This window comes from Mixophyes fleayi, chromosome 4 (genome assembly GCF_038048845.1).
Source record: "Mixophyes fleayi isolate aMixFle1 chromosome 4, aMixFle1.hap1, whole genome shotgun sequence".
In the NCBI taxonomy this organism is placed as follows: domain Eukaryota; kingdom Metazoa; phylum Chordata; class Amphibia; order Anura; family Limnodynastidae; genus Mixophyes; species Mixophyes fleayi.
This window is the reverse complement of record NC_134405.1, coordinates 96,833,668-96,977,846: the sequence shown is the minus strand read 5'-3', so window position 1 is coordinate 96,977,846 and position 144,179 is coordinate 96,833,668. Positions and strand designations below refer to the sequence as shown.

General features: G+C 40.1%; 1 protein-coding gene and 1 long non-coding RNA gene across 3 annotated transcripts; one reads left to right on the top strand and one right to left on the bottom strand.

The window, feature by feature from the left end:
• Positions 1–62,474: 62,474 nt before the first annotated feature.
• On the bottom strand, positions 62,475–78,237 carry LOC142151791 (uncharacterized). Its single transcript, XR_012691248.1, has 3 exons — positions 78,106–78,237; positions 64,081–64,278; positions 62,475–63,076 (listed from the first exon to the last, which is right to left on the bottom strand). It is a non-coding gene; the product is annotated as an uncharacterized LOC142151791 (long non-coding RNA).
• Positions 73,455–143,013, top strand: ANPEP (alanyl aminopeptidase, membrane). Of its 2 annotated transcripts, none has more exons than XM_075207799.1 (21): positions 73,455–73,787; positions 117,326–118,191; positions 118,473–118,615; positions 119,107–119,231; positions 119,563–119,689; positions 120,030–120,184; positions 121,829–121,942; positions 123,415–123,558; positions 124,712–124,777; positions 125,891–125,956; positions 128,581–128,738; positions 130,319–130,395; positions 131,685–131,818; positions 134,769–134,824; positions 136,202–136,349; positions 137,691–137,782; positions 138,510–138,617; positions 139,589–139,756; positions 141,149–141,289; positions 141,506–141,587; positions 141,956–143,013. In XM_075207799.1, exons 2-21 carry the CDS (start codon positions 117,560–117,562, stop codon positions 142,103–142,105), a joined length of 2,886 nt encoding a protein of 961 aa, XP_075063900.1. In that variant the 5' UTR covers positions 73,455–73,787; positions 117,326–117,559; the 3' UTR covers positions 142,106–143,013. The 2 variants fall into 2 exon arrangements, with proteins under 2 accessions (XP_075063900.1, XP_075063901.1); XM_075207800.1 differs by lacking the exon at positions 73,455–73,787 and adding an exon at positions 86,434–86,510.
• The last annotated feature ends 1,166 nt before the right edge of the window (positions 143,014–144,179 follow it).

The following is a 144,179-nucleotide window of genomic DNA, read 5'->3' as shown; positions in this document are numbered from 1 at the left end:
TGTGATTTTGGATTCTATCTGTTGTTATATTTTATTTATTTTCATTATGTATTGTATTCATCTATTGCCGGAGTAAACACATATATATATATATATATATATATATATATATATATATATATATATATATATATATATATATATATATATATATGTGTATTTACCCATTGAGCTATTTGCTTGCTTATTTCCACATACAATTATTTTCAATAGAACATCTCATGCGCAATCTGCTTTTTGGTCAAGACATAAATCATGGCAAAAAAAAATACAGGTCATTGAAAACGCACTTGATGAGACATGGAGATTAATCGACTGAATATTTTGTTTCCTCTGTGCATCACAGCATGTTACATGGTAGCAATTCCAAATCTTACTTTTTTAACTGTCTGAAACAAAGGTCTATCAGCTGCACATGTTTTCCTGCAATCTTTGATCTCTTGTTCTCTTCCAGAAACAAGCAGATATTGCTGAAATATATTGGCCAAAGTATGGAACAGAAAGCTAACTAAGGCCTGATATTGGGAAACACTGATCTAGATCTAGAGCTAAGAATAGGACACGCATTGTAACAAATCCACTCACTACATCTGTGACTAGGATGTTATTGCAAGCAGTTAAAGAGGATTTTATCACTCAAAATTGTACTCACCTATAAAACAGGTTACAGATCTAGCCGAATCACACCCAAAGCACTTCTTTCAGATCCATACACAACTTAATCGCTCCCAACGCCTATTGATTTGGAGCAACAGGACCCTATAACTCTGTTGCACAAATGTATATGCTGACACACACTATGGCTGCTCTCTGTTAGCCAAAGGGTTGACACTTCATACTCTAGCACTTAAATGGGTAACACACCAACCAATTGAAGAATTAATACAACCAATCAATATTTCTCTTCTTAAAACACTTATGGATTTGTTAACATAACAAGGGCAAACATATTACATTTTAGAGTCAATATAAAAAGGTTCGGTTCTTTGAATATAAGAAAAATATACAATAAATGACATACGAAATAAGTGCAATAACAGAAAGTAAAAGGGATAAAAATTACAGAATGTAGAACACTTACGTTGTATAACCTGTATGCTAGGGGAATGGTAGCAATGGACAGCTTCTCAATTTGACTGATTCACCTGACAACTTCTCCCATCCTGACATGTCTTTATAAGCACTCATGTTGCCAACAGTACCCCTCAAATTCTCTGTGAATGCTAAAGAGTGTTTACAACTCTGATATTGTAAAGCACTTTTTCTTCAGCATTTCTTAGAAACACAATGGGCCTGATTCATTAATTAGCATAACTGGTGATACATTGGGTATAATGCGCACATTACTCTGCGCTTGCCCAGAATCTGGCTATACGCCAAAGAACGCAGGAATGTTCAACTCATGCTCGAGCGCAAAAGACCCTTACTACAGAATGAGGAGTGTAATAGGTATATGCATTTAGTCAAGGTACAGTAAGAGCGTGACAAGCTCAAGCGCATACAGCAGCATTTATTTCAAGCTTTGGGCATCTCTAAGGTATGCGATTTTCAGTAATTTCACTTGCACCAGCTACAGTTCTAGTTAAGTGCTGATTACTATTGATGGTGGCTGAGTATGCATGCGAGAAAATGTGTTTGCATTTAGGAGCAACTGTAAACATGTATTTTATGTACAATAAACATGAATTACATCCTAATAAATGTATTTCATAGAAAAAAATATATATTTTAATGTTTTGACATTAGTAACTCTATTATTAACAGGTGACATTGAACAGTTTTTCTTTTGTGACTTAATATTGCACATATGTATTGAACGTATCTTGCAGTGCTCTGCTGGGCAGTACTTTGACCCGGAGAGCCTATTCTGAGCCTTCCACTGGATGGAATTGGATGAAATCTTCACAGACTGGTAACAGTTGGTCCAAGAAGACATACTAGGGGATTGTGGTCCTGGTCAGACGTCACATTAGTGTACGCTGGACAGAACTTTGATCTGGTTAGCCTGTTTTTGGCCTTCCTCTAGATGGATTTAGTTTGCCTGCCCAGTTATGCATTCGGACACCCCTGCACTGATTGGGATGAAAACTACGCAAGCTGGTAAAGTTGGATTCTATCCAGTTTGTAGGGGGGGTTAGAGTCCTGGTTGGACCTCCTGTTGATGGGCAGAACTTTGACCTGGGGAGCCTCTTCTGAGCCGTCCACTTTATGAATTTGGATGAAACTTCCCAGACTGGTAACATTGTATCCCAGAAGGCATACTAGGGGGCTAGGGGGTTGATGTCCTAGTCGGACCTCCTGTTGGTGTACTGTGACCAGATCTTTGACCTGGGGAGCCTTTTCTTGGCCCTCCACTGGATGGATTTGGATGACATTTAATATAATAACAAACAACACTGTGCAGCCACCTCATGGGTGTGTTGGAAGAGCCACTAAGCTGCTAATTATTTTTAAAATGTTGACAGTTACACACAACTCATTGATAGCTTAATAACTTTAAGATTTAAACCTGAGCAATGCCGGGTAATTAAGGTAGAAAATATATAGGCCTTGTGTGAAGGAGACTTACAGCCTGTGTTCTTTGAAACCCCTGCTAATTGACAAGACTAACACCTTTCAATACCAATAGCTTGTGTCCTTACAAAAAAAACATTAGTTATCGTAGATTGATGGCAGGAGGGAAATTGTGCTATCAGATGGAAGTCCACTGATATGGTGATTGAGGTTTGGGACATGCATATGCTAATCTGGCTTCCTGACAGTTGTGCCCTTTGATGTACTTACCCTAGTTAACCCCCCTACCCCCACCCCCATAATATGGGCTTCCAGCCACCTTTCTAAAGCAATTTAACAGAGGAGAAATCAGTCATATATTTTTTATTTATTTTTATTTGGGCTCCTGCTTGACACATGATTTATTCACTCCAGTTTTCTGTGCCATTTTGCCATCTAATAAAAACACATCTGTTGTAGCAATGGAGGGCCACCAAAATATTAGCCCTCATCTTTTAAAGTGGTCATGTCATGTTTACAAAACAATACCCTTTTGTTACTACCAAGAAACTCTGCTTTACTTCATATGGATAATGATGCTCAAAAAAGTTGGAGCATAATTACTAATATGTGAAGCAATTTTCATGTATACTCTGTTATTGGTATTGGACATCTAAACAGTCAATGCCCTGCATACGGTAAGCAGATATATGACTTAGATTTACAAAATCATTACACCATGATCTTATGACTGTTTTAACAATTGGCACAAAAGCAAATATGAGGCTTTCTGATTTTAAATTATGCCACCCTCAAACACACGACTGTAAATAAATATGTTATATAATGGAGTAATTTAAGTTTATATTAACAATATAAAGAGAAATAACCTTACATTTCCATTGTCTGTTTTGGTAATCCATATTTATTATACTATTATATAAACCTACAAAGATTATACACAATGTAATGTACAAGTCTTAATACTCTTTGTTTAAAGCCATGGTCAAATCTATTTATTGATGTAGGGATTTTGGAGGCGTGCTTTCTCGCAGAAGAAGCACTCAAGGCTACATAATGTCTTTAGAGACACTTAGGCCAGGGCCATCTTAACAACATTATGGGCCCCCGGGCAAAGCAGTGTACCGAGGCCCCTACATATATAGATATATATATATATATATATATATAGATATAGATGTTTAGAGATACAGATATAGATATAGATAGATAGATGTACTTGCCCAGTGACCCTTGAAGGTTTTTTTTGCATGTTTTTTATTTTGCAGGATTATTTATTCTAATTAAGAGCCCTGCCTATGGGGCCCCCTTGCCCGTGGGGCCCCCGGGCACCTGCCCATTGTGCCCAATGGAAAAGATGGCCCTGACTTAGGCAATCAATCTATGTGAAACATTTTCATTTTTCTTCCTTTTTTGTAACACCTTTGTTATGTATTATAACCATTATTAGTTACATGTTATTTTATAAAGGCATTTGGAGAGCTAAGGTTGCTTCTTAAGTAATATTTAACAACATTTACTTATTACAGTCTGTATTACAGGCTCTTGCTGGCTTGCAATTAATATGACGCAATTGCTGCAATCTAGATGATAGAAAATTTTATTATCTCAGTTAATATTTTCTTTTGAGATTAATTTCACTGATCAACAGTGATTGGAGTTTGTATTAGTAAGTAAAGCAGGATTATGACTCAGTTTTCCAATATATCTAGATATATAGAAAAAGCATATATAATATTTAATCAAAACATTTTTAGATCTACAAAGAGATTATCAACGAATATCAAACATGCTGTATAACAAAAGATTCAGTTTCCAGACCACAACATTTGCTGGGCAAATATGCTGATTTAACTGCTAATTGCAAAACCTTGAGTATGCCCATTTTCGGCTTTGGGAAGGGGACCGGTGGCTATTTGCAGGATTGCAGGCCGAGATGGTAACGCAGATGGTGTCCAAAGACATATCAATGAAATTCTGCCTTCTATCGCTTCAGACTCATTCTCTTAATTAATTACAGCTTTACAATTTTACTTTTTGAGCCTCATCTATGTTGTCAATAAATCATTAAAGTGAGGGGTCTTTGGCATTGCTTTTCATTCATGTCTACATTTTAATGTTTTTATTGGATTGGTATTTATGCGAATAAATGTGTTTTTTTCCGTATAAAGGTCACCTGGTCACAGAACACCATTTTGCTCTGCATGACTCCAGTTTTGCAGCTTTGTAAATAAGCATGTATAACTTTTTATTGCCAATATTAAACAGGTTGTCAGGTCATAAACAAAAGGAGCACAAACAGATACTCCAATTTTCCCAGTCCAATTAAGTTATTTATCGCACATGGAACTTTGTACATTGGAATATTTTACACAGCTTTCTCTGTTTTTTACTTTATCTCTGTTTATTATGCTTATCATGTGCTGCTCTCCTATTTGTCCTTCTGCCCTTTGTCTTTTGTTCCATATCTAATGTTATCTTCCAGTATATGAGAAACGAAAATCAGGAGTTGTCACACTTCATCAGTCTATAAAACTCAGATGCTTCCTAATTTTAATTATACAACTCAATTTCCTATACTGCATTAAAGAAGATCATGAAAATATTCACATTTACCTTCAGTCTTATCTAAGCTATAACTTATATGTTAAAAAAAACTTTAATAAAGTCCAAATGTATAAATAACATAACAGCACAGGTTAAACTTAAAGGGGATTCTACAATTTAAATGCATCCATCCTTAGCTCATCCTACCACCACTGCACTGGGTGTGGCCACTATGGAACCTGGAGAGAAGTACAGAACGTCGGCTTCCTCTGAACAAGCTCACGTCTGGCTATGGGCATGAAGCCCCAGCCAGTGCCCACCACAGTTTTAGGGGTATATTTACTAAATTGCAGGTTTGTAAATGTGTAGATGTTGCCTATAGCAACCAATCAGATTCTAGCTGTCATTTTGTAGAATGCACTAAATAAATGATAACTACAATCTGATTGGTTGCTATAGGCAACATCTCCACTTCTTCAAACCCGCAGTTTAGCAAATATACCCCTTAGACTCCCAATATCTTGCAGTCCAGATGTGGCAATGTCAGGACAATTTGGTTAAAGGCTACTAATTTGTCCAACAAAGTTGAAATGTGGATTTGAACAGTCTTTCATTCCTCAGTTGTAACTGACCTCGGGTGATTTACATGACAAGTCCCATGTTGCCTCACTTGTACACTGTTATTATTATTATTATTACCATTTATTTATATAGCACCACTAATTCCGCAGCGCTGTACAGAGAACTCATTCACATCAGTCCCTGCCCCATTGGGACTTACAGTCTAAATTCCCTAACATACACACACAAACACAAAGACTAACAGACAGACAGAGACACACAGACAGGCAGAGACAGACTGATATTTATTAGTAAATAATCAGTCCATTATGGTTCTTGTTTCTTATTTGGACCTCTAAATAGGCAGTTCCTGAATAAACCCTTGATTGAGTTATTTTGTTTGCTCTCCTTCTGTTATCTGAACTGATTTGTATTTAAATTATTTTGAGTTGCTTTCAGTACTGAATCTAAAGTCCATTGGACTTTAGCTAAACATATCAGTATTGGGATAACTCTGTTCAAGATACTACAATCCCAGCGGATGCCATCATTGGGTATTTATTTTTCAGCCTTCGTAAACCTCAGATTGAGTGGGAAATATTCACAGCACAGACAGAACAGAAAGTATGGAATGCCACATGAATCAAGGATGTATATTTGAAGAAAGGTAAATAAAACACACACAGAGTAGAGAGCTAATAGTGTAGTAGTTTAAATGACCAGACTTTAGGGTAGAAGAAAAAAACTGCATACTTAAATATATTAATTTATAACATTACCTGAATAATAATCCTTAAGAGGAATTTCTTTTCCAGCAAGCACTCGTCCCAATTCCTATGAATGAACAACACTCAAATGCCCAAAAGGCCATTCATGTGTAGTAAAGTCTATGACGTTTTATTTTTAAAAGCTAAAAACTTTTTCAGAATGAACCATTGTATCTGATATAATTAGCGTGGTGGCCATGCATAAATTATTTGATTAATATTGATCTGAGTGAGCAGATAAAGTGAAAACATCATGTAGGAGGGAACAGAGATGGGGCGGGATTTTGACTCAGTCCCTTTGACCTAATTGGACTATTCCCCTTGGTAAAGGTAATAGTTGACCATCCCTATCTCTAACAATCTATGCAATATATTAGAAATTTGCAAAATAATCGTACATACAATGAAGCGCTCTCCTAGTTGCACTATACTCCACGTCAATCTTATGAATTAGCGTCTGAAGTAAAAACTAAAAAGAAAAAGAACTTATCATAGCGCAATACAGTTCGGTATATAAAGAAATGATGTATGATATGGGGAAATCTGTGTCTTGATTTGTGGGTCACCACCAATCACCCGTGCTCCCCCTTCCGCTTCACACCCCAATGGGTATATGCTTACAGAATGCAGACAGGTAAGACGTCCCAAAAATTATTTGGAATTCTTCCTTCTGAACTTCAATAGAGGTCTGGACTCTCGGCGGAAAGATGTTACACTCCCAGCAATACAACATGGACATAATGAAACTTACTAACAATTAATCAAATCTAAAATACTAATTATGATACAAATAGAGACATCATATGTTTTGTGTTTATCAAAGTCTTCTCCATTTCTTTAGAATCTCTCTCTGGTAGGCAGACAGTCAGTGTACTCTAGCCTCCTTAATGTAAAGATTGTCTTGGAAGTCACGTGTGATTCAACCTTTGGTAGCAAAATTGGAATACCCCACAATGATCCAAACATTAAGCTGGTGACAGGGGACAAATGAAGTACCAACAACCACACTACCTCTATGGGGGGCCGGGGGCCACATCCTATATATTGCATAGGACCCCACATTTGCAAAGTCCAACTCTGGTTTTTGGATATTGCTATCATTATTGCAGTTTTAAAGTGACTCTTTAACTGTGTTGTGTGAAAATAACATTAATAATATAATATGTGGTTGTGGTACACAGTTATTTTTCTTGAAAATGTATGTCTATGGCTATAGAGGAAATGTTATTAATAGTGTTTGTAGTGGCAATGTCTACAAATTTTGTCTCTCTCTTGGTATCAATATATAGTTTATAAGAAATTGGACAAGTGTGTGAATTTTTTGCAATATTTTCCAGTACAACCATCTCGTCCAGGAAACTAAACTTTAATTTCAAGTCCAACTTCAGTTGTAAAGTCAGCTTATGCACTGTTAAATTTAGTCTGTCATGGAACAAAAAAATGTTATCAAACTTTGTGAAAGTCATGAACATTCTTATAGTTCCACCGAGCAGTTGTTGTTGATCTCCACTGTCAGCTCCAGGAGGCCTGCAAGAACATTGTAGTGGGGTGCAGGAATGCACTCCAGTAACAGGTAATCTCATGAAGTCCAGGTCTCAATGTCAGCAGATTCAGGGGTGTAATGGTAGGGGTTGAGGATCCTCCATACCATCAAATGATTACTAGTGCCACATTATGATGATGATTTCCATTCAGGGTCTCTAACTTTTGGCATGTTGCTGAATCAGGAAGTCTGAAGAAGGTCATGCTTCAAGGAGCTGCATTATGAATTTGCTTTACATAGGGATGCCAGGACGCCAGTTGGATTAGATGTAAATAGTTTAACTACACCTAGTGCTCATAAGAAGGCTTCAGAATCTGACAGGTTAGGGTGAATTTATGGATGTCATTGCAGGAAGCAAATAGGCAGAAAGGAAATCCCCATGGATAAGATATGTCTTCCCTGCAATGTTTTAGTGATCAGTTATAGGAGAGCCCACTTAACAAGCTTGGTTGAACCGCTGCCTTGATATATTTTTAAGGAAATTGGGATGTAAATATTTTGAAGATTAAGCAGATTTTTGCCTGCTTCGCCTTGAAACAGTGTAGACCAACTATACATCCCTGGCTTCTCCCTGGACTACTCATCAGCTGAAAAAACCCCATTCCACTGCAGCAGACATTCTAATACCAAAGTTACAGAGACTACTGTTTATACCATATGAGACTGTCCATATATTTCTGTCAGCTACTGGAGATCACCAGTTTAATATCTTCGTACCAAAGGTCTTAAAGCTAGTTTTTCCTATCTGAGATGGCCAATAAATGAAACTTCTGCCACTGTAATTCACCAATTATTTATTTGGGGCCTTACAAGCTGGATGTGACAAGCCATTAGGGTAGAGTTTGAAGAATCGGATATATGTTAGGAGGCTTTCATTGGCAATGGCAATGGATTGAGGAATGTTCTTCATGCAAGGTATTACGTCGAATCATGTTGTGTCATCTTGGCAATAGTTTAACTCTGCTATCTCCTTTTCCAGAACAATCAGATTGACGTATGTCCTGAATTCTGTCTTGAAATTCCTACGGAATGATCTAATCTCCTTGATAATAGATTGCTTGAGGTCTTGAAGGATATCTTTCAGCTTGTATTTCAATACCCGCATAGATGAATCCTCAGCCTGTCCTAAGTACAAGCATTTCATTTACAACGTCCATCTACAGTGATGTCACCACTTCCTCCTTTTCATGTTTTTTTTTTTCAATTATATGCTCCTTGAGGAGTTTTACATTTTCCTGAAACTTACTACACTGTTCAGTCCCCTATAAATTGTAAATTGAGTGCGTTTTTGTATTTTGATTATGAATATTTTTATTGTTGCTGTCAGTGATATACAGCACAGTACTTCAAATGTTGAGGAACATAATGTCAGTATTAAATAAGATTTCTGTTGTGTCTTTACATGAACAGACAGAGTTGTATCCTTCTGTTGCCGTGGGATATTCCACATCTCTGCTGTGCCCTCTGCATTGTAAGCAGTTGTTACAGACAGCAGCTTAATGTCCTATCCCACAACAAGGAAAATAAACAACTCTGACTGATGATATAAATGCATAGCTAAAAAACACAGGAGGAAACTTGAAAGTGAATGTTGTATTTTTAGTACACTGCAGGAGGGCACATACAAATTATTTGTGGATGGAAAACCCCTTCAGCACTGAGTTTTCATTATACATATTGCCATCCTTATGTGAAAAGCACGATAAAGTGACCAATCTGGCAACAGAGTAGTTTGAAGAGCCAAATACTTGCAGCAAAGAAGAGGAAGGGTCTGGGGTCCAATATACAGCTCTTGTGCAGGCACCGATCCCATTCATTTTAAAACCTTCAGGAAGGATGTTTTAAACTAACATTCCAAAATCTGTGGCTCATTTAGTTTTGTGTAGAAAACAGCATTTTTGACACACAATTATCAATGATATTAGTAAATATTTAAATAAGCTGAGCTTAACTGCAATGTAAAATCCACAATATTGGAGTCAATGAAGTTATGTGTCTAAAGGCAAGTGCAAATGATTATTATGACTATTTATGTATTTAACACCAGTGTAAAACAGTGATTTGTATAACCTACTTGTAGTAGAGAGAGAGAAGGCCCTGTACCAAGAAATATCAGTTGCTGCATGTCCAATTCTGAATTTAAAGGTGCTTTTTTTTATATTATCAATGTTAGTCATAGTTTTAGGTGCTTTTTGCCAAACACGTAAACCACTATGTAATTTCCTCTTATTAACTGGTGGTATGTACAGATAAACATGTGTCCCAGTTTTCTCAGGACAGTCTGTGTTTGCCATTGGAAGGCTCCAGCTTGGAATGCTGATCTCTCAGTGTCTTGGCACCCAAAAGAAAGCAGGAGTTGGTATGAAGAGACTGAGAACACTTCATGTCATAAGAGTCTCCCAGTTTTCTGCCTAAGGCGCTAGTCACATGATCTTAAAGTAAGCACAGCTGCATGTGAAGATTACCTCATACAAGTCTCTAGTCTTATAGTACATGCATTTGGAGTTTCCCATGTAAGCATTTCCTAGTTTGCTTTTTCATTTGTAACCTTGGCTGTTATCAACATTTTCTACTATTCCTTCTAAGAAGTCATCTTATCTCCAAAAGTGTTATTATGTTTAATAAATTGCTGAGAAACTGAAGTCTTGTGACATACTTTAGTACATCAAGGATTGAACATCTCACACATCACAAACCAGCTCTACAGTAATCCCCAAGAGCGGATATACTCTACAACAGAAATGAGAGCTAGAGGATGCCAGTGTCAAGAGCGCAGAACATGATCCCAATAAAATATAAATTCTTTTAAGATAAGTTTACATGTAATCCCAGTAAATAGAGCAATAATTCTTCTATTTGCTGACTGAGTTCTTTAGTAAGAGTTCTTATTGATAATGACATTCTGAATTCTTCGTAATACAGGGGTTAATCCTTTAACTGCCAATCATAACAAGAGGTCAGGATCTCAGACATACCCTCCTTGTACTGCTTCTTTAAAACCCATAAGCTCATCCTTGTATTTTTCAGTTCTCATTAAATTAACCTTATACCACAGACAGGGCCGGTGCTAGGGTCCTTGGCGCCCTAGGCACATTTTCAAAATTGGCGCCCGCCGCCCCGCGCCCCCTGCTCCATTTTCAAAATCGGCGCCCCCCCCCCTCTTTTCTTAGCTTAACTTGCCTCCTCTCTGCTCCGTCTGCTCCCCTCCACTCACTGACACTGTCGGGCCGTGATGATGATGTCACGGCCCGACAGTCAGTGAGTGGAGGGGAGCAGATGGAGCAGAGAGGCGGCGGTGGTGATGATCAATAGTCCCTCCCCCCCTCCCTCTGAATGTATCTGAAGCTGTGCGGTGGCCGTGAAAGGTATGGTCAGCGGTCGCCGCACAGTTTTAAAGAAATTTTTAATCTGTGGCGCCCTCCAGGCACCCTCCAGAGCCCGGCGCCCTAGGCGAGTGCCTAACCTTGCCTAATGGGAGCACCGGGCCTGACTACAGAAGCTGATAAATGTATAGTAAGATGTATAGTAATGTATAGTGTCAGGAACTTCGCTCCCAGTGTCTGTGACTCTGGGTGTTTACTGTGTGGGGTTACACACTATTCCAGCACTCAATCTTTCACTCACTCACCTATCACACAGGTTACGGATTTGCTGAATTGCTCCCAAACAGCGATCTGACACCCATATACACCTGTGATCTGCCATCATCTATTGAATAAGGGCAATAGTACCCCAATATACTGTCCCACAATAGTACACAATGCTCCTTGTTACACACAGGTTAGCAATGCACCTACCAGCAATCAAAGGGTTAGTATTGAAAATGTAAGCTATTAGACCACAAAGTGACAACAGGACAAAGTGACAGCGCGACAAATATTGAAAACATCATTTTTTTGGTTGAAAACAATTGTTTGACTGCTGGAAAGAAATCTCGTCACAACACGATATAATGACAATATGACAAAGCAACAAATCTTATTTTCTAGATTGCATTTTTGGTCTATTTACCAAATAATTTGCTAATATATAAAGACTGTTGAACATTATAAATCAGATCCGATCAATGCTGGGTGACCCTTCTTGTTCTTCATAAAAGGCAAAAGGATTTGTTAGAGTATCAAGGACAAAGTTTATTACATTTTAGATTTAATATACAAAGGTACAGGGCAGTTGGATATAAACAAAAAAAGAACATATAATGACTGATATACGAAAATAAATGCAATACAGTTGTAAAAACAAATGGGATGAAATTACAGAGAAAAAAACGTATGTATCATAGTCTGTATGCCTGGGACAAGGCAGAATCAAATGGACAGTCCTCCTTCAATTAGATTGAGCCCCCAGAGATGACAATCACTCTATGTGCGTGATCTGCATATATAAGTGAGTTTCCTAGAAAGAATGTCTGAGCTTAACGTATCACCTCCACATGGGCTGACTGACCAAATGTTTTTAATTTTTTTTGTCTGAGGTGAAGTCATGTACATTTTATTAGGGCCCTCACCCTGACATATAGTAAGAAAACGGCAAATGTATATTTTATTACATCATTTTTTTTTTAAGAACCTGAAAAACAACAGTTAAAGTACATAAAAATAAAAGACTAGTACAAAATAATGAGCTATACAGACTATATAAAACAGTCTTTAAGATAAAGAATAGAACTGGAAGATTATTAGGACAGAAACATTTATTGCAGCTAAGGTTTATCAACTACAATATTAATTATATAGAGTACCATTAAATCAATATATATTTCACAAGATTCTCAATTTAACACAAACAGGAAATACTGGAATTAAGCCTTCTTGGGTAAACTGTGTCCTAGGTGTTAATCCAGCATGATTTATGGCTTAATAACTGTCAATGTCTTTCAATCTATTACTCAATTGATTTACTTGTGCAACAGGTCGATTGACATTGAGAGGTTTAACTCACACTGTTCTATGGCAGGTCAATAGTGCTTATGAATTATACTTTTAAAAGAACTTAGCCTGCTATGTGGGCAGGTTGAACTGGAGGATCTCTGGATGAACAGCTATCATAGCCAGTCGTCAGAGCAAACTTTAGTCATACATATCTTTTCATGGAATATGCTGTTTCCTTGCCATACATGACAGGGACACAAGGCTGTGAGAACTTCTAAGCACAGCACTTTCTGAATGACATACCACTAGTGAGACACCTAACAGTCTAGGCAGAGGCATCTATGTTGCAGGTTATAGGAGTTTACACTGGAACTCTACCAAAACCGATCTCCTTCAAGCTACTTATACTTCTATCTCTTCTCTTTCTTGAGATCTTCTCAGAGCCTGAATGTGTGGTTTCATCTTAGTTTTTATATTCCTCTAGATGCCTCTCAATACCATTAGTTTTTCATCTCCTGTGTCTATTATCTGATGCACACAATCTCCAGTTCTCCTCTCTCTCTATCTCCCCTCTTACACTGGTTTTATCCCCTAGCAGAATCTCATTTGTTTTTAACTGTTCTCCCCATTCACCAGGACTCAGGGGCTGACAAACATATGTGCACTATAAGGTCACATCAGAATGCATTCATTATAAAATAACAATGAACAATTCTAAACAGTATAATCATTGATAAAAGAAAATATGGTTGGAAAAAAATTTGTATACATATTTTTTTACATTAAATACATACAAGATGTTCTTAATGCATACTGTAAATACAATGCTTTGTATGGTCTCCCTTAGTTGCATACACCTGTTCTCTGCTAGCTAGTGGCACACATACGTATACTTCACTATCAGTTGGCACTTACACTGTTCTCCAAAAAAATGTCCCTATTAGCTACAGTCATCATTAAAGCAAACATATAAAACACTTGTAAAAATAAGTATTTATCGATTGACTGTATTTTTTTTTTATTTTTTTTAAATAAAGCCAGCCTATGCGTAACACATGGTTACCCTATTTTAGCAATAAGCCTCTGTGCAGGCAGGGCCGGATTAAGGGAATGGAGGCCCCTGGGCTAAGGGGGCCTCCATTCCCCCGTGAGGGCTCCCCCCCCCCCGTGATCCGATCCGCCCCTCCCCCCCCCGGTGATCCGAGCCGCCCCTTCCCCCCCCCCCCCCCGCACTTACCTCCTTCTCCTCCTTCTCCGGCGCGCTGTACACTCTTTACTGAGGAGATCTCGTGAGAGTTAGACTCACGAGATCTCCTCAGTAAGGAGAATACAGCGCGCCAGGGAAGTACTGCAGGGAAAGTGCTCAGCAGCACTGATCGGGCTGGGGGCGCCCCCACCCCCGACCGATCAATACTGCTGCTGAGCACTTTCAAGGGCCCCCTGGATGTCATAGGCCCCTGGGCTGTAGCCCAGTTAGCCCTATGGTTAATCCGGCCCTCTGTGCAGGTAAAGCTCCGGTAAGATATGTGTGACATATATGCATAGACACACCACTATAAATAAATATATGGCTGCCTTACCGGACAGAAAGCAGTCTGATGGCCTGTGTCCCACAGCTCAACCTGAGTCGGAGGGCAGAGGATGTTATCAGTAGCAGAAAATCAGGCCTGGTCCCAGTTTGCTGTGATCTCCTCCAGCAGTAGTCACCTGCACACTCAGCCATATAGGTAACATCCATCCTATGAGCACAGGGATGATCCACTGCCACGAGGCTATTTCACAGCGTTAATTTATAACCCCTAGATCAATTCAATCCACCGACCCCAAAAGATCAATTCACCCCCCCACCCCATCAAGATCAATCTGTTGCCATTGTTTGCCCTGATGATTTTATGCTCTCCAGTCTATTTGTGCCACCAGATCAAGGCCCCTAAGGTCTATTCATGATTGTTCCAAATAATAGTGACAGCAGGTCAATACATGCCTCCATCCTATCGATTTTATTTATTTATTTATTTTCAAATACTATTTATTAACAAAATCATGGTCAAATGAACAGAGAAATTCAACAGGAGTCCAACAACAATATTATATAGATAGGTATGAGACAGATCATTTCGAAATGCGACACATAAAGTCATCTATGACCATGTCCCAAGGAAGTTTTCTGTGTGCTGGAAATAAACCGCAATAATGTTCTGTGATTACACTTCAAACAATAAGGGGAGGGGGTTGTAGGTGAAGAGAGAAAAAGAGTGGGGAGGGGGATAGTGGGGGAATAAGAAAGAAGTAAAAGGAAAGTTTCAGTGGTAGTCTAGGCTGAGAGGTCAGTTACAAGTAGAGATGCTCAGGCTCGGTCCTCTGAGAACCAAGCCCACCAGAACTTCACCGATCCGAGTACCGAGCCGAGGCAGCTCGATACTTTCGTGCGCCCTCGGAAGTGAAAGCAAGGCAAAATGTCAACGGATGTCACAAATTTGGTATTCTAAAAGTACCGCCCTCCACGGTGATCCAGCGCCATTTCACAGAGAGACACACAAAGGGTAGCAGGGTTGTTGGCAGTCTCCAGTGCAGTTGGGCAGAGTCATTAATGAACAAGGAGAAAGAGGAGGGATGGCAGTGCTCTTGGCAGTCTCCAGTGACATTCTACTGTGCCATAGCTCACCCAGAAACAGGAGAGGTTTGCAGTTCAGTTCTGAAACAGAAATTGTAATAATAGGGCTGACAGTTTTTTGAAAAGTCTCCAGTGACATTTTACTGTGCCATAGCTCATACAGAAACAGGATGGGTGGCAGCTTCTTTGTCACTGTCCAGTTTTCAGTCACATTGTTCTTGTCACTCTCCAGTCTTCAGTCACATTATTCTTGTCACTCTCCAGTCTCAGTCATGATGATACTAATCCCTTTACATCATGTGCTAAAGCTTATGTTCAAGTACACATTGGTTTTAAGTCAGGGAAACAAAAATGTAAAAAAAAAAGCTTTTACCTCTTTAAAGAAATAAACATCTCTCTAATAAAGGTGAAAGTTTACTGTAGAAAAACATAAAATTGCCAACATGCCATTCTACCCAAAATATTAACAAGCATATCAGCATCAGCTAGCTCTCTTCTCTCAGCTAGATCCCAGCACCTGCAATCTACATTGTCATCATCCTCACCCTCATCAGTGTGTACATCATCCTCACATAGTACTAATTCATCCTCGCTGGAATCCACTATTACAGAAGTCTCTGTACTTTGATATAATTGCCGATAATGGCCTTCCTCATGGAATTTGTAGTTCATTCTACGACAGAGCTGTCATGATTTTTGGGCATTTCTTTTACACCAGACCAAATGTCAAAATGTTATGCTGACTCATCTTCATCACCACTGAGTGTCTTGGGAAAGCTAAGTTTTTTCCTAGCAGCTGTTGTCAAAAAAACTGAGGGAGGATGAGTTGTCGTGTCATGTACCACTTGAGCTGTCAGCTTGCTGACCAGGAGCTCATTGTATCTCTTGAGATCTGGGTCAGTTGGAAAGGAAGAGAAGACATAGCTCTTAACCTAGGACCATGCACAGTTGCCAAAATGTAGTGATCTGCTTTCAAGATGTTGATAACTCTCGGATCCTGGCAAAGCGAATAAAGTACTTGATCTATAAGTCCTACATAGTCAACGGAATTGCTTAGTTTCATGTCCTCCTTCAATTACTCTAGCTGCTTTTCCAAAAGTCTAATTAGGGGAGTCACTTGACTCAAGCTAACAGTGTCTGCATTCTCTTCACAGGTGACTAAAGTACATTCCCCCTCAAAATTGTATTCTTCTTGCAGCTGCTGCATTCTCCTACATGCTGTTGCAGAATGCCAAAAATGAACCGAAACATTTCAGTACACAGACAGCATCTCCTGCATGTCACTGTCAAAGCTCTGTACCACCAATTTGATTGTGTGAGCAAAACAGGGAATGTGATGGAATTCCCCCTGCTCTAATGCTCTAACATTATTGGTGGCGTTATCAGAAATCACATATCCTCAGGAGAGTCCAAGCAGGATTATCCATGTTCCGCAGCGCTGTACAGAGAACTCATTCACATCAGTCCCTGCCCCATTTAAGCTTACAATGTAAATCCTCTAACACACACACACACACGCACACGCACACACACACACAAACACAGTGTGTGTATGTTAGGGGAATGCAAGGAATATGTAAGGAAAATGTGTAATTAGGGGAATCACTTGACTCAAGCTAACAGTGTCTGAACTGACTTCACAGGTGACTATTTCGAGTGGTTTCAGCACCTTACACAACATGGATAGTATTCTCCACTGTGCTGGACTAAAGTACTTTCCCCCTTCAAATTCGATTCTTCTTGCAGCAGCTGCAAATTCCTACATGCTGTTGCAGAATGCCGAAAGTGACCCAAATTATTTTAGGGCACAGACAGCATCTCCTGCGGGTGGGAGGGCCCAATGACAATTCCATCTTGCACCACATTTCTTGCCTGCCACTGCTGTGTGAGAATGTTTCCTAGATGTGCTGTGAACTGCCGTATGTTTGTGCTCGCTGCAGTCTTTGCCCGAAAGTGTATGAAAATAATATTGTGACCTGTCGGGTTGTCAAAATTGATTGGAAATGACTGGAAATTAGTGTTTTTGAAGTTACTAATAATGTACGATCAAAATAAGAGCAAAATTATGTGATTTTAGCATATTTTAGCAATTTTTCAAAAAAATACAGATCCAAAACCATAACCAAAACACGAAGTTAAACCAGATCCAAAACCAAAACCAAAGCACGGGGGTCAGTGAGCATCTCTAGTTACAAGTACTTCATCAGTTTAGAATTGAGTAGAGTAGAAGTTGATTATGGTATGAGACCCATGGGGACCAGATTTTGTACAAGGTTACTGAGGAGACCTTCAGGATGCTGGTGATTTGCTCCATCTGGTATGTGTGCCATACCCCGCTGCCGATTTTATTTTTCCTACAGCACCATACCACTCAGTTCATTTTCAAACCCTCCTTCTTCTCCACAATTTCTCCACCACTACCTTCTCCTCAATTAATTTATCCCCAGTACCTTCAAACTATTTCTTCCCCAAAAGCTTCCCCGCAGTTCATTTCTCTCCAGAACCTCAATTAATTCCTTCCCCAGCACCCTTGCCAGCATACATACATAGGGGCTCATTGAGAGCTGGAGGTACATCAATTTTGTTTGCATAAAATACGCACTTCCCTGCTGCGCATGTGCACCAATATTGCATACGCATATGTCAGTATATACATTTTTGCTTATCATTGACTACTGTTTCCTTACACCAAGAGAGGCATTTTCAAGTAATTGTGACCCAGTTAGATGTCTATGTATCCCCATATTTGCCTATTAGGAGGCTTATCACTTGCGAGTACTGGAGGGCTAGTGCAATGATACGCAATGATGGTGATAGCTGCAGCACACATCTTTCTGCTAGGTCACATTATGTCCGTCATCTCTTCTTTTGACATATGATTATCACTTTTCCCTTGTCACATATGCACCCCACTCTGCCTCCCACTGTCACATATCATAAAAATGTCACATAGTATGCTCCCCACCATTCCTCCCTTGTCATTTGTCCCAGATGCTTCTCCATGAGGATAGGAAATCTGTGCAGAGTGACTGTGACTCTCACTGATGATGACACCAGACTGGCCACATAATGGTGCAGCAGAGGAGCTTGAAGTGGGACATAACTCACGACTGTCATCTCAAAATCGGGACTATCCCACCACAATCAGGACAGTTGGCAGGCTGTGCTAATCGGGGCTGGTTACCACTTAATTTTTATTTATTTTTTTCATAAAAAATGCCTTATAGGCAAGTGGGGCCTGGATTCTGAAGGTGGGGGGTTGAATGACTGCCCATAGTACTGTAGGACTGACACATATATATACGGTTAATGAGGACGGAAGCCCAGCGGATACACTGACAGTGCTGCGCTGTCTAAAGTGATATCTAAAGTGATATCTTGCCTGTCTCCTCTATCTCTATAGCTCCAACCCTTTTCTCCCCTATTTACACACTTCAGGTTTTTTTTTTCCACCATCTCTACACAGGCCTTGTGTGTCTCTCTTCCCTTTCTCTGTCTAACTCTTGCCTATCTCTCACCATTGTACACATACCCTGACTGTCTCTCACACCTTTCTGAACAGTTTATTTTCTTCATAATTCCCATCTCTTTTCCTGCACAGTTCCTACCTATCCCCTCCCCTTCCTCAGTGCATCTCTTGCATGTCTCTTTTCCTGCACAGTTCCTACCTATCCCCTCCCCTTCCTCAGTGCATCTCTTGCATGTCTCTTTTCCTGCACAGTTCCTACCTATCCCCTCCCCTTCCTCAGTGCATCTCTTGCATGTCTCTTTTCCTCTCTGCATAGCTCTTGTCTGTATCTCCCACTCTCTTTGCACAGCTTCTCTGTCTATTCCCTTTTCCCACATTTCTGTCTTCCTCTTCTACATGCATGCCTCAGTCTTTCTCCTCTATGCATAACTTCTACCTATCTCTCTCCTCTCTCTGCATAGCTACTACCTATCTCTCTCCTCTCTCTGCATAACTTCTACCTATCGCTCTCCTCTCTCTGCATAGCTACTACCTATCTCTCTCCTCTCTCTGCATAGCTACTACCTATCTCTCTCCTCTCTCTGCATAACTACTACCTATCTCTCTCCTCTCTCTGCATAACTACTACCTATCTCTCTCCTCTCTCTGCATAACTACTACCTATCTCTCTCCTCTCTCTGCATAACTACTACCTATCTCTCTCCTCTCTCTGCATAACTACTACCTATCTCTCTCCTCTCTCTGCATAACTACTATCTATCTCTCTCCTCTCTCTGCATAACTACTACCTATCTCTCTCATCTTTCTGCATAACTACTACCTATCTCTCTCCTCTCTCTGCATAGCTACTACCTATCTCTCTCCTCTCTCTGCATAACTACTACCTATCTCTCTCCTCTCTCTGCATAGCTACTACCTATCTCTCTCCTCTCTCTGCATAACTACTACCTATCTCTCTCCTCTCTTTGCATAACTACTACCTATCTCTCTCCTCTCTCTGCATAGCTACTACCTATCTCTCTCTGCATAACTTCTACCTATCTCTCTCCTCTCTCTTCATAGCTACTACCTATCTCTCTCCTCTCTCTGCATAGCTACTACCTATCTCTCTCCTCTCTCTGCATAGCTACTACCTATCTCTCTCCTCTCTCTGCATAGCTACTACCTATCTCTCGCCTCTCTCTGCATAACTACTACCTATCTCTCTCCTCTCTCTGCATAACTACTACCTATCTCTCTCCTCTCTCTGCATAACTACTACCTATCTCTCTCCTCTCTCTGCATAACTACTACCTATCTCTCTCCTCTCTCTGCATAACTACTACCTATCTCTCTCCTCTCTCTGCATAACTACTACCTATCTCTCTCCTCTCTCTGCATAGCTACTACCTATCTCTCTCCTCTCTCTGCATAACTACTACCTATCTCTCTCCTCTCTCTGCATAGCTACTACCTATCTCTCTCCTCTCTCTGCATAGCTACTACCTATCTCTCTCCTCTCTCTGCATAACTACTACCTATCTCTCTCCTCTCTCTGCATAGCTACTACCTATCTCTCTCCTCTCTCTGCATAACTACTACCTATCTCTCTCCTCTCTCTGCATAGCTACTACCTATCTCTCTCCTCTCTCTGCATAACTACTACCTATCTCTCTCCTCTCTCTGCATAACTACTACCTATCTCTCTCCTCTCTCTGCATAACTACTACCTATCTCTCTCCTCTCTCTGCATAGCTACTACCTATCTCTCTCCTCTCTCTGCATAGCTACTACCTATCTCTCTCCTCTCTCTGCATAACTACTACCTATCTCTCTCCTCTCTCTGCATAGCTACTACCTATCTCTCTCCTCTCTCTGCATAGCTACTACCTATCTCTCTCCTCTCTCTGCATAACTACTACCTATCTCTCCTCTCTCTGCATAGCTACTACCTATCTCTCTCCTCTCTCTCCATAACTACTACCTATCTCTCTCCTCTCTCTGCATAACTACTACCTATCTCTCTCCTCTCTCTGCATAGCTACTACCTATCTCTCTCCTCTCTCTGCCCAACTTCTGACAATCTCTCTTCTCTCTCAGTCCAGCATTGCCTGTCTCTCTCCCCTCTCTGCATAGCTTCTGACTATCTCTCTCCACTCTCCGCCTAACATCTTTCAGTCTCTTCTCTCTCTCTCTTGCTCTCTCTGCTCAGCTTCAGCCTGTCTCTCTCTGCCCAAATTCTGCCAGTCTCTCTCAGCTCTCTGCCAAGATTTTGCCTGTCTTTCTCCCTCTCTCTGCCCAGCTTCTGTCTGTCTCTTTCCTCTCTCTGACCAGCTTCTTTCCCACTCTCTCTGCCAAGCACCTGTTAGTGTCTCTTCTCTCTCTGTACAGATCTTGCCAGTCTCTCTCACCTCTCTGCCCAGATTCTGGCATTTTCTCTTCTCTCTGCCCAGCTTCTGCCATTTTCTCTCCTCACTCTGCATAGTTTCTGCCAGTTTCTCCCCTCTCTCTGGCTAACTTATGCCAGTCTTTCTCCCTCTCTCTGCCCAGCATCTGTTAGTGTCTCTCCTCTCTCTGTACAGATCTTGCCAGTCTCACTCACCTCTCTGCCTAGATTCTGACATTTTCTCCTCTCTCTGCCCAGTTTCTACCAGTTTCTGTCAGTCTCTCCCCTTTCTCTGGCCAACTTCTGCCCGTCTCTCTCCTCTCTCTGCATAGCTACTACCGGTGCGACTAAACTCACACCTGTACACAATTGGTTATAGTACATTAATAGCCCCCCACCAGCCCCCAAATTACTTTTACAGATCCCATATTACATTGATATCCCACCACCACCACCACCACACACTTCCTCTGTATCCCGCATGGTCACATGTGCTGTAGCATGGAGGGGGATACTGGAGGGCAGGGTTGAGGAAGAGCAGGTCAGAGGGTAGAGGATAATTCAGTAGAGAAGGAAATAGGATGCATAGAAAGTCAAGGAACTGAGGGAAAAGGGAATGGTAGGAGAGTAACAGGAGGGTGAGACATCTGAATATCATTAAGGAGGAATAGAGCAGCCTCCTGCCCTATATGGCTTTGCACCCTGTCTGTCCACCTAGACATCCTGCTCTAGGCTGACAGACAGGGAGCTGTGCCAATCACGACAGGTGGCTAATTCTCTCAGTCAGCAGGAGGATAACTAATAGGGGGTTGATTCCTGGCAAGGGGCCAGCCACCAGAAAGGACCACAGTGCCTGGCTGGCCAAGATAAGCCTAGCCCAGTCTATGTAAGTCAATTATCATTATTGTTATTATCGTAGATTTTTAGAGAACATCTAAAGATTTTGAAGACAGTGGGAAAGCCTGATACGACATGAAAAGCAATTCCATAAGTGGGGAGCAGCACAGGAGAAGTCTTGTAGGCACGAGTGAGAGGTGGTTATCAGAGAAAAGACAAGGTACAGGTCAGGAGTAGATCTAAGAGTGCTGGAGGGAGAGTATTTTGATATGAGATTTGATATGTATAAAGGGGTGGTGTTGTTGAAGGCTTTGAGGTAAGGGTGAGTAATTTGAATTGGATTCTGAAAGACACAGGGAGTCAGTGTAGGGATTTGCAAATTGGTGTAGCAGATGTGGAGCGGTAGGAGAGGAAGATCAATCTTGCAGCAGCATTTAGGATGGATTGAAGTTTGGATATATGGGTGTCGGGAATGCCAAATAGCAGGAGGTTGAAGTAGTCAAGACGGGAGATGATGAGAGAATGGATAAGAGTTTTCGTAGCATGTTGAGTAAGAAAATGGCGTATTCTGGCAATGTTTTTAAGGTGGAATCGACAGGACTGGGAGAGAGTCTGGATGTGAGGAATAAAGCAGAGGGCGGAGTCAAGTCTGATACCAAGTGTTATGTGCGTATTGTCGCTAACCAATAACGATTGTCGAACCTTGATTTGTGTTTCCAAAGCACAAAGATTTATTCGCAATAAGTAGAATAATATGCTTAAGCGAAGTAATAGTAAATACAGCCGTTACTTATCGCAGGCACTCTGGATCCAGTGCAGTCATTCAATCCTGAAGTCTGGGGACAAGATGTCTGCACTCTGGATCACAAGCTGCTGCTTATATACACAATCAAATACAGTAATACAATGAAGATGGTATAGCTTGCATCTATTGGTCCGGGTCTCAGGAATGTCCAAGGGGTCGTCAATCATTGGCTGGTTCATCCTAAGCAATACAAAGGAGGGGGTCATCTCTGCAGGGGGTATGCTCTGCTCTTCCCGCCAGGATTCCTTAGTCTTAAGTAGTTCATAATTCCCTATCATTCATAACTTGCGTATGCACTCTGCGATTCCCTCGCAGAATGAACCAAACAGTAGGATATGTAACAAGGTTCATTATGATACCACTCATGATGTTATTCCTTCAACCCGTTCAGTGTATTTCACTAATGTGCATGTAACTCTGATATAACATATAAATACTACTATATTTCGACATAACTGACTATGTGTTGCAACTACCATTAATGTGTACTATTTTATAAGTATGCGTGTTTGTGCGAATGTATGGTAAAAGACCAATTACTGTTGCTGCCACGTGTAGTGGATGCGTACGCCCTTTCACGCCGTAGCGTACCGTACGCATCTTTTCAGACAAAGACAACCAAGTTTGCTAGACTTTAATTGAAATGACTTTATCCAATTTGCTGACTTCGACAGCTCCACCCTTTGATAGTGTAATAAACTATCACCCAATCACCGTTTCAAGTTCAGGGTTATACAATACTTCTTCACAGAACATGATCTCGGTATCTGGTACCACCCTTTCAGTCTCTTTCTCAGTGTTACTCCTATGAGACAGTTTCCCACACTTCAACACAGTAGGAACACATTTGACAACTAAACCAATTGCTAAGATGACACCCAGTATAAGGAGAAGGAGCTTACCTACACTAGCAACCATTTCCTGTACCCACTCCCCCAGACCAGAAAACCATTTCACAGGGTTCAACCACGAGAACCAACCCGCCACCTTTTCCCCGACCTCATATAACGAAGAATTGTGACTCTTTCGAAATTCCCATTTCAGCTGCAGAATTTCATCCATCTTCCGGTCTATAACCTCTTTAGGGTCATCAGTATTATTAGTAATGTACGTGCAACATTTGACACCGAACTGGGTGGCCAGTGTCACACAGTACCCACCAGTAATAGAGGTGAGATAATTTAGTACCAGTCTATGTTGCACCAACTCCTTCTTGTACGCTTGTAGCTCCCTTCCAGTATACCTGAAAGTGTCATCATACATCTCGGTGATATTATCTATTAATTTAGCTAGGTCTTGGATATATTTAAAGTTTAACGTTCCCCGAGCGGTCCTGGTGAGATCTAGAGCAACCATAACTTGGAAACCAGCAGTTTCACTAATCAATTTTGTAGCTATGGGTTCCTCACCAGGAATCATATTTCTCTTGCCACGGTGTTCATACTGTGTGTGTATGTATGGTGGTGATGTAGTCTTGTGAATATCAACCATTTCTTCATGAGTAATAGTCATGATTTCAGGAACCAGTTTAGATAAGAAACACAAGCCCTTGGAACTCGGAGTCACCCAGGAATAAGCTTTCCTCCCACAAACAAAATACACATCATCAGGGAGAACATAAGGAGCAGTATGCCCATGAATTATATCACACAGAGTTTTGATAAAACTACCCATGCCCAGTGTCTCCATTTGTTCTAGACACGTGTCGGCATTAATGACATTTTTACATTTATCTGTAGAGACTTTTCCAATGGATACCTTCTTATGTTTGGTTATACGCCCTAATCTGTGACTTCCATCAACATTCCTGCCTAGTAGTGACCTTGTTAGTCTCCCTCTAAAATGAGTGTGGCGAGCCATTGTCTGATCTGATAGGTCAGCCTCCCAATTCTCCAGGCGCTTTGCATGAGATATGTTTAGGCACAGCAAAGATCTGCCTATGGAGTATTGTCGAAGCGTCAGACTAGGGGACCTAGTATTATTGTACCTCCCTTCTATGGGCCTCCCACCCCTCAATTCGAGTACTTCAGATATGTTTAGAGGGAATGGCACTAGTCCTATATTATGCTGCCCTTGAGGCACGTGAGAGCACACCCAACACTCGGTTTGGTTTAGCACCTTACCCACCAGGGAGTGATAATCCTCCAAAGGATGCCCGCCTATATTCAGAGTACTGGGGGACTGGCATCGTTGGACGCATCTCTCTTCAACTAGGGAGTCGCAGAACTTGCAGATACAATACTCATCAGACAATAGCCCCTCACACTGCCTCCGAGTTCCTGAGCTAGCAGACCTTTTCATAACCCCTGGACCAAGTTTGATAATGGGCTGCTCTGAGTATCCTATTAACTTTTCTTCGGCCTCCATTTCATCCGTATCACTCCCAGAACTCTCCTCCGTCCTCCATCCTCCTTCACAAAAATAGAATGTCCTAGAAAGAGTAAAAACAAGGAAAATTCTGGAACAAAAGGAAAACAAAAACCGCCACTCCATCGCTGGAAAGATAGTTCTGAGGCAACGTCTCTGGTTCAGGTGTCTCGACTGCAGGCTTTAGGTCTCCCGGAACAGGCTCACAAGTGACAGATCTATGTCGTCGGTCTCAGTTTTATCTTGCACTTTCTCCGGATTATGGACTCTCCTGCAGTGGGTGGAATGGACCCAAGTGTCTCTCTCTGCAACCTTCAGTGATGTAGTACTGGTCAGCAGCACTTGGTACGGGCCTTCCCAACGGTCTGTTAAACAACCTGAACGTAAGAAATTGCGGATCATAACATAGTCTCCAGGTTCAACATCATGACAGTTCGTCTCTGGCATACCAGGTGACAGCATTTTTAGTTTTTGTTGTTGTTGTTTTAGCTGTCTACTCATTCTTATAAGATATTGTACAGTCACTTCATTATTACACTTCAAGTCGTCTTGTGGACTCACGATCAAATGAGGTTGTCGTCCGAACAGTATCTCAAAGGGGGACAGATTAAGAGGAGGTCTAGGAGTGGTTCGAATGCTATGGAGGACCAACGGCAAAGCCTCAGGGCATGCCAACCCAGTTTCAGCCATTATCTTACTCAGCTTGTTCTTTATAGTACCGTTTACTCTCTCCACCTTACCACCGGCTTGTGGTCGGTAAGGGGTGTGAAGTCTGCTACTGATTCCCATGAGTTTACACATATTTTGGAAGATATCACCAGTAAAATGGGTACCCCTATCACTTTCAATGATTCTAGGGATACCGAACCTACACACAAAGTCTTGTACAATTTTCTTTGCAGTGAACACAGCAGTATTAGTGGCTGCCGGATATGCTTCTACCCAACCGGAAAACACATCAATACACACTAACACATACTTTAGATTCCTGCACGGTGGTAATTGGATATAGTCAATTTGTATTACCTGGAAAGGTCCGTCTGTAGGAGGAATGAGGAATGGCTCAGTTGGAATAGTTTTCCCAACATTTTTCCTGAAACAAGTAAGACATGACATTGCTTTCTTACCAGCCTGAGAGGAAAATCCGGGAGTACACCAGTATGCTCTCACCAGTTTGCACATACCTTCTTTACCCAGGTGAGTCAGGCCGTGTGCTGCTTCAGCCAGGCTTGGATAGTATGTTCGGGAAGCTACAGGCTTACCTTGTCCATCCCTCCAGAGTCCTGAGGACTCTTGACCACATCCCTTCGCCTTCCAGACCGCCTTTTCCTGCAGGGAACACAAATCTTGCATTTCAATTAATTTCTGCATGTCTAATGTCTGAAAAACCATCATAGTCTCGGTCGATACAGTCATAGGTTGCCCTGCTGCCCATTTAGCAGCTTCGTCTGCCCTGTTGTTGCCCAATGACACTGGGTCTTCTTCAAAGGTATGGGCTTTGCACTTTATGACGGCTACTGGTCTGGGTAACTGTATCGCTGTCAGAAGTCCTTTTATGTGTTGTGAGTGTGCCACTGGTGTACCTGCTGCTGTCGTAAAGTTTCTAAGACGCCAAAGGGCCCCAAAATCGTGCACTACCCCGAAGGCGTACCTAGAGTCAGTATATATATTGGCTGATTTACCCTCTGCCAATTCACACGCTCTCCTTAGTGCTACTAGTTCCGCCACCTGGGCTGAGTGAGGTGGGCCAAGGGGTTCAGCTTCTACCACATCCTGATCGTCTACAACAGCGTAACCAGTACATAGCTCTCCTGTCTCTGTCTGTCTATGGCAACTTCCGTCTGTATAAAACGTAAAATCTAGATTTTCTAAGGGGGTGTCACGTATGTCGGGCCTTGCAGTAAAGGTCTGATTCAGGTGTTCCATACAGTCATGCGTGTCAGTATTCTTGCCTAACTCATCATCAACCAGGGTCTCCTCACCTCCCACCCTTTGTGTCTCTAGAGACACATACGGAAGGTATGTAGCTGGATTTAAGGTGCTACATCGTTTGATGGTGATGTTTGAGGGTGCCATCAAGGCTAGTTCCCACTTTGTGAATCTAGCTGAAGAAACATGTCTGGTTTGGGCTGAATTTAACAGAGCTGATACAGCATGGGGTGTATAGATAGTTGAATTGTGTCCTAATACTACGTCCTCGCTCTTACTCACCAGAAGAGCCGTTGCTGCTACACTTCTGAGACATGTTGGGAGTGATCTTGCCACATTGTCTAATTGTGCACTGTAGTATGCTACCGGTCTGCTAGCGTCACCATGTTTCTGTGCGAGGACACCTGCTGCACAGCCATCAGCTTCTGTACAAAATAGCTCAAAAGGCTTTTCATAATCAGGTATTCCCAATGCAGGTGCTCTAGTCAGACTATCTTTAAGATTAAAGAACGCTTGCTCTGACTCTTCTGTGTGTACAACACGTTCTTGTTTCGAGGAAGAGACTAGCTCCTGCAATGGTAATGCCAGAATAGAAAAACCTGGGATCCAGGATCTGCAGTATCCACACATCCCCAAGAAAGTACGAATCTGCTTCTGGCTCTGCGGCAGAGTCATGTGTTGTATGGCCTCAATTCTGTCGGTTGTCAGGTGTCTTAGCCCCTTAGTGAGGCAGTGTCCTAAGTATTTGACCTTAGTCTGACATGGCTGTAATTTATCCTTTGCCACCTTGTGCCCTGTTTGTGAAAGATGAAGCGACAACAATTTAGTATCATGTAAACATGACATAAAAGAATCAGAGCACAACAACAAATTGTCCACATATTGAATTAGAACAGACCCATTGTGGGGTTGAAAGGATTGCAAACAGTCATGTAAGGCTTGGGAGAAAATAATGGGGCTGTCAATGAACCCCTGGGGTAGTCTGGTCCATGTGTATTGCACTCCCCTGTAGGAGAATGCAAAAAGGTATTGGCAGTCAGGGTGAAGAGGGACTGAGAAGAAAGCAGAACATAGATCAATGACAGTAAAATGACTGGCAGACGGTGGAATCTGCATAGGGATGACAGCTGGATTTGGCACTACGGGGAATTGGCTCTCAACAACTTTATTAATTCCCCTTAAGTCCTGGACTAATCTATAGCCCCTCCCCCCATTCTTCTTCACAGGGAAAATGGGACTATTTGCTGTACTGGCTGTATGAATTAAAATCCCTTGTTGTAACAACCTCTCAATAACAGGATATACCCCTAGTTCCACCTCCGGTTTTAATGGATACTGTTGGATTTTTGGAGCTATCCTACCACTTTTTAGATTGACCATGACAGGGGCTACGTTTGCCATCAGTCCAGTGTCCTGTCCATCTCTGGTCCATAGGGAACCTGGTATTTCCAGCAACATCCCCTTTACTTGAGATGGAGTTTGTTCTATAACAGGAGAGTGTAACATTAACCTTTGAGGGGTGTCCAATATATCCTGCACCTCATGTGCGACCTTCTCCGGTATATCTAAGAACACACCATCAGAAGTGCAGTATATGACACATCCCATTTTACATAACAAGTCTCTCCCTAGCAAGTTAGTAGGAGCCGCTGCAGCCAAGAGAAACGAATGCTTAGTATGCAGAGGCCCGATAGTAACTTCAGCGGGTTTAGTTTGAGGATAATGTAACACTTTTCCCGTCACCCCCATAGCTGGAATGGTTTTACTGGTCACCTGTAGATTGAAAGGAGAGGTTATCACAGATCGGGCCGCCCCTGTATCTACAAGAAAAGTTTGTTTCCTACCAGCTATGTCAACTATCATTTTTGGTTCTTCACTCTGACTCTCAGTTAACCTCACTGGCTGTAGACTACAGGTATGACCTGACCCCTAGTGCTGACTATTGATTTCCCGCGCAGCATTTGCTGCCGTAATATGCGCGGGTAGTTGTGAGTCTTCCAGTCTATGTGAATCCATCCTTGGAGGATATCTATGTGACCCACCCCTCTGTGTATTGAGTCTTTCCTTTTTACAATCTCTCATGTAATGTCCTTCCTCGTTACAGTTGAAACACCTGATCACTTTAGGTTTCTTGTTATATGGGTTGTATGCTGGTGGTCGTGTATGCACCCTTTATAGAGCCTGTATACTTACCATCATTAACCTATCACTTTTCTCCTCCCTTTTTCTAAAAAGGTTTTTGTCATGCTCCACAGCAGACTCCCTAAGAGAGTCTACCGTGACGCCTCTCCAATTAGGTAATGTGGTTTGTACTCTCGTCTTTATATTTTCTCTAAGGCCATCCATCAGTACCCCTACAGCTATCTCTCTGTGATGTGGGTCCTCACTTATGTTGGATATCCCAGTAAACCGTGTTATCGCTGCTATAGCTCTAGTGAAGTAATCTGCTGCTGTTTCACTATCCTTTTGTTTAATGGTTAAAATCTTACTCCAATTTACTACTACTGGAAAATAGATGGCTAAGTGTTTGACAATTTGTTCTATATTCTTTTGGTTAATCTCATCAGTCAAGGTGTCATCTTCCTCCAACAAACAATCTTCAATGAATTTTTGTATGTTAGTATTGGGAGGAAGACACGCCCTCAACACTACACGCCAATCCTTATTGGTTGATTCGTGGGCATTTCCTAAGTCTTTAACAAATTTCTGACACTTAGCCAACTCTTTTCTAGGATCTGGGAATTCAGTCATAATGGAACGTAATTCTGATCTAGTCCAGGGACAATGCATTGTAACATTTCTTAAAGGAACTACACCATCCTTATCCGGTTTCCCATTGGGAACTGATATTGTGCGGACTGGGAACGCGCCCTCTGGTACACTGACTTCAGGGGACACTACAGGATTTGCTGGTTCTAGATTTAGAACGCTTTCACTCCTAGTGATCACGCTACTCTCACCTATCTCAGCCATTTTCTCGTACTTGCGCTGAGCCTCTAGTACATTAACAGCATGGGCAATGGCCGAAATCACAGTGGGTTCATCTTCACTTTCAGATACACTTGATTTAAACTGGCTTAAAACAGGATACAACTTAGCAATTTTTCTATTTTTAGTTTTAACAACGGCTGTACTTACCCCTCCCGCCACATAAGGTGGCGGGGGCGCGCTTGCGCTGAGTTCGCCACTCTTCTCACCATTACATCCGCCTTGCGCGCGCTTTTCGCCACGCCACGCGAATTTGCATTCGCTGCTCTGCCACATGTTCCCTTCCATTTGCCACAATTTTAAACAATCATTATGTCTATTTCTCTTTTTCGTTGACTTGATCAACCATACTTTATCTTTTACAGTATTTAGTACCTCTGCATTAAAACTTCCTATTGTTGGGAAAGGCCTATCACAAGCTTTGGTCATCTCGACCCACGTGTCACAATACACAGTTGCGTATGCACCATATTTCTTACACATGAGAAACCTCGCTGAACCAATAGGGCCTTTCTTAGGCAGTACACTGACCATCTCCAGCGTATGCTTAGCACCCATGTTGAACAATATACCAACTCTGTTGCTACAATCACAGCTAGAGATCTCTAATGCTCGGTGAACGTATTTCCTTTAGCCGCTTTCACTTGCTTTTCTCGCACCCGGCGAGGATCCCTAATACAGAAATATCACTGTGGGCCCCAAGGGCTATCAGCTCTTCAATACCCTGGCTCAACCACAAAATCTGCTGAGTTTATTATAACTGGGAGAACAAAGTCAATACAATCAACCAGCCTTTCCAATATAATTCCTCCTAGCTGCTTCACCAATTTGCACTAAAGATGCGGTTAGATCACACTGCCTACCAATACTAATTATTAGCAAACCTTGCGATCTATTGGTAGCGCTTTGCAAAAAGCCGGTTTTCGCATTCGGTATACCTGCCCTGTATACCGTCCTTCAGTTGGGCAATCCGCCTCGTCAGACAGCAACTGAGCACAATGAATAATGAACAGTGTATCTACGTTACAACATCACACACTATACACCTTTTCTGCGCAGAAAATCAAAAGTTCCCAACAACAGTAATAATATCTCAGAGGCTTTCACAAGTAATTATACTATACATGTACAATAACTATCAAAACGATTGTTTAACCACGTGGCAAGTCTACCGGAAGTTCGCGTACGCACAGCAGGAAATGCACATACGCTTAGCAATGCAATACAGTTAAAACGCACAATGACAGAAAAAAGAAACAGTTTTCTCTTTTGTCCCTAGGTTCTAGTTAGCGTGCCCTAGATAATGCAAAACGGACATTCGGTTTCGCAACACAGAGTAAAATTCAGGTTTTGAACACCATGCGTTCTTACCCGTTTATGACACGTCTCCACCCTTTGTTGAGGAACCGAAATCCGTTGGTCTTGCGTATCATCGGCAACGAAACCTCCAAAGCTCACGAGCCCCCAATTGTTATGTGCGTATTGTCGCTAACCAATAACGATTGTCGAACCTCGATTTGTGTTTCCAAAGCACAAAGATTTATTCGCAATAAGTAGAATAATATGCTTAAGCGAAGTAATAGTAAATACAGCCGTTACTTATCGCAGGCGCTCTGGATCCAGTGCAGTCATTCAATCCTGAAGTCTGGGGACAAGATGTCTGCACTCTGGATCACAAGCTGCTGCTTATATACACAATCAAATAAGGAATACAATGAAGATGGTATAGCTTGCATCTATTGGTCCGGGTCTCAGGAATGTCCAAGGGGTCGTCAATCATTGGCTGGTTCATCCTAAGGAATCCAAAGGAGGGGGTCATCTCTGCAGGGGGTATGCTCCGCTCTTCCCGCCAGGATTCCTTAGTCTTAAGTAGTTCATAATTCCCTATCATTCATAACTTGCGTATGCACTCTGCGATTCCCTCGCAGAGTGAACCAAACAGTAGGATATGTAACAAGGTTCATTATGATACCACTCATGATGTTATTCCTTCAACCCGTTCCGTGTATTTCACTAATGTGCATGTAACTCTGATATAACATATAAATACTACTATATTTCGACATAACTGACTATGTGTTGCAACTACCATTAATGTGTACTATTTTATAAGTATGCGTGTTCGTGCGAATGTATGGTAAAAGACCAATTACTGTTGCTGCCACGTGTAGTGGATGCGTACGCCCTTTCACGCCGTAGCGTGCCCTTGTACGTCGTAGCGTACCGTACGCATCTTTTCAGACAAAGACAACCAAGTTTGCTAGACTTTAATTGAAATTACTTTATCCAATTTGCTGACTTCGACACAAGGCAGCGGCTTGGGAGACTGAGGAAATTATGGTGTTATTAACAGTGAGGGAGATTTTAGGGGAGGTAGTGATTCTGGCAGGAGGAAAGCTCTGTTTTGGATATCTGGAGCTTTAGGTAGCGTTGGGACATGCATGTGGAAATAGCTGAAAGACAGTTGGTTACACGAGATAGTACAGAAGGGGAGAGGTCAGGGGAAGAGATATAGATTTGGGTGTCATCAGCGTACAGGTGGTACTGGAGGCCGAATGAGCGAATTAGTGCTCCAAGAGAAGAGATGTACAATGAAAAAAGTAAAGGGCCAAGAACAGAGCCGTGTGGGACCCCAACAGAGTGGGAGTGGAGGGGAGAATTTGTCAGAGATAGAAACGCTAAAGGAACGGTTTGATAGGAAGGAAGTAAACCAGGAAATAACTGTGACACGAAGGCCAATGGAGTGAAGGGTGTATAGGAGAAGAGGGTAATCAACAGTGTTAAAAGCGAAGAGAGATCCAGGGAAATTAGTATGGAGAAATGACCCTTAGACATTGCAGTAAGTAGATCATCGATCACTTTTGTGAGAACAGTTTCAGTGGAATGTTGGGGACGGAAGCCTGATTGCAGAGAGTTGAGAATGGACTGAGAGGAGAGAAAGTGAGACAGGCGTTTGTACACTAATCACTAAAGTAGTTTGGAGGCAAATGGGAGGAGAAAAATACAGCGGTAGTTGAGAGAAAGGCTGGATCGAGAGGTGGTTTCTTTAGAATTGGTGAAATGAGCATATTTAAAGGAGAATAGAAATATACCAATAAAGAGAGACAGGTTGAAGAGGTGAGTTAGAAGTGGCTATGCAGTGGAGGAGAGGGAGCGGAGAAGTTGGAAGGAAATTGGGTTGAGGAGACAGGTTGTAGTGTGAGATGATGAGATGAGTGTAGAGACTTCATCTTTATTTACTGGAGAGAATGAATTACGGGTGGATTGGGGAGTGTACGCGAAAGTAAGTAGAGTGTGTGGAGTATGTGAATTTGACGTGAGGAAATATCTTGTTTAATGGTGTTGATTTTTTTTTTGTAATTAGGTGGCAAAATTGTGGGTTTTGAGGGAGTAAGAGGGAGGAGGTGCAGGTGGGCAGAGAAATGAGTTGAAGGTGGCAAAGAGGCGATGTGGGTTAGAAGACTGGGAGGATATTAGAGATTTGAAGAATGTTTGTTTGGCAATTGAAGGGGAAGTGCTGTAATACTGTAACTCAAGAACAAATCTTTAAAAAAAGAAGCGGGGGGGAGTCCACAAAGAAACAGGCGGTAGTCTCTCGATTGCTCCTATCATTCATAATCTGCCACTGGGTAATACACAGAGGATCATGCAGAGACACAGAGGGCCACAGGGTGTCACAAACACACACACACACACTGACTGGGTGAAGTTCTGCCTCCCTATCACCTTGCAGACTGAGCTCTACCCCACCTATGCCCCATGATACTTGTAGGGTTGCACAAGCCTGTGTACCCCCGCCCTCTGCTCGGATTCCTCACTCTCCTAATTGGCAGGCCAGTCAGACAGACATATTGAGCAGGGCAACACAGCACCAACTGATTTACAGCACAATCCATCTTTGTAGTGTAAGATAAATATTGGCTGAAATAGTCTCTAATAGAAGCAGCCCAGAGGCAATAGCCCTCCTGCACCCTGGTCTAGCCTTTCCCTGTCAGTATTACTCAGCCTGAGTTCAATGCCAGAACACTGAGACGTTCAGCAGAGCTGGAGGCCAAGTAGCCTTTGTCTTGGTTTGAGCTTCCTGTGACTTCCTGTGACTTGTCCAGTGAGGGATAGAAAGAAAGAGAGGGAGTAAAAAGGGAATAGAAAGGGTAAAGCCGAGCAAAGGGGGAAGGGCTGGTTACACAGAATATGTCCATGTTTTCTGTATGCCCTCTTTTCCCCACTTTCCAGAGCTGTGTAGCCCTATTGCGCCATATAATTCAATAATAAGAATAATAGCAGAATTAAGTTACAGCTATTCAACCTTCTGAGCATTTCTGCCCTGTCTTAGATTGTATAATGACAGTGTGACACACAGTGTGAGGCGCTCATAGCGCATGCTCCACCAGCTCATTTACAAGAAAAGAAACATGTTACAGAGAAACTTTTGAAGTAGGAAATTAGACTATGGTGGGATAAAGCAACATTAGAGAAATATATCAACCTAAAAATCATAGCCAGAGGTTTGAGGGTGTTTAAAAGTCCCACTCACAATTTAGAGAATATGAAGTTTATGACAAAGTGGAACGATATTTTACAAAATTGTTCCTTTGCCTTGATGGAATTGTTGGTTAGTCAAAGGGATGAAGCATTAAAATATGTGATTAGAGAAATTGACGAAATCCAGGCAGAATTAGAACCATTAGAATACATGGAGGATTTTGTTAATCTATACAGAATGACACAAGCAAAATTAGACAGAATTGAGAGTGGAATAATAGAATGAATGCAGAGCAAACTAAAAATGGATCCAGCTGATCAAAAGAAAGGTTATTTTAATAATCAGAAGAAAAGAGAACTAAGAAATGGTAACAATCCAAAATATTACCAATTTCGAGAATCCGAGAGAGAAAATGGAAGTGACCCACATTGGAGGAAAACTGAGAGAAGTAATAGGGGAGATTATGATAAAAGAGGGAATATCACATCCAGGATGCCCAATAAGGAGGGGTATTATCCTAAGATGAGGAATAATGGGAAGTTTGAGAGGTATGACAATTACCAGTATCATTATGAGAATACTAGAAAACAATATAATAATTGTTATGAGAGTAAAGAAAATAGAAAAATAGCTAGAGAAAATGAGCTTGTACACAACAAGATAGAGAGAAAGAATAAGAAAAGTGAATTATCATTCAAGGAAGGAGTAAAAGAAATGTAAATAAACAATGGATTAATTATCACAGCACTGTTACATAAAATTGAGGAAAATCAGGAGTTGATTGAATATGATGAGAATGAACATTATTCTAATGAGAATATAGATATTATTGACCAGATTTCATTTGGCTTTTTAGAAGTAAGTCCCCAAATGGACACATCCTCGAAGAAAGAACATCTAAACATTGGAGGACAGGAAGAAATATGGGGCGAACAAGACCACTAGAATTTAGAGAGCTAGAAGAGGTAAGAAGGGCAAAAACAATAAGGAATTAAGTACTAATGGCATTTATAATTTGAGTGACTTCACATTAGAGCCTAGGCATATCAGAATTCTTAATAAGGGTTTAAAATTTGCACCACATAATAAATTAAATACATTTAAGACTTATATTGATCTAAATAAATTTATCAGAAAGCTTACACTTAAGAAGTATTTTATGAAAAATAGGACAGATGTTATAACTCCGAATTCAAAAACGATTGATATACAATTTGTACATACTAATCTAAAAAATACTTCAACGTTTTACCCAAGTTTTATGAAAAATTATTTTATAAGTACCTTTGAAAGATTAGTTGAAGATGAGATTAATAGTATGAATGATAAAAAGTATGTGAAATATAATTTAACTTATAAAGAAAACAGAGCAATTAAGAAACTATGTAGGAATAAGGCAGACAAGGGGGGGGGGATTGAATAATTATGAGATGTTAAACAAAGACCCCACAATGGATTATAAGTGGGATTTGTTTGATCTGATTAGTGAGGGTAGATCCTTGGAAATTTTAAATAAATATGAATTTAAGTATCTAAGAGAAGAGGATCCAGGGATACCTGTTGTTTACTACTTGCCGAAAATACATAAAAGTATAGTGGAACTGCCAGGGAGACTGATTGTGTGGTGCATTCACTTCCTAACATCCAAATTATCTACTTATATAGATTCTTTCCTCCAGTCATTGGTGCTAGTATAAAGGAGTTTTTAAGAGATACAACTCAGGCACTAAATATTTTACAATCTGTGGTATGGAAATCAGATTTCATACTAGCCACTTGTGCTGTTAAATCATTATATGCTTGTATCCCACACGGAAAAGGCTGTGATCAGTCGGTAACCTAGAACCAACACAAATAAAGTTTATTATTGATATCATTTTATATTAACGCACAATTATTTTTGGTTTGAAGGGTCCTACTATAGACAAGTAAAGGGACAGACATGGGGACGACCTTTGCCTCAAGTTTTGCCAATTTATATATGGCTAAGTGTAAGGAGAATTTGGGACCACAAACTATACACTAAGCATCTGAAAAAGTGGTATAGATATATCAATGATATTTTAATCATTTAGCAAGGAGATCAGTCATTTTTATAGAATTTTATAACGTATATAAATTCGAGTGAATTAAATCTAGAATTTATGGCAGAGATGAGTGCAGAAAAGATCACTTTTTTAGATTTGGAAATTTTTATTAAGGAAGGTTCTATATGCACCAAAACATTGAATAAGCCAGTAGACTGTAATGGTTACATACCAGCATCCAGTAACCATTATAAGAGCTGGCTAAACAACATACCAAAAGGTCAGTTTAAATGAATTCGGAGGAAATGTTCTGAAATTACTACCTATGTGGAACAAGATCGATCTAATGAAAAACTTTGAAGAAAAAGCATACGATGTTGAGAAAATTTAGATAGATTTTGAAGAATTTGGAAAGATCAGAATTACTCGTATATAAAACAGATAGGGATATTCGAAGTGGTGATGAAGAGAGAGGTAGGAAGGATTTTAAATCTGAGATCAAATTCATTATGAAGTTCAGTAGTTTGGCGAATAAATTGAGACAGATCCTTCTAAGCATTGGTATATCTTGTTGAAGGATGAAACATTAAAATAATTTCTACCTACTAGACCTACAGTAGTTTATAAGAAAGCCCCAAATTTAAAGTTATATTAAGGAAGGGACAACAAATACCGATACATGGTTGAATGCACAAACAGGGGGTTTCTTTCACTACCAGAACTGCTATGGATGAAGCATACCAAATTGCCTTTTTCAAAGGGACAGATAAATTTTAGCTCTGGTGTTAAAAAACAGGAGTTTGAAATAAAACAGAAGATTACATGTGACACAAAAAACGTAATTTAATTATTAAGCTGTCTGTGTGGATAACAATATATAGGACATGCTAAAAGAAAGTTGAAATAGGGCTCACAGTGGCCTAGTGGTAGCACTTCTGCCTCACAGCACTGGGGTCATGAGTTCGATTCCCGACCATGGCCTTATCTGTGTGGAGTTTGTATGTTCTCCCTGTGTTTGTGTGGGTTTCCTCCGGGTGCTCCGGTTTCCTCCCACACTCCAAAAACATATTGGTAGGTTAATTGGCTGCTATCAAAATTGACCCTAGATTTTCCCTGTCTGTCTCCCTCTTTGTCTGTCTGTCTGTGTCTGTGTGTGAGTGTGTGTCTATATTAGGGAATTTAGACTGTAAGCTCCAATGGAGCAGGGACTGATGTGAATGAGTTCTCTGTACAGCGCTGCGGAATTAGTGGCGCTATATAAATAAATGATGATGATGATGATGAAATAGAGAATTTGCAAGCATATGCGCAATATACTGTCGAATCTAAATCAGATTGTTCCCCTGTAAGTGTCAGTTTATCAGTTTATGAGCTCATCAGCTGGAGAGAATTAAATACACTGCATGTTTTGCGTGTACAATTAGCTCTGCTTTATTAGTTACAAGTACATATCTATATAGCACAAAATCACATATTACAGAAAACTACGCCCCAAAAGGTTTTAACCACTCATACTGCCTTTACACAGATGTTGCTACATTCTCTCATTTTCACACAAGCTGTATCTAATCTGTCTTTAAGCTATAAGAGAACAAAATGGCTATAAGGCAACAAGATGGTGTCAGCTTAGCAAAATCACATTTCTCAATACGTTTACGAATTCAGACACACAGTGTATCAGCGCACACATGAGAGAGATTTTAGCAGTCTGAGATTTATGGGGATATGCAAAGTTAATCCACAATGGAGAGGTGGTCATTTTGATAAACTTATTTCCCAAGAGGAGAGTAAATGGATTTTTAATGTAGGAACTCTAACCCCAGGAGGCTTAAATATAGAATTTGATTTTAATTCCTTCTTTTAATACAATACGATAGTGTATTAGATATCATAATTTTGGTCAAACTAAGGTATACTTTTGATTAAACTTTTTTTTTAGGTTTAATAATGGTATATAATAATAATAATATGGATATTTTATTCACTAATAGTGTTGATTTTAGGTTACTTATTATCCTATTATGAGGTTCATGTATATATATATATATATATATATATATATATATATATATATATATATATATATCTATACTATACATATATACAGTGCTGATGATATTTGTGAGAGGAGGTCTATGAAGATGGTAAACCATTTATTTATTTTAATGGTATTCGTTTATGATAATAAAGAGGTGGGATCAGAAGTGGAAGACTCCCTATTTAGGAACAGGTATCCTTGGATAACACCCACTCGTTGAGAAAGTCCAAAAGGACGAAATGCGTTGGCACGGATCCTGGATTGGGACGTTTACATACTGGAAGATGTGCGCACACCTCGTCAACCCGTCATACCGGATGTCTACATGCGTTCCAGAGAAGAGAGGACTGAGTGACTGGAACGCAAGCGACTAAGATCGGATAGCGGGACTGGCACGGGGTACCATATACTCCCCAGTTTAGTGAGTAACACTGAAGTCTTAAAGGAATGTGGATTTAGGACTGCTTGGAATTGAGACTGACCACATTCAAATGAATTGTTGACACCAGTATCATTTTGATGTTTTTCAATCAGGGCACTACCACTGGTCGTGGACAAATATGACAATTAGAACTTTATCCTTTTGTGTTTTTAATTTTTCTGGCATTTTTACTGTATGAATTGTTTTAATTAAAACCATGTAATAAATATAAGCATTTTTATGAAGGTGACTAGGTACTATTTATGCTAGAGGTTGTGCGCTCTTTTATGCACGATATATGAGCCTTATTGAAGGATCTATTTTGAGCAGCACCCCCATGCATGAACTGCGCTGATTACGATATTCAATGTATATAAAGAGAGTTGTTATACAGTGTATGGGATCGGTGTAGCGCTAATTTCTGTTGTTCATAACATTATAGAGGCTGGAAACCACCGCTTTACAATATCAACAATTTGAACACATGCACACAGTAATCAGGGCTGGATTAGGCAAAATTGTATCATAGTTTGAAATGATGGTAGAACCCCTTATATGGTGAATCCTGAACCACAGGCTACGTTGCCAGACCCAATTGCCAGTCATGTTGCACATTCCACATTGACAGTTACTTTGTCGGGACCCCATTATACAGACCTAACATTGTTCAAGATAACATTTGGGGCTTCATATAGAGTTAGACATTTGCCAATTGGAGACTTTCTGCACTTCACACTCTAAGCTGAGCACAGTAATGTTGTGTTCATTTAAATACAAAATAACTAGACATGGAGGCATCTGCAAATATGCCTCTTAGGAGACATATCTCTTGCAGGTCCTGGAGGGCTGTGCAATGATATGTGGCTATGATGATGACCACCAGCAGCAATACCTAGCCGCTTCTGATTGGCTGTTATGTATTGACCTCTCCTGCTTACAGTGCTTAATTCATAAGCATTGAGGCTATATTATATGTTGCTATTATTCACAACTCTTGTTTAACATTTGTATTTGGACTACTGAAATAAAGTAAATTCCCAATGGATCTTTAAAGGGATAAATAACAGATATACGGGTGTTTATGCTGAGTAACATTTTACATGTGACTTTTGCATTTGTAGTTATAACTAGAGATGGGCGGGTCCGGTTCTCCGAGAACCGAACCCACCCGAACTTTGGGTATCCGAGTACCGAGCTGAGCAGCTCGGTACTCTCCCGCCCATTCCGAATCCAAATCGAGGCCGAACGTCATTGTGACGTCGTCGGATCTCGGGACTCGGTTCTCGCGATACTTCAACTTTATAAATACACGCCTCCACAGCAATCCATCGCCATTTGACAGAGGGAGAGAGCAGGGTGTAGTCATAGGCTAATTAGAGCAGGGACAGAGAATACAATATTGTTCTTGCAATTGCTCTAACCAAAATCGCTAGTGCAGAGAGGAGGATAGAGGTTTATTATTTTTTCTTCATATTTGGCACTCCCCAGCGCTTTTGGGGTGTCCCCCATAATTGTGCATTAATATTTCTGGCTGTCAAAAATCATATCTGTCAGCAGTATCTACTAAATAATTTGTAGCACACCTCAGTGCTTTTGGGGTGTCCTCCCTAATTGTGCATTAATATTTCTGGCTGTCAAAAGTCATATCTGTCAGCAGTATCTACTAAATAATTTGTAGCACTCCTCAGTGCTTTTGGGGTGTCCTCCCTAATTGTACATTAATATTTCTGGCTGTCAAAAGTCATATCTGTCAGCAGTATCTACTAAATAATTTGTAGCACACCTCAGTGCTTTTGGGGTGTCCTCCCTAATTGTGCATTAATATTTCTGGCTGTCAAAAGTCATAACTGTCAGCAGAATCTACTAAATAATTTTTAGCACTCCTCAGTGTTTTTGGGGTGTCCTCCCTAATTGTGCATTAATATTTCTGGCTGTCAAAAGTCATATCTGTCAGCAGTATCTACTAAATAATTTGTAGCACTCCTCAGTGCTTTTGGGGTGTCCTCCCTAATTGTGCATTAATATTTCTGGCTGTCAAAAGTCATATCTGTCAGCAGTATCTACTAAATAATTTGTAGCACACCTCAGTGCTTTTGGGGTGTCCTCCCTAATTGTGCATTAATATTTCTGGCTGTCAAAAGTCATAACTGTCAGCAGAATCTACTAAATAATTTTTAGCACTCCTCAGTGTTTTTGGGGTGTCCTCCCTAATTGTGCATTAATATTTCTGGCTGTCAAAAGTCATATCTGTCAGCAGTATCTACTAAATAATTTGTAGCACACCTCAGTGCTTTTGGGGTGTCCTCCCTAATTGTGCATTAATATTTCTGGCTGTCAAAAGTCATAACTGTCAGCAGAATCTACTAAATAATTTTTAGCACTCCTCAGTGTTTTTGGGGTGTCCTCCCTAATTGTGCATTAATATTTCTGGCTGTCAAAAGTCATATCTGTCAGCAGTATCTACTAAATAATTTTTAGCACTCCTCAGTGTTTTTGGGGTGTCCTCCCTAATTGTGCATTAATATTTCTGGCTGTCAAAAGTCATATCTGTCAGCAGTATCTACTAAATAATTTTTAGCACTCCTCAGTGTTTTTGGGGTGTCCTCCCTAATTGTGCATTAATATTTCTGGCTGTCAAAAGTCATTACTGTCAGCAGTATCTACTAAATAATTTTTAGCACTCCTCAGTGCTTTTGGGGTGTCCTCCCTAATTGTGCATTAATATTTCTGGCTGTCAAAAGTCATATCTGTCAGCAGTATCTACTAAATAATTTGTAGCACACCTCAGTGCTTTTGGGGTGTCCTCCCTAATTGTGCATTAATATTTCTGGCTGTCAAAAGTCATAACTGTCAGCAGAATCTACTAAATAATTTTTAGCACTCCTCAGTGTTTTTGGGGTGTCCTCCCTAATTGTGCATTAATATTTCTGGCTGTCAAAAGTCATATCTGTCAGCAGTATCTACTAAATAATTTTTAGCACTCCTCAGTGTTTTTGGGATGTCCTCCCTAATTGTGCATTAATATTTCTGGCTGTCAAAAGTCATATCTGTCAGCAGTATCTACTAAATAATTTTTAGCACTCCTCAGTGTTTTTGGGGTGTCCTCCCTAATTGTGCATTAATATTTCTGGCTGTCAAAAGTCATTTCTGTCAGCAGTATCTACTAAATAATTTTTAGCACTCCTCAGTGCTTTTGGGGTGTCCTCCCTAATTGTGCATTAATATTTCTGGCTGTCAAAAGTCATAACTGTCAGCAGAATCTACTAAATAATTTTTAGCACTCCCCAGTGGTTTGCGCTCAGAATGGATTCAAAGCAGTCCACATATGATCTGAATGAGCAACCAGGTTCTGTCACCAGTCCTGATGTTAGTGTTCCCAGTACGTCATCTGGCCAAGGCGATGTCAAACAACAGAGTGTTTTCAAATTAGTGCAAAAAACAAAAACCAAAAAAAAATTTACTGTATTGAAGCGAAAAAGAAGTGTAACTGAGCAAAAGTTAAGTGACGATAAAAAAAAAATTGCAAGCATGCCATTCTACACACGCAGTGGCAAAGAGAGAATGAGGCCTTCACCTTTGGCTATTAGTGGCAGATCCCAAAAAGTTACCCAGCCTACAATTGGTGCACAACTACTGTTACGCGTCAAAGCCGAGCTGCAAGATAACAGTGAGGCATTACAGGAGAATATTTGCTCTGATTCACAAATGACAACAATCCCTGTGGAGAGTCCATCCAACAGTGGGATGTCTAATCGTGACCATTCTGTTAGTCTACCCATAAAGAAGGGCCCTTTCAGCAGTTCTGCTGATGTGTGCCTGAACAGCCCGAGTGTAGCCGGTGATACACCAAGTGAGGATGACACTTTGTCTTTAGAAAAGGATGTGGGGGAGATTTGGGTATCCGACGATGAGGATGCGGTTGATTGTGTAAGTCCTGCAGCAGTGTGGCACCAGTGGGAGCAGTTCTGGCATGTGAGGTTCTGGCACCAATATGCACTTTCCAAACACAAGCAGGGATGACGCAGGGGGCAGACCACAACAGTTTGACATCTGGGCTGGTTTGAAGGATTTGTCCAAAAAATGTGTGACCTTGACCATAATTCCAACCAATCCTACTATTAACATGCAAAGGATGGTGGAGGGCCTATCAGGGATTAAACTATATTTTTCATAATTTTCACTAATAATGTTTGGGTGTAATATACACCCAAAGACGACTGCTCAATTGCTAAGAGTCATTGATGGAGAGGAAGACAAGCAGGCTTGTCTGTAGAATTTGCAGGCAAATTGTGCTGCGTTATATAGGTAACACCCAAAGAGAAGAGCTCCATTGCTCCATTGCTAATTGTAATTGCTGAAATAGAAATAATAGGGCTGACAGTCTTGGTCTAAATCTGCAGTTACATTTTATTGTACCATATCTCAGTGCGAAACTGGAGAGGTGGCAGGGTTTAGTGATAATCTTCCTCCAACAATACTAATTCATCCCAATATCCCAATATCATAGAAGTCTGTGTAGTATGATGTAATTGCTGATAATGGCCTTCCAAAGGGAATGACTAGTTGATTTTTAGGGCAGAGCTGTCATGGTTTTTGGGCAATTCTTTTACAGCACAGCAAATATCAAAATGTTTAGCGGACTCATCTGCATCACCACTGGGTGTCTTGGGAAAGCAATTTCTTTTACTACAAGCAGTTGCCAGAGAAACTGAAGGAGAAGACGTCCCAACAAGATGTTGATAAGTCTGGGATCCTTGCAAAGAAAATTAAGTATTTCATCTACAATTAAAATATAGTTAGCACATTTACTTTGTTTTATTGCACACTATAATTTTATGTAGCACCTTTTCAAAATCTATTATTAAGGCAATCACTTGACTCAAGCTAACCGTGTCTGCACTTTCTTCACAGGTAACTACTTCGCTGGACTAAAGTATATTCCCCTCAAATGCTAGTCTTCTTGCAGCTGCTGTATTCTCCTACATGCTGTTGCAGAAACCACAAATTGACCCTAAATGTTTATGGACACAAACAGCATCTCCTGCATGTCATTTTTCAAAAGTTCTGTAACACCAAGTTGACAGTGTGTGCAAAACAGGAAATGTGATGGAATTCAGCCCCGCTGTAATGCTGGACCAATATTGGGGTCGTAATCAGAAATGACATATCCTCAGGAGACTCCAAGCAGGATTAGCCATCTTTCAATGACATCCCTTAGTTTTTGGAACAGTTTGTCAGCTGTATGCCTCTTAGTGAAGCTGCTGATACACAGAGTAGCCTACTTCTCAAAAATGTGATGTACCTGGGTACATGCTGCTGCTGTCCATGCTGGGGAAGGCGAATGACCAACCCAGTGGGCTTTCACAGTCATATAATCTTTTGTTTGCCCAGTTACGCTTGTACACATATCTGTGGTTAAGTGTACAGTGGGTAGAATACCATTTTGTCACCCAATAATGACATTTTTAGGAACTTTCCGGTACAGGAGAGAATTAGCTTTTCTAGTAAAATGGTATAGTGATGACATTTGCTAACAGGGACATAACACCTCAATTAAATGTCTTAAACCAACTGTATTAATAGTGGACATTGGACGCAGATCTAACACTAGCATAGTACCCAGGGCGTCTGTGATCCGCTTTGCGACTGGGTGACAGGTTTCATTCTTGCTTCCTCTTGCAGAGGATTGTTTAACTGCCAATTGTTGGGGGGGAAGACTGCAGGTGCTGGGATGTAGAGGAGAGAAGGGAGGTAGATTATGCTGGAATGCTTGTTGTTATTTTTTTTTTAACCGAAGTTTCTGATTTTCCCAACAGTTTTCCAATAACTCGCTGAAAAATGACGAAACATGGATGAGGATCCCAGATGGTTAAGGTCCCTACCTCTACTGAGTGTGGCTTTAAAAATGCTACAAATGGATAGACAACTCTTGCCAGGATTCGTGTAAAAATAATTCCACACTTAAGAGGTGGATTTTTGGTCTTATGCCCAGGCATGACAATGGCCTTTTTGTTATCACTGGCAAGAACTGAAACAATTTTTCTTTTCAAGTGTATGAAAATCATATTGTGACATAGGAGGTGTTCAAAATTGAATAAAAAATGACTGGAAATTAGTGTTACTGAGGTTAATAATAATGTATCTACAAAATAATACCTAAATTATGTTATTTTAGCACCAATAAATGTAATTTTTATAACAAATTGTAAAACAAAACCAAACAAAACCAAAACCAAAACCAAAACACGCAATGGCGGTTTTGCAAAACCAAAACCAAAACCAAAACACAACGGTAATCCAGATCCAAAACCGAATCCAAAACCAAAACACGGGGGTCAGTGACCATCTCTAGTTATAACATACATACAGTCCTCTGGACTTGGATAGAGCTGTTTTAGAGCCTTTCAGTGATTTCTAAATACTTTTATTAGGATAAGATGAGAATAGACTGTAAACTAAACAAACAACTACTGTGTTCTATGCTTGTGTTTTGTAGTATGTGCTATTACTATTAAATATATTTATATAGCACCAGCATATTCCATAACACTTTACAATTGGGAACAAGCACAGTAACAAAACAAGAGGGGTATTACAGACAGACAGACAGGCAGGGAAGTAAAAGTGCCATGCCCATATGCTTACAATCTATAGGATAATAGAAGCTTGATACATAAGGTTAAGTGCTACATATTGCATACTGGTGCAGCTAGATTGCAAGAGTAAAAAGTGCTTAGTGGGCTGTAGGATGCAGTCCCACAGCAATGTTAGTCAGGGGATCAGGCAGTTGTTGAGAATAGGAAGAACACATGTCAGTCTTGTGTGAACATTAAAGTAATTAGATAAAATAGCATAGAGAGGTTAAGAGGGTGGTTGAGGAATTTGAAAAGCTTGCCTGAAGACATGGAGTTCCAGAGACTGCTTGAAGGTTGGGAGTTTAGAGGAAAGCGTTTTTGTGCAAGGAAGGGTATTCCACATAGTGTGTGCAGCCCAAGAGAGGTCTTGTAACTGAGAATGGGGCAGGTAATGAGTTTGGAAGAGGGATGCAGATTGTGCGCCAAATGGAGGTGGTGAATTGGGAGATATTTTGAGACAAGGAAGAGATGTATGTTGATGCAGTTTTGCTGATAGTCTTGTATGTTGAAGAACACAGCGGAGCAGCAGTGGAAGAACGTTTTACAATGAAAATAACTGTATGCAAAATAGATTTTAGGGGGGAGAGTCTGGTTTAGAGGAGACCAGTAAGGAGGATATTGCAATAGTCAATGCAGGAGATGATGAGTGCATGAATTACCATTTTGCAGTGTCTTGTGTAAGATATGTCCATATTCTGGAAATGTTTCTTAGTTGTATGTAACTGGATTTAGATACAGATTGTATGTTGGTAATAAAGGATCATTCTGAGTCAAGGATTACACCTAGGCAGCAATCTTGGGGGATAGGGTTTATTGTAATTTTGTCAAAAGAAATAGAGATGTAAGGTAAGTTACTTGTGTTGGCTGGTGGGAATATTATTAGCTCTGTTTTTGAAAGATTGAGTTCGAGGTGGCGAGAGGACATCCAAGATGAAACAGCAAAAAGACATTTAGTAATGTGGGCCAATACAGATTTCTAGAGAACTAGAGAGGATAGATAAATTTGGGTATGATCCACATAGAGAGCATCGTGCAGTTGTTCTCAACAGCATGTAACTCGGCTCTGCATACTTCCAGACTCAGCCAGGAACGGATCTCAAGATGTGTGGTGTTGACTATGGGTGTAGGTTCACTCTGCTGTACTAGACCAGACACTGCAGAATACGTACAATACGTATGTGGAATATGAAACAAACTAACCTCAAAAGAATGCACAGAAAAAAATATATTAATCAATTAATGTTACCTGTCAATAATATAGTCATTTATGATTAGAAATGGATATTGTATAAAAAAAAGTTTTTTATATAATTTTTTTTTTTTGCTGAAAAACGGAAAAAAACGGTTAGTCTGTCCTTAATGTCTACTGTGCATAAAATACATCTTTACAGCTGCTCCTGATTGCAGACACGTTATAGCATTCATACGATACGGACTTAGATTAGCCCCTCAGCTGGTGCAAGAGATACGGCAGATAAAAGAAACTTTCACACACGCAGAGCTCCATTCCGACGTGACTGCATTCGCTTGAGTTTGGCACGCCCACATTGTGTATCGAGCACGGGCACACGTCCTTTCCCCGCCCCATTCACTCCTCAATATCGTAGACCATTGTAAATGTCATTTGCGTTGGCATACGAAGCAGACTTGCTTTCATTGACAGCCAAGTGTCCTCGTTCTTCGAATGCACAGAAGGGAATTGCGAACGATACGCACAAAAAGAGAGATATGTTCCTTAATGACTCAGGCCCAGAGATGGTACTGAAATCCAAAAGAGCTTATTGGTTTTCCAAGAGAAGTTGTGTAGATTGAGAAGAGTAGAGAGCCTAGAACTAGGCCTTAGAGGTTCTCCAACTTATAAAGGAAGCAGAAAGGAGGTGGATCCAGAGAAACAAACACTGAAGGAGCGATTAGATAGGTAGGATGAGAACCAGGATAGAACAGTGTCCTAAAGATCTAGAGTTTGGAGCATTTGTGTGAGAAGAAAGTGGTCAACAGTATGAAATGCAGCAGAGAGACCTAGGGCAATCAGAAGCGGGTAACACCCTTTAGAATTAGCAGTATATTAAAAACAGTGTATCAATATAGGTTTCATTTGAAACATTTTATGGTGGAATTATGTTGTCAAGGCAGAAGCAAAGCTATGGCCTTCTCATTTAATAGATAGGCTTGTTACCCCCTGACCTTAAGAAAAGGAAAGTGACAATGCATGTCATTGATCCCCTTGTATACAGTTGCAGTAAATAGAGTAGTCAGCATCCAAAAGATTGTGTAAGTGGGTATGGAGTCATTTGTGTCATTATAGCCCAGGGTGGAGGCTATGCTCACTCTATCCAATCCAGGACAATAGCTATAACTGTACCTATTGATTGCTGTTCTGCTCTCAGACACTGCAGTAGCAACCCAAGTACCGTCATCGTGATTTCTGACACACTATAGCTCTAAAACTGTACAATATTACAGTAATACTGCACATATGGATATATGCACCACAATAACAAGAAAGGACTTTACCTGTGTCCGTACACTATGGATGCACCTCTTCCTATCAGAAGTCTTGGTCATTCATGTCCTACTGCTTGTGATTGTAGTGGTGCAGCCTAGATATCACCCAGGTTTAGGCAAACACACAACAATGCAAACACCACTTGTCCTGGAAGAGACAGCACTCAGTTCTGGCACAGCAGGAGCGGTAACCCCCAACTAGAATTACAGTCTGCCTTCAGTCCCCGTTTATCCCACGTCTCTCTGATTCTACTCTCCTTTCCAATAACAGTTCAGGCTAATGGGAACCATAATACTTAGCCAGTTTTTACTTTAACCACTGTTGACTGAACTTCAACATTGAACTCGTTAGTCTCTCCTGGAATGCACTTAACTTTCCCCATTTCCCACGCTCCGGCCCTCTGTGAGTAGGTGGGTTAATGCCCCTGCTCTCTGTTCCAGTAGAGTGTGTAATTTGCAGGGGACTGGCCAGCAGATTATGGGTACTGCTTGTCTCCCACTCAACCCTTGCTGGGAACTGCCCCTACAAGTCTGGAATTAAATCTCCAAGGCAATGGAGAGCTCACACAGGGAACAATGCTGTGTTAACCTTGTTAGCTGGGGAGGGCTGGCTCAGCGTCGGACTGGCCCACCGTGGTACCGGTTAAATCCCTGGTGGTCCCCACTGCCTGAGAGTCCCTCACCTACCCTATGGGGCTGGGGCCCAGACTGTGCACAGCTTCCTGAACCCTGAATAATAACCGCAATGGCGCAGCAGTGTGATTCAATAGGTCACATGTGTGTCAGCTGACAGGAGCAGGGTAGGAGAGAAGAGAAGAAACTAATAGATCATAGTTGCCTACTTTCACGAATTTCTGGGACTCCTCCCGGACTCCCGGGACAGCAGAGCAACCTCCCGGGTCCTAATCGCCTCATTGTAGTAAAGTGGTGGGCGGTGGGGCTTAGGCGAATCGCACGTCATTGTGGCCCCACCCCCTTCTGTGATTGGTCTGAAAATGAGAATTCTGTTTAGGGGGTGGGGCCAAATGACGCGATCTGTCGGGCGCCGCTCCAACACGCCCACCTCCCCCTGATCTCCCGAAGCAGTGCTTGTCAATGTTGGCAAGTATGTAATAGGTAAGTAAACTATCTCAGTGATTAGAGAGACCTTGGAGGCTGGCAGTGTAGTGAGAACTGTGAGGGAGGGGGACTATAACTGAACTTGAATTGCAAATCACTGTTGGTAGTATAGGGGCAGTGAGACAGGTGGATGCCATCAAATGTGTACTTTACTAGATGAGAATAAAACAGGATTGTTTTGTAGTGCAACCTATACTATTGTATTCTACTAATAATGATGAATTAAGCTGTCACAAATTAATGATAAATGCTGTATACAGGCAATCAGAGGCTGTGCTAATGGGGTGTGTGGGAATAGTACCATCCAAAGTGATAGTTTAATAGAAGCAGGTTAGTTTGTTAGAGGGAACAGCTGACTTACTGAACTGCATTAATTATCTGTGAAAATAATGTGATGTTACCTATTTTAAGCTATATTTTGGGAAGCTCAGCAGAAAATATATTATTCCAGTCGCCCCAAAAAGACTATCATTATAAGTATTTTGGGATGGCAATTGCTAGTGCTTACATTCTGCGGTGTGCCATCAATCGTGTGCCCATCTTGTGAGTGATTTATTTTCAAGGACACTACTTCTATACAGTGTTTGTATTAGGATAGATACATGTGAATTATTGCATGTCTAAAAGTGTTATATACACTGTATATAATATTAGTGTTGTTTTTAAGTCATAACATTGTGAAATAGCTTATGTTATGCTTATAATAGTGCAAATCAACGTACATTTGAGGGTTCCATTTTTAATAATTTGCTCTGTAGTAGTTGAACTACTGACACAGTAACTAAAAGCAACAGTCTAATCTTTTTAAATCTCCCTGAAAATTCTGTACCCCCCCTACCCCTTTGGAGTTTCGTGGCCCCCTCCCTTTATATTGCTTTCTGTACCTCTTTATACGAAAAACCTTTAATAAAGACTATTGTTGTAAAACAAACAAAAATTCTCCCTGAAAGATTGTGAAAGATTATTCCTATTTTAATATCAACCGAGCACAGTTGTGTTAGATGTAGTTTTTGTGTGTATGTGTTGTACATATGGAGTGCCCAGTATCATTTGCCTTGTTTTAAAGTGTGGAGGGAAGGAGGACTCTCTATGTAATATGGCTGGGGGCTCTTTGCCTATTAGTATAGTGTGAGGGCTAGTCCTTAGACAGTATGGGATATTAATTTATTGGTGGGGTGATGGTGGGGGTAATTTAATTTAATAGGGTGGTACCTATTAATTTAATTGTGGTGATGGGACTATTTAATGCTGGGGTAGTTTTGGGGGCTGATAATTGATTTTTGGCCTGATTTTACTGAGAAAGAAGGCTATTTATTAAATATGTTCAGGGCTGCTTGGGGGTGGCTTTATTTATTAGATGTGAACATTTATTGTTTAATGTCAGGCAGGTTGGGGGAAATAGGTCTATTTATTAAATGTGAATGCTATTCATTTAATTTAATGTTGGGGCTGTTTGCAGGTAGGCAGGCCTATTTATTAAACTTGGGTGCTATTGATTTAACATTGGGGCTGGTTTGGGGGAGGGAGGCTTAATGGGTTCACTCATACTAGGCTTTCCATACTTTATGTACCTATCCCTTTTTCCCCAACATTCCAGGATCCAGACTAGCAGCAACTGAGTTTAAGAGACTCGCAGCAGCAGGAAGTAAAAGCAGCAAGAACATTTAGGAGAGAGCAGGACAGTCTGCTAACTGTCCTGATTCCAATGGGGCAGTCTCCATTTGGGGTGACTGTTCTGGTCAGTAAGGACTTTATCCTCACGGCAAGGACAGTTGGGAGGTACCGTATTTCCCCATGTATAAGGCGATCCCATGTATAAGACGCACCTTATTTTTGGCTCCGAAATTTTGAAAAAAAATATATTACGGTAGCTGTCAAAAAAGGCAGGGAGAGTGTAATGGCCGGCTGCTTTGATAGTGATCAGAGCAACCGGGCAGCACACTCTCCCTCCTGGATCCCCGCTGACACTCTGCCTGCTGGCTACTGCATCCCCGCTGACACGCTGCCTGTCTCCGCCTGCTGGATCCCCGCTGACACTCTGCCTGCTGGCTACTGCATCCCCGCTGACACACTGCCTGTCTCCGCCTGCTGGATCCCCGCTGACACTCTGCCTGCTGGCTACTGCATCCCCGCTGACACGCTGCCTGTCTCCGCCTGCTGGATCCCCGCTGACACTCTGCCTGCTGGCTACTGCATCCCCGCTGACACGCTGCCTGTCTCCGCCTGCTGGATCCCCGCTGACACGCTGCCTGTCTCCTTCACTACTCAGTCCGCTACTGGATTGATTACTTCCCCCAGTTTAATCTCAAAATTGAAAAATCCAGCCTTCAGTCATCAGAAGACCCTTGAATTCATATTGACTGGGAATCACATATACAAAAGAATATACACATTACATACATTACGTTATAGTTATATACACCAGTGATTAAAAACCCTTTCCAGGGGTATTAAAATAATCAAACAGTAAAATTACATTTATACACCATGAAGCTCGTGTCTTCAGATACTGATAAGAGGGCGTCCTGGGCAGACTGAACCTTAATTTGAGAGTGCCTAGTACCATCTCCACTCGTATACAGGAAAAATAAATGGACATGAACAGCAAGTTAAATCAATAACAGTCCATGAGAACTCCACCACATGGGATATCACAGCTGGGTTGGTGGAACAAACTCCTTATCACATCAGTGTTTCTATTTTTTCTTTCTAATTGTAAATGTCAAGGATAAATACAAGCACTGCAATTCCAGGCAAAAATAGTTTCAATCTTCTGTTGATGTTAGTAAAAGCTAATTTATATACCTAACCTAGACATCTAGTCAACTAGACAACTTTGACAGGAAACAAAATATCTTTATCCTACAAGTAGAATAGTAATTTGCTATTGCAGAAATAATTAGATAGAAACTGTTGAATCCAGTAATTATGAAATTGCTAAGTATGTGTACAAATAATTATAGGTGTCAAACAAACATCCTGGATTTTAGTGAAAAAACAAAGTAAAATATAAAAAGAAACAATAATTTAGCCAAAATAAAATGTATTTGTTAAAAGCTATAAAGTGTCATTTGAGGTGTCCTTTTTACCTCCAGGTTACTGAATATATTTATATAAGATCTTTCAACACAAAGAAACCTTTTTTAAAGTACCCTTATTTTTTCTTACATTCTATAGGCACACAATATTCAGCAGATATATTTTAATGGCATTTAATTCCTAGAAAACATCAATAGCCATAAAAGTGAGTGTGGAAAATTGAGAAACTGCCACATCTGAGTAAAGGGTTAACCTCCTGGGAGTAAGGAGGAAGTCCCATCCATTCCTCAGAGGAGAGGAGTTTGGGCTTAATCCAGTCTAGGCTTGGCTGGTGTCTGGGAGGGGGGAGACTCACACTTCTCCACTGAAGGAGCTAAATGCTGAACCTTCTGCATAGCATTGTTTTGCTTCTCACCTATATTGATGTGTTATCATCATCATCACCATTTATTTATATAGCGCCACTAATTCTGCAGCTCTGTGCAGAGAACTCACTCACATCAGTCCCTGCCCCATTGGGGCTTACAGTCTAAATTCCCTAACACACGCACGAGACACACAGACAGACACACACAGACTAGGGTCAATTTTGTTAGCAGCCAATTAACCTACCAGTATGTTTTTGGAGTGTGGGAGGAAACCGGAGCACCCGGAGGAAACCCACGCAAACACGGGGAGAACATACAAACTCCTCACAGATAAGGCCATGGTCGGGAATTGAACTCATGACCCCAGTGCTGTAAGGCAGAAGTGCGTGCTATGCTGTGGATCCTCAAAATAAAGCTCATGTTTCACACCGACTCAACACTTTGGCTAGTGACTTGTTTTTAACCCATTACAAGTTGCTGGGACGAAGTCAGGTGCTGCTTGAAGACTTGGGAGCCAGCATGGAGTCAGTGAGGCGCAAGTACTTGGCATATATTAAGGAACTGCAAGAACACAAAGGGCAACAGCAGATCCAGCAGGTCAAAATGGAGCAGATGGAAAATACAATAAAAAATCTACTTACTGTTAGGAGCCGCAGCGGCCACGGGCACCGCCGCGACTCAGCTCTGGCCCCGCCTGGCCTCCCGGTCGTCAAGGAGACGGCCGGGATGTCACTTCCTGCAGCTGGTCCGACCGTTGGTATACGTCGTATATATCTACAGCACGCCCCGGCAAATAGTACAGCCGGGAGTCTTCCCTAGCCTGTCGGCTGATTAATATGGCAATTAGTTGTATTAACCCTGGCATGTGTATGATTACAGGGCTGAGCCCTGATTGGTGTGTCTGAGTATTTAAGGCAGGGAGGCTTAACCTCCCTGCCAGTTATAGCGCTTCTGACCCAGTTTGCTGACCTGCTATCTGTTGTTGAATCCTGTTCTGTGGATACTCTGCCTGTCGGATTTTCTGTGTATGACTCCTGCCTGGACTTTGGACTCTGCCTGTTTGCCCGTGACCCTGGCCATTTGGCCTGTACCTTGGACTCCGCTACTTTGCCTGTGACCCTGACCTTTGGCGTGTTTATTGACTACTCTGCTTGCCTGTGACCCTTGTCCTTGGCTACCGTCTGACTATCCGCTGCCTTCTGTCCCGCCTCCTGGCCTGCTGCTATGGGCCTGTATTACCAACTCACACTACGCCTGGAGTTAAGTCCTTGGGGGCATCTGAGTACCGGTGAGCATATAAAGCTCTAAGGGTAAGGTGGCTGCTATAGGTGAAGAGATGTTGGAGATGTATGCTGTACCAAAGTGTCCTTGATCTGCTCCGACAAACCTATCTAAGCGAAACTGACTGCGCAAAGCAGAATCATTCCATTCGCTGTCAGTAGACCAACGCCTAAATTCAGCACAGTATTCCACAGTAGATCGCTGACCTTGCTTCAAGGCCCTAGGGTGAGCCTCGACTGAGGCCACCTGATCTGGATCATCGTAAAGCAGACCCAAAGCATTAAAGACTGCATTAACAGACTGTAATGAAGGACTTGCAGGGGCCAGACTGAACACCCAGGACTGGAAGTCACCTTGGAGAAGGGATATTATAATATCGACCCTTTGCTGCTCTGAACTGAAGAACGGGGTCTTAGCCGAAAATCCCTGGATCTATCCCTGACGAAGCCGTTTTTCGGCGAAACGCGTAGGTAATGGATACCAACGATTGCACTGAAAAACGGAACTTCCCTCCCGCTGGGCTCGCATGTGCGAGGAAGACGAAGCTGCTGCGTCCATCACCCCGGACTACAGAGTCATCTAGACACGAAGTAACCACTGAGGATCGGGACCTTTGAAAAAGATCAACTACAGGGTAAGCGATCCCTTGGGTTCATATCATCAAGTGACTAGTGTGTCTCCATAACATCAGACTGAAATTTGACATCAGAAACCCTCAATATTGGATATAGCCCTGAATACCAGAGTGACTATTATACCAGAGGCTATCTCTTAGTCATATCAGCAAAAGAAACGGGGCACCTACTCCAACATCCTGTCCCTGACCAGTTTTCACTTATGGAAATAAGTTCCACGCTGCTTGGTTTGGCGCTATATACAAACAACCACTGATTGCACCAAAGTGGCTTGCCAAGTATTATGCCAACCTATTTATCCCTGTAGGACTGGATATATATGGATATATGTGTCATATTGTTATCGCTATAGATCTTATAGCAGCAGAAACGGGACTTTGTACATCGGGACACCGAATGAATCATCTTGCCATTTACCAATAATTGCTTGAGATGTAGTTACAAGCAGCCTGCTTTTAGACTGTATACACAATATACCACGAACTGCATCCTACAGTGGCTAACAATGTAATATGCCTATATGCTCGTCCTTGCAGGACTTGTTGTTTATGTATATATGTGTTATGATATCTTGATTTTATATCAGTGCACTGATCATATATGCTGTATAAATATACACCGTGTTGAGAATTAATTTGTGCCTACATTGTATACCACTTTGGCGCCTTTGAGAAAACTCTGTTTTTAGCCGAAAATAGAGCTTACAACTTTCTTTAAAGTTGTGGAATAAAGCTCTCTCTCCAGAGAAATAGTCTGGCAGATTCAACTTAGGTTCTACAGCAGGTGCCAGGGGAACTTGCTTGGCTTGCAAAGTCCTAGAGGCTTCCTCGTGTGCAGATAAACGATGCAATAGTACGCGCACGGCTTTCAGCATTGCTGGGACACGGCGCTGACTAAGAATGGCGTCCCGGGCCACAGGAAGCAGAAGTGATGTCCCGGCCATTGTCATGACAACAGCCGGGACGCAGAGAGGAACGAACGGCGGCTCCCAGCTCCGAACACTCTTGAGCAAAAATACTTCTTAAAGGTCCTGTGGCTGAGTTTCCAGATGTGTTCTTGTTTACATCAGGTCAAACTAATTTTGGTTCAGCATGACATTGCATTGTGACTCAACCCAGTATGGTGGTCCTTCAGAGGCCATACAGATTCCCTAGGGGAAATCGTGAAAACAAAGTATGTGATATGCTACACTTAAGTGTCATAGGCTCCACTACTGACTGGTGTAGCCCTAAGGCCTTCCGTTATTACCAAGGTAATAATGGTGAAATACACAATGTTGTTGTCACTGATCATGCTGCCTTAAGGTGGCTCCATTCTATGACAGACTCCAGTGCTCGCCTCACATGGTAGTACCTTACGCTCTTTTGAGGTGCACCACTGGCAAGGACACTTGCACATTAAAGCAGACTTTTTGTCCCGAACACTGACTGAGTGACTGAGTGCTGGGCTTCTCTTGTAGAATAACTCCACCCTTTCAAGCACCTGCTATGGCCTATAAATTGATTTGAGCAGCTTCCACTTCTGTATTTGTCTGAGAGGCATGTTGGTGTCAGTAGCGGAGAGGGGATACTGGCACTGAATTGCTGTTTGGAGGCTTCTGGGGTACCTCTTTGGTAAGTTAGCTCTTAATTTAAAAACACAAATGTATGGATCAAATATATGGGACTCTCACTGTTTAGAGTTAGGACCACCCTATTAGCAAAAGCGCCTTGGTGTGGCGGGTGGCTTCAACATACATTTGCAAATGTGTGCAACTAAGACTTTTGCATTTTTATCTACAGTAGAAATGGCAGGTCTTTTGTTGGCTATAGCAGTGTGCTGGGGGGAAATATTTTGCGTGTTTGTTCCTTGTAGAATAACCCCACCCTTTCAAGCACCTGCTATGGCCTATAAATTGATTTGAGCAGCTTCCACTTCTGTACTTCTCTTAGGGTAGTCAGGGACCACTCTTTAACGGGGGAGATTTGTGGCTGGGTGAGAAAATGCAATATCTGAAGAAAGGGTGAACCTCCTGAGAGTCAGAAGGATGTCCCCCCCACTCATCAGAGGGCAGAAATTTTGGCCTATTTAAGGGCTCATATTCAGTCTAGACTTGGCTAGTGGCTGGGGAGGATGCAAGTCTCAAGCCTCTCCACTGAAGGAGCCTATATATGCTGAAGTTTCTGCATTGCTTTGGTTTGCTGTTCACCTGTATCCCTGTGTTATGCTGTGGATCCTCACAATAAAGCTCCTGTTTGACCCCAACTCAAGATTATGGCTGGCGGCTTGTTATTTAACCCACTACAGTTTATTTTAATCCATTGATTTGAAAGCAGTTTTGGGGCAATTTATAAAAAAAAATCTTTAATTTATTTGTAAAAATAATGGGCAACTAAATATATTATTATTGTTTATTTATGTAGCGCCACTATGTTACACAATGCTGCACAGAGAATATTTGTCATTCACATCAGTGCCTGTCCCATTGAAAATCAGTCTAAATTTCATCACAAAAATATATAGGAAATATATATAAAAGTGAGCGCTCCACTAAGTAAGGTAGCTTTCAATGTGAACAAAAGGAAAAAAATCACCTTCCCCAACATAAAAGAATAATCAAAAGATAATTCAACTAAATGGGCACTAAACTTCATTACTTTAAATTATATACACTGTAATGGTCCAATACCAAGGAAAGTTCTGAAGATGTGCAACAGATTTTTCTGTTTATGTTATTCGGTCAGAACCTCACACACAAATGCATTTGTTTCCAATAATTAGTGCTCAAATAAAGTGGTAGTGAATATAGCACACTTTCCACTAGTGTGTAATAGAAACAATGACCAACCACCTTTGTATGCAGAATAACTACAATGCAATAAGATGAAAAGCAGAATCTCTTCAGGGTTATCCCCATGTGTGATTGTGCTTACTTGATAACAAAAGAAATCTGGCACATAGATATTATTCAGTAGAAGGTCTTTCCAATACTCCACTGATCCTTCAGCAATCCTCCAGATCTTATTCCAAATGAAAGAAGAGAAGGAGTATATAGTGCATTACCTCACTTTTTATTGATAAGCAAATTTCTTCAAACAAATTAAAAACATCGGCAGACGACCCACTCCCACAGAAAGACAATAGGGTCTACCTGCCTACCAGATAGCCTCAGGTGTAAGTACACAGCAAAAGTCTTTCAAGGCCCAAAAAGTTGCTGGATATGTTAGCTGGAAAGGCAGAGGTCCAAAATTTCTTACAGGAAAACACAAGAAGCCGCCAACACGTTTCAACCCGCAGGTCTTTGTCAAGGCATTGTATTCATTGTGTGTCCTGTCCTCCGTTTGGTAGCATTATGGTAGCCTCACATAAATTCTCAGAGTTCTTAACAGTTTCTCATAATGGGGTTTATATATATATAAAAAATATCAAGCAATCCAGCTTAAAATACTTTTAGATATGTAAAAACATAAAAATGATATAAAACACATATAAGAAGGTTCTGCCTCATTTCTATGTGGCATTTAATATACAAAGTAAAGTCATCCGAACTATTGTTCTTTGCTTTTGTATCCACTCCCACTTTATTTTGAACACTATTTATTGGAAACAAATGTGTTTGTGTGTGTTTTTTTAATAAATATTACACTATGTTTGTTGTATATTTTCTTACATATTCGTGAGGTTCTGACTAATTAAATCATATAGAAGAATCTCTTGGACATATTCAGAACGTTCATTGGTATCGAACCATTACATTCATAGTGTATATAACTTATGATAGATTCCATAGCAGACAAGCACATCCAAGGGACCATTTTAATCAGCAGTTAATTAAACTACCAAATATGTGTTTTGGAAGGAAACCGGAGCACTTGGAGGAAACCCACAAAAACACGGAGCAAACATACAATCTCCACACAGAAAGGGCCATGATTGGGAACCGAACTCATGATCCCAGCCACTGTGCTGCCCAATATACAGGGACATAGCAACGAAGATTTTCACGGGGCAAAATACCAAGGACTAACATAGGGCTTGGAGCTCCTTTTACTTCCGTTTGGTATCTTGTTTTACGACAGTTGTACCAGTGACTGTAGATATACAAAGACTCCCAATCCTATGTTAATTTTTGTCAGTGTTTTAGGGGTTGGCCAACCCCAGTTTCATTATTTATTTTATTATAAACATTTATTTATACATTTTTATATAAATATTATTATTAATATTAACTACCAATTAGTACAATAGCTGTTAGAAAGATAGATAAATTAATTTATTCATCTGAAAAATTTAAATTTTTCATAGTCCTTAACCTAGTTTTATTCAGATTTCATTGACAGCCTAATCTTATTTGATTCAGAGTATTTTTTTAATCTATAGTCACTGCCTCGTTGGTTATGGTCTGTTCTATAAACTCAAACTGTTATATCTCATACTTGTTACTGGACACACTGTACAAAATTCAAAATAAGTAAAGTGAAAAGCTAGATGTTTATCATCAATACAGGTTATTTATTAAAATATTTATGAACATAACACTTAGAGTTCTTTAAATAAACAAACCAATCAATCTGTATTAAATCTATACTAAGGCACTCTATATTAAAGAACATTTGGTAGTTATACTACTAAGACAATCTATTATTTAAAAAAGTTTCACAAGTTTAGAACAGATCTGTCTTTGTCCTAGATGGTTGCTAAGCAGTTAGGATGCTTCTTCCAGCTGCTCTTGTGATCTTGTGATCTGCTCAACCTATCCCTTCAGAAGGGTTTGTTTCTGCAGGAGACTATGATTGGACACAATTGTTTCTAGTGTAGGAATAAGAGAGAGCAGAAGAAGAAGGAAGACGAGAGAACTGGAAGGACGAGAGAACTGCCATTGTCTGCATAACATTCTATATAGAATACATTTGCATTCTAACCAACTAGAAATAGTACTTATGGCTCGGGCCGGTACACAATACCCAGGGGTGGTCCATGACATCATATTGTGCAAATGGGTTAAGATTAGTCAGCTCTTCCTAATGCAATCAGGATCCATACCATTGGGAATCTGACAATATGAATTGCATATTTTTTCAGAATGTTCCAAATGTTTTTGTGAAGTTTCTTGATGCTTTTTTAAATAGATATATGAACACTGAATATATTAAACTGCGCTTGTTGCAAACATGGATACAGCCATTTTGTGGGTTAAACCAATACTTGTGATAATGCATCCTGTCATTCACTAAGTGTTGATATTGAAATATAGTTTCTTTATTTTGACAGTATATTTAACACTGACCACTATTTATGACTAATCTTTGAAATAAAACAGTGTACATGGTAATATCAGGATTTTTTTGTCATGTACTAACCAAAACTAATTATATTTCTTAGGTACAACATACATTTAAATAAGTATGCAAATAAAAGATTATGAATATAGGGCCTGATTCATTAATACATGCAAATGCTGACACATGACGTATTTTGCGTTAAATCGCTCTGCACATGCCCAGAACCGGATCCTTACTACAACCTCTGATTTCAGGTGCGGAACGGGAGGGGAAGGGGCATATTCACATAGCCTATGTACAATAAAGGTGTACCCTGCAGACACGAGCAATTCCAGCTTGAGCGCACACATTCGTAGGCTGCTGCTTTTCATAACTTTGCACCTGCTCAAGGTCAAGTGTAACTGATGAATGATAGTTATGACCAAATACAGCATTCACATCCTCGTCATCTAATTGACTATTCACCTGCACACCAGTTACTGCTCATCTTATTGTACAACACTATATAAGACCAACAGAGGGAGATTACCACAGTGCCATTATAGTGATTCATTATACACCCCTTATTGCCAAATACAAGTGGATGTATATACTGAAGACGTAGGTGATTTCTTTAATAATTCAAAAGCAGGCAAACTTTTATCATGAGCGAATGCTTGAAATTGTTTCACTCTTTAAAATCATTTTCATATATTTGCAATGTAGTAATTTCTCACAGTAGCAATGCTGATGTCTAATGTATAATGTTATATGCGTGTTGTCTAGTTCCTACACGGTTGCATACATTTGCATTGCGGATGTGTGTTTTAAAAGGTTGTGAACATCTTGTGTATTTTTTTTTCTAAAGAAATTGTCATGTTTCATAATTTTCATTTCATGTTTGCATTTTTTTTTGTGGTAATATTCCAGAAAATTTGTGATTAAAATGAGTCGATCCATACTAGTAGTAAGTATGTCTATAATGTATAATGTATAATGTGCAAGGTGACTCCAAAATCTGCAAAATTTGAAGTAATTTTATTTTATTTATTTTTTTATCCCTCTTTGCCACATATAGCCAGGCATGGGCATGGTTGAAGTCCGGATTCTAGTGGACGACAGGCATCATCCCCTTTGAAACTGTTTTTTCACGGCCCAGGGAGCGTATCTTTAGGCCATGTGTCAGCCTCTTTAGGATGTCTAATGCTGAGGTGGTCTGTCACTATTGGCTACCTCCTCCTGTCATCATGGACACCCACACATTGTGCAGAGTGACCTAGGGCCTTACAGTAGTACTGCCGCTGACCAAACTCTTGGCTGTATTGCATGGATCTTTTCAGACCACAGTGGGTGTCTCGGTAGGATTGTCCCAGGCCACCGTCAGTTGTATGCTGTGGCCTTTCCTGATGCACATCCGGTTCTTCATCCATGTGCCATCTGATGAGGAGTCCCTGGTGCCCATAAAGCGGCAGTTTTCCACCATAGCTGGCTTTCCACACGTTATAGGAACAGTAGTATACATGTAGCCCTGGTCCCGTTTGGTGGAAATGCTTCTATTTATTTGAATTGAAAGCATTTCCACTCGATTAATATCCAGGCTATATGTTATGCATCTCTCCAGATTCGATGCCTGTTTGCTAGACGGCCGGGGAGCACCAATGACTCTTTCTCCTTTAGACAATCAGGCATGTGGCGCATATTGCAACAGAGGCAAGGAGGTGCAAGGCCATATGGTGACGTGTGGCTAATAGGTACTACTTTCTATCACATCATTATTAACAATAAACCCTTTGTTGTCCTAAATAGATTAGTATACATTGTAGTAATAAATTGCAAGTCTACCACCTTTGCAAAATATTATTCCTCTTTGCCTTATGGTGTACTTGTAGAATCAATTGTCAAATAATGTAGCATTACAGTAGTGCCATATCATGTACAAAGATCTCCCTAATTGTTTGTATGTTTAACTTCTCATTACCAATAGTTTTTTTTGCTTTTTTGTAAGGAGACAACCATACCTTTTCTAACCTTGGCTCCTCACTCCCATTTAAAATCCACACATGGAGCAAGAATTTTCATACAATTCAGCACATACGCCCACCAGATCGGATATGGAGAGGACTTTTGGCCTTTGAAAGCCCTTGACCAGTCTTGTGGAGCTCTTATATTGTATGCAACATAATTGCTATGTGTGTGGTATTCCATAACATCACACTCAGGAGTGGGGTTCCATGGGTGGAAGAGGCTGAGGTTGCTGTCCAGTAGGAGGATGTCATTAATCCTAGTCCTCCAGATTCCCAAGACTTTCCTGGCTTCAAAGAGTATGTGATTTCATCATACTTTGCATGTAACTACCTTTCAGGCTTTGATTCAAATGTAAAGCTTAAAGTAAATGGGCAAAAAACAATTAAACTATTTTTGTTTACAAAATTGTGTATTAAGTGCAACAAACAACAACAAAAACTGACACACAAAACCACACGTGAAAGATATATCACTACTTAGATTTGCGCCCTCGCTTGTCCCGTGGACCAACATTTTTAGTGCTGCTCATTTTATTTTACTCCGGGTCTTCTGTGCAGTGGATTCCATTGTTGGTGGAGGAGCAGATGCTGCATCAGCTGTTGGAGGGGCAGCAGTAGGCAGTGGGGCAGGAGGGAAACCTTTGGGCTGAAAATGATGGAAACCTTGGAGAAGATTATGAGCGAAACATTGGGAAGGATTATAAACATAACTTGATGGCATAGTGACCTGAGGGTAGAAATGTGGCATAGGGGCCCGAGGGGAGAAATGAGGCATAGGAGAATGAGTAGAAACATGTGGCATAGGGGCAGGAGGTATACTGGTGACATATTGGGCAACGAGGCGTTCCAAGATACTGTGATTGTTTTGAAAAGTGGAAAGGGTCAGGGTAAGGGTTGTACTGATTTGCTCCATGTTTGCTTTCAAATTTGTATTGATAGCATGCATTTGATCATAAAACAGTTGCAGACCTGAAGACTGCCCACTGCCGCGCGCTTCTTCATCCTGGGGCTGCTGTTGTGCAGCAGCACCCTCACAAGGTGTCCTCCATGGTGGTGTCCTCTTGCTCATCAATATCTGCATCTACAACGAACATAGTGGATGACAATAAATCATCATAAGCATGTGTGTCTGTGTCCATAACATCCACGTTTTTGCATCACATAAGTACATTTCATCACACTCATTTGTCAGTTCACATTTTTTTGTTTGTTTTTTGGATTTACGTGTATATGTGGGGTCATGTATAGCAACAATTACACCAAATGATTGGACAATCTTAAAAACACTTAAAACTGCATATCTTTGTCTTGATGGGAATTTTAGCTATGCATCTATTTAAAAATTCTAAAGGATCTTTACTGAAAATACACAGTAATCTTGAAGAACATGGGCAGATTATTAAATAGACTGGTTAGGATTCAGTATAAGGCAAAAGGTTTTAGTGGTTTTATTTGATTTCCATTTTATAAGAGCCTTGTATATTTATGTTGGGGTGAATAATATTAGACAAAACATTAGTCATTTGAATAGTTTCTGCATGTATTGTGATCTGAAAATTACTGGGGGATAGTGATGTGGTTGGGTGGGGCTGTCTTTGCTATCAATGCGGTCCACACTCTGCACTAACTGATCCTTTATACATGTCCTAGGACGCCATGGGACCACCACTGGTTCTCTTAGCATGTCTGCGGTGGTCTCTCAGATTGTCGTTGAGGCAAAACTTAAAGTGTTGCCACCTGTGTGAAATGTCAAAGTTAAAAATATTGCAATTTATACTGTCCAAAATTTCCAAATATTTGTGCAGACATACATATAGAAATCAATGTATTGGGCTAAAGGTCACATAATAATAACAGAAAGCTACCCATCCATAAAGATTTTTTTTAAGACTTGAAAAATGGTTGCAATGTACGATTGAAAATGTAAAAGTTTCTAAATTTATGAATGGTATTGGTCTTACCTTGGACACTGTTTCTATTTTTTAACAAATACTAGAAGAAGTGTACTAGGTATGCAGAGCACATGATCATTTACAAGAAGAAAAAATTAACTGCGTGTTTTTACTGTTCCTTGACCTCAGTCACCTATCTTCCAGGTGGAGCCCCGGCATTGACGTGCACAATGATATCATCCTGGGTTCGCTGTTTGGCTTGCGCGGAGAGCTGCAGGATGGTAGTATGCAGCTTCTTTATCACCAGCTCAACCAAGCATTTCACCCTCATGCTGTGTGAAATTTGGCTATCTCCGCTTTGTTGTTGTAGTGCATATACTTGCAATAAATCCTAAACAGGAAAATAACACAGTTATTATTAAAAGGCCATTCACGGTATATTACTGTTGTACTATACAACATTCAGTATGTCCTTGTACTCATGAAGCATCCTAACTGCTTATTCAATATCACATTTCTCTAAAGTCTCCTATTACATTTTCTGTTCTCTTCATTTCAGTCTCTAAAACTGTTAAAAAAAGAATTGAATTTAGAAGTTTAGAAGTGGTAATAGTGAATCATTCAACACATGGCATTCTAAGTGGAAATTAATGCCCTAGATCATTTTGTAGTGACAGGACTTTAATAAAAAAACTTCTTTAGCATCAACTCTAAAAGTGGATGTAAAGTGTTGTAGATATTTAAGTAAACACATTTATAAATGAAATTGCAGATTGCAATATAATAGCCATTTTTATAAGCATGTAGTAGAAGTGTTGGAAAGTTTTGCTGCAATCTAAGCTTATAAATTAATTTGCTATATTTGGGTATATGTGTTAGATGTATTCCAAAGTGGTACGTGCAGTATCAGCAATTACTTTGTTTACATCAGGAACAATGTATCTCTAAATCTTATGCCTCTGCTTCAAGGTTTGCAGACAAATAAACACCAGCCAGTCACTTCCCAGCACTTTAAGGACAGGGTGAGTAATTCTCATGTGTTCTCTAAAAAAGTAAATTGTAGAACACCATGTCCTATGGTATTTCTTGGAAACAAAACATGTCGGATACATTTTATGCTGAGACAAGGGGATTGTATTGCAAAATAAACAGAGTAAACCTGTAATAGTATGTACTAGTATAAACAGACAGTAAGGCTTTACAGATGCGCAGCACATGATGTTTTATGGAAACGCACCTATTACCAGCCTAGAATATTTCTGAATTCCACATTGGGAAGTCACTTCTTGCAAACATTTTGGTAGATCACTTGAGGGCCCAGATGGAAATGTGCATGCTGGGAAAAGCCTACTATCGGATTAGGACCACTCCTTCATTAATTCCAACACGTACATTTCTAAAATGCTGCCTGTAACAACTTCATCCCACTCTTAAATAATTAATGAGATTGAGGGGATTTTAGGGCTGTCTTTATTGCTAGAAATGCAGTTTCCCCTACAAAACACACCTGGCGGATACAAAAGTTTTCCTTTTGAAAGTATAGGCTGCCATCAGTGGATGAAGTGGGGGTGGATATGGTGGTACACCATACCCCCACTTCTCCTACTGTCTTCATTGTAACACTATAACATTCCACTCACTTACATTTCACTTCGACCACTAGCTGTCATCCTATTATCTGCACCACTGAGAACATACACATATATCTTTTAGCAAGTGGAAAGGGGCTCTGTGGACACTTGCAAACTGTCCCTAGATTGGAAAGTGACCTATGTAAGCCCGAGGCAAGTAGTTGCATTTCTGGAAAAGTAAAGGCACACTGTTTTGTAGTTAATAAATTACATTTAGTATCCTAAAGAGTGGTTAGATCTTTCCTGCTGTTACGTTCGAACTCCTTAATGACCGAGGGTATTACTGGATGGTAGGACCTCAATAAAAGAATGATCACAACATATACATAGAAATATTGAGAATATGATACCAATAAAATGTATAAACAGATGTGTACTTGGTGTGTCTACTTAGTGCGACAACATCCACTTTTTTCTGAAACTTCACAAAAAATAGTAATATATATATATATATATATATATATATATATATATATACTGTATATATGCACTCTATTAAGAAATCAGTGCCTTCATAGGGATAAGCTGTAAGGAGGCCCAGCACCAATGCTTGCAGGAAGATGCACTCATAATTGGATCATTAATTACTAACAATGAAGTGGACAAGCTGGAAGAAGTTCAGCATTGACAGCTAGCTATACTCAAAGAACTGGAATAGCAAACTCAAGGAAGAAGCTGATGAACTGTAATGTAGTACAGTGCTGACATTCTAGTAGGATGTATTGCAACAACCACAAAGTGAAGATAGGTCAAGCACTCGTGGCTCCTTAATACCATCGATCCCTAAAACTCAGCAGGTGTACATCACTGGACACAGCAGTTGTAGGAACAGACTACACATAGCAATTCAGTGCTAGAGAGACAGACACTGCAGCAGCACAGCATAGCAATAGTTCAATAAGTATAGCAATAGGTCAACTTCAGGCAGTACACAGCGGTATACAGCAGTGTGTCAAACAATGTATATTGGGAATGGCATGCAGTGAGCAGCAGGAGTCAGCACAGAGGAGGATCGGGATACAGGTAACAGTATTCCTGTACACTGGTCTGAGTGACTCTCTCACCCAACAAGGGATCCCTGAACTCACTAGACCCCATTAACACAAGTATTTCCTCCAGCATATGCACAGCATCAATGTTCATCAAGACAACATCAGATCAACCCTGCTGTGTTTCCTTAGTCCCAAACCAGCTGCCAATCTAGAAATGTCTGTGAATGATAATTCCTAGCATGTATTGCACTTTCTTTATACCAAACATTACTCTAAGCTTCCGAACCTCAGATAACATCAAGGCTGAAACTATTTTTGGCACCCTGATTACAAATAGTATTGTGAAAAAAATATTACATTTTAAAGTGTATAATAAGACTTTAACCATACACAAAAAACAAGTTGGATGTATGAAGTTCATTTCATAGGGAAGCACTTTGCCAACACAATCTTCAATTAACAAATTGACAACAGCATCAAATCAGTATTCTGTGCTGTTAGGGAAGTCTGTAAAATATTTAAAACTCAGTCTGTGGCTACCTAGTTCCCTCTGTTTCCTTCCGCATCATAACACCAGTCATTCTCACTCATTGGCTCCCAAATCTCATCACACTTGTCTCCTGAAATAATCTGTGCTGCTATAAACTGATTCACAGTTTTACAGTAGCCCCACCTACTTTGAAACTGGTTTCATATGTACTTTTATGAGGATGGAATTATGTTAAATGCAGTCGATTGGTAGTAAAGACATGTTTTAAAGATATAAAATATGGTTACCTTAGACTATTTGATGTCTAGCCTAGCATACAAAGTGAACGTATACAGTACATACTTGTCCAAAGGCAAATTATAATTTACTGTTCTGTGCCAAGCAGTTTATACTCAAGTTGAGTGACACCACAGAAGCTAATTATGGTGTAGGTCACATGATCAGTCTAGTCAATGCTGTTGAATTGGAACTTGTCTGAATTTTGTAACTGAATGGGAAAAAATGACATATATGGTTAGAACTTTTTTTTAGATTTTAGTAAACAATGTAAACTTACACTTCCCAGGTTGTCCTACAAATCCATTTTAAATCATTTTTCATTACTACATGGATGATTTTCAAGGAGAAAAAAATGAAGTTAATAAACATAAGGAGATGTTTATTCTTATGGTGCTTTTCAAAACATGTCTGAATACCTAGCCTGCAGAATTGGATTACTTCAGGTTTCCATATAAATTTGGCTATGACACCAGGCTGTTGTAGCCTATTAAGGTATATGGATCAAATAAGAGAGCTGAGTATGGCCACTCCATCTGACTAGCACTGCTCACAATATGAGACACATGAGTACATAGATTTAATCTAGGAACGCTCTGATCCCCCATCAGAAGGTGCATATTGCTGCAGTTACACTGCCATCCTGACAAACAGATGCATGAGCTTCCTGTAAAATAGTGCTGTGAGTGCGTAGTTTTACCCTTTATATCTATCTAACAGAAGTGGAAAGAAGACCCTGAGGTCCAGGAACACTAGAAGCCAAAACATTCCTGAAAGGCAGGGTAAGTATTTGGGTAATGGACGTTTACCATGGAAGGAGAAAGCTTGATGACAAATTGAGGAATGGGACAGGTGATGCTAGAGGAAGGTGCAAATAGCCAGTCTGTCATAGTAAATTGGGACAATTCTTAAAAATGGAGTTAAGACTGGGGATATCTGAGGAAGTCTACCAGAGTCTATGGTATGTCAGAGTAAGAGCAAGGGACAGATTAATCCACACATGGACAGTATGTGGCAGGATAAGAAGTACTATAGCCAGGGACATTTTATTAAAAGTATAAGAAGGGGCATTTGACACTTTAAATGAGCGGCCAATCTTCGCCAAGCACCCCTGCAAGAAGTTGATGGACTTTGTGGGTAGACACCCAAATATTGCAGCCCCAGGTAAGCCCCACTGTACAGCAGATGATCCAAGTCGTACTAGACTGTAAGGGATGAAACACAAACATGTTCAATGTCAGAAGAGAGCTGAATGTCTGGGCTACAAGCAGACAGGGAAGGGTGGAAGACAAGAAGCTGGGTCAGAAACAGGAGATTGAAACAACCATACAGACCGACATACAATAGTCAGACATAACCTTTTGCTCACTCACTGTGCTGCGTACTATAAACTTTAAACCGGGTGCCTGCTGATCTCAGCACACAGCCTTACATTGGCTACTATATCTGAAATATATCCCGTTTTGGTGCCCCCTCTCCCTCAGTCACGTAGATATGCCGCGCCCACCATTTCACCAATGGGGAGGCAGCCGCTGTGGAATAAGGCACACCAAGAGTTTCCATTTCAAAACTGAAATTAATTTTAGAGATAACCTTTGCCAGTGGAGGAGGGAGGGGCTGTTTCCACGCCTGGGCGATCGCCACTCTAGCGGCTACAAAGATCTGCCCCATCACATATCTATCCCACTTCGGGATTGAAGTTGAGTAGTGGTGTAGGAGGGCCAATTCAGGTCCTGGGTAGCCAAAAATCTTATTTAAGAGCGTGGATACCTCATTCCACAGGGGATGTATCACCGGGCAGGACCAAAACGTATGGAGTATATCTCCCTTCTCTGAGTATATCTCCCCTCGCCAACATGTTGGTAGGGGGGGGGGAGGTGGAGGGCCACATTTTGTGTAACTTTTCTGGGGTGTCATACATTCTGTTTATAAGCTTTACTAACATTTCCGTGTGGTTGAGACATTTGGACAATAAAATGTAACTTTTAATTAATGCCTCTTTAAAAGATAATTGTTTCTTCACTACTCTTCGAAATATTATAAATAGATAGAAAAGGATATGCGTTTAGAAAAAGATATTATAGGGTGTTTTAAAATTAGTCTTTTGGAAAACCTGTAGTGTGTAATCAACATAACTATATAAGTAGCCAATAAGACTGTAAGTAAATTCACCTTTTATTCAAACCACATACAGTATATAACAGACGAAAAGGGATTTCTCGATACAGATTAGCTAAGGAGGAACACTGAGCCCAGGAACAGACATCAATGTAAATTAATTGAATGGGTACATATGGTAGATATCTTTAGTCTGCCAAGCAAGATTGAACACACCCCATAATCACGCAATCCCAGAACAGAAAGACGGCTTATATAATCTATCCAATTATAGGAACCTTTAGAACAGGTTCCAATGAGAACTTAATAGAGTTATTTTTAAGTACTAAGCACTTTCCAGTAATTAATTATAAATGCTAGGTAAGCACATATGTTTGCAAATAAATATCAGACATAAAGGAAATTCACCAGTTCTATTTTTTCTATTTTTAATATTTTGCTGCTATACTTAATAAAAATGTTTTTTTTTATAATTCTTAAAAATGTATTTTTTTAAAAAAAAGACATTAATTAAAAGTTATATTTTATTTGATATTTCCTTTGTGCATCCAAATGGATTGACACTTTTTCTCTAACAAATTTACTGTATCTTAAATTGTAGTTCCACAACAGCTAGGGAGACAGATTTTGCACATAAATCCTATATAACCTGATACCATGATTACTGCAGTTATGAAAGCCAATAAATAATGAAAAGCAGAAAAATGCCTTTGGATTGTGTGTTGCTTTGTAATTAGTATAGTTTATGAAATCCAGCTATTATCCTACTCCCCATGTAAACACACACACACACACTGCTAATGATATCCTTGTGTGTAGCTCTCTCTTGTATCTCTCAGCACCAATTAAGAACAATGTTCATCTTAGTCTTATGACAACAGTGTTGCCCCCCTCAATCCCAAGATTGAGTATATTAAATAATAAATATCACAGCCTTGCCAGAAACGCAATTGTTCTAAAACACTTATCATATTTATATTGACAGCTATGACTAAAATATTCCTAAATGAATAAGCATCTTGTAACACAAACAAACAAACTTTACAAGGCTTTTGTATTCCTTAACTCCTAGTAGCCTCCAACTCAGAAAGTGTGGAGCCCAAAACAAAATTTGTTCTCCAATGGTTCCTCAACAACCCAAATCTCGATATAAATAAAATATATGCAATAGCCAAATTGCCCAAATTATGCCATCTAGTACCAGGCTGTGGGTGGTACTGATAAGTGGTGGGCATGACCATGGAAATACTGGAAACGTGTGACCTGAGGAGAATGCCGATGTAAGTTGTGCATGGTTGTACAGCACCAGTTACATTAATAGGCCATTATAGGAATAAAATAAGTATGTACCGGATTCAGTATTCAGTTCAGGATTTAATTGAGTCTATACTAGTTTTAGAAAGATTTGGGTTTGGCCAAATTTATACATTAAACTTCGATTGGTATTAAATTACATTCCAAAATAAATTGGGTTTGGTATTCAGCTAGATCATTAGTGAAATGATTTGGTTATTGTCTGAGATATACAGAACTATTTAGCCATTGTGGTTTAGCATCTCTGTCTTGTAGAATTGTCAAGGTTTATTTATTAATTTAGTAAACAGCCGCAGAAGTTGCTATGTAATGAATGCTGTGTTCATTATGTGCAACAATAAGGAATCTGTGAAGTTCAACATTCTTCTGCCTGCTTAGGCAGGATAAATAACCATTGTGTATATGACAGTGAACTGAGTATCTTCCAAAGCACAGGGGTACCAAACATTGTTCCACTGCAATCCTGTGGGAAGAGCCTTTAATATTTAGTACGTTATTTGGGTGAACATCGGCTTTCGGTGCTGTAGATCTCCTGAAAATCACAGTCAAAATTTTTTATAGTTCCTGTCTGATATAAAATGTTCCAGTCAGTGACCAAATTAGATTTGCATTCTGCATATAACCTAGTGGAAGAAGGGGACGTAGTCAAAATGTCTACATTCATAATGTCTACACTGTTAAAATGTCGACATACAAAGGTTTACATAAATAAATGGATGTAAACAAATATACATGTTGTTATGTGCGTAGTGTCGCTAACCAATAACGATTGTCGAACCTCGAGTTGTGTTTCCAACGCACAAAGATTTATTCGCAAATAGTAGAATAATATGCTCAAGCGAAGTGATAATAAATACAGCCGTTACTTATCGCAGGCGCTCTGGATTCAGTGTGCAGCATTCAATCCTGAAGTCTGGGGACAAGATGTCTGAACACTAGATGTGAAGCTGCTGCTTATATACACACAAAAATACAGTAACACAATGAAGATGGTATAGCTTGCATCTATTGGTCCAGGTCTCAGGAAGGTCCAAGGGGTTGTCAATCATTGGCTAGTTCATCCTAAGGAATCCAAAGGAGGGGGTCACCTCTCCAGGGGGTATGCTCTGCTCTTCCCGCCAAGATTCCTTAGTCTTAAGTAGTCCATAATTCCCTATCGTTCATAACTTGTGTATGCACTCTGCGATTCCCTCGCAGAGTGAACCAAACAGTAGGATATGTAAAGAGGTTTATTATGATACCATTCATGATATGATTCCTTCAACCTGTTCCGTGTATTTCTCTAATATGCATGTAACTCTAATGTAACATATAAATACTACTACATTTCGACATAACTGACTATGTGTTGCAACTACCATTAATGTGTACTATTTTATAAGTATGCGTGTTTGTGCGAATGTATGGTAAAAGACCAATTACTGTTGCTGCCATGTGTAGTAGATGCGTACGCCCTTCCACGCCGTAGCGTGCCCTTGTACGCCGTAGCGTACCGTACGCATCTTTTCAGACAAAGACAACCAAGTTTGCTTGACTTTAATTGAAATGACTTTATCCAATTTGCTGACTTCGACAATGTAATAAAAAAAACGGCAGATGTGAAGAGCCTGGATCTAGATGAGCAATAAAGAGGGTGAATGAGGGTAGTGTACAGGTGTTTTTATTTAAAAGAAAATCATTTTTACTCTTGAGTTTTATTTACATTTTTCCTTGGTGCAGTTCAGGTCCCAGCGTCCCTGGGTGCCACACCATGCTGGCACTTGGGGAACCACAAGTGCCAGCATGCCCTGGCAGAAATGGGTATGGTGGTGCGTGTAGTATTACAAGCTCAGGCATGCCGATACATTCAATGACAGCCTGGGCATGCTGAGATCTGAAGTGCACCAAGGACAAATAGATTTATACACTTAAACAACATTACTCCATATCGACTGCCCTAGGGGTGCTATCAGCACAAGGCTGGTTAAACTTTGGGGAGGGAGGGGGCCATCTCCCTAAGAAACCCATCCCCGGGTTGACTGGCCTGGGGTGTGGCATGATGGCAGTAGCACCCCACGCTGCGGGTTTCCCTGCTATAGTGCCACTAGCCCTGGCTGGTAAAGCTTAGTGCAGGTAATTGTAAAATCGGGGGGTTCCGCACTCTTTTTGCCCTCCCATTTGTGCTAGCACCAGTCCAGGCTGGCACCACTTAGACTGGTTACACTGTTTGGGGAAGGGGTGGCACGCCATTTTATTTGTTTACATTTAGGGTTTTTTTTACCTGTGTCGCGTTTTTGTTTTTTGTTTACATCCATCTATTTATGTTGACTTTTTGAATGAGTAGACATTATGCATATCGAAATGTAACTGTGCAAACATTTTGAGTGTCTATAAATGTGGATATTTCATACCCCACCTAGAAGAAGCTGGACCTATGTAAAATATACTGTAAGCTGCACTAACATATTACTGGCAGACATTGACTAATGTGACAATAAAATGTCAGAGAAGATCAGTGCCTGGCTTTGTAGAAAAGTCACCAGGTTCCTTAAATGAAATCCCAGCACAGGAGGGAGAAGATTGTTATTTTAAAATGTTAACATTTATTTAGGTAAAACGTAATGTGCAGCAGGGATTACAAATACTTGTAAATAAAATCCCCTCTGTACAACATACAAATCCAATCTTCCACACTTCCTATCCCAGGAACCACGTTCCTGCACTGGACAGCATCCTCCTGTGGTGCACACAAGGGGTTAAGTGTAAATATGTGCTGTTCAGGCACTAGGTCAGGTTACTAGCATTTATGTAGACAGAGATTCTGCCTACCCTGTTTCTAATTTTGAGAGAGTGAGTAAGAGAGGGAGAAGTTGAACTTATTCAGTTTAACAGATCAGTCATCCGCACATTTTTTTGAGTGTGTATCTGAATCTGGGTGTAAAAAGACTAATTGCAGAAGTTAGTAAGCTCCCTGGATGCAGTCATTCTGCCCTCTGGTCCAATGAACAAAACTTTTACTTGGAGTAAAGAAACTTTTCTGAGCACTTCAACACAGCAAGAAACCTCTATGTTTGTGAATCTGTGGGATAAATAGACAAAGGTGGGTACGATCTCTTGTGGTTTAATGTTTCCTGTTCCACACAGTACAATGGAGGATTCTTTTAAGGCACAGGAATCAGTAGGTAATTTAAATGTTATCTCTTCATTCCCACAGCCTGTGGATATTTGAAAAGTAGCATATTGATGATCATAATACCCAAAGCCTAGAACTGTAATTAAGAAGTTAAAATATTATTATAGTAAAGACTAATATATTTAATATTACAATTATATCTCCAGACATTTTCATATTTCCAATGTTTAAAAAGATACATTGTTCCTTTTATAATTATTTTTTATCTCCCTTTAAATGAATTCTAAAAAAAACTATTAAATCTCTCACATCTTTGGTGCAGAAGAGGCACATTATTTTAAATACTTGAATAGAAAATTATGTGTTGTGTAAAAAGACAAAGAAAGTGTTATAAAGGTGAGAAGTTTCTAATTAATCTATAAATGAACAGGGATGGGCTTTGACACTTGGCATAAACAGCAAAATTGCATTCTTGACAATTCCGCATTTTTGTTTTTGCAAATACATCATAGCAAGTTAATTAACGCTGCCTTGGTTATAGCAGTAATGAGCATTGCAATATTTTCTAGGCATTATCTTCATATATGATGTGTAGCAACAACAGTTGTGATTACTTATACAGTGACATTATAGCATGAATTTAAAATTCAAAAATATGTTTTTAATAATTGTACAATAAAGTGGTTCCTAAACTGAGCATTGCGGATCCCTGGGGTGCTGCGGCGATCTTATAGGGGTGTCGAGCCGGTAGTAAGCTGGATAAGCAAGGCAGGGGGACTACTTGGTATTTATTTTGGCCTAGAGGTGCATTGAAAAAGTTATGGAGACCCTAAAGGTGCCTCGCACTGAGATAGGTTGGGATCCACTGGTTTAGTTTATTTATTGTTTCATAGAATATACTCCATATGGTTGTATTTATACCATACTTTTTATCTTTAATTTACCTTTAATTAAATGTGTGCTAGCAGTTTTCTAAAAACCATGGGAAACAGCCATTTTGCTTAATAACATACCTTAGTTAATTGAATATCATGAATGAACAGGGCTGTAAATAATAAGAAAATATACTTTTAGTAGTATTTTGCTAAAACGCTTTTTAAGTAGAAAAGTGATTCAGTGGAGTTTCCCAGTACAACAAAATGGTAGTTCTGTTTTGGTAAGTATGATAATACATTTTACAGAATTGGAACTGCACATAAAATATTAACACAACCTATTGTTCAAAGTTATTATGTCTTGGATCAAGCAGAGAATGTATATAGTGTTCTTCAGGGCAGTATATACAAGTAGGAAGTGTTCCAATCAGATGCACAACAAATTTATACTGCTTGAGAAAGGCCATATTCTGAAGCAATACTTTGCAGGAGATCAAAGCACTCTGCAATGAATCCTTTAAATGTGTCTTGTTAATAATCTGCATTTCTACTTTGACTGGCATCCAGAAAATGCCTTTATCTAGGGTGAGCTCTATTTTTTATACTAAATTTTCCAAAACAAGCTCATGCCAATTTTGTTGCATACAGAAAAAGAGCTTTAACCCATTGCAAATAATCAAATTTTTACTGCAGTTTTAATAGTTCAGTTAAGAAATTGAAAGCAAATGTCTGATTCTTTGCTATAAATTACAGTAGCTTTTGCTCTGTGTACCATTTTTTATTAATATACCATGTTTAGCACATTTACAAAAATAGAAGAGAATCAGGGTTATTTAACCTAATACTACTACTACTATTACAACTACTTCCAAGCTTTATTTTTTGTTAAATAATATCCCTCATAGTTGACGAATAATAATGTTGGTTTTACTGTATTCACTTATCTTGTCTGCTAGAGAATCCAGCCTGCCAGTGTTAAGTGAGTGCAAAAGACTCTAGTATAGGCTTTCAAACCTTCTCTCCCCTACTTGCTGCAGTATAGCCAGACAAGATGCAGGTAGACCTCTGACACCTTTTAAAAGCATTAATTTAATACATTCTGGAGACAGTTATATTGGAACTACAGACCACGTAAAATCAAATGAAAAGACACAGAAATATAAAACAAACAATGATCCATGATTTGCAGAGAGAACTGATATATTCCTCATATTCTCTGCATGTATTTAGCAATTTTTTATATACATTATTTTACATCTTGATGTAAATTGGTGTTAAAGCAATAGTAGAAGTTTACTATACAGAAACGTCATAAAGCCTTCACCAGAAAAGGGAATATGTCACAATCCACAAGAATAATATATGTAATAGTATATGCTGTCATAAATTAGTCACTGAGAAGTTTTGTAACTTTTATATAGACCACAGAATCCAAGGTGACTTGTAATATCCATAATAATGTAATGTATTTGAGCAGTGTTATTTTGCTTATTCCCTCCCAGAGGGGAGGTCATGAGACAAGAGCAGGAGGGGGCCACCGACCCCCTGCTATGAAATGCCGAAATCCAGAGCATTTCATGCGGGGGGGCGTGGCTTGATGATGTGAATCGCGTCATTAAGCCATGCCTCCACCAAAACCCGGGAAGATGCCTATTCTTTCGGGAGTCAAGGAGGACTCCCCAAAATTCGTGAACCTCTCGGAAATTCCGGGAGAGTAAGTATGCTTATAGCACACAAGTTTACCTAACGATCAGTGATGACATGATAACTCTCAACTCCATGTTTTCGCTCTCTCTTTACCTCTCACCCTCTCCTTGTCATCTATTGAGATGTACTACTGGTACTTGTAACTTAATCATGGAACAGTATTGGATATCAGAGATTGCCATAGCATATACCACCTAAAATAAATGGTTTGCATACACATTCAAATAGTGTATAAACTTGTGAATGCTGTACTCAATTATATATATTTTAAAAGATGAACCAGTCACCTACTTATGAAAGATTTTTGCTATTTATTGCAAAAATACCATTTTCTTGTCTCCATAGTTGGTTATATGCCAAGAATATGCCATGAGAGAGATGCCATGCTGAGAATAATAATTTCTCACAGAGCAAAAACAACAAAACAACATTTCATATCCAACAATAGAAGAAACACCACAATGCAACAAAAGTACAAAATATAATAACAGTGTATAATAAAATTATAATATTAATTTAAAATCGATAACAATGTAAAAACAATAATATAGTACAGTTAAAGTTTAAGACTTATTTAAATTAAACCTATGACTAAGGCACAAGCTTCTCTTATATGCACAGTGTGTGCGATCTGGATATATTAATTATTCTTATATCTATCACTTTTCTAGAATGTTATATGGTTTTGTCAACATTAGCCAATTCCGCATACTGGTATGTATTTTGGCTTAATAAATATAAAATAATAATATAAAGTGAATCAACAACTACATGAGACTGAGAATATTAAGACTACAGTGTACATACCATGGTGAAGACCCAGAAACTTTTCCAATGCTGTTGGGGTAATTACCTACTAGTACAGACAGAAATCCACAGGTTGTGTGGCCTGTGTGCAGAACTGAATCAAACAATAAATAACCATACACTTCTAATAGATCAACAAATATGTTTGGAGTCTTCTTGTACTGATTATTATGTATCCTATTGTTTTATATATGCTGCAAAATTTCCTCCTTTACTTTTTGAGCAGCAAAAATGTACTCATTAATTTTAATCTGTAATTTGAATTTGTTTGTAATGGTGCCTAGCTCATAGAAAGTCAATGCCATATAGCCTGACCCAAGTGTTTCCTCACAGTGATAAACAGGTAAAGGAAGTATTTGCGGCAAATGAGAGTTTGTCAATGTCACCAATGAACATGTGTTAAACTTTGATGATTCATAGACCTGTGCTTAATTAAAATATATATATATATATATATATATATATATATATATATATATATATATATAACATCAGCAGCATAAATACTGTTTTCTAGACTTATGTAAGTACATGAATTTTTTATGCATAGGGAAAGAGCGTTTGATACTTTTGGGTTTGTCCGCAGAAATCAGTGGCTTTGTGTTGAGGCAAAAGCACACTATTATATATTCTTACTAATAGTTTAAACAGAATATAATGGCACAGTAGATATGTGTGAATAGCCCTAAAATAAAAAAAATGGACAGCCAGAACTGATTTATCTCACCAAGCTTAATAAAAAAAAAAAGTACAATATAAGTATTAATTATATTGGCTCATCCTAACAGTGAGGTCTTTGCCAAATCAGATGTCTAATATGTTGCACATAAGGGCAGCTCATCACTTTTTTTTAAATCAGCAATCCCTCGAAAAAGTTAAAGCAGTTTGGTAATTACCCTTTTTCCTTTGTTTGTTTCTTCAGACTGCTGTTAATGATTTGTAATTCTGCCGAATTTCCACAGTGTAATGTGATTACCATGGCTGAGCTCTATTTTCAGTGTAAAAATCTCTTACTCCTTCTGCACTCTTTGCCATCACAAGACAGACTGAGAGCCTGTGTCTGTGAAGCAGGCAGACTGTATCTGTATCTCATACTTACCTACTTTCTTCAGCTCCCTTCCGGGAGCCAGCCAGTGGAGGGGGGCGTGAAGGGGCGGGGTGGCCGAAATCGCGTCATTTCGGCCCCGCCCCCTGTGACGTCATGACGCAAATTGCGTCATTTGACAGCGGGGGCGGGGCCAAACGCCGCGATTCACCGGGAATCGCGGCGTTTGGGATCTAATTCTGCCCACTTCACTAGGAAGTGGGGCACTTCCTAGTGAAGTGGGCAGAATTCGGGAGATTGCCACACTCGCCCGGGAGTCCGGGAGACTCTCACAAAATGCGGGAGTCTCCCGGACATTCCGGGAGAGTTGGCAAGTATGCTGTATCTGACAGCCATATTTGTTTTCCCTGCTGAGAGATTTTGATAATGAATGAGATAGTGACTTGTATGAGGATAGCTAAGAAAAAGTATCTATACGTAAAAGGTACTTAGCTTTCTATTTAAAGAAAAAACATTCAATGCTCAATTGCAGCTTTAAGTTTCAACTTTTTCATTTTCAACCTTTTATTCAGTTGTTCATATTCATACTGACTTTGAAACAGTTTGTGTGGTGCACAGAAACCAGGCACCAAGGGTAATTTACCTACATTGCCTTTAGGTGTAAATTTGAACTAAACCTCAGCAATCAATCAGCAATTAGTCTTTTTTTAGTGTATGTAAATCAAATTAGACATTGAAAGCAAATGCTTTGCTATAGTTAAATGCAGTGTTAGTAAGTAAGGCTGGGTACACACTACAGTGTTTTCAGTCGAATATCAGACCAATCACCCGAAAAATGACTATTTGGCACAATATTGCATTAGTGTGTACGGTGCAACGATGAACAATTATCATTCCAAAGCTCATTGTATTATTCGATTTGATTTTTAAACTGGACTAAAAATTTAATTCAGTGATGGAACTATGTTGTACCAATTCTGCAGTGTGTATGTACTCACGATCCGGATCTCTATAGAGTATACAGAGTCATGGGGGTAAATTTGCTAAACTGCGGGTTTAAAAAAGTGGAGATGTTGCCTATAGCAACCAATCAGATTCTAGCTGTCATTTTGTAGAATATACTAAATAAATGATAACTAGAATCGGATTGGTTGCTATAACCAACATCTCCACTTTTTCAAACCCGCAGTTTAGTAAATATACCCCATGATCTTTTCAGCCGATGGTTATGACAGATGAAGAGCACAGATCTGAAGGTATATGTTGTAAAACGTGTATAATGTGTACACATGAATCAGCATGCTGATCAGGACTTTTTTAATTTTAATGAGTCATTGGTGAAATCATTGGTGAAATCGTTATACATCAGGAGAAAATTTCTGTAGTATGTATCCAACCTAACATTCAGTAAGTTAGTTGGAATGTACCACTTTGGGCCTAATTCAGAGTGGAATGGAAGTGTAACGTAACTTACGATTGAAAAAGTTGCAAAGAAGTGAATGTGTATGTACGTCATATTCAGAGGTCCATGTGTCCAAGGATGAAAGAGTAGCAGATTCGTCTGTTTAACAACAGACACACCCCTCAGACACTTACGTGTACAAACAACTTTAATTTTATATGTTACAAACGCAGTTGTTATGAAGCATCTTTTAAATTTGAATAACAGCCAATACTGCAGGAATATCTTCCCGACATGCGTACAACACACTCATCAAATCCTAGTCTATGGCTGAGCGACTACTAAAGTCTTAATAAGTGTCTGAAAATCATTTGCAAAGCACTAATAACAAGTAGTTTGCAAGTTTTGGGGGTTGATCATCATCGTTGGCTACTTACACCTGACTACACACACAAATAAACCTCTTTTACAGTCATATATGCAACTATGTCCAAGTCTGAATCCTTACACAATTGCTTGAATGCACCCTTCTACATTACATGTGTTAAATCGCCCCTTCCCTCCCCCATCATCAATAGCCATAGTTGCATACATTATTTTTCTCACTGAATCAGGCCCTTTATCTGTAACTTTATTTGGCAGTAACACGCAATGAAACTTACACTATACATTTGAGAGATTATGTCAGGGATTGTGGTGGGATATTGCAAGCAACGGGAGTGGAACATTGGTTGGTGCTGGCTCAGCTGAGGCACTAAGGAGCAGCCCCCAGGGTCCCAGACGTTGGGGTGTAGCTGAAACAAGAAGGACCAGTAATGAAGGGGCAAGATGTAAAAGTAGTTAGAGATAAGCCAAAGGTCAGTGCACACAGGTTCAATGTATACCTAAGGTCCGACTAACAAACAGACAGATATATGGTTGGAAGATGTGCTGTGTCGGGAAACAACAATAAAAATTAGCAGACAATAGGAAAAATAACCTGTTGGTCAAGTACAGTGCTGTGCACTGAGCGCACCTCCTTACTATAGCTAAAGAAGAATAATGCTGCTGGTATGTGGGAGAATGCCCAGCACCAGCTTTGAGGAATGCCACCAAGTACGGTGAAATATGGCAGATTAATGCAGCGGTGTCCTCGGATTGGACCTCTATTGGCAGGGGAAGGCCATAGACAAAACACTGCCTTCAATGAAATGCATTCTCCCGAGGCTCCTGGTCTGCTATTCTGAGCATGCACAGGGGATGGTACATGTGAAGTCTAGGACTGAAAGCCCAAAACTGGGTGTGACTGGTCTGAATACTCAGAAGAGCAGAGTGGGGGCCTTCTGAGGATGGGCCAACATCACTTTACCCCTTTATATTTCCATCTGGGGCCTGGCAGTGTAGTTTCCCATCCCTACATAAATGCCCCATTCCATTCACTCACATGAGAATGGAGCATGTGCCTTTATGTATGTGATCCATGTGACCACCAGCGCTTTTTATGTGTTTTACGTGGAGCATAGATACATAGGGAATCCTTTATGTAGTTATAAATAAATGTTTCACAGTGCAAAAGCCATGCTCTAAAATGAGATGCCCACTACATGCTCTGCTCACTCAGACTTTTGTGAAATAGCAGTATTTAGTTTGAGTAGTGAGCAGATTAGGGAGGATAAGGGCGTTCTCACAGTGTACACTACATTTTGCACAAATTTACACGCCTACATCACTAGATGAAGCATTTATTCTGCAAGTGAGAAAATGTAATTAACTACAAGAGTGAAGTTAGGGTAGCTTGGAATGTGTGCCATGATATGTAATGGTTTTACACTATGTAAATTACCTTAATTTTACTGCCATCTTCGTGGCGGTATTCAATACTTTTAGGTTAAGCAAATGCATGTTATAATATATAATTCACATAATGCTAACTTCTTGGCACTGATTCACTATTTCTACTCCAATCCTACTACAGTTTTGTTAATTAAATGGTGCCGGGTAGACCTGATTTCAAAGCAGAGAGTAACGAGGCACCGATGTCTGCTTTCACCATTACTCTTCAATCTAGCACTGGATCCTTTGCTATGCCAGAAAGAAATTAAAATGACAGCTTTCGTGATCATATTCTCTTATATATTGGTAACCCTCAGGCCACTTTGGAAAGGATGCTTGCAATTCCTTTGGCACAGTCTTGGGCCTTTCTGTCAATCTCCACAAGTCAGCGGAGATGTATATGGTTAGGGGAGCTGGGATCCCATCTTGGGGTTCTGGTTTCCATTTACATTGGGCAGCAAACCGTTTTACATACCTGGGCATACAGTTATCAAAAACAATTACCGAATGTTAAATATATTCTGAAAGTGGGAGTAGGTTGTAGGTTGAATAATGCTGACATTAGGTAGGGTCAAGTAAGCTTACTATAAGGTGGATGGTCCCTGGGCAGGGCCAGACCCCAGGAAACATGGCATTGGTGTCGTCAACCCCTTTATGCCGCAAATACCATGGCCCAGATTTCCATCAGCCTTCCATCCCCTGCTTGTTTTTTTTATGGGAAAAAAAAAAGTTGGAAGAAAGTATTAAAAATGCTTAAGGCCAATTTCCTTGCTCAATAACGACAATAAAAAACACAAAAAACCTTGCAAATTGCCTCCGTGCTTAGCTCTATCGTTCTCTGTGACCAGGTGGGTTTTGTCCCAGACATACAAGCAAGGGATAACAGAAGGGGAACTTTTGACCTTAGCCATATTATAAATGCCAGAAAAACTCCCTCAATTATTTTAGATGCAGAGGCTTTCAGCAGGATCTCCGGGCAATTCCTCTCTCAGACCTTAGCACACTTTGCCGTTATGAAAGCTTCTAAATCTCTATACTCCCATCCCTTAGGATTACCCTTTGCAGCTATCATCAGGGCCTCTTTGGATATACGAGGAGTAGAGACGGGGACTTGCAAAGCAAATTTCCACTTTTCGTAGATGATGTCTTGCTAACTCTCCAGAAGCTTATGAATTCCCTTTCAAAACTGCTCAACATCTTGGACCACTGTAGCAACCTTTCAGGCTATAAAATTAATATTGCAAACTCTGCAGTTTTAATACTCAAAATGCTCCTCTCCAAGAAGGTCAGCATATTACTTTTCAATTAGTTGGAAAAATCAAGATAAAATATCTAGGAGTCTACATTACTAGGTCCCATGATTCCCTCTACCAGGAGGTGAATTACTCAGGCCTGCTCACCAGAATCAAATCATACCTATTCACCTGGTGGACTCTAATAATCTTGTGGCTGGGCAGGGAAATTGCTGTGAAAATGAATGTTCCTAAATCTTTTCATTGGGGTACTATTTAAAAATGTTTTGCAAAATTTATTTGGAACAGCAAGTCTCCCAGAATTAAACTGGCACATGTCAAGAAGCCCACAACCCAGGGAGGGTTTTCTTATTTAAAGCCTACTTTAAGGCTGGTCATCTTAGACAAATTGTGGCCTCTTTAGGTCCTCTGGCCTCCCTCTCCTGGGTTGACCTACATTCCTACTACCTTACACTGTAGGGCCTACCAAAAATGGGCCTACCAAAAAATATTCTCTAATAAATCTCCATCACACCTCTATGGAACAATTCTAACTTCCCACCGGGTCAGTCTAATTGTCAGGGCACTGGTAAAAGGTTTGTGCCTATTTGCTGAGATAGTCGCTGCTGCACCAGGAATCATGGAGTTTAGCGTGCCCCTGCTCTTCTCCAAGGAGCCCCCGCAAGAGGGTTTGAGTTTCAACCGCAATGGATGCACAGGTCGTGATTCACCTGGGCAGCTCCCAGAAAAGTAGAAGGGTGTATGGATGTAAACAGTCCGAGGTCAGGCCAAGCGGGTAGAGAAGTGCCGAAGGGAGGTCTAGAAGAATGGTCAGCGAAGCTAGAAGTCAGATGCCGACCCGAGCAACAAAGTACCAGGTTAGAGCCAAAAGGGAGGTCAAGGCAAGCAGAGGTCAGAAACCAATATCCAGAATACCAAGGGGAGTCCAAAAGAGTAGTCAGGGAGAATCCAAGTCAGAAGCCAATAATATCAGGTAATTGGAATGCAGAAGCACAACGTTGGAGTAAAGGTAAGACCAAATACTCTGCCACCCTAATGGTGCCAGAGTCCTGTTTATATAGAGGAACCAGGAAGGGTTAGTTGCCGGCAGCGGTGATGTCACACACCGCCGCTGGGAGAAAGCACGGAGCAACCAGAGTTCGTCCGGAAATGACACGTCCAGTTGCTTGGCATCGGGCGCAGGCGACCGATCCTGCGCTGGAGAGAAGTAGGGATGGCGCCTGACACTAATCCCTTTTCTCGAGTGTGGATAGACTTGCGAGTTCGGTTGATTCTAGCTTGATTAAGGAAAATGCTTATATATAGTCTATTTCAGATGGTATTTGACTTAAACTTGCAAAAATATATCCTACTACCTCTTCTGTTTGCTGGTGGGATTGTGGTCAAATAGGAATATTTATACATATCTGGTGGTCCTGTTCAAGGATATCTTCTTTCTGGGTTAAAGACAAGTCTCCTCTCCTTGCTCCTCCAATGCCCAGTGTGGAAAGACCCCTGGCACTTTCCTCTTTGCCACCTTCTCCGAAATGTGGCCAACCACTCGGCAAAGCTGGCTTCTCTTCCGTCACTGCCCAATGCCTATTGCCAAGTCTTGGAAACAGAATAATCCCCCCCTCTGCATCTCTTTGCTAAATTACTACTTTGATTTATTGCCTACTCATTCTCTTATTTATACTCATTCTCTTTGTGTTGATTTATAGCAGTGTGGTAGGAAAAAGGTGTTCTACGGTTCACTTTTGATTTTATTGGAAATTTTTCCTGAATCACTGATTAATTAAGGAAATTCATCTTCATATTTTTACTTGGAGTAGTAAGATTAGAGATACAATCAAAAAGCTCAAGCAGGTTAATTTATGAAGTTCTTGTCGCTATACTGTAGTGAGCAGAGCTCCAGCTCCATAGTGTCTTACTCAGGTGAAACTTGATATTTTATTCTTGTGAAACTCCACCTCTTTATGTGTGGTCTTTTGAGGACTCAAAAGGTCCTTGAAATATTCCTTGCTCTTAGGAGTAGATTTATCAAACCCCAGAAATAGGAAAAATTGAAGTGTTGCCTATAGCAACCAATCAGACTCAAGCTATCATTTTTCTAATACATGTTAGAAAATGATAGCTAAAAGCTGATTAGTTGCTATGAGCAAAAATTATACTTTTACTTTTTAATAAGTTTGGTAAAACTACCCCTTAGTCTTCCACAGAAAGATTACCTCCATAGTGCAAAATTATGACTTGGGCTTTTAACATTGTCTTTTGCCATTTTTTATTATGTTTAGTTGTTTAGTCTACATGCAGTACATACAGCAAATATTCACTGCTGTTTCACTGATTGCTATCTTACACCTTGTGTAACTGTTTGCAATTGTGTACTATGTTGTTTTCTATTTACATATAAATACATGCATGTTAAAAATTGATGACATATATCCTGCAATGTAATCCAGGTGCTTGGGACTTAACCACCAGTAGGAATCTAGTGACTTTTTAGAATTTTCAGATTACTTTTATTTGTGGTATGTGGCCAATAACTCACCGTGTGCTGAGCACTTTCACACTTACCTACTTCACCATATGCGAGCCATCTATTTTGCCTTTTATAAATGTATACATATATTTTTCTTATGTACATAATGTCACACTGATAGTGAAAACAGTGACAATTCACCGTCATGTAACATTAAGGAGTTAAGGAACATATTTATATAGCTCTGAAACAGGCTACATTTTATGATTACCATCCCAATGTAAAGTACTTACTTTCCAAAGGCTATCTTTAAAACAGCTAAAAGCTAATTTGTGAAAGTGAAATCTGGCATGAAAATGACATTGACATAGGGTAAATAAACCTGTGGCATAAAAGGTCTAAAGTCCATTTTCACAATGTGAGGTAAAAGCAAAATGTTACATTTTTCAAGAAATAAAGTAACAGACCAATGTAAAATCTGGTAGATGCATTGAAAGTAACTACTTTAAGCTGCACTCCCAGGTAGGGTGAGAAAACTCATCATCCCGATGATGCCCCTCTCCAGAGACCTGGGGGCAGATATTTTGGGAGGGGGACCCTCATTCACCTCTCAGTCATGGAAATTGCAACTTCTTATTGATCATCCACCTCACACTCTTCTCTGCCTAGCCATTTTAAAGTGCTGGACTTAAATGACTTGTAGTTACTCTACCACCAAAACAGAAGAGTTCCATATTTCGGCACGCAGTATCCAGAGCTCCAATAAGGGTAATGCTGCTTTATGCCAGGTCTGATACGGCCTCATTTTTGGCAAAAGTTTTACACTATTATAAAAATACATAATATATCTTTTGTGCTGATGAGGATGTGGTCTTCTTATGAAAATGAAGAGGAGAGTAAAATAAATCTATTATATAAAGTGTACTATTTCACAATAGTATAAATAGTCAAAACATTATCAGTACCCCGTGAAAGGAAGCACCAACTTCAGAGCTTTATAAATATACACCTTAGTCTTCAGAAGAGGTTTTATGTAGAGCACCATAGCAAATGCAATTTGCAATGACTTCAGTGAATTCAGATATTTTCTCAATAGAGTGTTAGTGTTAATTAGCCAGACATTACAGAATTGTTAATGTCATTCTGGATGAGCTATAAAAAGATTTGCCTAAACCATGATAATTGCTATGCAAATATGTGTATACGTAAGTCTCATTGCCCAGATTTATATAATATTGGGTGTAGCAAATATTGAGGCAGATAAATGTGACAAGAGCCTCTCATACTGGCAAAAGTTCAGGACAAGTTAATGGGCAGACACCTTCAAGGTAAGGAGAAGTATTATATTATTACTTATAGTATACATTATATTATATTACAATATATATTTCTATAAGTCTGCTGCTGCCCTGTAATACAATATACATTTTCAGCACTAGTGGTTTAATATGTGGTACCGGGATATCTTAATTTGGATTTCATTATATGAAAAAGGGTAAGAATACAATCATGTATTCTTTAAAGCTTTTCTCTTTCGTATAATGAAATCCAAAAGAAAACTATATAATATGAAGTAGTTAAGACACTAGTTTTTATATTGATACTTCTATACATAGCAGCAATTTGTTTTACTGTAAGAAGTTTGGCATGCTTTTTAAAGCTGTGTGGATTACAGCAAACAGTATTTTTTATTGATACCAGGTTCCATTCATGAATCCGGTATTTACAACTTTTATATTTAGTTCAGTGTTGGATTGTGTAGTGGCTACAGTACTATGCTGGTAGATCTAATACATAGACGGTGAACCATATGGAATTGTAAAGATCGGTCTCTGGGAGTTTTAGCCCTGTTAGTGCATCTGTTTTACAGTGTTAACGAACTTCACAACAACTCTACTCGCGGTCTGTATAGTTATATTTCTCATTTACTGATTTTAATTTTCTGTGCTGTGTAAGTTAAGATCTAGTCCACCTTAGTTATAAAATGTTATTATATAACAGTGCAACATGACAGTTGATAAGATTTAATGACACCACTCAAATACACATGAAATATATTATGATTATGGTATTTAACATTGGTCTATTTTTTTCAAAATAAACTAATATTGTAGAAAATATTTAAGTTTCTATTGTTGCAAATCGTATTTTTTTCTGGTCACTGCAGATATTATCCAGGAAGTCTTTGATAATAGCTATGCAGTAATAACAATGATTACATCTTCAAAAGAAATGCCAGAATGAAAAGAATAGACCAATGTTACTTGGCTGATCTAAAATTATTACCATGCATTACGTAGGGGAATCAATTCAGCGCACGGACACTACGGATTATTACGATAGAAAAATCTCAGTTTATTTTTGCTCACACATCTGTGGGTGCAAACAAAAATGAGTGGAGACTTCAACCTGAACAACACAGCAGACTGTTTTTGCATGGATTCAATTCCCCTCTATGTGTTATTAATACTTATATATTTACCTTACTTATAAGGGTATATAAGTCCCCAGCTAAGCGCTGATCGCAAGATACGCCTTAATCACATCTGACATTCTTATCACATAAAGCAGAAGACTACATGGTATGAATGATTGAAAGTGTGGCTGTCACTTAAAAGTAGTAAAGGTTGTTTATGAATTGAAAAATTTGGTCTCCACAGTGCAAAATCATCTTTAGAAACCCCTATTTACACAAGCAGATTTCCTTTTATGGAGTGAGATTAATGAAATGAGATGAGCGAGAAGGTGCATTGTTAGGGGTAATACTTGCTGAGCAGAGGGGCACACAGCCATGTGCACTCCTGAAATGGATTTTTACATCCTAAACTTGTAATGGGACCTGTTTTGCGCCTCCATGTTGCATTTCGTCGGAGTAGGACATTTCCAGGCCCTCTGACTAATGCAATAAAAAGCTACACAGACACACAGACACACACATAAAATAGCCACAAGACATTCCCCATATACCCTCACTCTCGTAATTATTATAGCCATAAATGAAGCTAAACCTAAAAGTATTTTAGGAGAAATTAGAACTATTATTTTATTGATAGGGGAGGTTCTGCAGTGTTAGGTTTTATTTTAATGTGATGTCTGTCTACACTTTTCCATAATGAGCCTCTGAAGACCTTTCCACCTCTCCACAAACCTATGAGCACTTTTAGGTTGTTGAGACTTCACCTGAAAGCAGAGTGTAGGCTTATACCTTAAACTGTGTTGGGCAGACAATCCAGGCCAAGGTGTTTTGCGGTGCACTTTGTGTGCATTTTGTAATTGACCCCCAGTGGAGGCAGTTATGCCAATGACTACAAGTGAGTTGATAAACTGAATTTTCATAATGGCGACCTCCACTGTGTACAGGCGACTGGTGCACAGATGTACTTTGCACATCCTAACAATTTAATCTACACAGTAAATAATTATTTTATTTGGCAATCATAATAGAGTGATTTTGGGGTAACTTTGTGGTGCTGATTGTGAACAAGAATTGCTAGATTGGCTCTAATTTTTTAGATAATTGGTACTATATTGAAAATCGCATTGAAATTGTCTTCAATCGTACAAAAATAAACAAATGAAATACATATTGGCATTTTATTCGGTATAATACCAGCTAAACATAGTAAGCTGATTCAGATAATTATAATTAATGCATACTAAATTCTGTTTGTATGATTTTCTTTTACGTGGGTTTTTTTTCAGGGCAATCATATTGTCCCATCTGCCTTGATACATTTCCTCCATCACCTCTATATCTTGACAAAACCTCTCCTCTTGTTCCTCACTAAAATCACTGAGATTATCCGGAAATCTGTGTAAGTGTTTATGGAGAAAGTACCTTTATACTCATATTAGTATCCAAATTTATAAAGTTTGTGAGCATACTTTGCACCAGTTCCTTATAACTGTCTGCTTTGTGGTTATCCAAGAAGTTCTTGACGACTGAACATAACTGCACCGGCAGAAGTTTCAACACCATTCATACATTTTGTGAAATTAGAATCCTTGATAAGTTTATGAATTTGCGGATCATCAAAGATTTCAGCTTTTAGTTTTTCCACAATAAGTCCAGGCAACGATCTACAAATGTATTCAAAACAATCGCCCATCTTTGTCCAAAGCCATAACAAATTGTTTCATTAGTCCCAGCTTGATGTGGAGTGGTGGGAAGGAATAACTTTATTCTTATTTGAAACACTCTGTATATACAAATTGTCACTACAACCATTCCATATACTACTTTATTTACGTACACTAATTACATGTATGCAAATATATTACACAGACGAGAAGCAAGAAAACACAATAGACAATGCGAACCGCTCAACTGTCAACTGACTGCTGATTGGGTGACCGATCACTTATACACGAAGGGGCAATATACTAGAATGAAGAGTGAACACCGAGAATATTCGTGTGTCTCAACTTCTAGAATTTTATGGTTGATTCCCATATGCTTATGGCTAAGTTCCATATTAATTGAGAGTATTCATTATCTAAAGAACTAGAGCCAGTTTGAAAAAAAATACTTTCATTTTTGAATTCAGCAACCACAAAATACCATGAATTCGTTCAAATTAGAGATGAGCGCACTCGGATTTCTGAAATCCAAGGCCACCCGAACGTTGCCGATCCGAGTCGGATCCGAGACAGATCCGGGTATTGGCGCCAAATTCAAATCTGAAACCGAGGCTCTGACTCATAATCCCGTTGTCGGATCTCGCGATACTTGGATCCTATAAATTCCCCGCTAGTCGCCGCCATCTTCACACGGGCATTGATCAGGGTAGAGAGAGGGTGTGTTAGGTGGTCCTCTGTCCTGCTATATCTCGTGCTGTTCAGTTCTGTGCTGTGCTGTGCTCAGTCCAGTGGTGCTGTGTCCTGTGCTCTGTCCTTCTGAGTTCAGTGGTGCTGCTGGGTCCTGTGCTGTGTCCTGTTCAGTCCAGTGGTGCTGTGTCCTGTGGTCTGTCCTTCTGAGTTCAGTGGTGCTGCTGGGTCCTGTGCTGTGTCCTGTTCACTTCAGTCCAGTGGTGCTGTGTCCTGTGCTCTGTCCTTCTGAGTTCAGTGGTGCTGCTGGGTCCTGTGCTGTGTCCTGTTCAGTCTAGTGGTGCTGTGTCCTGTGCTCTGTGCTTCTAAGGGCATAGTTATTTCCCCATTATTCCCAAGTGTTTTTTAAAAAAAATAAATTATAATAAAAAATACAAAAAAAAAATTAAAAAAAAAATTAATTACAACTAAATTTGCAAAACCAATCCTGCAGTATAAGCCCATTGGTACTGCAATATTACCAAGTTCACACATTCAGCTGTAAAAGTCCAGTGATGCTGTGTGCTGTGCTCTGTCAATTTTGAGTTCAGTGGTGCTGCTGGGTCCTGTGCTGTGTCCTGTTCAGTCCAGTGGTCCTGTGTCCTGTGCTCTGTGCTTCCTAGGGCATAGTTATTTCCCCATTATTCCCAAGTGTTTAAAAAAATTAAAAAAAGTTATTAAAAAAAATACAAAAAACTAATTTAATTTTTTTTTAAATTACAACAAAATTTGCACAACCAATCCTGCAGTATAAGCCCATTGGTACTGCAATATTACCAAGTTCACACATTCAGCAGTAAAAGTCCAGTGGTACTACAATATTACAAAGTTCACACATTCTGCAGTATCAGTCCAGTGGTGCTGTGTCCTGTGCTCTGTCCTGCTGAGTTCAGTGGTGCTGCTGGGTCCTGTGCTGTGTCCTGTTCAGTCCAGTGATGCTGTGTCCTGTGCTCTGTGCTTCTAAGGGCATAGTTATTTCCCCATTATTCCCAAGTTTTTAAAAAATAAAAAAAAAGTTATAAAAAAAAAAAAAAAAAAAAAATAATAATTATAACCAAATTTGCAAAACCAATCCAGCAGTATAAGTCCATTGGTACTGCAATATTACCAAGTTCACACATTCTGCAGTATCTTGTGCTACATATAATGAAGACCAAAAATTTGGAGGATAAAGTAGGGAAAGATCAAGACCCACTTCCTCCTAATGCTGAAGCTGCTGCCACTAGTCATGACATAGACGATGAAATGCCATCAACGTCGTCTTACAAGCCCGATGCCCAATCTCCTAGTACAGGGCATGTAAAATCCAAAAAGCCCAAGTTAAGTAAAAGTAGCAAAAAGAGAAATTTAAAATCATCTGCGGAGAAACGTAAAGTTGCCAATATGCCATTTACGACACGGAGTGGCAAGGAACGGCTTAGGCCCTGGCCTGTGTTTATGACTAGTGGTTCAGCTTCACCCAAGGATATTAGCCCTCCTCCTCCTCCCCCCCCTACAAAAAATTGAAGAGAGTTATGGTGTCAGCAACAAAACAGCAAACAACTCGGCCTTCTAAAGAGAAATTATCACAAATCCTCAAGGCGAGTCCAAGGGTGTTGGTGGTTGCGAAGCCTGACCTTCCCATCACTGTACGGGAAGAGGTGGCTCCTTCCACCATTTGCAGCACGTCCTCTGCATATGCTGGAAGGATCACCCACAGTCCAGTTACAGATTTGGCTAATGAAGGTGTGAATGTTGTACACCGGGAGGAGGATATTGATGTAGCTGGGGGTGAGGAGGATGTTGATGATTATGATGCAGACAGATACCAAATTGCCTTTCTCAATTTCTATTTATATTCTAGATTATATAATGGCTGAATAGTTTTCTATTTTACTCCTAGTGGAGAGGGGATCTGATGCAGACAGATACCAAACTGCCTTTGTCCATTTCTTTGTATATTTGAATTTCTAGTTCTACAGTCTATGCAGGCTGTTTTTTTATATTCAACTACAAGTGTAGGGCGGGGGGGGGGAAGGGGGGCATAGATACTAGCCACCAAAAAAATGTGGTCTATTTAATTTAACTTTCTAGCTCCACAGTTTGTGCAGCCTGCTTTTTTTTATCTTCAAAGTATTTACAAGCCTTGCAATCTAAATTAACAAGAGGTAGTGACATGCTAGAACTCCACCCTCTATATGCTGCAGAGGATGGAGGAGCATCAAAAGGCCATTCAAGCCTACACAGCCACCTACGACATAGGAAACCCTCATTTTCTTCCACATCTATGGCTGCGAGGAAAAAGCTCAGTTTTCCTAAAAGAGGCGCTGGCGGGGATGCTGATAACATCTGGTCCGGACTGAAGGACCTGGCAACCATTGCAGACATGTCTACTCTCGCTGCATTGGATGCTGTCACAATTGAAAAAATGGTGGAGGATTACTTTGCTGACACCATCCAAGTAGACATGTCAGACAGTCCATATTGTTACTGGCAGGAAAAAAAGGCAGTTTGGAAGCCCCTGTACAAACTGACTCTATTTTACCTGAGTTGTCCCCCCTCCAGTGTGTACTCGGAAAGAGTTTTTAGTGCAGCGGGTAACCTGGTCAGTGAGCGGTGAAGGAGGTTGCTTCCTCACAACATTTACTACCGGGGCCACTCCACTGTGCAGTCCATATTTAGGTGTATCAGATATTAAACAACGGTGACAGTTGATGCCCAATTTTTTAATTATATTGTTGGCGCTGTAAAAAATTGTGTTCCGGGCACACCACACTACGCAGTCCATACCCTTTTTTAGTGGAATTCTGACCCGTGGAGGGTTTTTTAATTATATTGTGGCCTCGGTACCAAATTGTGTACCGGGGCCACCACACTACGCAGTCAAGAAAGATAGATGCGTATCATAGATAAAGTACATTCAGTGTTGTGGGGCAAATTGAAAAATATTCAAAATGCACTGACATTATCAAAAACAAGAGGTTTTGACACGCTGAAACTCCAACATGTATATGATGGAGAGGATGGAGGAGCAGCCATATGTGCAGTTTAATGCAGACCTGTTGAAGGTTTTCTATATATTTTATTGTGGTGCCCAGTGCCCACTACTCTACGCAGTCCAGATACTATTTTTGGGTGTAATTCAGACCTGTTGAAGGTTTTCTATATATTATATTGTTGTGGCCAGTGGCCAGTCCTCTACGCAGTGCAGATACTATTTTTGGGTGTAATTCAGACCTGTTGAAGGTTTTCTATATATTTTATTGTGGTGCCCAGTGCCCACTACTCTACGCAGTGCAGATACTATTTTTGGGTGTAATTCAGACCTGTTGAAGGTTTTCTATATATTTTATTGTGGTGCCCAGTGCCCACTACTCTACGCAGTGCAGATACTATTTTTGGGTGTAATTCAGACCTGTTGAAGGTTTTCTATATATTTTATTGTGGTGCCCAGTGCCCACTACTCTACGCAGTCCAGATTCTATTTTTGGGTGTAATTCAGACCTGTTGAAGGTTTTCTATATATTTTATTGTGGTGGCCAGTGGCCAGTCCTCTACGCAGTGCAGATACTATTTTTGGGTGTAATTCAGACCTGTTGAAGGTTTTCTATATATTTTATTGTGGTGCCCAGTGCCCACTACTCTACGCAGTCCAGATACTATTTTTGGGTGTAATTCAGACCAGTTGATGAGTTTTTAATTATATTGTGGGGAACACTCCTCTACGCAGTCCAGAAAGATACCTCGTTGCAACGTTTTGTACTAAAAAAATAAATAAATTGTGAGGTGTTAGGTGTTCAGAATAGCCTTTAAATTAGTGGAAATTATTGTTATTGAATGTTATTGAGGTTAATAATAGCGTAGGAGTGAAAATAAGCCCAAAAACTTGATTTTTACACTTTTTATTTTTTTTTTCAAAAAAAATCCGAATCCAAAACCTTAAATCCGAACCAAAACCTTTCGGCAGGTGTTTTGCGAAACAAATCCGAACCCAAAACATCGCGAAAATCCGGATCCAAAACACAAAACACGAGATCTCAAAAGTGCACATCCCTAGTTCAAATATCCTTAGTAACTAAAAAAAAACAATTTGTGAGAGGTGAGATTGCTCAAACAGCATGTTGCCATTCAAAACATAAGAGGATGCACCATTGACTTTCAGGGAAAATCATTATTTATTGATTAAGAGAACAAAACTAATTTTTCATTATATTAAGCGGCAAAATATTGTTTATTATATTAAGGGAACAATATAAATTTCCGTTATATTAAGGGGGAAATATTATGTGGTTGCTAACAGGGGCAATAATTATTTATGCTGGGGGTAACACTTATTATTTTACAATGGGGCATCATTTATACTGCACACGTGTGGCACTACAAGTGCCAGCATACACTTACACCCATTTGCATGTGCCTCCTCTTAAGTTCTGAATGAAAAGATAGCTCAAACAGCATAATAATTTAGCTATCTAACCTATCAGAAGCAGGTCTAAAAAAACTGCCCTTTTCTGGCGATTTTGACTAACGTGCCGGCGTGTTTAGTAGATTACTGGCGATTTGACAATACAAACGGCGGTTTGGAGGTGAAAATTGCCGGCGATACTTCAAAACCACCTAAAAAATCACACTCTTACAAATTTTCCCCAAACAAAGTTCCTGTGTAGTTGAAATGAGAAGTTGAAGCAACTCCTGCTAAACCAATGACCAGGAATAAATAGTAGCTACATTCAGAGCAGCTCCATTCCGTGAGAGATTGCACAGGTTCCACTCACATCTGTTTGCAAATACAAGCAGATGTGATTGTTTTTCTTTCTAGCTTCAAAACAAGTATGACGCAGCACAATACTCTGACATGCAACACATAGTAAATTGTTGTACATTGCTACAAGCCTCCCTGGCCTCTAAGCAGTGAGGGGAATGAAATCCATTTGGTGCAGTAATGTTGGCAATTCATTATCGTTCACAGCTTGCAGTTTGTGTAACTAGCTTGTGTTTGTATATGAAGATCCAGTTTTAATTTTGTCCTGGCACTTTCCTCTGTTCATTCTGGTCTGGTGACTTTTTTGTGTGTGATCTCATTGTCTTTTCTACTAAATAGTTCACTGTGTATGCCCTCCGTTAAACACCAATACCTTTAAGTAAACATAACCAAACTTATATAAAATAACGACACAGAGACTTGAGTAAAGTGGCACTAAAAAATTATTTTATTATATCCTAACTGTAACCTGGTGGCGGAGAAAGGGCACTGAGAATCAGCTCCAACGATACCTAACCAAGCGTGGACATGGCAATATAGCCTTAAGTCCACCCACTTCTCTCATAAACCCACTGCTTGGCCGGCCCTAACCTGGTGAAGAGTAAACTGCACTCACCTTACTTTTCACTCCCCCTCCCTCACTGAGCCGGGCGAGGCCCCTACCCACGGAAGGGACAAGAGTAACCGATTGCCTTGTAAGGGGACAGATACCTGCGACCAATCACGATAGAGCCGTATATATCAGCCGCTGATCGCAGTGCCTTCCTCCCACGCAGCTGGCCCTAGGGGCCAAGCAGCCCGCCACCAACCAAACCGAGCACTCCCCTCACCTCCAAACAAATGCTCTCCATAAAAATACGCAACCCCTCGTCCGAGAGGTGCACCCCATCTCTCCTATAAAGATCCCCTTTATCTACTGTTATTTCAGGGTGATCTACCACAAAACCGCCGAGGGACCTGATAACCTTCCTAAGTGCACTATTTAGTTTCCGCACCATAACTAGCATCTTTTTTAATGTGATCTGTGATCGCCATGACAGCCTCGGGATCATAACTGACCAGCCCAAAACCATTGATGGCCACGTCTTATTGATGTAGTGCAGATCTTCTCTTATTTTAATAATCAGCTCCGATACTTACCCTTACCCAGGTCGTTACCCCCAAGGTGAATAACTAATATGTCGGGGACTCCCCATCGTTCTATCAGCTGTTTTAACCAGGGCAAAAAACTATCCCATAATAAGCCCCGCCTACCTAACCAATAAACTCGGCTATTTCCTATCCTGGAAAAACTCATCTGGACCTCTGTCTGCTTAGCTGCCCAGAAAATGTAGGAGTGCCCAATGATCCAAATATCTTTCGCATTAACCACAGCATCTAAAAAAGAGATAAGTGTTAGGTCCTGCAAACCTTACCGGATCATCACATACAGCACAAAGGTGCACATAGTAAATTGACACAGGCAACCCGTCAGACAGGCATGGAGAATAGCTGCTAAAGGAAAGGAAACGGGGGTGGAATGGGTATGGGTAAGGGTAAGTTACTCACACGAAGGTGAAACCCGATCAAACCCCAGAGGCACACCACTGATCAGGCCTCTGGAGAAAAAAAACGGGAGAAAGCCCTTCGCACCCTCGCTCAACGCGACGAGCAGATAAGCCTTGAGTAACAGGATAGGGGATAGGGGACCAAACAAAAGGTAATGAAGAACCAGAACCGAACTATTTTGACAGTGAACAAAACAACTATAAATGAGAGCCAGAAAGTGAAAAGTTAAGGTCAGCGAAAACAATCTTCACATTAACAAATATCAACTTTACACATTAGGCCTAATATAACTTTGGTAAGCCGCAGATTTCCATCTCCCTAGTGATTTTATAGTATCCACTGAAGCCCCTGACAAAGCCGCGGTGGTGGCTGCACCAATTCTAAATGAATGTGAGCTGAAGAGGGAAGGGTTAAAACCTAGCAACTTAATCGCTTGTTTCAAAACAGCATTGAATTGATATCTTGTCAGCTGTGATTTGTTCCTATGGATCAGGAAAATTGAATTACAGGGCCTGATTAAACTAAATTGGGTAGCTAACTCGACTGGACATAACTCTTTATCATTTTGGGCCTGCAAATTTACCCAGCAACCTCTTCCTTTTTGATCCGTTTTTGAGCTGGCAATCTTACAGCTCAGATGATCGCCACGTATGACCACGTTTTCCATAAGCAATCCTGTCCGACCCTGACCTAAAGACTGACCTACTAGCTCAGACACCCTGAAAGCCCCAAATAATGCTAAGCTGAATGCAGTCCTAAACAACAGGACCTCGTATTCGTCCCACGCCACCTCAACTACCCTCTGCAACAATTGTGATAAAATCTGCGTGGTAATGGCTTGACGTGTGTCAGATTTGAGAGGTCTCGCCTTTGCCCAACCTTTGAGGGCCTTAGATATTAAAAACCCCTTAGTTATGTCTACTGTGCCATTCAGACGCAACATAAACGAAATACCCGCTAGTGAAGATGACATACTAGTCTTAGACGCTCCCTCACAATACTTCAACCACATGAACTCCATTACTGCCTCCCGCTGTGCAGACTCCGACTGGACCTTGGTGGCACGGAACTGGACCCACTGCTGCCACGCTGCCCGGTAAATTCGCAAAGTTGACTGTGCTAGACCGCGTTCTGCTAGGTCTCTTATGCCGGCGTGATGATCTGCCAAACATAAGGGGGACAGGGAATGCCTATGCTATGAGCCTGAGGGGCCAGTTCCCAAAATCTCCTCCATTGAAAACGGGACAGGGCATCCGCTATTTCGTTGTTAACCCCAGGTACATGACGTGCATTAAACTTAATCTCATGTTCCAGGCATCGAAGTATCAGATGGCGCAGCAAGGCTATCGCCTGCGGGGAGGATGCGCTCTGGTTATTGACACACTGTACTACCCCTAGATTATCACACCAAAAAACAACATGCTTACCCCGAAGGGCAACAGCCCATAGCTCTATGGCCACCCCAATCGGGAATAGTTCCAGCACAACCAAATTCTTAACCCATCCGCTTCTATGCCAAGACTCTGGCCAGGCCTCTGCACACCATTGACCACCCAGGTAAGCTCCAAAACCCTGAAGCATCCGTGAACAGCTCAAGGGTAGTGTTGTTTACCGGGGGGGTGGGCCAAATCCTTTTACCATTAAAATTCCTAAGAAACATTCGCCAAACGTGGAGATCATCTTTGATTTCCTGTGACAGCCGGACTGCTGCATCGGGTTTACTCTTACCCGCTGTGGCTCTTTGCAATTTACGACAAAAAACCCTACCCATTAGAATTACTCTGCAGGCAAAGTTAAAAAGACCTAGTAGTGACTGGACTTTCTTTAGTGACATAGAGGGTGATGTAAGTGTGACCCCAATTGCCTCCTCCATTTTTTTTTAACTTGTCCTCCGGGAGTCTACAACAACCCACTTCTGAGTCGATCTCAATGCCCAAAAAGGCTAAACAATGGGTAGGCCCTTCTGTCTTATCACTGGCGATGGGAACTCCCATCACTGTAAAAAATGCCTGTGCTGATTTAAGCACATCTAAACAACGGCTGGACTTGTCTGGGCCAATAATCAGGAAATCATCTAGGTAGTGAGCGATCCCCCTGTGACCGGTCCCAGCCTGAATGCACCAGTGAAGGAAGCTGCTAAACTTCTCAAAAAGGGCACATGAAATCGAGCAGCCCATGGGTAGGCAGCGGTCAACATAAAACCCGCCGCTGTGTCTAAAACCCATCAACTGAAACGATTCAGGATGGAGCGGCAACAGACGAAAAGCTGACTCAATGTCAATCTTGGCCATCAAGGCCCCTTCCCCATACTCCTGAACTAGGGCAAGGGCATCCTCAAATGACTGATATTGAACCGCGCTGACTGCTGGGTCTATGGCGTCATTTACTGATTCGCCTAATGGGTACGACAGGTGTTGAATGAGTCGAAACTTCCCTTCTGCTTTTTTGGGCACAACACCAACAGGGGACACAACCAAATTGGGAATTGGAACGTTCAAAAAAGGGCCTAACATCCGGCCTAACAGACTTCTTTGGCGATCTTCTCATCAAGGATTTCTGGGAATATCACAGCTGATTTCAGGTTATGGGGCCATGGTAAGTCTATTTTTTTTTGGATAGGAATACGGAAGCCAAAATGGAAACCTTCCTTAATTATGGCTGCAGCCTCGGCGTCGCTATACAGCTACAGCCACTTATCTAATTGTTCAAGCTTAATTGGGGATTTGGCCTTGAGCCTGAGCTGTTGAAGCAGCCCCTCGTCCACGCCCACCCCCAGGTCTGGTTCTAATGCACTCTGATGCGGGATGGAAACCGCTACACACGGAACAGGAGTGGCGGAATCTGCACGCAGCACCCCTCTGGCACGTCCCTGAATTGAATGCAAAACACTTCCCTTTGCCGGGGAGGGTTGGTTGCGCCCTCCCCGCCCCAGGAAACCTCTTCCCTTGAGAGACCCCCTGCCGTTGACTGCTTGGCCTCATGAGGTCTATCCACGTGTCTATGTCCTTAAAGCCTAACGGCAACTTTTCTCTCCCTGTTATTTTCTTGCGGAACATTTCATCATAATTTCTCCAAATAACGGGCCCATCCTTTAAATACACATTCGTAATGAGGTGGAGGTATTTCCACACTTCTACTTGTTCCTCTGGCCTAAAGTCAGTGTACAGGGTTGCGAAAACACAAAAACCTTTCACCCATCTAGGGAAGGTTTTGTAACTCTCCTCCCCCTCGCCATTCCTGTCTAACGCCGCCTCAAGCCCTTTCTTCCCTTCGTCGGTAAGGGTAAACATGTCCACATAGTATCCTTTTTTAATTTTGTCTTTGATGCTCGGTCTAATACCGTATAGCAGTGCCTCATTCTCGACCCTTCCCGAATCCCCTGCTCGCGCAACTATGTCGGGGCCAAGAGCCTGCAATGGCTTGGAAGTTTTTTTTACATCCCAATTGCGTCTCTAATAGCTTAATTAGTTTGCGGGGCTTGTGCCCAGAATCCGAGGACTCCTCACTAGTAGTAGACTTCGGGGGGTTTACATCACGTGTTTTGTGTGTATTTGAAGAAAATTGCTCACCTTCTTCCAATGGAGCACCAACCTCCGTCCCGACTCCCGATGCCTGCTCGACCCCAGGCCTCTCCCGTGTCTCTGCGGCTGCCGTTCTGCTCACCCCATCTGCCACGCCATGAGATGACATCCTTACCGCCGCTCCTGTCTCATCGTGTAGCTCTCTCTGCTCCTGCGGCGCCGGATCATGGCCCTGTGATGCTGCAGACAAAACAGTGTGAGTTGCTGACACATTCAAATTGATGTTCCCATCAACCCCAGAGCCTGGAGGGGTCCTACGATCTGGTATAAATGTTGAGGAGGCGACAGGCCTACCCCGAGGGGCCTCACGAAACTCTGTTTCGCTGCTCCCAGACACATGATCCCACCCCCCTCCAACTAGCGGGGTATACACACCACGCGTAACGCCCTGGTGGCCACTGACATCACTATACCCAGGCCCCTGCTGAACTCTATCGGCGCCATGGTGATAGTCAAAAACCCTACCTCTTGGGTGGTCGGCTGTCGAGCCGTCCCGAAAACAATCCAAGCCATAGGAGCCTGAACTCTGTGCCAGGCTCTCCCCAGCGTACTCGCTATATGAAAGGGCATGCAATTGGTGCCGTTGAAATCGTCCAACCCATGGCCCCCTCTGACCTCCACGTCTAAATTCCTCCTCCTCATTAACCCCTAAATCTTCACGTGCTCCCCAGTACACCCTGGCCGGGTATGACCCCTCTGCTAAATAGGCCCTGTTCTGTTCAAAAAAGGCTCTCCTCTCTGCCATACTTTCGACCGTCCCTGCCGCCCGAGGGTACAGTGACCTGCGTACCGATGCCGTCGGAGCCTGAGCACTGACACCCCCTGCTGGTCCCCTGGCGCTATTGTCCAGAAATGGGCTGGGTGGAAAATAAAGTTGGTGGGGCTGACTGACAACCTCCCTTTCCCTCCTATGTGAATGCAGCACAGGAGGGGTTAATGGCAGGACTAGCCCTGCGCTACTGAAAGAAACCTCACTGGCTCCCCCTGGTGGCCTACTCCTGTCACATCTGTCCTTGTGTGAATTATAGAGATGGGGAGGGGGGGGTTTGCGCCCCCCCTTCTGCTGCCTGACTTTCATTAGCGCGCGCTTGCCGCTGCGCTAATGTGCTGGGTTCCCCCACAACTGAAAGGCTGACTCCAGCGCAGGGAGCACTCTCCCTTGCTGGAGCCCGGGCTCTGCGCCTGCGCAGGCTGGCCGGAGGTTCATTCTGAACCGTCGAGCCGCGCCCGTGTCCCCTCCTCACTCTGGAGGTTCTCAGGGGAGATAAATCGCCCCCCGCCCCCGACCCTAGCCCAGAACCTATGCGGGGGGAGCACTGGAGATGCTTCCCCCGCCGCTGCCGCCCAAACCAGGCCCCGCGCTCGTGTCTCCAAGATGGCGCCGGGACACGCCGGGAGATGGGGAGCGGAGGCGGGCTGGCCTGGACACTACCCTCCTTGGACGGGGCATGGTAGAGGGAAACTAGAAAATGAAAGGGGAGCAACAGAGAGCTAAAATGGATGGCTCGTGCGGAGGAGAGGAGAACACAAAGGGAGGAAAAGGGGGAATGGGAGTAGAAAAGAAAAAATGACAAAAGAAAACAAAATAAAAACAAGAAAAAATATGGGAAAAAACGGAGAAATCAGGTATAAGAAACAAGAAAGAAATGACAGGAAAAAGTATACTGAAAATAAACTTATATTCCTATCTGGCTCGACGTGGCCTTCCCTCCAAGACGAGTGACTGATCAAAATTGAGTGCCTCCCCTCTACCGACCACAAAGGACCTCCCCTCATCCCCATTGGAGAGCAAAACCTCATGTTAACTCTTCAAGGTTAGTGCACACTACGAAGCAACCCTGTCACTATTTATTTTCGTTCGTCTAAAAGGGACTCTCTTGTACTTAAGAGATAGAGGTTACGTAACAAAGACTTTGTGTCTCAATATTAATATTTGTATGCATATATTTTATATACATGGCTGAATCACTAGGTTGGGATATCATTACTGGACAGGACTTAGCCCAATGAGTGTGAGGCTCTTAAGAGAATAGGATAAGAACTCTTTACTCCAAGGAAGTCTGCTTAAAGCCGGGGTCATAAATGTAGGTACATGAGCCAACTGATGAATCCAAGGGAATCAAAAAGACATGAACAGGTCATCTTTTCACAAAACTCCAGAGTAATATACAGTGGGCTCTGTAAAATATCATGCAGCTACCAAAGCACAGATAGATCTGGATGACCGAGATTTGTAGGGGAACGGATGAGGCAACTGGTAACATCTGGACAGATATTAGAAACTGGTCGATTTAGTGAAATCAGAACTTAAAATGAAGTGCATTAGGCAGGGAAGCCATAGGAATGCATTAATATCAGATACACAGAAGCAAAGCAACAGCCCAAAAACAATATATTCAGGTTTCAAAATTCAAGTGACCCCTAAAGTACACCTCCCCAAATAATTTACAATGTACTCCAGTATAATGCATGAAGATACTAATCTTTTGACCTGGTGTGGGTCCAAGGTATAATCCCCTCCTGGATCCTTAGTCAGGTTCAGTAGTAGTGTCAATGAACAAACACAGGTTGTGTCTTCAGGGAACCTTGTTTCAGGGTATTCTTATTCAGAAACATGAGACAGCATGAGGATTTGGAGGCATGTACCTTAGAATGGGGCTACAAAGCCCAAACCACTGTCTAATTTTTCTGAATAAAAATACTCTGAAGATACAAGCTCTGTGCATTCCTTGACCCTATTACTGAAATTATTATGTCATCATTGGGTGAATGGACTGGGATGCTGCAAATGGTGAAATACCACAACCACTATTTACTGTGCATCTTGATATTTGTTGTAACGAACCATGGGGTATAGTTACTAAACTGTGGGTTTGAAAAAGTGGAGATGTTGCCTATAGCAACCAATCAGATTCTAGCTGTCATTTTGTAGAATGTACTAAATAAATGCTAACTAGAATCTGATTGGTTGCTATAGGCAACATCTCCACTTTTTCAAACCCGCAGTTTAGTAAATATATCCCCATGCACGAGATGTCCAGCAGCCATTTTGACCAGCCCAAACATCTATTGATTCCTGTGCCTTGATCTATACACTGTCCCTGCAAAAGTGACTGTGAGATAATGTAGTCCGTATCTTTTTCTAGCAAATAGTTTTTTTTATAAAGCCACTAGTCTGGATTAACCCTTAAGGCAGTTGTAGGCAACCTGATACAATTCAGGGACCTCACTGATGGTCTTCTAACAAATGGGCCAAACATTACCCTTAATCTCAGTAATACGTCAAAATAATACATTTAATCACAGAAAGAGAAATCTCTCTGTAATAGCACATCAGCAGGCATTTTAACAAGTGTTACCAGCGATAACACACAAATGTGACAATAAGACAGGAATGAGCTGTGGGCTGCAGGTGCAAGCTCAGGGGGCCTCATGTTGCCTATCACTGCCTGAAGGGATGCAATTGTAATTGGATCTTGGAGATCATACTTTCATTGCCAATACAGTTTGGCAAACAGCTAGATGTGGTTAGTGCCTCATATGTTTTTTTTAAAATTGAAAACACAGGCAACCCTATATTAATTTTCTCAGTCCATAAAACACACCCTCTGATGTTATTATAATACTAATCTATAAAATTTAGGAGAACGAATTTGAGGAAGTAGATATTCTAAGATAAAAACTTCTTGCAGAATAAACCAGGTCACATAGGAGTCATGTGACACCTGTAACCCTCCAGAATGTGATCGTGTGTTGGAGTAAATCCAGTTACAACTGTAGCACACATATCTTATTCCATAAATACACAATATAATAAAATATAAGCCTGTTAGGGAGATTTAAGGAGATAATCCCTAAATTTGGAGTTTTCACAAGATTTAGGGCTTCACCCTATTTGTTAAAGCCCCCAGACCGGTAATGACAATAGCTGGTTGCTGAGTACAAGTACCACTACCACTGTCCACCGACTGTTGCCTACATCTCAGGATGGAGATAGCCAGGGGTGCCCACAGGAAAAAATGCTTGTTATTAAAATAAAGCCTTTTTTAGGCCTTTTTTAATGGGGTATATTTTATTTATTTATTTAGATTTTTTTAAAGCCACGTTTTTTTGTTTTTTTTTAATGAATCTGGTACTGAAAGGCCAAGTCCCGGCATGGCGGCTCATACATGCCCTGGCCTGGCGAGCAGTATGACTTCTCCTACCGCTACTGGCCAGGGTCACTGTGGTGCTGAGCATTATTTAGCTGGCCCGGTGACATTACAAAGATAAATTTAACAAAATTACAATTTTCTATCTTCACTTTAGCAGGGTTTTCATAAATAGACCCCTTAGTCTGTGCACAATTTTTTTGTGTAGAAATTACTTTTTAAATAAAATTCTGGACAATATATCATGTTTTTCTACTTTATTTTCTTTCTTCTTGTAACAAATATGTAACTGAATTTGCAAACCTTTTCTATCATCCCGCTTCATGCTTGATGTAGTTATGATGGATAATCAACGTAAGTAAATACAGCATTATCTACAATAACAGCTCTTAGTCTGGTCATAACTAATCTTGTTGCTTAGTGATGCAGTCACTTCAGCATTCACTAGGAATTAGGGATACACTCATCATACGACACATTCAGTGGCAGCACACAATCACATGGGTAATGCGGACAGTTTACCTTTATGCTTTTCATTTGGAAGACGCAATCTCGGCTATTTAATGGGTGTTATTGGAAAAAGGTAAATTGTTGACATACTGAACCTATTACTACATTGTTTAACCTGTACAATGAGAGACACATATTCCCTTTATAGCCTGAACATCTGGAATGGTATTATCAAAAATAATAACAGAGGAAACAAGTTAGATATAATTCAAACCGAATGCTTTATTTCATCAATGTGCTCATTTCAGTGAAACTCTGTTTTATGCATTCTTTATATAGACAAAAAATAGCTGTTTATTACTGTTAATTCCTCTGCCCGCCCTTTCAATTTCCAGTTCCCTGAATCAAACTTTCACTTTGGGGCATCCTGTAAATTATAATTTTCTATTTTGTGTGTTCTGTTTGTACTGGACCTTAGATGAGAAAAATGGGGAATTCATAAGAAAGGTATCAATGAATATATTCCGTCTGCATACTGACTTCAATTGTCATTGAAGTCTATTTTTGAGGGAAAAGTTAATACCTACCTGCAATGTTTTGACACATCCTTGAATAATAGTGGTGACGAAGCATTTTCTGGACATATATTGGGCCTGAGTCATTAAGGAGAGCAAAGCATAAAAAATAAGTAACTCTGCACTTGGGCAAAACCATGTTGCATAGGAGGGGTAGGTAAATTTAAAATGTGGGGACAGATTTGTAGTTTGGGTAGATGTAGATGCACATGGCGTATTTACATATACATCGCACCCACATTACAGCAGACGCTTTGTGTAACCATTTGTGGGCTTGTAGTCCGAGTTGTGAGTGTGCATGGTAAAAAAAAAGTAAAAAAATGTCACTTCAAGGTCGTTTTTTAGCCACCCTCATAGTTAGTTACAACTTTTACATTTAAAGAAATGGAAGTTGCTCAAACAGTGAGAGTCCCATATATTTGGGCCATACATATGTGTTTTTAAATTGAGAGCTAACTTACCAAAGAGGTACCCCAGAAGCCTCCAAATAGCAATCCAATGTCAGCACTCCCCCCCAGCTACTGACACCAACATGCCTCTCAGACAAATAAAGAAATGGAAGTTGCTCAATCAATTTATAGGCTATAGCAGGTGCGTGAAAGGGTGGGGTTATCCTAAAAGGAACAAACACACAGAGATCCCCCACCACACTGCTATAGCCAGCAACAGATCTGCTATTTCTACTGTAGATAAAAATGCAAAAGTCTTAGTTGCACACATTTGCAAATGTATGTTAAAGCCACCCGCCTCTCCACGGTGATTTTGCTAATAGGGTGGTCCTAACTCTAAACAATGACAACTTTTACATTTGCCTCCTGAAAAAATACTTGTTGCATGTTCATTTGTGTCTTGAATAAGCCATTACAATAAGGGGATGTCAAGGATGTCTTTATTCCCTGCAACATAATTGTACATTTAATTTTTTCTTTGCCATTATTTTCGTTTCTTTCCCATATTAATTGCTCCTGGATAGAGAAATTAATCTCTGAGACTTCAGAAAACGCGTAAAAGTAATCTTATGGCTCTAACCACCAGTAGAACTATTGGCAACCTCTCAAATGTACAATCTCCATCCCTTGAAGCTCACTTAAATATCTTGTCCCACAAGAAGAAATCTCATGTTTGCATTCAGTTGCAGTACAAAGTGCACAATGTAACTGCCACCAGAGTTACAAATGGGTAAAGTGGCACAAAATAGGAAATTAATGTCACAAACTGGCATTTGTGCTGCTGGGCCTTTGAAGCTTTACAAATGATCCCTACTGAGCTCTAGTGTTGCCTCTAGCGCTAGAGCATGTGTTAACATGCTCTAACATAGGTTTTTAATGTCATAGTCAACCAAACCTGTGTTATAGTATGTTAACACGTTATTGTAATTAAAGGACTAGTTATCTCCATATAATGCCGCAAATTAAAAGTATATTTACTTAACTATAATACCAAGTTATTAGTATTAAATGTGCTTATGTACTTTAAAATATAAATAGCTGCATCCTGTGTGATACAAACTCAGTGCATAAATGTGCAAATTGGTGCTAACTTGTCACAAACCTGGCAACAAAAGAGTTACTTATCTAAAGCCAAACAAATAGCATTTGCTTAAAAATGATTATATTCCTTTCTATATAACATATGCTCTAACAGCTGGAACATTTCATGGGAAACAGTTGATGGAGTATTTGTTTTCTATGATTTTTAGTTGAGAAGCAGAACCTTTGATAGCCATCCAATGAGTAGAGTGTTGGTCCAAATGTCCACCTATCGTCAGTCCTTGTTTAACAATATTCAGTGACCCATTCATATAGCTGAATCATGCTGCTTCCCTTATTAGATATTGGCCACAGAAAGGCAACATGAAGAGGTTACTCAGGACAAGCATCTAGTATTCTAATAATATATAACTGTGATGTGCAGAAAATATTTCAAAATGTCGATAAAAATACTCTGACATTTCGCCTGATTGCCAATCTGCTAAGTAATTATTTACATTCTAGAATGTCAAGATGTGAGTCAAATGGTTTCCATTACCAAGGGATTAGTAAGAATTATATAACAGGAGAATCAGAGACACGGCATTTCTTCCTGTTTAACAGTCTGGAATCGCAGTCACTTCCAAACCATTGTAATGTATTTAAACTAATCAAAACCTTCTACCATATTAAAGAGGGTTCATTGCCTAAACACAGTGGAGACAGTCATTTTGTGGGCTAAAGAAATAACATTCATAATAATGCAGTCACCTGTCACATCCCCTTAGGTGACCATTCCAGTTTTTCTTATGTCTGCAGGGTAGAAGATGCCTGGAGTCACCCATAAAGGGAATGTGGTGGGCGGGGGGAGGGGTTACTGTCACATACTATTGTGCTCAGCGACATCTCCCTAAGCGGCTCTCTTCCTGGCACCAATGCATTATCATTAGATGCTCGCCTGCAACTCTCTCCCATCATCTATAGTGATGTGAGCATGTGCAGAGTTGAAAGGCATGACTTGATGAGAAGACCGAATAGATGTGTAAATCTGCAGCTCTGTTCTATTAGCTTATAACACAGCAGATGACTCACGCAAACTATGGGCATCAATAAAAGGCAGTAGACACCTGTTAAGCAGAGTAAGAACAAACACAGAGTTCAAGCACTGCAGGGTATTCTCACCAGTCCGCTGGTCCGGCACTATGGGGCATATTTAATAAAGCACGATAGTGCTTTTAACGGGTCATTAAGGTCCCACAGTGTCCTCCGCAAATTTATTAAGGGGGCATTGCAGCAGATATCATGGATATCTGCTGCTTTGCATTCCTCTTCGTTTTTAGGAACAGTCACCATTCAACAGAATGGTGACTGCTCCTGGCCGCAATCTAACAAGTCCCGAAAAAACATTTTTTTCGGGAACTTGTCATGTTAATGTACGCCAGCTGAAGCTGGCGTACATCATCCGAATTGAAGAAATCTAATGCTGTCAGCTCTGCTCCGAAGAGCAGAGCTGGACAGCGCATGTGTGGAGGGATCACATGATCCCTCCCTGTCACTCAGCGCTCTCTCTCTCTCTGCAACTATCGTTGCAGAGACAGAGAGGGGATCTGTGTGCGCATGTCCAGTTCTTGGAACTGGACATGCGCAATTGAAGAGTGAAGAGAAGACCCGAAGACAGCGCTTCCGAAGAGGGGGGTAAGTATGATTTTTTTTATCACTGAAACAGCAGTTTTTCGGAACTGCTGTTTCTGTGCAGGGCTGTACATAAATGTGAGAAGTAGTTCAATCCTTATCATTGCGATAAGGATTGAAAACTACTTTTCACTTTATGTGAATATTGATAAATGTGCCCCTTAATCTCCTTAGATGGTGTTCCTGATTATGTCATACGTGATGTCAGAAGACAAGTGTGATGCGGACACTGCTTGTTATTCTGCATCTAGACTGGACAGCACTTATGTTAAACACAAAAACTCTGATGCTTTGTATATGATGGAAGAGTATTGTACTTTGGGGCACATTTATCAACAACTGCATAAAATGAAAAATTTCAAATCCTTATCACATTGATAAGGATTGAACTATTTCCCATATTTATGAAATAACTTCAGCAGGGACAGCAGTCACGATAAACTGCTGTCCCTGTGAAGTGTAGCACTTACTTTTTCACTGACTGGTCACTGCGAACAAACTTGCGATACTGGCATCTTTGTTGTACTCCTACTGCGCATGCCTGACTGAAAGTATAGGACATAGGCACAAAGACTATAGTAACGAGGAACTGTTATCATGTGACAGGGAGGGATCACATGATCCCCCCACACATGCGCTCTGCAGCTCTGCTCTTCGGAGCAGAGCTGACAGCTAGGAAAGTTTTCAATTACGTTAATATATGCCAGCTTCAGCTGGCGTACATTAGCATAACAAGTTCCCGAAAATTAGTAATTTTCTGAACATGTCAGATTGCGTTAGGGAGCAGTCACCATACTATTTGATGGTGACTGCTCAGAAAAATGAAATATAATGCAAAGCAGCAGATTTCCACAATATCTGTTCCGATGCAACAATAATAAATTTGAAGGATACTCCAAATTGCGCCTAAATGACGGTAAGTGTGCTTTAATAAGATTACACTTCTTGATAAATAGGCCCCTTTGAAACTAGACGCAGGCCATATACTTGGATATAGGTTATCTGTTTTCTACATGGTTCAGGGCCCCAAAGTGCTCTATATCTCCAAAAGCTCCATATTGCATCCAGGACAGGGGGGACAAGTTACTCAGAGGTAATCCTAGAAAGTGGACACGTTACCTAAAGAAGTGAAAGGAGTTCCAAAGTGCCCAGTCGGCTTGATTTAGCACAATTGTTCATATATTTTGTGATTGTATAGATATAAAACATTCTTCCATTTGATCTATTTTTGGCTTTGTTTGATGTTTTCTCCAGTCACTCCATTTTGATACTATTCTGCATCTTTGTCATATTTAAAAACTTTACAGACTAAAGACAACTTTCATGCTTAGTAAATGAACTAAAACAAGCTGTTGCATAGGTAAAACCAACAGAAGAAGGTGCCAACAGACACCCAGGGCTATATTTACTAAGCTGCGGCTTTGAAAAAGTGGGGATGTTGCTTACAGCAACCAATCAGATTTTAGCTGTCATTTTGTAGAAAGTACTAAATAAATGAAAGCTAGTATCTGATTGGCTGCTATAGGCAACATCCCCACTTTTTCAAACACGCAGCTTAGTAAATCTAGCCCCCAGTCTCAGGGGAAATGACTGAAAGTTGTTTCTCTGTTTCAGATGCCAAGTTAAAAATTGACTGGAATATTTTTGTATTGAGACGGATTTTTTATTTATAGAATCACAGAAATACTGAACCCAAGGATAGAAAAATTTTCGGTCCTTTCCTATCTGCTCTTAAATCATGGACATATGCAACCACTAACATATGTAAAAGGTAAATGGAACAGGCAGTTAATTATTTATCTCTCCCCATGTTTTCTCTGCCTCTAGTTTTGCAAGGTGTTGTTTGAAATGAATTCTATATATTGATGTTCATTAATGATACTTATGTTGATACTTACGCATTTGAAAGTCATAGCACTATGCAAGTTTGAGGTTTTGCTTAAAATATACTCAGCTAAACGCAATCTAGGAATAGGGCGCGCAAAACCCCTTTTGGTCCCTGGTGCAATCACACTTGCCCTGCCTCTCCACCTCTACGTAATACAAGAATGGTGTGCTGATTCCTTAGTTCCTAGTCAGCAGATGATACCCTTTTATTGTTATTTCTTTATATCTTTCTTTATATCCCCAATAATCTATCAGCTTTTCACCTTTAGGTCAAAAGAGTTCATACATGGAACTCTACGCTATTATCTTTCAACCTTCCAACACTCCCAGATAAATGTTAAAGTATAAAAGTATAACTAAACTAAGCTTCTCATTCCCCTCAGTGGGGCCCTGGGAAATTCACACTGAAGATTTTTATATATAGATATATAGATATATATATGTGTGTGTGTGTGTGTGTGTGTACACACACACACACACACGCACACACAGGGGTTCTAGAAAATGGTAGATGCAGTAGCACCTATACCATACTTGTCTACTCTCTTGTCTAATTTCAAGGAGGCTGCTGAATTTTGTTGAGTCCTCCCGGACGCCCTCAAGAGTAGGCATAATCCTGGATTGTAGAGATGTAGAGCTTAATGATGCAGTCGCGTAACCAAGCCCTGCTAGGCAATGACGTGAATTTTGCCATTTCATAGCAGGATGCGACGGCATCATCACACCCCCTCATGCACTTCTTGTCACCTGACCTCCCCTCTAGGAGGTTTTAAAAAAATTGGCAAGTATGGTGTATACCTAGATGTATTATATTGGCTGCAGTACTAGGTATTGACAATTTAGGGAATCACTGATGTGACCAGGGGTTATTTCTACAATTAAAACATGATTTGTATGTCTATTCTGTCCCATTTGATGAATACTAGTAGAAAACAACAATAGTAAACAGTTTCGAGTATTAAAAATCGAAAATGAAAAAAAGAATGGAAAATTGTATTGAAAATTACTCATATAGTTTCACTTCTGTAACTTTCCCTAAACTATGGATAACTACAGGTATAGGTATCTAAATAATCAATGGCTATAGTTGAATACGTTAAGGTATAGTTCTGGATGTACACTAATTACAAGGACATTATCATGGTCCAAATCATGACAAGATATTTATTTTACTATTTATATGAAATTATATTTATTCCAACTAGAGATGCTCACTGACCCCCGTGTTTTGGTTTTGGTTTTGGATCTGGATTACCGTCATGTTTTGGTTTTGGTTTTGCCAAACTGCCCTTGCGTGTTTTGGTTTTGGTTTTGGTTTTGGTTTTGTTTGGTTTTGTTTTGCAATTTTGTTTAAAAATCAATGTTTTTGGGCATAAAATAACCGAATTTAGTGCTCCACCTGTTTCTTGGATAAGTAATGTAATTGTAAAGCTATATAATTATGAAAAAAACAGTTTAATTCCTGGTAGGCCGTCATTAACTCTACACACAAACCAGATTGTCTTCCTCTCCATCTATGCTTATTGGCAATGGAGCCATCGTCTTTGGGTGTATATTACACCCTACACTTATAGTTAAATATCTAAAGAAATGGACAAAGGCAGTTTGGTTTCTGTGTCTCTAGGCCCCCCTCCACTTGTAGAAAATACTAAAAAATTCAGCCGTTATAGACTGTACAATATAAATCATCATCATCATCATCATCATCATCATCATTTATTTATATAGCACCAACATATTCCGTAGCGCTTTATAATTGGGGACAAACATAATAAACTAATAAACAAACTGGGTAAAACAGACAAAGAGGTGAGAAGGCCCTGCTCACAAGCTTACAATCTATGGGACAATGGGAGATTGACACATGAGGTTAAGTCTACATTATGCATTTTGGCCCAGCCAGACTGCAAAGGTAAAAGTGACTCATAAGCTAAATGATCCCGTCACACAACAATGTTGGTCAGGGGGTAGTTGTCTTGTGTGAAATTGTGTAACAGGCTAAAGGTAGCGAGGTTAAGAGGGTGGCTGAGAAATATTATAAGCTTATCTGAAGAGGTAGGTTTTCAGAGAACGCTTGAAAGTTTGTAGACCAGAGAAGAGTCTTACTGTGCGAGGGAGAGCATTCCATAGAGTGGGTGCAGCCCAAAAAAAGTCCTGTAACCGTGAATGGGAGGATGTAATGAGGGTGGATGAGAGACGCAGATCTTGTGTAGAACGGAGTTGCCGAGTTGGGAGATATTTTGAGACAAGAGAGGAGATGTATGTTGGTGCAGCTTTGTTGATGGCCTTGTAGGTTAGTAAAAGTATTTTATATTGGATTCGGTACAAAACAGGCAGCCAGTGTAGAGACATACAGAGTGATTCAACAGAGGAAGAACGATTTGCAAGGAAAATCAGTCTTGCCGCAGCGTGCAAAATAGATTGTAGAGGTTTGAGTCTGTTCTTGGGAAGACCAGTAAGGAGGGAATTGCAATAGTCAATGCGGGAGATGATGAGTGCATGAATTAAGGTTTTTGCAGTGTCTTGCGTGAGATATGTGTGAATTCTGGAAATGTTCTTTAGATGTAAGTAGCAGGATTTAGATATAGAGTCAATGTGGGGAACAAAGGATAGGTGTGAGTCAAGGATTACACCTAGGCATCGAGCTTGTGGGGTGGGATTTATAGTCATGTTATCAACAGAGATAGAAATGTCAGGTTTGCTCTTGTTAGTGGGTGGGAATATTATTAACTCTGTTTTAGAAAGATTAAGTTTGAGTTGGCGAGAGGACATCCAAGATGAAATGGCAGAAAGACAGTCAGTTACACAGGACAACACAGATGTCGAGAGATCAGGAGAGGATAGATAGATTTGGGTATCATCCGCATAGAGATGATACTGAAAGCCAAAGGAACTTATTCGATTTCCAAGAGAAGCGGTATAGATAGAGAACAGCAGAGGACCTAGCACTGAGCTTTGTGGTACTCCAACTGATAGGGGAAGCGGAGCAGAGGTGGCTCCAGAGAAATTAACAGTGAAAGAGCGATTAGAAAGGTAGGATGAGAACCAGGATAGAACAGTGTCTTGCGACCTAGGGATTGCAGCATTTGTAGGAGAAGAGAGTGGTCAACGGTGTCAAATGCAGCCGAGAGATCCAGGAGAATTAGGAGAGAGTAATGGTGTTCAGTTTTAGCAGTGATCAGATCATTGACAACCTTGGTCAACGCAGTCTCTGTGGAGTGTTGAGAACGAAAGCCAGACTGAAGAGGATCCAACAGGTTGTTAGCGGAAAGGAAGCGTGTGAGGCGAGTGTAGGCAAGTCTCTCTAGAAGCTTGGAGGGACACGGCAGCTGAGAGATGGGACGGTAATTTGATAGAGAGTTTGGGTCGGAATCTTGTTTTTTTTAGAATAGGAGTAATCACTGCATGCTTGTATAGTGATGGAAAGATGCCAGTAGAGAGCGAGAGATTACAGATTTGAGTTAGAGGTGAAATAAGCACAGAAGACAGGGATCTACCAATGTGCGAGGCAATAGGATCAAGAGGACAGGAGGTAGAGTAGGAAGATAAGAAGAGCGTAGAAATTTCCTCTTCATTTGTGGGGTCAAATGAAGAGAGGATGTCAGAGGGTAGTGGGAAGGAATTGATCTGATTGCTTGTCGAGGAAGAGAATATCATTTCTAGTCTGATCTTGTCAATCTTGTCCTTGAAGTAGGAAGCAAGATCCTGAGCACTGATAGTAGATGGAGGGTTCGGGGTGGGAGGATTGAGAAGATATTTAAATGTATTGAAAAGGCGTTTGGAGTTAGAAGCCTGAGCATAGATAAGAGATTGGAAGTATGTTTGTTTTGCAGTGTCCAGAGCATTTCGCTAGGAGCGGTAGACAAAAGTATATGTGAAGAAGTCATTAGAGGTGCGAGATTTACGCCATTGACGTTCTGCTTTACGGGACAGTTTATGAAGATTTCGTGTTGCTTTAGTGTGCCACGGCTGACATTGAAGTCGACGTGTAGTATGTAGTGTAGCTGGAGCCACTTTATCAAGGGCCGTTGCTAAGGTTTGGTGAAAATGGGGTACTGCCATCTCAGGGGATGAGAATGTAGAGATAGGGGATAGAAGGTGTTGGAGAGAGGTGGAAAATTGTTGAAGATCAATAGAATTAAGATTTCTGCGGGTATGAGGAGGCTTAGTAGAGTTAGACAGTAGAGAGGTTAGAGCAGTGGGGGTGAGCGTGTAGCTGATAAGGTGATGATCCGAGAGGGGGAAGGGTGTATTAAGAAAATTAGAAACTGAGCATAGTCTAGAGAAAACAAGATCAAGGCAGTGGCCATCCTTATGAGTAGCAGATTCAATCCACTGGGAGAGGTCAAGTGAGGAATAGAAATAGAAATGGACAAAGGCAGTTTGGTTTCTGTCTCTATAGGCCCCCCTCCACTTGTAGAAAATAGTAAAAAATTCAGCCGTTATAGACTGAACAATATAGATTGAAATGGACAAAGGCAGTTTGTTTTCTGTCTCTATAGGCCCCCCTCTACTTGTAGAAAATAGTAAAAATTCAGCCGCTATAGACTGTAGAATATAAAAAGAAATGGACAAAGGCAGTTTGGTATCTGTCTGCATCAGACCCCCTCTTCCCTAGGAGTAAAATAGAAAACTATTCAGCCGTTATAGAATCTAGAATATAAATAGAAATTGAGAAAGGGAATTTGGTATCTGTCTGCATCATCCTCATCAACATCATCATTAGCGCCCTCGTCGCCTACACAAATCTCCCCCTCATCCTCCTCTAATTCCAAAGTGGCATCCTCAATTGGTGTATCACCGGCTACACTCGGGCTGTTCAGGCACACATCATCAGAACTGCTGAAAGGGCCCTTCTTTATGGGTACACAAACAGAATTCTCACGATTAGACATACTACTGGTGGATGGACTGTCCAACAGGGATTGGTATCATTTCTGATTCAGAGCATACATTATCCTCTAATGCCTTAATGTTTTCTTGCAGCTCGGCTTTCCCGCGTAACAGTAGTTGTACACCACTTTTAAACTCCAAATTACTTGGTCTTGCTTGGTCATGAGTGACTGTACAAGAAGAAGGCTCAGTAACATTTTTTGATCTGCCACTAATAGAGAAAGGCGAAGGCCTCATTCTTTCTTTGCCACTGCGTGTGTAGAATGGCATGTTGGCAATTTTTTTTTTTATCGGCACTTAACTTTTCCTCAGTTACACTTCTTTTTCGCTTCAAAACAGTAAAAAAAATTTTGGTGTGTTTTTTTTCCCCCTTATTTAAAAAGACTATGTACTTTTACATAGGCTTTACTAGATGACGTACTGGGAACACTACCATCAGGACTGGTGCCAGCACCTGCTTGCTAATCCTGCTCATATGTGGACTGCTTTGAATCCATTTTAATGAGGCCAAAGCACTTGTAGTGTAAAATATTCAATAGATAGTGTTGCAAAATATGACTTTTTGCAGCCAGAAAAATTATTGTTTCACACTGGGGAATATGGGACACCCCAAAGCACTTGTAGTGCAAAATATTGTATAGATAGATACTGCAGCTAAATATGACTTTTGGCAGCCAGAAAAATTATTGTTTCACACTGGGGAATATGGGACACCCCAAAGCACTTGTAGTGAAAAAAATGCCTCCTCTATCCTCCTCTCTTCCTGCTCTAACAATTGCTAATAGAATTGGTAATAATAATAGAATTGAATATAATAGAATTGAAATAATAATACAAAGAATAAGGTGTACAATTATTGCTCTGTCCCTGCTCTAATACAGCCTGTGACCTAACCCTGCTCTTTCCCTCTGTCAAATGGCGATGGATTGCTGTGTAGGCGGGTATTTATGCTTTTCAAATATCGCGAGAACCGAGCTCTGAGATCCGACTACATCACGATGACAGTTTGCCTTGATTTCGATTACGAATGGGCGGGAGAGTACCGAGCCTGCCCGGCTCAGTACTCGGATAGGTGAAGTTCGGGTGGGTTCCCATCTCGGGGAATCGAGCCCGCCCATCTCTAATTCCAACATGCTTTCAAAAGAATTCTGTCATAAAACATAAAATTCGCTCAAAATAAAAATGTTGCTCTTAGTATTACTTACAAATAATAACAGTGTTGAAACTGAATTGATCATTAACTGGGGAGACTACTACACCACTGAGCCTCATAGCAAAATTTGAGGGAGAGTCCATCAATGTCCTCCGATAGCCCCCACTCTACTGCATGCACTCTGATACCCTGTTTCGGCTTCACTGTGCCTGCTCTCAGATCATAGTGGGTGCAGGCAGAACCCCAGCGAGTGCGGTGGCTACGGCTCCCACCCACCGACGGGACCAGGAGTTGCTGCACCCACTGTAACAGTGGCACTTCTGCCACTGATCATTAATGATTAGTTCAGTTTACAGACATAAGGTTTCATTTCTCACAAAGAAAAATAGAAAAAAGTATAGCCTATTTGTTTGTGTTTTATCTGTGCCACCTTGTGGTTGTTTCAGGTCTTGCACTACATTGTTAGGTAGATTAGAGGTTCTCTCCACCAAAGCTTTACCTTACAGCGTGTACTGCTTCATGTATTAAAAAGATGTTCTATTATGAAAACCATTTAATTGTCTTTACTTCAGTCCTAGCCTTTGGTATAATAATTACTTTGTCAAACTAAGGCAGTCACTTAGAGCACCAACATTTCTTGGGTGCCTAAAACACTAAATGAGTGACATCAAAAAAAACGTATCCATACATACATAAATATATAAAATAGACCTAAATATTAAGTACAAGTGGGAACATTGAGGATAATCGGTGGCAGATTAGTGCTGTACAAAGGTGTGCATCTTATTTATTCCTGTCTCACCTCTGTGTAGCATACAAATTATGGGACGCTTTCAAGTTTACCTAGTCTTACCCCTAGATGCAGATTCCATCGTTTAGATTCACACAGCCAGGGGTATCAGTGCACAGCCAAGCATATGTCAAAAGACAGATTTCTGTTGTAATTAATCCCCATTGTATAGTTGTAAGTTCATGAACTATGGCAGCATGCATTGTGATCCACAACTATCAAAGGACTAAAGTTTTAATAACTCCGGTATACATACAAAAATCATGCACTATACAAATGACACTTGATTGATACAAAAGCAATGTTTAGTGCTTTTAGTTTGGATCCCAAATGCTGCAAATTACTATAAACTTTTATTTTTTGCATGGCAGATTTATTTGTAATTTTGTTGTTTTTTTCCCCCATAGGTGTACTGTTCATCAGTATAACAATAGTTTGTTTTCTAAATCTGTAGAGAATGGATCAGTGCCGAACATTTAGATAGATAATTACGTTAACCAGTTTGCAACCTTTGCTCCAACTAGTTAACGTTTGACAAAGTAACTGTACACAAAGTGCAAACTCCTGCCTCTGGGTTCCGAGGAGATATATAAAACACAGCATCTCCATTCACTCTTCCTGTGTCACCTTCTCCCAGCACAATGGCAAAGGGCTTCTATGTTAGCAAGATCGTAGCTTTTGTTGGCATATTTTTTGCCATAGCTGCCCTGGCTACAGTAATTGCTCTAGCAGTTGTTTACTCAAATGAGAAAGCCAAAAATAATAGACTAGAAAATGGAGCATCTACGACCGCCTCGTCCGCCTCGTCCGCCTCATCCGCCTCGTCCGCCTCTTCCACATCTACAAGCACACTGACGTCTACCACTCCTGCATCTAATGAACTTTGGGATAAATATCGGCTTCCAAAATCCTTGATACCAATTCACTATGATATTGATCTCAGACCCATCTTGAAGAAAGATGATCGAGGACTCTATGTCTTTCATGGCAAAAGTGCTGCCCACTTCAGATGTGAGCAAGCCACCAACGTTGTCATTATCCACAGCAACAAACTCAATTATACCAAGAGCCCAGAGCTCCGGGATGATGCCAGTACTGTTATCTCCATAAGTAATACACAGGAGGTGGCGAAGACAAATTATCTAGTGCTACATCTTGGTCAACAACTGACTGTTAATAAAACATACACACTAAACACTGAGTTTATTGGAGAGCTGGCAGATGATCTGGCAGGATTTTACCGCAGTGAATATGTGGAAAATAACGAAACCAAGTAAGTAGCAATACAACAAATAACTATATTAATAGTCACTTTGGTCACAATAAGGTTTTGTATTTTAGATTTGGCATATGTGTGTATTTTTTTCATTGTATATTGTTTATAGTGGGTTACCTGTTTTACTTTACTTGCATACCTAAATAAATCACAGTCTGAAATAGTCAGACAAGCACAGGTTGATGGTCAATGCTCTGGGCGAGTTGTCTGTATGCTTGAGCTGTGGTCCTAGCATCCACCCACTGAGTTTTCCAGCTAACATATGCTTTTGATGACAGGATCATCGCCACGACTCAAATGCAGGCACCCGATGCGAGGAAGGCATTTCCCTGCTTTGATGAGCCAGCAATGAAAGCTACTTTCAGCATCACCATCAGGCACAAGCCAGATTATGTGGCGCTGTCCAACATGAACCCAATCAGTAAGTTGCTGACTTCTCAACCATCTATGTGTCTATGTGTGTGCTGGAAGGGATATAGGACAGATATAAACCTCCAAAATAATTATATTTACATACACATATCCAACTTTCTATGCTAAGTATACCTAAAGGTCGCAAGAAGCAGGATATATGTACATCTCTCAATGAATTCGGAAAATTTAAAAAATAATATTTTAGGAGACAGATTGTAAAGGAGGCAAAATCTTCCCGAAAGGTAACTCTAAGCCTCCCAAAATTAAACTCCACCAATAATATACGGTAGATGGAAAGTAGAGAAAAATAAGGTGGTGGTCTTCACTGACTTGACTGATATCTGAGAAGGCTTCTGTTGCTTATAAATTGCTTTTCATTGACATGTATGTATGTATTGTGACTGAATGAAGTCATTCCCTCATAATCTGAGCTCTTTTACCCTAGTATCTTCACTTCTGTCTGGTCTGTTCTCTGACCCCAATGTTGTCATGTTCTAGGTGAGAGCACTGAAGATTGGGATGGTGAACAATGGAATGTCACAGAGTTTGACAAAACTCCAAAGATGTCTTCGTATTTGGTGGCCTTCATTGTTTCTCAGTTCAGTGCGATTGGTAATGATAAAGTAAGTGCATCTTCAGATTAGACATCTAATGTTGCAGGACTGGGGGGAAAACGTCTACTGATTAACAAAATCTATGTGTCTTTTTAAATGCAAATAATTGTAAATGTATGAATTTAGACAACACAAAGAAATGTAACTAAGTTTAATTGACCGTCAGTAAATTTACTGTTGGTTGCCAACTATAGTATTGTGGTACGGCCATGGCCTCTCTGGTGGCCCACACAGTTTACTGTCTATGGGAGAAAATGTTACATAGAGAAATAGATATCTTCTGTGGTGATGTCAATGTAATGTACATTCAGTCAATAAAACATATTGTACAATTTTGCAGGTTAAAATCTGGGGCCGCAAAATTGCTGTTGAACAGAAGCAAGCGGATTATGCACTGAGTGTCACTCAACCAATTCTGGATTTTTTGGAGATCTACTACAATACTCCCTATCCTCTGCCAAAGTCAGGTATGCGGTGATCTATTGTACACAATTATATATGTTTAATTATATATGTGTCCAGGTTTCATGGGTTACTTCCTCTAGTTCTTCTGCATCTCCATTGCTTCTTTTGTCGGTCAGGACACTGCTGGTAAAGGTTGAGTAAAATTGATTAAATTAACAGATTTTGTAGAAAATATTTAAATTGTGTTCCAAAATGACTTACTTTCCTAGTTATGTAATTAAATATAAAGAGTAAACTTTCCATGTCATTACATTAATATTGTTTCAGGAATTATCTAAAGTTATGTGCATCAGATAGCTGTGTAGGAACATACAAGTTCTAATGGTTAGTTCTCTGTTCTAGATCAGGTAGCCTTGCCTGACTTCGGTGCAGGAGCCATGGAGAACTGGGGGCTGGTGACATACAGAGACACTGCTCTTCTTTATGACGAAAATGAGTCTTCCATTGGCAACAAGGAGAGGGTGGTCACAGTAATAGCTCACGAGCTTGCTCATCAGGTTATTCATCTTTTTATATGTCATACTGAAAGTATTACTATTAGAGAAACTTCTGATATATGAGTTTCACCAAAACTGCTACAAATATCATCATCATCATCTTTTATTTATATAGCGCCAACATATTCCGTAGCGCTTTACAATTGGGGACAAACATAATAAACTAATAAACAAACTGGGTAAAACAGACATATATGCCGTAAATACATGTTGGAGGGCAGAATCTTATAACCCTACACAAATGTGATGCCACGGCTTTGGATACTTATAAAGAACATACAGCCAACATACAACAATAATTTGTTACACATTCAAGGATTCAGTACATTTACTCAATGGGATTTTTTAATCTATGCATTCAAGGGCAGTATGTTAAAATGAACTGTTGACTTAGTTCAAATTACTGTCATGTATCAAACCTTAAAGCGAACCTGTCAACTCCACCTAATTAGGCATTATACAGTTATCTGAACAGACAGCATATAAATATAACATAATATAATATATAATATATATGTTATAGAATATATAAACATATAATACACATACTATATGTTCTGTGAATTGCAGCCCAAATGTTACTTATATATTTGCCATTTCTACATGTCTGCATTAAGTTAACCACTTTTATCATATTAATGAGTGCAAAGAAATTAAAGCGGAAGGAATTCCACCAGGATTTATATGGCAGCAATCATATTACGCAGCATTGTACAGAGGATATGTAGTCATTTATAGTTGTCCCTGCCCGAATTGGAACTTACAATCTAAATTCCCTAATACAGAAACACACTCTAGGGTCGCAGTGCTGTGCATAGGATATGGAGTCATTCATATTTGTCCCTACTCAAACTGGATCTTACAATTTAAATTCCCTAATACAAAAATACAAATTAGGGATACAGTGCTATGTAGTCATCCATATTTGTCCCTTCCCTATTGGAGCTTACAATCTAAATGTCCCAATTTACATACACAACTAACTCCAATTAACCTACCAGTATGTTTTTGAACTGTGGGAAGAAAGCAAAGAAACCAGAGGAAACCCACACAAACACAAGGAGAACATACAAACTCCACACAGATAGAGCTCTGCTCAGGAACGTACTCATGACCTCATCGCTGGGAGGCAGCAAAGCTAACCACCATGCCTCCATGCTGACACTTTGTTTATTGTGGCAGAATAAAGACAAGTACAATGCTTATTTGCACTAGTCAACAGTTGTTTTACAGAGTGATCCTGAATATTAGAAATAAATATGAATTATTTCCAGATTCCTATTATTAATGAGAGTGCGAAAAATAGCTGTCTGTTCTTCTGAGACACTTTCTGTAACATTTTCAAACTTTCACCAAATTGATTTATAATGATCACAAGATTATTGTCACCCAAGTTTCAGCCCCGTGGACAGCCCACACCAAAAGCTAATTTAAACAAAATATTCAAGCAGGAATTAAAAGACAGTGAGGGAGAGCCCAGTTTTACAGCTGATTTTCTTAAGCATGGTATGTGTGGAACTAAGCATACATCGTAATTAGACGTAAACACTGGATTCATTATTATTATTGCTATATTTACCAGACTAGATGACAGATACACTTTAATGCATTTTGTTAATTCTTTTTATTTTGCTACTGTTTTAGTGGTTCGGGAATCTTGTGACTATTCGATGGTGGAATGATTTATGGCTGAATGAGGGTTTCGCCTCTTACGTGGAATATTTGGGAGCGGACAGAGCAGAACCCAGCTGGAACATAGTATGTCTCCTATAGTCTATCTCATATCAAAGAGCAAAACAAGTTGTCTTAGAGGCAGAGATAGAAAACTGATTAAAGAAAGGAAAGGAAGGAAACAAATAGTATCAAGCTATAAAGTTGTAGTACAGAATAAAGAATCTGTGCATATGGCGATCTTAGTTCTAGGTGTTAACATTGACACACTGTATATCAGCAGACTCCAGCATAGTAGACAGATTCAGCAAAACTCCTATGTCAATACTAGCATATTCCCATCAGGTGAGTTTCTGAATTTAACATCACATTACTAGGATAGGTAGTTTGTGAGCAGATAGTTCAGTGCAGTTTAAAGAATGATCTTTAATAACAGGCTTCAATGTACACAAACATGCTCTAACCCATCACAACCCATCAAAAAATATATTTTATACCACACTCTTACTTCTATTCTACCTGACATTACATGATCGGCTCCTGAACTTCAAAAAGTGATTTTCCTATTCAAGGCCTGAATTAATGAAATGATGGAAAGTATGTTTCTAAATATTAATTAATTAATTTAGTACAGTTTACTACAATATAAAGATATGTTGGATAACAAGAGCATAGCATTTTGTCCCTGGTGAAATGGGTCATTGTGAAGGGTAAGGTCATTCATAATATTGACTTATTTTGTTAATGATTTTGTGTTAACACAGGGTTATAAAACCATTACAGACATGTTTTCCTGAACAAAACCTTGTAGAAAACATGTGAGACTTAAGTCTAACTTGAGGACTACTGGCAGTGGCTACTTCCAGTTGTTCTGCCAGTGACTACTGGCAACTAATGGCCAGTCTGGGACTGTGTGCGAGTTAAACGTGCTCTAAGTAGGTGCTATGCAAACTCAAAAGGGACCATTATATAACTCAGTTCAATCTTAATCTATTACATTTCCAACAAGAAGCTTTCCATACCAGAGTTCATCTTATTGTGTGACTGATGTTTTCAGTTGATATCTTAGAATATTGTGTCTTTTAGTTCAGTGTTACATGTCATTACTGTTCTCTGCAAGCTGTGTGATCTGGAAAATATACCATTATAAACAGGTCGCTTTATATTTGCTTCACTGAACAGTAGGTTCCTGATGCAGTCTTATTAGATGAATATTTCAACTCCTTCATTTCGAGGGAACATCACCTATTATATTTTTCTCTGGGACAAAATTGCTCTCTGGATCTAGTCAATAATCAGACAGATCTGTGATTAGTTTAACATAGAAAGTTATACACAGGTGCTCACAACTTACTTACAGCAATTTGTTTAAGGGAGTGTTCAAAATATAAAAGACACACTAATGGACTCTATGAGATGCCCTGTATCCACAAATATTGATGGGTTGTCAATCCAGAAGTGTATTGATTGATGTAAACATTGGCAAACATATATTTGACCAATAGGAGAAGTTAAACATTAACTTACACTGTATTTGTGTTGTAATCTGACCCTTACAGAAAGACCTGATAGTGCTTTATGATATACATAGAGTCATGGCGGTGGATGCCTTGCTCTCTTCCCATCCACTCACATCAAGAGAAGATGCAGTGAATTCTCCATCAGAAATAAGTGAACTATTTGATGCCATAGCTTACAGTAAGGTGAGCTAACTATGAGTGCTGAGTGTGATAAATGGAGTGCAGATTTGTCTTAGCAAGCAAATGTTTGTATGAGAATATCTAGGGTACATCTGCTTCCACTTAAAGCCTTTATTTTATTCACACTAATCATTCTGTCCTGAAATGGGGTATAAAATTTTATCATATTTCCTTCTGAAATATAGCAGGTGATTTCTGACATCATCAGTGGTTTCATAAGTTCACAAATGCGTGCTTCAGCCTTGATGTTTGCTTTAAATCTTACCTGGTAGTCTCATCACAAGCACAAGAGAGGTTATTTACCAAATCAGATCAAACGGATAGAGCATAACACCTTGGATTTGCACTAATGAGTGTCAATGGTCGGCCCAGTGCATAACTAGACGCAGTCTCCACAAACTAAAAGTCCATCTCAATGTGGGAAAGATGGAAAAATCTTTGGGAGGTGCACTGTGCTAAAAATGTAATCTAAGCACCTACCTCTTCAGTACCACCCTTTCAATTAAATATATGTTTCTGTTTTCTGTTAAAATACTGCTCAGTTTATCCTGTGCGATTGCAGATGGGTGTGTGGCACCACAAATTGCATCATGGAGCCCCCTCCTGCCCATTTCACTAGGATGCTAAAGAATAGCCTGCTCTCCCAGGAGTCCCCGAGACCTCCCGGAAGTCGGGAGTCTCCTGGGCATTCTGGGAGAGTGGCCAAGTATGCTGTGTAGAATAAAACAAATAAATAAAAAATGGGTACATCCCTCTGAAGTTTTATTAAATTTAGAGGATGAGAGCTGATCTCCGCCAGCTCTGACCTAATGCAGAATTGAAGTCCTGCTGAAAATGCATCCTCTTCATCCCTTTATCTAATCTCTCTCCACAAAATAAAATTTCATTTTTGAACTGCTCTGCAAAATAGAGCACAGCGGTATACCTACCTCGAATTCTGCAGATTTGCATTTACCCTGCACAGTCATCTTGCTCTGTAAATCTATGAGCAGAAATCTAGGTGAATTTGCGCAAATTGAAACTCCGTCCAAAGCTACTTTGTTCTGCAAACTTGCTATTTTGTACCTCCAATGATAAAGAAATTATTGCATCTATGTTTATATACTTTGATTTTTTTTTTACTTACATGTATATCTTATAATTTGTTTTATTTTAGGGTGCATCAGTTATTCGGATGTTGTCCACATTTCTCACTGAACCTCTCTTTGTGAAGGGACTGAGTGTAAGTATCTCCTGAATATAACAAATGTTTACAAACGTTCATATCCTAATGAGAGTGTGAAGGCATGTACTCCTAACTAGGTTTGTCAGCTATTTAAAACTATACACATATGAAAGCCTTCTGCTTTTCCACTTGCTTGTTGCAGTTTTGAATAGCTGTAGTAGGCAATGGAGCCTCAGTGGGATCCCTGGCCCTTCTAGACTGTCATAGAGGGAGTGGAGCCATTATGCTGCTAATGGTTGGTGCTGGATTATCTGAGTCTGATTATCATTTTGGACCTACAAGAAGGTCAAGGACTTCAGAGCAGGACACTACCAGGTTCACCCTGCTAGGCAGCGGCTGACACAAACACATACAAGCCAACTCTCCCGGAATGTCCGGGAGGCTCCCGAATTCCGGATAGGTCTCTCGGAATACTGGGAGAGCTGGCAATTCTCCTGCATCTGCCCACTTCACTAAATTAGAGCTGGCATGAACAGGCGGAGGGGGCTGGGCTTCGCGAATCACGTCATTTTGGCCCTGCCCCCAGTGATGTAATACTTGTTTGGGGTCTTTTTACCACTGTCAAAAGATTCACGGAGCCCCGACCCCTCCGTTTATACACCCCTCTTGCCCTCCAGGAACTCCAGGACCCGGCCAACATAAGGTTGGCAAGTATGCACAAAAAGGGCTAGGAATCACGGGACAATACAGGAAAATAGTTATACAAAGTTCAATGTCAGGAAAACAAGTCATCAGAAGACAAGCTGGGTCAGAAACAGTACATCAAAGAAACTGTACAGAGGGGTCTATGCATCAAGCATATTTGACACATAAAAGATGCAGAAACTACTGTTTCTGCATCTTTTATGTATGTTTGCTATGCATTACATGCCTATCGGAGGAGATTTAACAGAACGCGCGGGCATATGCCTAAGCAGAAAGCGAGTGTGCCAGGTGCTGGCAGCAGAGCCGCTTCAATTATCACCGCCGAACACAGGGCTATGTAACATTTATATAATGTTCCTGTAAATAAAAAGTGCTGCAGCAAAGTTATATTGTTTTAAAATTGTAATCATATTGCCTAGCTGTAAACATCCAAGCTGACAAAGAAACATTGTTTTGTTCCTCTAGACATATCTGAAAGCTTTTGAATATGACAACACCGAGTATACAGACCTGTGGACTCATTTACAGATGGTAAGTTAAAATACTGGAACAGCATTTGTTATATGCAACACATACAGGGCCTGACTCATTAAGGCACGCAAAACAAATGTATTGTGCATGTTTTAGTTTTTTTATAAAACGACACATATATCAGACATACAGACGTCCGTATTCAACAAGATGCGGATGTAAAGGTTTAGGAATACAGGTCTAGCTCTGCTTTGCTCCAACAGACAATACACTCGGGCCCGGCGCTCCCATTAGGCAAGGTTAAGCAATTGCCGGGCTCTGGAGGGCGCCTGGAGGGCGCCACAGAATGAAAATTACTTTAAAATTGTGCGGCGACCGCTGACCATACCTTTCACGGCCACCGCACAGCATTCAGATACATCCACGGGGAGGGGGGAAGAGGCTATTGCTCACCACCGCCGCCTCTCTGCTCTGTCTCCTCCCCTCCACTCACTGACTGTCGGGCCGTGACATCATCATCACAGCCGACAGTGTCAGTGAGTGGAGGGGAGCAGACGGAGCAGAGAGGCGGCGGTGTTGAGGCAAGGTAAGGAAAGACGTGGGAAGGGGGGAGGAGGGAGGCGATTTTCAAAGTGTTCCTGCGGCGGGGGGAGGGCAATTTTTGCGTGGGGGGCGGGCGCCGATTTTGACAAAGTGCCTAGGGCGCCATGGACCCTAGCACCGGCCCTGAATACACTGCAGGATATATCCAATACAAATGTGGAATACAGAGTGCCAAAAGAACTCACAGAGAAAAAACCTAATTCATTAATATCAACTGTCAATATTATAGTCTTTAATGACAAAACATTAAAAAATATCATTTTTTTTAGGATAGCATTAATGTCTACTGTGCATAAAATGCATTATTACAGTTGCTCCTCAATGCAAACACATGTTCTAGCATGTATATGCAACTGTCATCACTAGTAATTGTCACTTACACCAGGGGCCTGATTCATTAAGGAACTTAAATTAAGAAGTTTCTTATTTAAGTCTCCTGGAGAAAACCATGTTACAATGCAAGGGGTGAAAATTAGTATTCTGTTTTGCACATAAGTTAAATACTGACTGTTTTTTTATGTAGCACACAAATATCAACTTTAAATTTACAAATAAGCTATCAAGTATTTGTGGGCTACATGAAAAAACTGACAGTATTTTACTTAGGTGCAAAATAGAAAACTGATTTTCACCTCTTGCATTGTAACATGTTTTTGTCCAGGAGAGTGTTCCCTATATACATGGCTGCTGAATATGTTTTCTATTTAGAAATTAAGGATAATAATCATTTAGCCCTGACTTGTGGCAACAGTACCAGCAGAACCTCATCAAAGTGAAATATATCAAATATACCATTTGCAGACATGTAGTACAATATTGTTGTCAACATACTATATATATATATATATATATATATATATATATATATATATATATATATATATATATATTCCTATATAAACAATAGCTGTATTCATATAAAAAGTAGTAATTAGAAACACTTACACTCCATAGAAAACATAGGTTTAAGATGATAATGAAATCAGCAGTCACTTATTGCAGATTTTGGCTCTAGTAATGTGCCTTTATATATTCACAGGATTCTAATGTCAATATAAGAACCAATCATCAAACACTAAAAATATATTATATATATATTACATGTTCTTACTTTATCCAGTACAAACATGTAATAAAATGTTCATTTTGTGCTAGTTTATGTCCACTAATTTGCAGCAAATTCTGCAAATATCATTTTCAGCCCTTGCCATACTCCCTGTCTTACAAGTTGTGCATGTTAAATGTAATCTACATATAAAAAAAAGAGTGAGAACGAGCAGTGTGCTGAGGTGAGCAGTCTTATTTGTTACACTAACCACAGTCAGAGGTGATGTTTGCAATTGTAAATGTTGACCAGTATTGCTACAAGCAAAACAATAAGGATCTCATTTTGAGGTGAACATATCTGTAATCTAACTAGCATTAGTGTAGGTTACATAAAATCCTAATAATTATATTACAGAAAGAGCTGCCTAAGCTTGTATTTTTACAACAAAAACAGTGAGATTAAGCCTTTTAAATGTATATTGAAAGTCATATTACCCCACTTATAACAGACTTCAAATATATTATGTGATACAGAAAAAGGCAGATCATATGATCATACTTACCAACTTTTTTCAGTTGGTGTCCGGGAGCCTATCTGTGGCAGGTGGGCGAGCGGGGGGCTCCAAAATCGCGCCATTTTGCCCCCGCGATGTAATGTTCCAAAACGCGTAATTTGACAGTGGGGGCGGGGCCAAATGCCACGATTCACGGAACATCGCGCCATTTTGGCCCTAATTCGGGCAGATGGGGGAGATTGCCACACTCTCCCGGGACTCCGAGAGACCCACCCGAAATGCGGGAGTCTCCCGGACATTCCGGGAGAGTTGGCAAGTATGCATATGATCTATCCATATGTCCTCTTTTTAGTCGATGTGATGTTGCTAGCACAGTCTAGTTACACTTTGTGCGAGTGGAGCAGGCATGGAGTAAACAGTAATTTGATAGCTAAACATTTATAATTTGCTGTATTCAATTTGAATGGTACTATCAATTTTATATCTAAGGTAACGCGTCCTCTTTTATTTTTGTACTAGGCCATTGATGAAGCTTCGTTTGAACTTCCAACCAAAGTAGATACTATCATGAACACATGGGTCTTGCAAATGGGTTTTCCAGTGGTGACAATAAATACAACAATTGGGACTGTACACCAGAAACACTTTCTTTTAGATCCGGATGCACAGATTTTGGAGTAAGATGATAATTAATCAAAATAAGACAACTATATGTGCAATAATCTTTAATCATAGTACAGAAAATGCTTATCAGAAAACTAGATTATTTAACAATTGATCAAACTTAAGTGTAAGGTGGCTTGGAGAAAGTATTAGAATATCAGAACACATTGAAGTGGTGGAAGATTGGTCAGCGTAAGTGCTAGAAACTTAGAACATTATAAAGGGGTCAAACATCAGTCAAGAGAGTCATTACAATTATAGACCACACTAGAGTGGTAAAAAAACAATAAGAAATTAGCACATGTTTTACAACCACAGACCAGACTGTAATGATAAAAGACAGACTAGTGGAACAATTAGAACAATAGATCACATTAAACTAGTGGAGAAAATTTCAAACATACAGTATATGGAGGGTCATATTGGATGATCTGCTCATTTGGAGGTTGGGGAAAGTTATTGGATCACAATGTTTCCAGGTCAGCTGATGACCCTACACACGCACCAAAGGATGTCATCAGCCAATCCATTTTTATGTACTTCTCATTGAAACCTGCTCACATTTGTATGTTCACAATGATGATTTCACTGGCCATACATTGCAAACTATCAAATTGATAAATCATATATGACAGTGCCCTGTGGACAGCATAAGAAGAGGCTGCATCCTTATGGACCATATTAATTCTTATGAACAAAATGCACAGGTTTACCATGGTGAAAGACCAAAGTAAAATACTATTCCATGGTAATTTGGTTATTTACCATGGTAATTTTGTGTAAGGGTAGAGCCCAGAATTTGACATAGTATTGTTATAGTTAAGATTTTACCAAGCAGTATAAGCTAAAGATCCAAATGTGTGCTTCTGTATTCAGTCACACAAGCATGGATACAGCACTCTAACAAGAGTCTGACCATCAAGCAATGCATTTAAACAGTCTTATATATTTCTCTTGTTACTGGGCAGATTTTAGTAACACGCCCTGGCTTAGCACTCCCCACTATACAGAGTTTGACCTTGCAAATACAATACATCTGGTCGCATCTGGTTTTCTCAAAACTGGCACAGTGAAGCACAGAATGCACCTTTCTATTTGTTTGTTAGGCATAATTGAACAGATTATTCTCCCCTGCAGGATATTGACTTTTATTTATTAACTATTTAAAGAATATATATATATATATATATATATATATATATATATATATATATATATATATATACTTGAATTTATCCAAAATCTATTAAATATATAACAGTATTACTATGGTAAACCACCTGATCACCATGAAACACAATGGTAATTTACTAGAGAGTAAAATTTTACAGATATTGTGCACTCTAAACTGTGTGCATTGTCTGTACATGGAAAAGAAAACTTTCATGCTTAACACATTTCACATGAACCAAGAAGCATTTAATAAACAATGAGAGGTTTTTATTCATGATCATTTGGTTAAAATTAGCAAACAGATGGATTGCATATGGTTTGTTGTACTGTTTCCAATGTGGTAATGTAATGTATTTACAAGGCAGTAGATTGTTGTTCTGTCCATTTCATGCATAATGATTTTCTGCCAAACTAATTTCAGCTATTTGTGGCATGTACCTATCACATACACTAGCAGTTCTTCTGGACAAAGACATTTCTGGAGTTCCCAACGCTTAGGTATGCAGAATTTTCCATATCCATTGACCATCTGTTACATTTTGTTTTGAGACCTGTGGTTGACCATGGCATTTCAATTGAATGGGTTCACCAGCTCTGAGACCTACATACTAGGCTTGTCAACTTTGCAACTCTCCCTTTCGGAATATCCCGGTGGGGAGGTCAAGTGGTAAGTGAAGGGGGCAACATAGTGTTGCAAATTGTGTAATTTTGTCCCCTCCCCTCACATCAACGTGCCATGAGGTGGGGTCAAAATGATGCAATTCGCAGTGAAGTGCATCATTGATGCAGCCATCCCTCTCACTTCCCCAGGAAGTGGGTGGGATCTGGCAGAGAGGCCTGTTCTCCCAGGGTTACTGTAGAACTACCTGAAATTCAAGAATCTCCTGGACATTCCGGGAGAGTAGGCAATTATGCCACATACACGTCAGTTATTTTCAGAGTAACATTGCTATTATATATCTTTTTAACATACTCTTCACTGAAATCGATAGTGATTTTTCTGAAAGCAAGTTCTGCATCTTCTTGGTATTGCCATAGTTTGGGCACATTTGTTGCAATTTCACTAACTTTTTAATTTTGACATGACATGAAAAGAAAAAAACTATATTTACACAATAAGAAAAATAGAATTCTATTAAATACACATACAAAATATCATAATATCATGAAATATCGCTATCTCCCTTTAAAAATACTTGTGTATAAAATCAACCATTACTAGTTTTCCTTTATTCCACACTTTGGATAGCTATGTGGAAAGAGTGTTTGCAAAGGTTTCCTGTTCACTGATAATAAGGCCCTGCATTCTGTATTGTTAGAGTAGAAATTGCCAAGGTAAAACATGCTAATGTCACAGATTCAGATGTGACAGTTGCCAGTAAACTACAACAGGTATAAAAGTAGTGGTTTTAGAATAGTTATTGTAGAACTGCAAGTCCCAGCTGGTAGGACATGCTGGGACTTGCAGTTCTGCAATAGCTGGAGAATCACAGACGGGCTACCTCCTGTGTAGGGCATGAGAACGTCTCACTTCTAATCCTGGAGCACAGTTGTTTAGATCCGACTACCGTACTTATTACATATTAATATTTCATTAAACAAACATAATTCACCTCATTAAATAAATACGTTTTTCAGTTCTGCGCAGTAACTTGTGTTTATGACTTAATAGGTGTGGTGTCAGTGTTATAAACTTACACTGTGACATCTTTTTAGTAAATTGTTTTAATATGGAATATAATTTAAATAATGATAGTAATAACTCACTGATTTGTCCTGCATTACAGACAACCATGAGGGCTTTAAGACAACTGGAAACGACTGGCTCCTGGCAAACATCAATGTGACAGGATACTACAGGGTTAACTATGATGATGGAAACTGGGACAAGTTGTTACAGCAACTGAACACTGATATTTCAGTAAGTACAAGATTTCAGTATGCAGAAGTCACCCTCTCAAAATAAAGTCAACTAAACAAAGTAAAAGAAAAACAGTTCAACGCTGAGACTGGCCTGAGCCTTATTGCCAATTAGGACACCAACACAAAATGTAAAAAGCAATAATTTATTGCACAATAAAATCATGAACATAGAAACCATAAATGCTGTGCTGTATAAACAAATAAATAAATGCATATGAATGAATAAGACCCTATTAGCTGATATAACAAGAATAACATAAATGACTGTTATAAATAATAATGATGATAGGCTTTGTATGTGCCAATCATATAATAATAGCAAGCCATTTTATTTGATCAAAGTATATCAAATAAAAGAGCATACTTGCCAACTCCTCCGGAATGTCCGGGAGACGCCCGAAATTCGGGTAGATCTCCCGGACTCCCGGGAGAGCAGGCAAATATCCCGCAAACGGCCTCTTGCTGTAAAAATGACGCGATTCACAGTGAATGAGGCACCCTGTCAGTCAGTAGTTAGTTAACATTGTGCGGCAAAACTCCCAGCTTCCAAATACAGGGTGTTTCAAAAAGATGGACCCAATTTTAAAGCAATATATTTCAGGATGGAAACATGTTACAATTACACAAAAAGTTACACACGGTTAAAAGAGTTATCAGATTTTACTAACCATTTTATAAATACTATATAGGGGGAATTCAATTCCCCCCGAAGTACTGCTGGGTTAAAACTATTACAGTTATTACGGTAGTTTTAACTCGGTTTTCTGCTCGCAGCTCAGGGAGCCAGCGTTAAAACTACCGTACGAACGGTAATTACGCGCACTATTACTGTAATAACGGCAATAATGCGCAGGCCGCGTTACTTTTAACACTAACACGGCCAATTGAACATGCCCCTATGTGCCTTCTACCTGCTGTATGGACAACACTGAGATGATAGGTGAATTCATCCTAAACACCTCTCAGAGTGTCTTCTTCCGCTGAATTCATCGCTGCCGTGATTTTATTTTTGAGGTCATTCAGATTAGTCGCTAATGGTGGCACAAAAACACGTGTTTTAATGTATCACCAAAAGAAAAAGTCGCAGGGTGTAATGTCTGGGGATCTTGGGGGCCAAGAGTGTAGTGCCAAGTCTTGGGGTCCCGTGTGACTTATCCAACGTTAAGGCAGTGTGTCATTTACAAAACATTGAATCTGCAGGTCCCAGACAGTTGTATGGGGGATTGCAAGTTCTCAGCTGGCACAACGAGTGGACTTGCCCGAGCTATGCAGAAAACTCTCTTGAATTTTTCTCACGTTTTCCTCTGAAGTGGGTGGTCGCCCTGTGCTCTTTCCCTTACATAAACTGCCTGTTTTCTCAAAGTGTCGGAACCAACGATGAATGCTCTTTGGCATTGGCGGATCACTACCAAAATGCCGTTTTAACGCACACTGCACTGCAATTACAGATTTAGTCTTGTTGAACTGCAGAATACAAAACACCTTTTGTTGTGGGGTCGTCATCTTGTGAACATCTGAGGCTAGGGGCTGTTGATGCGCTGGGAGAGGCATCTAGCGGTAGGCATTTGAAATGCTATGCCCCGCCCCTTCAAGGGGTAAGAGTTTCATTCATGGTTGGTTCGTGGTTGCAGAAATATAGCAAATTCAAATCGGATCCATCTTTTTGAAACACCCTGTGTTTATTGTAGTCAACTAAGAGTCTTTCTATTATATGGAGAAGAGAGGATAGCATGATGACAGGAGAGGACAGAATGGTGACAACAATAAGTTGAACAATATAATTACATGGGACATTAATGTCATCGTTGGTTTGTGATTTAGCAAAATTCAATTCTGAGGAATCATTCAAATCCTAAAATAATGTATAGTAGCAGTGTCAGCTGAAAGGTTGCCCAAACTTTAGCACACAACTCTATATACACAGATTTTGTGGCACGTAACTTAACGCAAATGGGGTGAGCACATGAGTAGACAGAACAGATTAAAATAGAAACAACTGCATGTGAAACAAGCATTTAGCATGGAGCACAAATTAGACAGTAGGTTGCAAGCGTCAGCCTGTGGCTTTGTTACTGGCAAAGTAGCAGGTTCTAGTTGTATATGTGTAGTAACATATGCAGAATATTTTTAAATTTAATTTGCTATCGTGAAAATGTAATGGGAAAAATAAAATAGGCAAAGGTCCTTAAAGCTAGAGCTTGTTGGATATAAATATATAATGGGAATCATGTACCCCCTACTATAAGATATTGAAGCTTTTATAAAACTCACAATACTCTATGATAACTTCTTATATTTTATATATTGTACAGTATATGGTACATTATTATATATAATACACAAGATTCTTGTATGAGACACCTATCCAGGTTAAACATTCCATCACAGAAGCCTTTCGCAAAGGGTCATGTGACACAAGTGGCATCACTGCTGTCCAAATACAGGTGATGACAATCCTACTCACAAAACATAATTATATTTTTTAGAGTATTTTAAATATTTTCATGTAACTTGCATAATATATTTACAATTTTAGAAAACCTATCCACAGTATGCCATGTGTCCAAGGATTTCCTTATTACAGCCTTTTAAATTGATTCCCCCATTGTATGTAAATAGCCCCTTCTAAATAATGGTGACATCCGGGCATTGCAGTAATATAACATGCACATTAATGCCATTAATTATTATGAAAGCTTAATTGAAAAGCTAGTTAATGATTGGTGATGACAGACGTGCTATATTATATGGCATTGCTCTATTTATGTCTATGGATGGTACAATATTTCATTTTACTGCTACATACTAAGTATTATGGCTGCTGGTCACTCGTAAACAAATGTAAATATGCAGAAACTATAAAATTACAGTTCTATACAGTCTATAGTAAATAAATAACTGAAGAAAAAATATTAAAGCTTATGTCAAGTTCTAACTTTGTTTTGCAGGCAATTCCTGTTATTAACCGTGCTCAGATCATTGATGATGCTTTTAATTTAGCCAGGTGAGATTAGATGTTTCATAGTAGTAAAAACCATTTTCTTCTTCTCCTCTCTTAATGCTGTCATCTACAATACATCACCTGTAAGTTATCTTTGGAATTTTGTAATACTGACAGGATAAATACAGTACTTAATGGTTAGTGAGTCAAACGTAACGGGGTTTCCTACCTTCAGTATGCTTTATATGTGTTGCTTTTTACATACCTTCCTACAATGTATTCTAAATAAATTGCTTTATTATTAGACCAATCATTTATTTATATAGCACCACTATATTTCTTAGCTCTGAACAGAGAATATTTGTCATACACATCAGTCCTTGCCCCATTGGAGCTTACAGTCTAAATTCCCTAACACAGACAGACACAAGGGTCAGTGTTTTGGGAGGGAACCGAAGCACTCAGAGGAAACCCACGCAAACATATACAAACTCCAAACAGATAAGGCACTGCTTGGAAATTGAACTCATTACACCCCAGTGCTGTAAAGCAGTAATGCTAAACACTGGCTTCATTTTGTGCTTTTTAGCCTTCAACTTATATAATAAGTGAGATATGTTTATTTTGTAGCCCTTGGATATAACACTGCACTGGATACAATTATAGCCATACTTGTCAACTCTCCCAGAATGTCCGGGAGACTCCCGAAATCCGGGTCAGTCTCCTGGACTCCCGGGTGAGCAGGCAAGTCTCCCGTATCCTGCAATAAGCTGGCCAAAATAACGCGATTCACGGTGAATCGCGTCATTTTGCGATTGGCCACGCCCCGCCGCTCCCACCCTTAGTCACGCCTCCTGCCTGGGATCTTCTGGATTTCACTGCCTGAAAATAGGCAAGTATGATAATAGCAAATGAAGAGAACACAGAAGAACTGTGTCAACAGAGATAAACAATGTTTATATAAATACATGGTTGAAAAACACAGATGGGAGTCAGACAGATCTAGTTGCAGTTGTTACAGTATTCTGACTGGGGAAAAGCCCTTTAAGTTTGGTTCACTAACCATTAGGTATTCTTGCTGTACGCTTCGTTTAATATCAAACTGTAAAATGTGTTAATAAAAACAGAAATATTTTATGTGATGTTTCTTTTTGTAAATATGTCATTCTATTTGTATACATTTTTGCATCCTAAGGGGGAATTCAATTGGCCGTGTCACTGCTGAAAGTACAGCGGCCTGCGCACTAGTACTGCTACTATGGTAATAGTGCGCATTATTACCGTTAGTATGGTAATCTTCAATCCTGATTTGTGCTTGCGGCTCAGGGAAATTCGGGTTAAAGTAGTTACCTCGGGAAAGTAATGCGGCCAATTGAATTCCCCCCTAAGAGTGTATGTTCTGATAATTTAATTAATATGGTATTGTCTATTGTGTTTCAGAGCAAAATTGGTAACTACTACAAGAGCGCTTGATACTACCAAATTCCTATCACGCGAAGTTGAGTACATGCCTTGGCAGGCAGCTCTGAACAGTCTCAGTTACTTTACACAGATGTTTGATCGCACTGAGGTTTTTGGATCCATGAAGGTAATATGCCAGCACGTAATATCTCTCATGTTATTTATGTGTAACACCTTCTGTGCTCCTGTCATTTTCTTTACCACTTGAACACAGCAAGAGGATTTAATGTCCCTATGGATTCTTCCAGGCTTATTCACAAAGCAAAAATTGTATAGTGTCCCAAGTTGGTGAACACAGCTCTCAGATGACCAAAACAATAAGGGGGAGTGCAATTACCCCCGATGTGAAGTTTCTCACTGTACAAGTCCCTTTTGACTGTGGATTAATTAATGATGTTACTGGCCATACCCTAACCTAAAGAGGCCCATTAGTGCTCGTTCACTTGTAGATGCATGTCATTTTTCTTTTAAAAAGCTGTATATGAGTGTGGAAAATGACTTCTGTGTAAAAAATTACATCCACACACCTGGATCTGTTTAAAATGCAGTTAAAGACTAAGGGGTATATTTACTAAACTGCGGGTTTGAAAAAGTGGAGATGTTGCCTATAGCATCCAATCAGATTGTAACTATCATTATGTAGAATGCACTTAATAAATGAAAGCTAGAATCTGATTGGTTGCTATAGGCACCATTACTTTTTCAAACCAGCAGTTTAGTAAATATATCCCTAATACCTCAAAAATCCTTATTCTGGGTGCTGTAACTTACTGTAATAACTCTGGATGCCTACAATAGAACTTTGTGTGAAATTGCCCGCTGAACACTCTAGTAATCTCTGAAACCATGGAAACAACCAGTGAAGCCTACCATTTTACTTCCATAATTCCATCTCTTATTAAGAAAAGGTCAATAATTCACGTATTTTTCAAAAGCCATACACAATAAGTATCTGCAGTGAATCGTTGGCAGGCAATTTCAGGCACAATTCCTATTTTGTGGATTATGAGTTATTACATTAATGTGTACAACACAACATAATTCGGCAACACCATTTTTGCATGGAGTTACCCTTTAAGCACTTGCAAGCTTTTTCTTTGTAAAAACTTACTAGTGTTTAAGAGCGAACAAAAAAACATAGATGTCAACAAACATTCTCACCACTGCCCTCTGGATTATATAGCATATATTAGGTTTAACAATCTTTTAAATGACTGTTATTATTATTATTATTATCCTTTATTTGTTAGGCGCCACAAGGTTTCCGCGGCGCCGTACACAGTACAAAACAGTTGACTATACAGGGTAAAACAGTACAAAACAATAAACAAAAATACCAGAAACTCCAGGCTGGCTAACGAATAATACATAAATTGCGACTATATTTCTCCATAGACAAATATTAAAAAGAGCACAATAAAGAATATCCTGTAAGTATTGCTCTAAATATGCACTATTTCTCCTACAGGATTACATGAAAAAACAGGTCACACCATTATTTGACTATTTTAAAGCCCTGACCGGTAATTGGACGACCAGACCAGCAACTTTAACAGAACAGTAAGTACAATGTAGATGAATTGTGGCTTATATCAACATAGTTACATAGGCAGAGTAGACTCATAAAATTATTTAACCTTAACCTTTATATTGTTTCACTGCCTATATACATCTGAGCTGAACATGTTTTTCATGGGTATAAATGTTGTAGCACTTTTGAGCAGAATACAAAAATTTGGAACTGTTATGCTGGGGGCACGTTTTTTTTAATGAAGTGTAGCTGCTTTTGTAGCAGTCATGCTTATATCAACTTTAATACTATAAACAACAAATATTTAATATTATTTAAAATGTACAAGAAAATGGTGTTAGTCCCAATGATACAATATTTTAGAATGCATGCCGTTCTTCTTAGAACTGAACAAGGGACACTTATTGCTTCTCTTTATTGTCCTGTTTGCTTTATTATGCCTGTACTTAGCCCTAGAGGTCTTGCACAATGTGACAACAATATCATCATGGTTTGTTCTATAGCTCTAGGCAGATTAGAACTTATTAAGATGTAGATGTAACAGACAGGTGGTGCAGACCTGCTGAGGTACTAGTTTTCCACATTTTCCTCCACCTCCAATCAACATCTGAACGTTCCTGATCTAATGTGGATTGGAAACAGAATTTATTTTGTACCCTCACGCAGTTTGCAGCAAGTCTAAGACATCTGATTGTTGATGCTCAGGAACACATACTTTTTAGTGTCTTTCTTTTTATTGTATTATTTTGTCTACAGATATAATGAAATCAATTCAGTCAGTCTTGCCTGCACCTACGGAATCCCTGAATGTGGAGAGTTGGCATCTAATCTCTTCAGTGAATGGATGGCTACATCTATAAATGGGTAGGTGTATACATGAAAAAAATAGACATGTACACCAAAAAATACACCAATTATCAATGTCACAAGAACAGGAGGATGGCAGTGGCACATTCAGCAAACAAAATATCCCTTGTAGTCAACGATACTTCAAGCTTTTTCCTAAATACCCTGACAGTAGGAACACTGTATAGTGGAATTTTGGAATTCAAGGGTAATCATTGGACATTGAATGCTCCTTGGAATTAGAAGTCCTATACTGTAATTGTGTACATTGTTGTTAGTAGAAGAGATCGACAACCTCAAATGCAAGTGTAATAATATAGGAAAGGGGCCTGTTCTAAATATTACTTATACTTGTTACACCCACTGAACGTTGTAGTTCTTCAACTGTCTCCCTCATAGTCTTCCCTTGGCCCAGTCTGTGGCTGGTTTGTGTGTCCTGTCTTCTCAAGAGGACACACAACAAACTGCAAACAAAGTATTACAACAAATTGCACAAATATACTGTAACCCACAGCAACCAACCAGTTACTAAATACATCTGCTTGACTAATTAAAGCAAATGCTTGGTTGTTAGTGGTCACCATGTTATTAAATACATAGGGGCATATTCAATTGCGCGTTACCGCGGAAAATGCGCACTACTGCCGGTAATATGGTATCGCAATAACGCAGATTTTCGTACGCAGCCCTACGGGCTGCGAACGAAAATCCGCGTTATTACGGTACCGCGGATTAGGTTCGCGCCCGTTCCGGCGCGATCCCGCAAATCGGGATCAGAATTGAATATGCCCCATAGATTCATAATAATACCCCACTCATCAGATTATTTTCTAGTTTGGCCTCTTTAATTAATTGCTCTGACTCATTTACAATGTATTTAGCCATTGGAGGTATAGTCTAGGTGCCCTTGGTGACATGGCAATCCATCCTGCTGATAAAACTGTAAAATGCTCATTGATGTTTTCTTTTGTTTGTGTCTGTGTGAGCAGCATTCATCCAAATCTGAGGACCACTATCTACTGCAATGCAATAGCAAGAGGAGGAAACGATGAGTGGAGCTTTGCATGGCAGGAGTTCAAGAAAACCACTAATGCACAAGAAGCAGACAAACTGAGAGCAGGACTGGCCTGCAGTAAGGAACCCTGGGTTCTCAATAGGTAGGAAACTTGGCTGTATGATTGGATGAATTTTAGCCAATTAAACCAGTTTGGACAACCTGCAACTCTCTGGGTTTCTTTTGGGTTTATTATTTTGTGCCCTGTCACTCAGCAGCTGCTAAGGAATAATGAGACTTGTAGGTCAACAAGTACATTAGCCAACGTTTGCTTAAAAAGCCTAACCTAAACTATCCGCTCAGGGCATGGTGGAAGCACACACAGCCTTATTGGCACATCTACTGCAAGCAAGGATGCTAACCTTTGAAAATATATATTATATAAATACATAATATTTTACTTCCAAAGACATTGTCACAAAATGTATCAAAATGTATTCAGAACTGACAGTAGAGGTAGAATTTACATAGGTAAATAGAGAATGTAAGCAAGAGATTCTCTACCCTGCAGGAGATCAAAATCCATAATGTGACACTTCTGTACGTATTACTATAGTGTCAGAAGGAGGGAGTTTCTCTTTTACTGGACCTTTTTCCTAGTCATGGGGGGAAATGTTACTGGCAATTGATAACCCTGACTGAGAGAAGCAATGCTACAGAATTGCTTCTAATTTTTACCTTTTAAGGGAGCACCTTTTGTTCTCACGTGGATCAAATATGCGCAACTAGCATCCCCTTATTGTTCTATTCTAAAATGTACAAGAGACAAACACACCTATATGTGAGTATCACCTCATATAGTTCATTTGTTTCCAATTAATGAGATGCACCTTTGACAGTCCAGCAGATAGGCACGACTGGCTTTTCGAGGGTGCCAGGGGGGACGCACCTTAAGGACTCCGGTTGTCCCATCGACATTAGTGCACCACCACTACAGGGGTTACACCGCGGACCCACTGTAATAAGAATCAGAGCCGCACCTTCCCCATAAAGAGATGCATCAACATTACAGCCGCGATGCTTAAAGGGGGAGCTGCAGTTCTGATTTCCAAAGGAGAGGAACCGCTGTCTGAGTAATAAAGCTGTTGTGGAGAGAGGGAAGGAGGTGGGCGGAGGAGGGAAGTGAAGGGGAAGGTGTAGCTGGGAGAGAAGAGGAGCTGAGGTTGGCTTAGAGGAGAGATAGAGAGATGAAAAGGGGAGAGACAATCACAGAGGTCAGAGAACTGGAGAGGGTCAAGGAGGTACAGCACAGGGTCCTGTAATTGCAAAGGCCAGAACTGTTCTTGTATATTGATGCAGCATTGTTATTTGCTAGTTGTAACAGCATAGACAATGTTATATGGTCATATTTATAAAGATCCCATTTAAGGACAAACAAACAGGACAGTTTATTAGTGCTTTATAAGAATAGTACCAAATACACAAAATATACTGCAGTTGCTGTTTGTCAACACGTGCAGACTATTTCAGATCTCAATTGTTTTTTTCTTCACAGACTGCTGGAATATGCCTTGGATCCGAGTAGAATTCGTAGACAAGATAGTGTTTCCACCATTACCAATATTGCTAATAACGTCATAGGCCAGAGCCTTGCCTGGGATTTTGTAAGAGCCCAATGGTCAACAATCTTCTCCCAGTAAGTGCTTACTTTTTCTGAAAGGAGGTGGGAGTGAAAATCACCATTGTCACAATATTTTATCTTTTCTATGAATCTCCATCAGAATAGGGCACACGGTTATGTCACAGTAACATGTCAGATGAGCAGGTGCAATGTTATGAAAAAATGCTTGGTTCATGGCAGAGAAGTAACTATAGTTGTAATAATGTTTATTCTTTGCATTTCCTTCCCTAGATTTGGAGGATCTTCCTTCTCCTTTGGTAATCTGATTACAGGAGTGTGCAGAAGATTCTCCACTCCATTTGATCTGCAGCAAGTAAGTAGACTATTCTTGAGGTGGTTACTGACCAGAGTGAGCTGGAAAACATAGAGATGCCTAATCTGGATTTACCACCTGCACACTGTGGAGGCAGAAATTTTGTGGAGCTGAGGCAGTATTCAGCCTATCAGATCACCTGAAGGTACTTTGTGCCTTGTGCATCAATGATGTCACCAGTTCTTAGCGAATTCATAGGTGGCGTATTGGTTCAACCCACAAAATGGCTGCTGGTGATTTTTGTAGGCGATAGGTCTAATTTAGCATTGATAAAATAGCATCTCCTTCAATGTATTCATAGATGACAAGTACTGAAATTATTCCCCTCAGAAATGATTACATTAATGATCACCACTTTTTCTCACCAGCTTGAACAGTTTAAAAAAGATCATGAACAGGTCGGTTTTGGCACAGCCACACGAGCCCTGGAGCAATGCATAGAGAGGACCAAAGCAAACATTAGATGGGTAAATGAGAACAAAGCCTCCGTGCAGAAGTGGTTTGAAGAAGCAATATAGTCAATAAGGGACAATGTGAAAACCACCACCTAACACTTGTGAAGAACACGTTTACAAGCCTAAGAACTGCTTGTGGGTCTCCTCAATGTACAAAGCTACAACGAGGGACATGCAATATGATCTGACATGATTCCTTCTGCTAGATTACTCTTCCATTGGTTTCTATGACTTTCCTTTCTAAAGTGACTGAGGAACCATTTTTGCCAAAATGTATCCGCTTTTACATGAGCACCCACTTTGGATTTAACAACTTTTATGTATAGAAAAATGAGTAACTTCCTTGTTATACTCAGGGTTTAAATATTATGCTTATCTCAAATTGAATATATACACTTCTCCCTCCTATATTAACCCGTCTATGCATAAGTGGGATTTAAAATGGTCTTACTGAGGAAGGTTCTGGAAAAGAAAGCTCACAAACGTTATGTAAAACTCCCTAGGGCTAGATTTACTAAGCTGCGGGTTTGAAAAAGTGGGGATGTTGCCTATAGCAACCAATCAGATTCTAGCTGTCATTTTGTAGAAGGTACTAAATAAATGACAGCTAGAATCTAATTGGTTGCTATAGACAACATCCCCACTTATTCAATCCCGCAGTTTAGTAAATCTAGCCCCAAGTCTTGTGTGGGATCTCTTCACCTACTGGGATGGTCTTCTTTGTAATCTGCCAAAGAACCACAGTAGAATATTACTGGATTTAATGTCTTATTCCATTGTGCTTGCTTGGAAAACTTCTTCACATATCAGAAGAAGGTAAGTGTAGATGAGAGCCTAAAAAGATGTATATTTTCCTACAATAAAGCAAATGTATTGTAACTTTATTTATACTTTTACAATCTGTATGTAAATAATAAAGAAATAGACTTTTCATAAGATACTAAATTAAGACATAGCTCTGGAAAAGACAATTCTTGATTTCTTTTGTTTTACATTCTAGAATTTAAAAATAAAAATTATTTCAACAAAAAAAACCTTTTGACTTCGTGCCTTCTTTCTACTGAGAGTCAGATTGTTACTTTTTAAGCAGTAAAAATAAATGCATACGGTACATAGTTTGAAAATATACAGTAAATCTCTTTATTGCAATTTGCAGTAAGCATTGTCCATGAAATAAGATAACAAGAAATCAAAGTTTAGTTTGCTGAATAAATAGAACAGAAAAATGTGTGTTTTAACATGAATCTTCATAGCATTACCCCCCTTCTCTCAATTGAATCATAAATAGTGCTGGAGACTAGATAAAAATAAAATAAAAAAAATAGATACATCAAGTGGGATCATATCATTACAATGGAAATCCAAGAAGATAAATACCTAAGAATTATCTAACCAAGCATTATGATTGATTGCTTTCCGCTCATTTTCCTAAAATCACAAACTAAGATCCTCTGCACCTGGGACACACACTGCCTGTCTGGTATTGGTAGAGTTACAGCGGTGAAAATGTAGATCTTGCTAGGTTCCTGTAATTATTCCAAACCCTACAAGAATCCCACCCAGTATCCTTAATAGGAGCAGATCTGGGGGTATATTTACTAAACTGCGGGTTTGAAAAAGTAGAGATGTTGCTTATAGCAACCAATCAGATTATATCTGTCATTTTGTAGAATGTACTAAATAAATGATAACTAGATAATGATTGGTTGCTATAGGCACCATCTCAACATTTTAAAACCTGCAATTTTACTTCAGTATAACATAGCAACATCTGACAAAAAGGTCTAAAAGCACTGAAGCACCAAACTTTGTGAAGACCAATACTTGTGTCATTCTCAAAACTTTTCGCCATGACTGTACACTAAATCGTTAGCACTAACCTCACTGTCCCTGCCCTTATGGTGGAGGATCTCCGACATGCCTTCTATTGTTTGGCACCCCTCCCAGCTTAGATATCTGGGTATGTTGCTCTCCAACAATCTCTCCCTAATTTTTGATCTCAACTATAAACCACTTCTGAGCAGATTACCAGCTGACCTGAGAGAGAGGCAGAATAAAAGTTTCTTCTGGATGGGACGGATTAATATTATTAAAATGAATATACTACCCGGAATCCTCTACCTCCTGCAGACGCTCC

What these genes read in the sequence shown, in the direction of transcription:
- ANPEP (XM_075207799.1), top strand. Translation starts at nt 117,560, where the DNA reads ATGGCAAAGGGCTTCTATGTTAGCAAGATCGTAGCTTTTGTTGGCATA. An exon ending in CTATCCTCTGCCAAAGTCAG is followed by an intron (nt 119,690 to 120,029) that starts GTATGCGGTGAT and finishes TCTCTGTTCTAG; the next exon opens with ATCAGGTAGCCTTGCCTGAC. An exon ending in CAGAACCCAGCTGGAACATA is followed by an intron (nt 121,943 to 123,414) that starts GTATGTCTCCTA and finishes TGACCCTTACAG; the next exon opens with AAAGACCTGATAGTGCTTTA.